We start from the raw sequence: 144179 nt of genomic DNA, 5'->3' as shown, positions 1-144179 counted from the left end.
ATTAGCACATAACCGTTAAAACAGATTAGCATGTGAGCCCTTTCCATCACCCACAATGTAGATGCTAATGTAGCAGTGCTAACTGCTTAGCAGAGAACATGCCAACTCTCTACCCTAGGGCATGCAAATATAATAATAAATGTTATTTTTTGCCATATGGGTAGTGCACATATATGGAAAAAGTATTGTAGAATAACTCAGCGCATCGCATGGTCCGCCATTTTTTGCTGCAGTAAATACATGTTAATGCTTATCACAGCTTTGTAAAATGGCCCCGTAATGATTTGCTGCCCTCATCTACAACTGTTTGCACATTAAAGCTGCTAAAATAATTTTTATACCCATGTCATCTTCCAATCGTTAATTGATGCAATATAGTATACCAGTGATACTACATAAATCTAACAGCTGACTAAAGATTAATTTCTCAATAAATTTGTCCATCAATAGTAAATTAGGGTCTAGATGACTATAAATCATTTGTACTCATGCCTTGTTTGTTTTATTTGTTTTTAAGAATGGCTTTATCATTCCAAGGAGTGATTTAATAACTTTAATAGAGGACACAGTAATGCAGTATATTATTTTATAAACCATATACGTATTGCATTCAACATACAGAAGGATGAAGTTGACCTATAAAAGATAGAAACAATCTCATTATATGTAACCTGAACACATTATTCAAATTTCAGATCCTCTGCCTGGTATCTTCTGAATTATTCTATTCACCTCCTCTTAGAAACCCAAATGAATAGCACCTACTTTTGTTTTAAAATTAATAACGTCAGCTGCTGCCAAAGAGGATCGAATGGGAAGGCCAGTTGAGCTATCTGTTACACTACAGCCCCAGACTATCTGAAACAACCAACTGGACCTAACAGTTGGCAGTGACTAATTGGAAACAATTTATTTTTAAAACTCAAACAATGGCATCTTTATAATAATTAGTATTGGCCTTCTAATAATTTATTCTCATTCTTCTCATTTTTATTGTTTTATTTCTTTTTCAATTGCCTGTCTAACTGCAGCACTAATTGCTATCTAGGGATTGGCTATCATTTACAATGACATAGGAAATGTCAGTGACATATCCCATATTGCTACATGTCATTAACAACCAAAACTGAGGATAAAAATGCATTTAAAGATAATAGTGCAAATTATAAATTACAAGACTGCAAAAAAAGGAAGATAAGCAAAAATAACTAGAAAAGCTGTGTAAAGATGGAAAAGCTGTCAGGAAAGGAATGATTGAACTGGAATAAAAGATGGTAAAATTGGGAGACAAGACATTTTTTAAATACCATAATTTTCACTCCATAAGACGTACTTTTTTCCCCCAAAAAGTGGGTGGAAATAAGGGTATGTCTTATGGAGCGAATACCCAAATATCCCCCCCCCCCCAGTTACCTTATTTTACTTCTGGCACCCTCCCTCGCAGTCCGCAGCTACTTCTTTAGGATCAGAGTGGCACAAAAGGCTGGCTGCCTGCCTGGTCGGCTGATGTGGCTGCCTCCTCTTCTGTTCTCTAGCGGTAGAGTGGCGCACAAGGCTGCCTGCCTGGTCTCATACCGCTTCCCGCGAGAACTGCCTGCCCTGTCCCTACCTGCCTGCCAGCCACTAGGCCTGTCCATCCTGTGCCCTGTCTTACCTGCCTGCCAACCAATAGACCATCAGAGGGGGGACAGGGTACAGAGCCAGGCATGGAGGGTGGACAGGGTACAGAGCTTGGCAAGGAGTGTGGAGTTATATGCAGAGCTTAGCAGGGAGAATTTGGTTCAGAATGTTTTTTTCTTGTTTTCCTCTTCCAAATCTAGGGTGTGTCTTATGGTCAGATGTGTCTTATGGAGCGGAAAAATATGGTATGTAAGTAGGAGGATGTACCAAAATGGAACTGTGAAACTCAAGGGTGAAAGAGATAAATATGTTAATGCTGCTAAGGATAAAGCTGAACTGCTTAACAATTATTACTGCTCTGTTTTCATGGATGAAAGGCAGGGGTTGGACCACAGAAAACAAATGTTAATGAGAATGGATGTATGGTAGACTGGGACAAATTCTCAAAAGACTGTTCATGAGGAGTTAGCTAAACTTAAAACAGATAAAGTAATGGGGCCTAATGGGATATATCCAAGGATGGAATGTGGAGAAGTTCTGGTGGTTCCATTGTCTGAACTTTTCAATGTTTCTTTAGAGTCTGGATGGTCCTGGATGACTGGAGAAGGGAAGATATGGTCTCTCTGTACAAGAGTGGAAGTAATAACGAGGTTGAGAATTACAAGCATGTTAGTCTGACCCTCAGTGCTGAATAAACTAATGGAAATATTTTGAAAACAGAGGATTGTGAAGTTTCTAGATTGGAAGGGATTACTGAATCTGAATTCTTAGGAAAGTAAGAAAGATATTTCTTTTGTATTTTACTGTGATGTACAGTCTCTTGATGATGTAAACCGTATCAATCTAGAAAATATTGCAGTCTAGAAATGTATTTTTAACATAATGTAACAGCATGGTTTTACTAGAGGAAGGTCTTGTCAGACAAATCTGATTGACTTATTTGACTGGATAACCAGTTTGATAAGAAAGGCATTAGATGTGGTGTACTTGAATTTTAGCAAAGACTTTGTCATGATTCCACATAAGTAAATGATAAATAAACTGAGTGCCTTCAGTAGGGATCCTAAAGTATCTGATTAGGTTAATCTAATCTAATCTAAACCTTAGGTTTAGATTACCGCATCATCTCTACATTCGTAAAGCTCAACACGGTTAACAAGAGTTAGGGTAGAAAGGAACTCCAGTGGAGGGAAGAGGCAAAATGAAGAGAAAATTTAGAGGACTAGAATAACCAGAGAGGGAGGAGAAGTTACATTTTTGAGAATAACCAGGTTTTCAGATGTTTACGGAAGAGTTGGAGGGAGCTCAGATTCCTAAGGTTGTTCCAGAGCTGAGTGATTCTGAAAGGGAGGGAAGAACCTAGTTTTCCTACAAGTGAAATGCCTTTTAGAGAGGGGAAGGAAAGTTTCAGTTTTTGGGTGGATCTGGCAGAATTGTGGTTAGAGGAGTTCCAAGAAAGAGGAATGAAGGGAGGGAGGATACCGTGTAGGATCTTGAAGGTGAGGCAGGCACATTTGAAGTAGACTCTGGAGATAATCGGAAGTCAGTGGAGCTTGGATAAAAGCGGTGAGACGTGGTCGAATTTGCTTTTTGCGAAGATAAGCTTAGCAGTGGTATTCTGAATCCGCTGGAGTCTTTGAAGGTTTTTCTTTGTTAGGCTAAGGTAGATAGAGTTGCAGTAGTCCAGTCTTGAAAGGATGGTGGATTGGACAAGGACGGCAAAGTGTTTTTGATGAACATAAGAACATAAGAAGTTGCCTCCGCTGAGGCAGACCATAGGTCCATCCTGCCCAGCGGTCCGCTCCCACGGCGGCCCATCAGGCCCATTGCCTGAGTAGTGGTCTATACCTATCTATACCCTTCAATCCCTTTTTCTTCTAGGAATCTATCCAAACCTTCTTTGAAACCATTTAATGTTTTCTTGTCTACAACAGCCTCTGGAAGCGCGTTCCATGTATCCACCACCCTCTGAGTGAAAAAGAACTTCCTAGCGTTTGTTCTAAACCTGTCCCCTTTCAATTTCTCCGAGTGCCCCCTTGTACTTGTGGTGCCCCTTAAATTGAAAAATCTGTCCCTGTCTATTTTTTCTATGCCCTTCAGGATCTTGAAGGTTTCTATCATGTCTCCTCTAAGTCTCCGCTTTTCCAGTGAGAAAAGTCCCAACTGCTTCAATCTGTCGGTATATGGGAGATTTTCCATTCCTTTTATCAGTTTAGTTGCTCTTCTCTGTACTCCCTCAAGTACTGCCATGTCCTTCTTGAGGTACGGCGACCAGTACTGGACACAGTACTCCAGATGCGGCCGCACCATTGCACGATACAGCGGCATGATGACTTCCTTCGTCCTGGTCGTAATACCCTTCTTAATGATACCCAACATTCTGTTTGCTTTCTTTGAGGATGGAAACAGGATCTCACTTTTCTCAGCATGTGAAGGCTGAAGAAACATTTTTTTACTAGGGAGTTGAAGTGATCATTGAAGGAAAGTGTAGAGTCAATGATGACTCCCAGAACTTTACTAGAATATTCAAGATGCAGAGTGGGGCCAGAGGACAGTGGGATGGAGGTGGGCAGTTGGTCCAATTTTGGGCTGAGCCAGAGAAGTTTTGTTTTAGATTCGGTTAAGTGGAAGAAGACAGAGGGTAAATGGTAAGTGGTAAAGGGGTCCTAAAGTATCTGATTGGGTTAATAACTGGTTAAGTGGAAGAAGACAGAGGGTAAGTGGTAAAGGGTAAAGGGGTCCTAAAGTATCTGATTGGGTTAATAACTGGTTAAGTGGAAGAAGACAGAGGGTAAGTGGTAAAGGGTAAAGGGGTCCTAAAGTATCTGATTGGGTTAATAACTGGTTAAGTGGAAGAAGACAGAGGTTAAATGATAAGTGGTAAATGGTAAGCGGTAAAGGGTAAGTGGTAAATGGAGTTCGCTCCAAGGAAAAGGATGTTATTAGTGATGTGCTACAGGGATCTGTCCTTGGGCCAGATCTTTTTTAAATTAATTACTTATTCATTTACATTTTAATTATACATGATAAGACATATTACATGTGAAATAAACAGTATAAATAGAATGAAATGGATAACATATCCTTCAATTACAACATATAGAGTTAGAACATATATCACTTTATGCACTATTAGTCTACAATTATGAAGGAAGGAACAGAGGAAAAGGCGGATAATAAACATGAAATTCTAAAGGATCAAAGTGTGAGGAGAGTGTGGTTCAGTAGTCAAAGCTACAGCCTCAGTACCCTGAGATTGTCGGTTGAAACTCATGCTGTCTTTGTGACCCTGGACAAGTCACTTAATCCCCCATTGCCCCAGGTACATTAGATAGATTGTGAGCCCACCAGGACAGACAGAGAAAAATGCTTGAGTGCCTGAATAAATTCATGTAAACCATTCTGAGCTCCCCTGGGATAACAGTATAGAAAATTGAATGAATGAATAAATAAATATGGACAGAGTCCTACAGTGGACCTATTTACTGGCGTAGTTTCAAAGGATAACTGAGGAAGCTGCTACCTTTCCAGATATAAAATTAGCTAATTGTGATAATTCAAAACTCCTTGAAGAGTAATCACACATTTACAAAGGTATCTAAGCATAAATGTTGCTCCCAGGTATAAAATCTACAGTCTCAAAAGTAAAAATTGCCTTCTCTTATTCTGGGTAGCCCTTGACACATCTGGATACATTCACATTTTATAAGTCATAAACAAAACATCTTGGTGCTTAAACAGTAATTTAAGCAACCAGTCTCTGTCAGAGTCAAATGCCAAATGTGCTAGCAGTGTGGCCAGGACCAAAGCTATTGTGTCATATTTCTCTAAGAAATTAGTCAAATTCAAACTGTCTACTGAAAGTCCTTGTTAGTTAGAAACTGCTTTCTTTTTCCTTTGAGGTAGGTAATAAATCTTGAAAATCAGAGGTTAGGAGGATTCTGGAACTTTTAGTACCTCAGATAAATATGTGTAAAACATCAATAGCAGAAACAGGAAAAACTTTAGGAAAGTTTATTAATCTGCAGTTCTGATGTCTGACAGCATTTTCTAAATTTTCCAATTTAAGATGGATATTCCATTTATCTTTTATCAAGGTTTGGAAATAGACTTATAGACCCCAATATGTACACTCTGGAACAAAGGTGGGAAAGAGGGGATATGATAGAGATGTTTAAATATTTCTGTAGCATTAATGTATAGGAAGTGAGCCTTTTTCAAATGAAGGAAAACTCTGGAATGAAAGGTTATAAGATGAAGTGTTTAAAAATAAAAAAGTGCCTAACTAATAACTGAATTGACCGATTCTCATTATTTGATGCATCTTTTACAGTGTGTTCACATTTTGCCACTGAGATTGTAAGACTTTTCAGGAAAATGTGCAATGCTGTCATTATTTAGAAACATAAAAACATGATGGCAGATAAAGGCCAAATAGCCCATCCAGTCTGCCCATCCGCAGTAACCATTATCTCTTCCTCTCTCTAAGAGATCACATGTGCCTATCCCAGGCTTTCTTGAATTCAGACACTGTCTCTGTCTCCACCACCTCTACCAGGAGACTGTTCCACGCATCTACCACCCTTTCTGTAAAAAAAGTATTTCCCTAGATTACTCCTGAACCTATCACCTCTTAATTTCATCCTATGTCCTCTCATTGCAGTTTCCTTTCCACGTAGGTATTTAAATGCCTCTATCATATCTCCCCTCTCCTGCCTTTCCTCCAAAGTATACAGATTGAGATCTTTAAGTCTGTCCCCATACACCTTATGACAATGACCATGCACCATTTTTAGTAACCTTCCTGTAGACCAGCTCCATCCTTTTTATATCTTTTTGAAGGTGCGGCCTGCAGAATTGTATACAATATTACTATTTTGTTGCATGTATTTTTTTTAATTTATATGTTTGAATTTATTTTAACTGTTGTGTGCATATTTTATATATGTACAGTAGACTCCCCTCATACAAACACTTGCCAAAACATGGGCCATTTTGGGTCTTTGAATAAATTTCTTCCTCCAAATTCCAGCCTTAAGAAAAGCAGCCAAGCATACCCATGTAATGGTGTGCTAGGACACTTTTTAGCACTGCTTTGTAAATTGACTCCTTAGAATTTTTGAAATGTTCTCAAGACTGGCAGAGGGGATTACTCCAGGAAGAGAAGGAAGTCAGATGGGGCCTATGAGTGGGGGCTGAAGTGTTCCTGGTCCCACCATAGGGTGTGTGTGTGTGTGTGTGTAGCTGTGCCTGAGCTTGGGGCCATGTCTGGAGCCTGCTGTGCATCTGTGTGATGTCATTGCATATGGGCGGCAATTACAGATTGAGATGCAATTACAGATGGGATGCAAGAAAGATGGCCCTAAAATGGGGAAGCCTAGAAATGGGATTTTGGGGGCTAGAAAGCTAAAATGTTATTTTTTAAATGGACACAGGGCAGGAGAGGCCCAGGGAATGGGAGCTTTCATGGGATATGGTGGTGACACGAATCACATCTGTACATGTTCATTCATGCATAAAAATACATGTTTATTCTGAAAAAGGAGGGCCCAGGAAAGCCCAGAAAGTGCTGATTTTGGTCAATGCATGCCCAGTAATGCAAATGCAGACAGACACTAAAACCATTTTAATATTAAAATGTTCAGAGTATCTATAAAGTTCTGCCAGTGATAACAATCTAAGAATTGAGGTGCACAGGGATGCCCAAGTTGTGCTTTGACTCTATTTTGAGTAGTTTTGTGTGTGAACCCCCCCCCCCAAAAAAAAAAAAAAAAATAGGCACTCATTTTGAGCATAAAGGGGTCTTAGAAATTCATATTTTGATATAAATCAGTCCAGACCATGGCTATGACATGATTATGAAGGATTAAAACAAACATGAGGAGTTTTTATATATCATACATTTATGATTTTAAAAATGTTAGGAGCTGTCCAGGGATTGTGCAAGTAAGCTGCTTTCACAGAATTCCAGTGTCTGATCCCGATAGCTTCCAACAGAGAGTTGTGTAACCAATTTTCTAGGGACAGCTCAGAAGTCAGTTGGGGAGTTGATTGTTAGACTCTGAAGAGACAGGATTTGTTTGTGAGGGTCTGTGAAGTTTTTGGAATTGAAGTGAAGGAAGAGAAAATTTGAACTGGGGGAATTCTATAAAGTCCACTTAAAATTAGGTGCCTATAATGGCACACTTAGTTGTTGTAGGTGCCTACATTATGAATTCACACACATTTAGAATCGATAAACAGTTTTCTTTTATTTCACTCAGTTAAACATTCTCGAGCTTAAATTACTTAGAATATTCTTAAACTTCACAACCATAAAGGATTTATTTCAGCCTGTGTTTCTAATGTAATGCTTATTATATTTATCTCTTCCCAATGTCTCTCCTACCCCTTTATTAATGGATGACTCTCACCATGGCCCAAAGAAAGATCCTCTCAGATAAACCACTTGGCTAGGGTGTTCTCTCTGTTAGAAGCTGGAGATCTTCTTCCATTGCTAACACAGTAAATGATGGCACAGAAAGACCTTCATGGTCCATCTAGTCTGCCCAACAAGATGACCATAGCCCTGCCCACCACTCCATGTTGGCCCGAGTCATCCATTTTCAAATGCTGGTTGTGAAAGCTTTGGGAGCCTTGCACCTAGCGGTGCATGCTATTTCCACCCCTAAACATGTCTACTTTAACCTTAGGCACTGCTAGCCGCCATACTGTAGGCGCAATTCCGGTGCCTAACTCGGCAGGTGCCTAGCAGCGCCTACTTTTTTAAAATGGGTTTTTCATTGGTTTTAAATTATACAGGGCTAGATTCACTAAGGACGCTGATCATGTCCCAACCACTTTGCGACCCTATTTTCCTCTGACCCTATTCACTAACCTCGTGGCCGATCATCCTCCGATCTGATCCGATCCGTGCATGCAAATGGTATGTAAAGTAGGCAGGCAGCGATTCACTAACAAAAAACTGGAACACTGACTGGGCTGGCTGAGCAAGAAACAAGCGACTGCTGGGGACCAATCACTCGCGTCCTTTCTGACTGCATCTCCTGCTCTCTGCCACGACTTTCCTGCTCTGCCCTGACTCTCCTGCTCTCTGCCACGATAGCCACCCTGCTTCTGCCCTGACTCTCCTTGCCTTCCCTGCAGTGTGAGCCCGTGGTTTTAACCCACAGGTTTAAAGTGGGTTATAACCACGGGCTCGCAAAGAATAAGTATAAGAATAATTTTAAAAAAGGTTGCTGCTCTGTAAGCATGCATATACCATCTACAGATGGTCTGTGCATACGTCAGGATTGATATTCAGAGTTCCATGCAGTCAGTTGGAGGCGTGATTCCGATCATAACCATTTGTATGAGGACGCATTGTGAATCAGTCCCCCAGCAACGGATTGGACCCAGATCAGACCCGGATTGGATCGGTAGGGAAGTTTAGTGAATCTGGCCCATAGTCAATTGCTGTGCCAATTAAAGCAATTAAGTTAGATGCTGATAGGCAATCATATAGGTAGCCAAACATGATAGGGTTGATAAGTTGAATACTGTTACTAGTACACTACACATCAGTCAAAATGCCTTTCACTTCCTCCTAGGCTGCTCAGTGCCCCCCCTCCTCCCCCAATCACAGTATGTGACAATAAAATGATTGAACAGAAAAACTAACCCAATAAGAAGGAAAAATCAATAATAGTTCAAACAAATATTCGTCCTATAGCCAACAAATATACCAAAAATATTAATGTATCAAGATTTATTAAATTTAAATATAAATATGTGATGGGTCCTCAGTTGACACAACTCAAAAGTCAGGACAAGCCTGTAATATTAGAGCTGAGAGAAGTGTAACCCAACTGGGTTATTCAATGTGTAACATCCCTGGACTCATAGTGATTTGTGCAAAAAAATGTGCAAAAACACAACAAAATAATTGTATATCAATTGTGATCTCTCCAGTATATTGAGTGCATTTAATAAATCTTGATACATTCATTTTTTCAGTGGTGTTCTCCCAGTATATTTGTTGGCTGTAGGAGGAATATTTATTTGCACAATAAAATGAGCAACACACTAGAGTTGTCTAACCTTCATCTGTCTCTCACCATGTGTAGGACACAGACCGTGCAAGTCTGTCCAGCATCAGCCTCTGTTCCCCCATTCTGGATTTGTCCACATGTGGGACACAGACCGTGCGAGTCTGTCTGACAACAGCCTCTGTTCCCCCATTTTGGATTTGGCCACATGGGGGACATAGAGCATACCAATCTGTCCAGCATCAGCCACTGTTCCCCCATTCTGGATTTGGCCACTCTTCTTTGTTTCTCACTATCTGTGGGACAGACTATTCAAGTATGTATGGTATCGATCTTAGATCCCACTATTCTTGGTCATGGTATCACTTCAATATCCATATTGTGTTTCCTTCATCTTTCTATTTAAGCATCTATCCCACACATTAAAAAAAAAAAAAAATTGTTTAGAGTTTTAGACTCTACCAGATCTCTCTCGGAAGAGCACTCCATGCATCCTTTCAGTAAAAAAGTATTTCCTGACATTACTCCTGAGTCTACCTTCCTGCAACTTCAATTCATGGCCTCTAGTTCTACCACCCCTATGTATCTGAAAGAGGTTTGTTTGAATATTAATACCTTTCAAGAACTTAAAGGTCTGTATCATATCATTTCTCGCTCTCCTTTTTTTTTCAGCATATACATATTCAAGTCAATCTCTTCTCATACATCTTATGGCATGAATCCTGTACTATTTTCATCACCTTCCTCTGAACCATATCAAGTCTTTTTACATCCTTATAGAAATATGACCTCCAAAATTAGACACAGTACTCCAAGTGGAGCCTCAACAACAACTTGTACATACTCTAACAATCAAACTTTCAAATGTTCTTGTATCCATATAATGGTGAAGGATTCCAACCAATCATCCCTTTCTACTATTAAATATGTATAATTTTGGAAACATCTTGATCTGCTCCAAATGCTTCTTGAAAATAGAAAGTTTTAAGCATGGTTTTAAATAGCCATACTGGGTGAGACCAATGGTCCATCTAGCCCAGTATCCTGTTTCCACATGGCCAATCCAGGTCACAAGTACTTGGCAAAATCGAGAAGTAATAATATCTTTGACCTGGTGTTGGCAGTAGGCACCTAAAATTATGTGCAGGTGCCATGCTGTCATGTCATGATTATTTCAGACCTTAAGAGTTTCCTGATCTTACCATGGCCTCAGCATCTAAAGTTGTTATGCAGGAGTTCAGCATGCTTCCTCCTGGCACATGATGCTAGTTGTTTGCTTGCAATGATGGACAGAATATTTTTGTTTAGTTAACTACTTCTTCTAAAGCCTACTTCAAAGGCTTCAATTCAGAGGTCTTTATCTTAACTTTCTATGTTATATTAACCTAAAACATAGTGTCCACCCGGGCCCTATCATAGGTTTCTATAGATATAGTGCAAACTACCTAAATGTCATTTAAGGAATAGTAAAAATATTTGGGGGGCGAGGGGGAATTCGATAAAGAGGCACCTAGTAGTAGAGTGCCACCTATGTATGTGAAAGATGCCATTAAATTGACAGGTACCTATGCATACTATGCATACTATGCTCTTTGCTGGGGTTATTTTACCATCCAGGAACATCAGGCTGTGCAAAGTCATGGCCCGATGCTGCTGGGCTAAAGTTCCCCCCCCCCTGGCCCAAACACCCCCATGCCAAAACCCCCATGACCTACCCCTCCCAACTCTGACTCCCCTGCAGCTTCCTGAACCCTCTCATACTGACTCCCCCGTGACCAGAAACCCCACCATGCTGACCCCCGGGGACCCCAAAACTCCTGGTGGCTATCTGGATAATCCCTTGTGGTCCAAAGTAATTTGGGGTGGGGGGGGCGGGTGCACGAGTGATGCCTCTTTGCTCCTGGCCTCTCTGGTGCTACAAAGAATATGGCACCCTTAAAGTCTATCTCACAAGATGGCCGCTAGGGGTCATATTTCAATAGAGGCATCATTATCTTTGATCCAGTGGATAATACAAGGCATGATTTTCAAAAGGTTCACGTCTGTTTGTTGATGGGAAAACCATTCTGTAAGCCAAGCTTAGAGTGATTTTTTTTCTTTTTGGAAGAATTCTATCTTGTTAATGGTAGCCTCATTGACGTATAAAATTAACTGTAAATCTTTCTGACTGATCTCCTCATCAGTAGTTCCTGAAGCAAAAAATAATAGGCTTCATCTGATAATAGTGGTTCATTTCTTATCACAGAAGACTAGGATTTAAAAAAAAAAGAGTTTTGTTGTTTGGCACAGGAAGTTTATTTCTAAGCATATTTATATACCTGAGGACAAAAGTTTAAAACAGAAAATAAAGACCTGGAGAAAATGACAAAACAAAAAAGCATGAATCGAGTGGCAGAGAGAAGTGCAGAGATAGATTCCATACCCTGGAGCTGAGCTAGACACATTGAGCTTAAATCTAGCAATCTAACCTTCCCTCTACTCTTTTGGTATCCTTTGACTTTACTTGGCTCCCCTGAGGATTGAGAAATGCGAGCACTTTCAGCAAGAAGATAAAACTTAAGTGCCCTAAATTCTTAAAGTTTTACTATAGTTTATACAGCACATGTTTTGCCACTGACTGATTTCTTTATATTTAAATGATAATTCTGTTTTATGTTTACATAAAAAAACTCAGTCATTTAGGCTGGCTTTTACAAAGCTGCGGTAGAGGTTTCTACTGTGGGCCAGCAAGGTAAATGCACTGATGCTCATAGATTCCTATGCAGCAGTAATATATTATGGCTATTCATTGGCCAAAATACAATATATGCAACTTAAACTTTAAATTTCAGTAAGCATATTCATATGAAATATTTATATCTTCATTCGTTGATTATGTTCCTCAGAGGGCTAAAAAAAAATGTGCCAATGGTTATTGTGAAACAGAACACAAAAACCCGATCTTCATGGAATCCATTAATTTAATCTTTTGTTGGTTTTTTTTATAGTATTTTAATATTTTCTTTGTATAAATTATTCAATAAATATCATTCATAATAATTTAATTTAAATAGTACATATCTTAATGTTTATGTTCAAATATTTAAGGGAGCGCCTCTACCAACATTTCCCTGTTTCAACAACCTTTCATCAGGGTTGAGGCTCCCGGTATCAAAATTATCATGTTCACGAGTAACCGCTCCTATCCAAAAGAATGATACATCCTGGACATCTTGGAGAATGTTTGATTATCACCACAAGACATCCAAGTGCTAAGCATGCACAAATCTCACCAATAATACTTCTCCAACACACCCCCTTGAACTTTGGATGCTCAGTGAGAAAAAAAGTCTAGCAAGACATCTGGAAAGCCAGTTTTGGAAATCGGCACTTGGATGTCTTGGCGAGAAAAACATCCATGTGCTGATTTAGGCTGTTTTTGGATGACTTTGTGTTTTGAAAATGAGCCTCAATACATATTGAGATCTTAGACTGTCTCCATGTGCTGTCCTCTAGACCAGTGTTTTTCAACCTTTTTACACCAGTGGACCGGCAGAAATAAAAGAATTATTTTGTGGACCGGCAAACTACTAGGACTAAAATTTAAAAACCCCGTTTCCGCTCCATTTCCGCAAGCTCAGTCCACGCAAATCATCTGATCCCATCCACACAAGCCTCAATTATGATTTTATATTGAATGTACAATATTCTGTACAATTGTCATTTTATAAATACAAATAATACAGAGCAAGGATCAACAAAACCCCTGTCTCCCCTCCCTTCATATATATCCCCTCTACTATCAAGAAAACTGAACAAGCCAAATTATTATAGAATGCTACACAGAAATATCATGCTAACAGAATACTGCAGTCAAACATGACAGGAATAGTTTAAGGGAGTGCAACTAGGGCAACTGCCCCCTGGTCAGAGAGCGCCGTAAGCCAGCTGGAAGCTAAAGAAGCAATGCCTGGGCTTTGCAGTCCCCAGTTATGTCTAACACCAGCTCTAGCAGGATATATATTTCAAATCTGATATATTCTAATCACAAAATAGAAATAAAATTAATTTTTTTCTACCTTTTGTCGTCTCTGGTTTCTGCTTTAATCCTCTTTTCACTCTCTTCCTTCCAGCGTCTGCCTTCTCTGTCTCTTCATAGAAACATAGAAACATAGAAACATAGAAGATGACGGCAGAAAAGGGCCACAGCCCATCAAGTCTGCCCACTCCAACAACCCTACCCCCTTGAATTTACCCCCCTAGAGATCCCACATGTGTATCCCATTTCCTTTTAAAATCCTTCACGCTGCTGGCCTGAATCACCTGAGGTGGAAGTTCATTCCAACGATCGACCACCCTTTCGGTGAAGAAGAACTTCCTGGTGTCGCCATGAAATTTCCCACCCCTGATTTTCAGCGGATGGCCTCTTGTGGCAGAGGGGCCTCTAAAAAAGAAGATATCATCCTCCACCTCAATACGGCCGGTGATATATTTAAACGTCTCTATCATGTCTCCTCTCTCTCTACGTTCTTCAAGCGAATATAGCTGCAATTTATTCAGCCTTTCCTCATACGGGAGGTCTTTGAGTCCCGAGACCATTTTGGTGGCCATTCTTTGAACCGACTCAACTCTCAGCACATCCTTTTGGTAATGTGGCCTCCAGAATTGTACACAATACTCCAGATGAGGCCTCACCATGGATCTGTACAATGGCATTATAACTTCGGGCTTCCGGCTGATAAAACTTCTTCGGATGCATCCCATCATTTGTCTTGCCTTTGATGAAGCCTTCTCCACTTGATTGGCAGTCTTCATGTCTTCGCTAATGATCACCCCCAAATCACGTTCCGCCTTGGTCCTAACTAAGGTTTCACCATTTAGTGTGTAAGTTTTGCATGGATTCCTGCTGCCGAGGTGCATGACCTTACATTTTCTAGCATTGAAGTTTAGCTGCCAAGTCGAGGACCAATGTTCCAATAGAAGTAGGTCCTGCGTCATACTGTCTGGTAAAGTGTTCTCACTTACTATGTTGCATAGTTTGGCGTCATCGGCGAATAATGTGATTTTACCCTGAAGCCCCTGAGTCAGATCTCCCACAAATATGTTGAAGAGGATCGGGCCCAAGACCGAGCCCTGAGGCACTCCACTGATCACCTCCGACGTTTTTGAAGGGGCACCATTTACCACCACTCTCTGAAGTCTACTGTTTAGCCAATCACCGACCCATGTAGTTAACGTCCCTCCCAGTCCCATTGATTTCATCTTGTTCAATAGTCTGCGGTGCGGAACGCTATCAAAAGCTTTACTAAAGTCCAAGTAAACGACGTCCAGGGACTCACCCACATCCAGTTTCCTTGTTATCCAGTCAAAGAAACTAATCAGATTGGATTGGCAGGACCTGCCTCTGGTAAATCCATGTTGGCGGGGATCCCGTAGATTCTTCTCGTCTAGGATTGTATCTAATTTATGCTTAATTAGTGTTTCCATGAGTTTACTCACTATGGATGTGAGACTCACCGGTCTGTAATTCTCAGCCTCTGTCCTGCAGCCCTTTTTGTGGAGTGGGATTACATTGGCTGTTTTCCAGTCCAAGGGGACTTTTCCCGCCTTCAAGGAAAGATTGAAGATCACAGACAATGGCTCTGCCAGGACATCACACAGCTCTCTAAGCACCCTGGGGTGTAGATTGTCCGGTCCCATGGCTTTGTTCACTTTGAGTCTTGATAGTTCGCAGTAGACGCTGCTGGGTGTAAACTCGAAATTCCAGAACGGGTCATCTGAGCTATGCCTTGCTTGCAACTGTGGACCGGACCCTGGCGCCTCGCAGGTAAAGACTGAGCAGAAGTATTCGTTTAGTAGTTCGGCTTTATCGGAATCTGATTCTGCATAAGTCCCGTCTGCTTTCCTAAGGCGTACTATCCCATTTGTGTTTCTTTTCCTATCATTGATGTACCTGAAAAAGGATTTATCCCTTTTCTTAATGTCCTTTGCTAGATTCTCTTCTATCTGAAGCTTGGCCTCTCTGACTGCCGTTTTGACAGCTTTGGACTTGGCCAGATAGTCTTCTTTTGCTGCTCCTCTTCCTGAATGTTTGTAGGAAACAAATGCTTTTTTCTTTTTCTTAACGAGGTCCGAGATTTCTGTAGTGAACCACTGGGGTCTGTTATTCCTCCGTCGTTTGCTTGTTGTTTTTATATAGCGATTTATTGCTTCATGTAGGGTAGATTTCAGGTTTGCCCACATGGCCTCTACATTATTGGTTTCGGCATGGTCTTGCAGTGCCCGATGGACGAAGTCTCCCATGCGTTTGAAGTCAGTGCCACGAAAATTTAGGACCTTTGTTGTTGTGGTCGATCTGGAGAAACCCTTCCGAAGGTTGAACCAAACCATGTTATGGTCGCTGGAGGCCAGCGTATCACCTACCGAAACTTCTGATACGCTGTCTCCGTTGGTGAGTACCAGGTCTAGTAACGCCTGGTCCCTAGTGGGCTCCAATACCAATTGTTTGAGCTGTGCACCCTTTATGGAGGTTAACAACCTTCTACTGCCGCTAGTTTGTGCGGTAAGTGCATTCCAATCTGTATCGGGCATATTAAAATCCCCTAACAGTACTGTGTCCCCACGCAAGGTGATGTTTTCAATGTCCTCGATTAATTCCATATCCTTGTCTACCTGTTGTCTCGGAGGTCTGTAAATCACACCAAGATACAGGCATTTTTCATTTCCTCTAGCCAGGTTCACCCAGAGGGATTCCCCGGTATACTTAACATCTGTGATTATGGTAGTTTTGATGTCTTCTCTAGTGTATAGAGCTACCCCTCCTCCTAACTTGCCCTCCCTGTCTCGACGGAGTAAGTTGTAACCCGGTATAACCATATCCCACCCGTGTGAGTCCGTGAACCAAGTTTCGGATATCGCCACTACGTCTAGGTCGGCGTTCATTATTTCCGTCTCTAAATCTAGAATTTTATTGCCCAAACTGTGTGCATTGACGTACATAGCTCTCCATACCTTATGTTTGCTAAGTCCCTGTATAGAGTTTCCCGCCTGAGTTAGTGTGACCCCCGATGTATTGTTTACAGTGTGTGCACTTACCTCAGACTCAGAGTGGCGACTCACCTCCTCAGGATAGTTACTTACTGCTCCAGAGAATGAACGGATACCCTCCCCCAACTTACCTAGTTTAAAGCCCTTCGAAGTAGGCGGGCTAGTCGACGTCCGAAGACGTTCTTACCTCTTCTGGTCAGGTGGAGTCCGTCTGGTCCCTGAAGTCCCTGCAGTGCCTCTCCATGGTCCAGAAATCCAAAGTTCATCTCCCTGCACCATCCATGTAGCCACTCGTTAGTCCTCTGGATACGCTCCTCCCGGGCTCTTCAATCCAGCATCTGCCCCTTCCATCCACTGTCTGTCCTCTCCCCTTCCATATGGTATCTGTCTTATTTCTATGCCCCTCTCCCCTTTCCATCCAGCCTGCACCCCTCTCTCTCCTTTTTACATGATTCATTCCAGTTTCACTGCTCTCTTCATTTTTATCTCTCCTACACCAGATCTACCATTGTTGTCCCTCTCTGCTTATTTTTCTGCTGACCCCTTCCCATCATCAATCTCTCCACTTTCTTATGCCTGTCTCTCCCCTTCCCCTCCTCTAATCTCCCTGCCAGCTGTTTCCTTCCTTTTTACCTTCTCCCTTCCCTCCTCCTCCTGTCCAGGAGTAACTCTCTTCCCTTCCTCCCCTCCCAGCAGTATCTCTCCTTCTCCTTCCCTCCAGGTCTAGTAGCAGCTGTCCCTTTTTTCCCTTGCCCAGCAGCTTCCCAGACTCCTTTCTCTCCTCCCCTCCCAGCAGAATCTCTCCTTCTCCTTCCCTCCAGGTCCAGTTGAGATGTCCCTTTTTTCCCCTTGCCCAGCAGCTTCCCAGACTCCTTTCCCTCTTCTCCTCCCAGCAGCATCTCTCCTTCTCCCTCTCCAGGTCCAGTAGCAGCTGTCCCTTTTTTTTACCATGCCAAGCAGCTTCCCAGCCTCTAATAGTGGCTTTCTCCCCTCCCAGCAACTCTTCTTACTTGCCAGCGCAGAGATTCAGGAAGGCAGCCTCGGTTTCTTTGTTGGGTCGCACCGCCTCTGAGGAAAGCGGAAGTTGCATCATCAGAGGCGGCCGCGACTCAGCAAAAGCCCCAAGACTGCCTTCCTGAATCGCTGCACTGATAAGTAAGGAGAGCCGCTGGGAGGAGAGAAAGCTTACTGTCGGAGGCTCCTCATGACTACAGCTCGTCGATTGGAGATGTTGATCTCATCGGTCCTGTGCGGACCAGCAGGAATTTTACTGCAGACCGGCACTAATCTGCCGACTGGCGGTTGAAGAATAGTGCTCTAGACCACTGATTCCCAACCCTATCCTAGAGGACCACCAGCCAGTCAGGTTTTCAGGATAGCCCTAATGATTATGCAAGAGACAAATTTGCTTATAATGGAAGCATGCAAATCTTCTCCATGCATATTCATTAGGGCTATCCTGAAAACCTGACTGGCTGGTGGTCCTCTAGGATAGGGTTAGGAACCACTTCTTTAGACCAACTCCATCCTGTGATACAAATCCTTTTGAAGGCATGGTATCCAGAATTGTACACAATATTCTAAATGTGGTCTCACAAAATACTCTTATCACCTCTTTTTTCCTACTGGCCATTCTTTTCTGTGCATCCAAACATCCTTCTGACTTTTGTCATTACCCTATCTATGCGTTTGGTTACCTTTGATTATCAATTATTATCAACCCCAAATCCAACTCTTCTTTGTGGACAGAAACACTTCACCCCCTATACTCAATACACAAAAGTTAATTTTCTGCCTCTGCAAGGAAGGAAGGGATTCAGGTTTACCTCCTTGATATCTGTTCCTTGCTCCACCCTAGGTGGCCCCCTTACTTGATTTAATGAACCACTATGACAGCATGCTTTCATATCAGCACACTGTATAATTAATAGCTAGTACTTATAAATGCTGCCACAGTATAATCCGATCCTTAATAATCAACTGTATTGATCCAGCAGGAAAGAACAAACCTGCAAGTTGTTTTACATGTATGAAATGGTCTGAGGTAGAATACTATATAGAGAAAGTTGCTTTTGGATTGTCATTCCCTGCCTATCTGTGGACAGGGTCCAAATGACTGCAGACCTCTGGTCCTATGCTGCTTATCTGAAAGCATGATCCAAGTGACCATGAAGACTTTTCTAGGTGGCCTTAGCTCCTGCAAGTTCAGAATCTCTTTCTTCCCAATTAAAACAAAAATAGTTATTCCCTTCATTGGGCTAGGATGCCCAGGTCCTCAAAAGAGGACCTGGAGATCTGGAGTCTATCGCTTCCTTAGTCCATTTCAAAAGTCTTATTCCAAAATCTTTTCAAATAGACACAAATCCAGTAATCCTCAAGATGTATGCTTGGTCAGGCTTATCATCAGAACCTGTCATCCTGCTACCTCGCACATAGCTTATTCCTCTTAGCTATATCCACCTGATGGCAGAGATAAAGTCATTCAGTAAGGAAAAATATTAGGGTTCCTTGCATTGCAGACTTCAGCTTCTGGCCCAACTTTCTTTCACCAATTCTTCCACAGGAAGTCTCTGCACTGTCTCAGCTTTCAATCTCTTATAGTTCAGTAAACTCCTTCAGACACCAACCTGTTACTGAATTGGACATAAACATTGGTCCTCTGTTTTGATTGGAGGAACTAGAGGCCTGTGTTTTGTTCAGGAGGTTTCCCTTCACTGCATTTACTCGAAGAGATTGATTTTATGGTTCACCAGGATTTTTTTTTGTGTGTGTGTGTTATATCACTTCCTGGATTTTTTTTTTTGTGTGTGTGTGTGTGTGTGTTATATCACTTCCGCCCCCTCCGCCTTGGTACGCCACTGCCAGAACTAGATTCTGGCAGTGGTGTACCAAGGGGGGGGGGGGCGGAAACCCCGGGTGCATGCCCTAGGGGGGTTCATAGCCATCCGGGCCTGGGTCCTGAACGTCCTGCCCTACTGTTGAAAAAGATCTGCACCTCAGTGGGGCTGCCAGTGCACCCCCTTCGATGTACTTGCTCTGGAGCAGAGTCGACAGCTGCGCTGAGGTGCAGGAAGGTCCCGCGATGACTCATCTGCTGGCTCTGCTCCAGAAGAAGTAAGTTACATCAGAGGGGGTGGACCCGGCAGACACAGTCATCGCAGGAACTTGCCACAACACCCTGCATCTGCCGGGTCCACCCCTCTAACGTAACTTACTTCTTCCGGAGCAGAGCCATCAGATGTACTCATTGCGGGATCTTCCTGCACCTCAGCGCGGCTACCGACTCTGCTCCAGAGAAAGTAAGTTGGAGTGGGGTGGACTGGCAGCCGGCAGCTACAGTCATTGCGGGACCTTGCTGCATGAAGGGAGAGAAGGGAGCAGGACTTCTGGTATGGAAGAGTGGTGGAGGGAAAGGGGGTAGGGTGGTATGGAAGGATGGTACTGATGGAATTGGTGTGCAGGGAAAGGGGAGAAAGGCATAAGGGGAAAGGATACTGGATGGAATTGAATTGGAGGGAAAGAAAGGGGGTAGATGCTAATTGAAGAGGGGTGGATGGAGAGAGAAAGGGCAGACATTGTATGGTAGTGGGGAGGGTAGAGGGGGAGCCTATTCTGGATGGAAGTGAGGATAGGAGTGATAAGGGAGCAAATGCAGGAAGAAAATGGGAGGAGAGAAAGAGGGAATTAGATGCTGGATAGAGTGAGGAGAAGGTACTAAATGGAAGGGGTAGAGAAAGAGGGCACATGATGGAAGGAGGGGATAAATAAAAGGAGGGCACATGATGGGGAGAAAAGGATTGAGTTAGTGAAATACTGGAGGGGTGAGGTAAAGAGGTGGCGAGCAGTAAGTAGACTAAAAAAGGAAATTGAGGGTAGTAAGAACATAATCTAGACAGATGCAGAAAAAAAATTGAAAAGGAAAATGAGGGATAAAAGGGAAAGGGATTGCAGAGGAGAGGTGTGGGAGAGGGAAGGAGAGGAGAGAGATGCCAGACTAATGGGGGTGAAAGGAGAGACGCAAGGGGAGACATACAGTTTCTGGAAGGGGCATAGAAGAAGATAAGATGCCATATAGGGGTAGAGAGATGGCAGACAGTGGATAGAAGGAAGAGAGTAACAAGAAGATGAGGAAAGCAGAAACCAGAGAAGACAAAGGTAGAACAAAAATTTTCTATTTATTTATTTATTGCTTTAGGAGACATGTGTCACTGTTTCTGTGGTGTTGCATTGTATGCAGAGTTTAGCTTCTTGGTGGTTCAATTTAACCTTTGTCTATGTATTTTTATTTTATCCCCCCCTTTTGCAAAACTGTGGAGCGTTTTTTACCACCAGCCATGATGGTAGCAGCTCTGATGCTCAGAATTATACCACCATGGCTAAAAACCACACTACAGTTTTGTAAAAGGGGGAGGGGTTAGTTTGTGATTACATATTCCATACTAGGCAAAGGTGTTGTCTGTGTTCTGTATGTTCAAAAGACATGGTTTTCTGTTAGGATTGACTGCAGGATTGATCTGTACTAGTCTGGCTTGTTTAGGTTTACAATGGGTGTATTGATGTACTGCTCACTGCAGTATGTAAGATGCTGCCTTTTCCTAGGTATACTCTTGTGTGACGTTTGGATTGTTACTAAAAATCATGTTTTTCATACAGATGGGGGTGTGTGTGTGTCAAAAAATGATGGGCCCCGGGTTCCACATATGCTAGGTACGCCACTGAGTTCTGGGTTTTTAAATCTCCATTTATTCTTCTTCCTAGGTGACAGCACATAGACCATGTCACATGGATAGATGGTGAAATGCTAAAATGTTGCCTGCTCTGATAGGAAGAAGCAGATGGGAGAAGCTAGTTTCTACACTGGGTTCTGAAACCTCCGCTGCACCCAAAGGGCCATGAACTGCCCACTGTGCCCCCTTCTACTCAAGTCCAGCACACCGGTATTAGCAATGCATAGCCCAGGTGACACTGTGCTACAGATGAACCACATGGCTGGTGAGATCAAGCAAGGGACAATGATGTGACTGCCTCTGCCAGCTCAGAAGTGAGATCAATCTGAACAGGGTAGAGTGGGGCATTTACCATTGGTATCTCAAGCTAACTGAGAGGTACCTTCACTTTAACTTGATTGTAGAACTTTAATTTGAAGGCATGAATTTAGACCAGTCAAATATGTGGCACTTACTATAATTGTTGCCACCTTGCCTTTGTATTAGATGATCAGTAGCATGAAAGCTGTACTTATATATGCAACATATAATTTTTGCTGATCATTACATCTAAATCATGCCAGTTATCTACCACAACAATTAGGATGGCACTGGATTCCATCAAACAGTAAATCAGGCTCTGTCACAATGACTAATAGTGAGTGTCAAGGAACTGGGAATTTAGATTGAGAGGCTGAATGTCATTTAAATGCCATATTTTATGTATAAGGTCAGTATTCTGAGACAGGAGTGACAAATTACTGCAACATGTTTATTCACGATTCCTTCTGGTATATATGTAACAGTATGTTTCAATCCAAAATAGACATTAATGCATAAGGATGCAATATTTCTTTAATCTGCAATGCTGAAAACAAGTGAATAAATTTGCCCCGAGTTAGGAGTTTAAAACAATTGTGGCAGAAAGTTTCACAAATAAAAATCATATCAAAATGCTACAGTTTAAAATTAGTGTTTATATAAAAACACCAAAGACATGTAGGCAGTTTAGGATCAAGTCTTTCCTTTCACTGCCTGAAAACTGAGACAAAAAGCTATTTGAGCTGGCCAGCAAATAGAAATTCCTGCCATTCAAACTTAGAGAAGGCTCTGCAAAGGGGGCTGAATAGCAGCTTCGTCAGTGATAATGAACCTATAATAAGGCATTATGGGCCTGACCAGATCAAAATCACTTAAGAAGTCTCATTTGCCTAATCATGACCCTAATTATCCCTTTTCTGAAAAGTTAGTATTTCCAAATGAGATTGAATTCATTGGGAATTTGTATTTTGTTAGTTTTAAACTTATCATCAGAAGATGAATCTCACTTGCATGCAAGGGTACATTGGGCATTATCTCAGTATACTGAATTTACTGCTACTGCTTTTTTAATACTTCCATTATACAGTATACAGTACTGTAAAGCAGAGCTTCCCTCTGGAGCTTATAATAATGTACTAAAGTGTACTTGATCATTCTTTTTAATACAATTTAGACTGGGACACTGTACTACCGGGATACAAGCTATACCGCAGAGACAGAGTAGGACAAAAAGGTGGGGGTATTGCCCTATAGATAAAAGAGAGAATTGAGTCTACCAGAGAGAACACGCTGAAAATGAACAATAAGGTAGAGTCTCTATGAGCTAAAATACCAGGAACAAATGGAACGGATACGAAGATCGGCATCTATTACCGACCCTCAGGGCAGTCTGAAGAGACTGATGAAGAAATGACAGACGAGATTAAATGCAAATGCAAGGGAGGCAATACAGTTATCATGGGTGATTTCAATTTTCCGGGGATAGATTGGAACCTAAGCAACTCCAGCTGTGGTAGAGAGACCAAGTACCTGGATGCTGTAGGCGATTCCTTCCTGGAACAACTTGTCATGGAAAATACGAGAGGAAATGTAACTCTGGACTTAATTCTAAATGGACTATAAAGACTGGCACAGAGTATAGAAGTAGAAGGGACACTGGGGAACAGTGATCACAACATGATTCACTTCAACCTAGACACAGGAACAGAAAAATCGATCCAGAACAATGACCATGGCACTGAATGTCTGAAAAGAGAACTACGAAGGGATGAGAGCCATGATGAGGAAGAAGATTAGGAAGAGGATAAGTATTGTACATGCGCTAGAGCAAGCATGGTCCCTTTTTAAGGACAGTCACAGAGGTGCAAAATTTATATATACCACCTATCAACAAGGGTTCCAAGAAGTGGGAGAACAAGGAACTGGCGTGGCTCTTGGTAGCAGTGAAGGAAGCGATCAGAGACAAGAAGGCTTCGTTTAAGGAACTGAAGAGGACAAAAATGGAAGAAAGCTGGAAAAAGCACAAACAACATCAATGCAAGTGCCATAAAGCAGTTTACCAGAGAGAACACGCTGAAAACGAACAATAAGGTAGAGTCTCTTTGGGCTAAAATACTGGGAACAAATGGAATGGATACGAAGATCGGCATCTACTACCAACCTCCAGGGCAGTCCAAAGAGACTGATAAAGAAATGATGGACGAGATTAAATGCAAATGCAAGGGAGGCAACACAGTTATCATGGGTGATTTCAATTATCCGGGGATAGAGTGGAACCTAGGCAACTCCAGCTATGATAGAGAGACCAAATTCCTGGATGCTGTAGGTGATTGCTTCCTGGAACAACTTGTCATGGAAACTTTGAGAGGAAATGCAACTCTGGATATTTTTCAAACAAGAAAGTATATTCTTTTTGAGTTAACATGCCGTTCCTCAGATATGTATTAAGATGCTCTAATATATCTGTACCTAAATGTTCTGTGTGGGTCCTGATCTAAGGATTTTTTTCACAGAACACAGGGGGAGGTACTTGACATTTAATGATATGAGATAGTATTTAAACTCCGGGGCTAGACGCCGCCGCCATCTTTCTCTTTATACAAACTAGAGTCGGATGACACGCGCAACCTCAGTGAGTATAGGAATGGGTAAGAAATCAGGAGATGACGAGGTATGACTTAGGAGGGGGGGGGCTAGATAGGAATGACACTCATAGCTTCCTTTCTTTTTGTACATAGGGAGACCCTTGATACAGCACTAATCGGTGCAAACCATGTCATGTCAGGTCAGACTCCCAGGCGTTGGATAATATAAGCTAAGTACACACATTACCTTTTTATATAAGGAAAGAATTTAAAATTGAGAAAAAAAAGAGCAACAAATAGTAAATCGTATATGGGCAGCCAATGATGAAGTGCCACGTAATTCTTCCCGCGGTCATGAAATAACACAGTGATGGAGTGGTGGGGCTGAGACTTACTCATAAGAACATAAGAACATAAGAAATGCCTTCACCGGATCAGACCGAGGTCCATCTAGTCCGGTGCTCCGCACACGCGGCGGCCCATTTAGGTACTCCTTTCTGGAGACCCGACTTTACCGTATCCCTCAATATGATATGCAAGAAGGTGTGCATCCAACCTGCGCTTGAATCCCAGTACAGTAGTCTCCGCCACAACCTCCACCGGGAGTGCATTCCAAGCACCCACCACTCGCTGTGTGAAACAGAACTTCCTGACATTTGTCCTGAACCTGCTGCCGCTCAGTTTCAGGCTATGACCTCTTGTCCGTGTCACATCAGAGAATGTTAGCAATGCTGCTTCTTGGTCTATCATATCAAATCCCTTTAATATTTTAAAAGTCTCTATCAAATCCCCTCTCAGTCTTCTCTTCTCGAGGGTAAACAATCCCAGTTTCCTGAGTCGTTCTTTGTAGCTCAAATGCTCCATTCCTTTGACAAGTTTCGTGGCTCGCCTCTGCACTTTCTCCAACAGTTATATCCCTCTTGAGGTATGAAGACCAGTGTTGGACACAATATTCTAAGTGCGGTCTGACCACTGTTCTATAAAGTGGCATTATGGCATCTTCCGATCTACTCGTGATCCCCTTCTTAATTATGCCTAACATCCTGTTTGCTTTCTTCGCCGCCGCCGCACATTGTACCTATGGCTTTAGGGTATTGTCATTCAGTACCCCCAAATCCTTTTCTTGTTCGCATTTTGCTAATGTTACCCCCAACATCTTATACTCGTGTTCTTTGTTTGTCCTTCCTAGATGCATCACCTTGCATTTGTTTATGTTAAAGTTCATCTGCCACTTTGTCGCCCACGTTTCCAGCTGGTTCAAATCTTTCTGGAGGTCCTCGCAGTCCCTTTGAGAGCCAACCGCCTGACATAGTTTTGTATCATCTGCAAACTTTATTATATTGTATGTTGTTTCCTCTTCTAGATCCTTAGTATCCAGTCCAATAGGATAAGCTTGCTATATATAGTTTTGGGCGGGGACATATAATGAAACTGACATCACTTCACAACTTTTGCAATTCTGAAAGCATTATTATTTACAATATTTCATTTATAATTGCTTCAAAGAATAAATTAGATTTAAAAAAAAAATCTTTTAGACTCATTGTAACAGCTCTCCTCTCAGCTCAACGTACTCCAACATGGTACATATAGTCCATCGTTAATGAACTGTCTGTGCATTAACAACTGGTATTATTAGGCACCCTAAAAGATCAATTACCGTACCAATTTCCCTTTATTCATTCAATGGGGAGTTATCCATTCTATCTCCTTGTTGAGACCTGAAAGGCTAACTGTTTGCCAAGCAAAAATCAAGCACTGTTCTTGATAGGTAAGAAACTGAGATATATCGCCCTTATGAGTAAATTGAAATTGCCTGATCACGCAAAACTTCAGATCACTTAATGAATTATGTTCTTCCTCCCAATGAGCCACTAAGGGTGCTTCTATTTTGCCCGTATGTATGCAGCTAAGTTTAACTGCCCTTTTCATCTGTCCCACATTTATTTTCTGACATGGGCAGACAATATCATATACAACTTGAGCCGAATTGCAGTTAGTTTTACCATTCAATTTGTATGTTATATTAACCTTGGGAATGATGATCTCAGACACTGAGTATTGGCAATAGCTGCAAGCACCTCATTTAAAGTGGCCATGCTGATCTAAAGGTAGCCATCTCAGAGGCTTATGTTTCAAATATTTGCCTACATTCTTGCCCTGTTTAAAGGCGAATCTCGGTTTCTCAGCAAATTCAGGATGGTATTGCACAATCTCCCAATGTTTACAAATTACTTTTTGCAGCTGAGATGACAAAGGGGGAAAAAATAAAACACTTGTAACCCTACGATCATATCCAGGTTGTAATCTTTCTGTAATAACTGTCTATTTAGGTGACGGGATAATCGCGCGCCAGACGCCAGCGCACCGACAATTCGGCACAAGGGGGAAAAATAATTTTTAAAGAGCTCCGACTGGGGGTTTGGGGTGGCAACCCCCCACTTTATTGGTTAGTGTTCGCGCTGCCATTACGGGGGGGGGGTAGGGTGTGGTGGGTGAAACCCCCCACATTATAGAGAAAACGGAATTTTTCCCGAAAAAAATCAGAAAAGTTCCGTTTTCGCTATTATGGAGATTTTCAACCCCCCGAACCTCCCTCCAACAGCAGCGCAAACACTAACCAATAAAGTGTGGGGGGGGGGTTGCCACCCCAAACCCCCCATCGGAGCTCTTTAAAAATTACTTTTTCTCCCACGCGCTTCTGTCTTGCGCCAAATTGTCAGCGCTGGATTGTCAGCGCGCTGGCGTCTTGTGCTCCACTGACTATGAACCGTCTATTTATTTTCCTTTTTTAATTGTCTAGAACTTGTTTTCTTTTCTTGGAAGCTGTTGCATCTTTTTCCATGTACTGTAATGGAATTCTGACTCATTCTATTTTTCTCAGAATGTGCGTCCAAGTTTAAGAGTGGAGACTTTAAGCTGTTTATTTCCTAATTGCAGTATATATTTTTTTAAGCAAATGGATCTGTTGATGTTGTCATGTATGCTTTGAAGCCCATGGTAGCCGATCTGTAGGCATTTCTCTATCTCTTTGGATAAGCTTGAGGGTATAGAGTCATTTTCTTGTTGATTGATAACGTACCTTATTCTCTGTTGTTTCAGTATTAGTTCCAGCCTTCCATAGTATGGTTTGTTGATAGTTTCTCAGTTCTTTTCGCTTGATTATCTCTCCTAAGAGGGGGTGCTGAAAAGTTATCAGCCCAACCAACCAACTTCCTGAATTATGAGTGTTATTTTGTTACGTGCCAATTTGAAGAAACAAAATTCTATGTTTTTGACATTGTTTCAGACCATTTCTTGGTTGGGCTGAGAACTTTTCAGCACTCCCTCTTAGATATTTATTTATACCTTTCTGCTCAAGATTTTGATATAAGAATATTCAGTCAGAGATTTTCAGTCATCCTTAGCAGATTTGTCCAGACAAAATGTCATCCAGATGTATCTAAGAAACTCATCATTACTTTGAATTTTTCTATTACCTTATTTTCACGCATATAACGCACGCGCTACACATGATTTTACAAACTGAGCATAACCATGCGCGTTATATGCGTGAGAGCATTTTACAATTTGTTTTTTACATTGCTGGTTCCCCCCCGACGTCCAATTCATCCCCCAGCCTCCCCGCACCGTTTGCGGTGGAGAAGCAGCCTACCGTGGGTTCGCGATGCCAGTGAGCCCTGCGCTGCTTCCTCTGCCGCGGTCCCGCCCCTTCTCTGGGGGGGCTGGGGGATGAATCGGACGTCGGTGGGGGGTGCAAGCGGTCCTTCAGGATGGGGGGGGCAGTGGTCCTTCGGGGTGGGTCATCAGGCTTTCAGGGTGGGGCGGGCCTTCAAGGGGAGGACAGGCCTTCAAGGGAGGGACAGGACTTCAAGGGGGGACAGGACTTCAAGGGGGGGACAGGACTTCACGGGGGGATAGGACTTCAAGGGGGGGATAGGACTTCAAGGGGGTGGACAGACAGGCAGGCAGGCCTTCAAGGGGAGGACAGGACTTCAAGGGGGGACAGGACCAGGGGGGGACAGGACTTCAAGGGGGGATAGGCTTTCAAGGGGGGGGGACAAGCAGGCAGGCCTTCAAGGGGGGGGACAGGACTTCAAGGGGGGACAGGCAGACCTTTAAGGGGGGACAGGCCTTCAGGGGTAGTGGGGGCCAGTGTGGTTAGGAGAAGCCAAAGGGGGTGAAAAAGCTATAAAATAAACCCCAGGGCCGCCATCAGGGCAGTACTACCAGTCCTGCATTCAGGGGCCCGGAGCTGACAGGGGACCCGGGCTCCCCAGGGTCCTAGGCAGTGTTCTAAGGCAGGGGCGCCAGTAGCTCGCCAAGACAAAGTGAGTCGATCACCCAGGACTCACTTTGTCTTGGCGATCTAATCTATCAGGCCGATCAGTCTTCCTCTCCCCGACGTCAATTCTGCAGTCGGAGAGGAAGTTCGGGCCAGCCAATCGCTGCCTGGCTGGGCGGAACTTCCTCTACGATGGCAGAATTGACGTCGGGGAGAGGAAGACTGATCGGCCCGAAGCAGGGAGAGCATGCGTCGGCGTCGGCTTTGGGGCCTGTTATCCATTGGTGGGTCCCGGATGGCAGCGGCAGTGGCTTGGGGAACGGCAGGGAGAAAGAAAGAAAGGGGGCAGGCAGGGAAACAGAAGGAAAGAAGAGAAACAGAAAAAAAGAAAGAAAGGTCAGGGAGAGAGGAAGAAAAAGTTGGGGGAGGGAATGAGGTGTGGAGGAGAGAAAGCATACAGGCTGATAGAAGGGAAGAAAGATTGGATGCACAGTCAGAAGAAGAAATTGCAACCAGAAATCACCAGACAAGGTAGGAAAAATGATTTTATTTTAAATTTAGCAAAGTGGAGGCAGTATTACCACAGTTTTCAAAGGAATTTGCCCAAATAACTTAATAGTTAACTGGGTAAATTCCCAGAGATGAAAACTTCCCTTCACTTACTATGTACAGTTCTGAATTTATATCTGCTGTCTATATTTTACAATATGGTCCCCTTTTACTAAACCGCAATAGTGGTTTTTAGCGCAGGGAGCCTATGAGCGTCAAGAGCAGCGCTGGGCATTCAGCGCAGCTCCCTGCGCTAAAAACTGCTATTGTGGTTTAATAAAAAGGATGGAGGGTATATTTGTCTATTTTTGTATGTTACTGAGGTGACAATGCATAGAGTCATCTGCCTTGACCTCTGAAAAAAACCCAGAATAGGAATGATAATTAACATTTTCTCAGCGTATAATATGCTTTGTGTTTTTTAATTTTATTGTTGGTAGATCATTTTGACTTGGTCATCAAAAAGTTTGGGCACCTCTGAGCTAGAGCGTTGAAACTGTGTATTTCTATTTTATCCCCCCTTTTACAAAACTGTGGAGCATTTTTTAGCGCCAGCCGTGGTGGTAGCAGCTCTGATTCTCAGAATTCTATGAGCGTCAGGGCTGTTACCACTGTGGCTAAAATCCACAATACAGTTTTGTAAAAGAGTGAGGGGTTAGTTTGTGATGACATATTCCATACTGGGCAAAGGTGTTTTCTGTGTTCTGTGTGTTCGAAAGACATGGTTTTCTGTTAGGATTGACGGTGTAGGATTGATCTGTGCTGGTCTGGCTTGTTTAGTTTTACAATGGGTGTATTGATGTACTGCTCACTGCAATATGTAAGATGCTGCCTTTTCCTAGGTACTCATGTGTGACGTGTGGTTTGTTACTAAAAATCATGTTTTTCTTACAGATGGGGGGGGGGGGTGCCAAAAAATGATGGGCCCCGGGTATTACATATGCTAGGTACGCCACTGTATGTAAAGATACCAGAAAGCTGGCGTAGCAAAAACTTTAAGTAAATTGTTATTCTTCTAAGTTTTGAGTATTTAACCCTCCCACAATCTCACGGGCACTCGTTTCAAGTTTCAAGTTTATTGAGATTTTGATTTAAGCGCAATATCAAATATTTTCAATGCGTATAACAAAAATAAATTTGGGGAAATAAATAAAACCATTTGAACAATAAACATACAAACATATCCATAGATGATTAAAATTACATAAGGAGTACAAGGATAAACTACATTTGTTTAAAAATGCGTTCTCCGCGCCTGCTCATAAATTTGTTGACTGGAAGGATCCAGCAATGTGGCCAGATGCCATTCAGGACAAAGACAGAGAAAGAATTGTGCAATTTGGATTAATGATGGAAGATGATATAAAGAAAATGGCACAGTCTATGAGTAAAGATCTTGACGGACGTTCTTTTTATGAATATCTCCTCTATGCCAAATCACCCAATGGACGTGAGAAGATTTTACAGGACTGGCTTAGGTGGAGCATTAGCAGAAAAGTATGTGTGTATTCGGCCCATGGAAGAAGGTGGGGGCATCGGGAGGGGGGAAGGGGTGCATGGGGGGCCCAATAGGATTGCTCAGTAAGGGGCCCAGAAATTTCTGATGGCGGCCCTGATAAACCCATCAGCGTGTCAATGTGTTGAGAGGAAGAGGTGGTCTGGGAAATTCTGCTGAGCAAACTCCAGGCCCATTTCCACCCCCCAGTTAGTCCACTCCACTCAACTGGTTCACACACTGAGTGGGTCTTTGGGTGTTTTGCCTGGGTAATTGTTTTGGGATCTCTTCTAGTGGTTTGTCAGTATCTCCTTGTGGTCCAAGGAAGGAAACTTTGTTAACCTTAGCATTGACCTTCAGAATATGTTTGTAACGGCGCTGCTTTTGTGTCGTTAGGCTATGTAGTGTTCAAAAGAAAAAAACAGACCTTTGCACATTTTTGCACTATATGGTGGGTGTATGAGGAGATTCACATTTCCTGCACAGCTACCGGTAAGTCCTTGTGAAGTTACCTTGTTCTTTCTGTATTTGACATCTAGCAAGGTCTCTGTTTGGAAGGAAAGATCTAAGCTTAAAAATGAAGTGGCCAGAAGTTATGGTAAAATCAGATAGCTTTGCTGGTTTTAAGAAAGGTTTGGACAAATTCCTGGAGGAAAAGTCCATAGTCTGTTATTAAGACATGGAGAAGTACCGGTATCGGCTTGCCCTGGATCGGTAGCATGGAATGTTGCTACTCTTTGGGTTTTGACCAGTTACTAGTGACCTGGATTACGGTAGCTACCATGAGAATGGGCTACTGGGCATGATGGACCATTGGTCTGACCCAGTTAGGCTATTCTTATGTTCTCATCTGTAGGGGCCTTTGTTTTCACTTCTTATTTTAATGTATTTTTTTTCTGGGAACTTAGCAGTGTTTTTTATAATGGGAACAAAAATGGAAGAGAATTACCGTAATGTGTGAGGAATGGGGGGGGGGGGGTAACTACCGTAATTTCTTCAGCTAAATACCGTAATTCAATCCACCTCAACCACCTCAACCAGACATAGGAGAACTCACGCACCATTCACACACCCTCCAATCAAAAACGTCAAAAGAAAAAACTGTTCATTCTTATAAACTACTGTATAACTTTTAATCAAGATCAAGAGCCCTTGAGTTAGTGAGTATGAATTCAGCAACAAGAACAGAAATCACATGTTCATTTTCATGAACTATAACATTTACTGATAATCTAGATCAAACGAAGTATCAAGGATAAAATAATCTAAATAGTTACCGTAAATAAACAAAGTTTACTGGTTTATTCAGTCATCATCATCACAGTCATCTGAATCGTTGAATCCATCAAAATCCGAATTGTCATCATCGTCATTAAATAAAGTGAGCACGGCCTGCAGACGATCCTCATTTATTTCCGAAGTGATATTGTCATCGTCGTCATCATCATCGCTGATATCCGTGTTGTTGCCTCCTTCCGCTGCATGATTACCAGTGTCATTGGTTTCATAAACAATGCCCGCTTTTCTAAATCTGTTTCGAATAGTATCTGGTGTTATTTTATCCCATGCTGAAGCCACCCACTTGCAGACTTCTGGGAAAGTTGCCCGCTTCAGCTGCCCCGTGAGTGTGTACTCGTGCGTGCCACTCTGCATCCACTCCTCCCACTCCCTTCTAACAAAAGTCTTGAATGGATGATTCACTGCGATGACAAGTGGCTGCAGCTTACATGTCAGGCCTCCAGGTATCACAGCGATGTGGGCACCAGTAGAATTAATGTAGGCCTGAACATTTTTTTCTTTGTGGGCAGCCATGGCATCAAAAATTAACAAGGATGTTTTTGAAAAAAATCCACCCTGTCTTGCCCTAAAGCATTTATCTACCCACAATCTCATTACGTCGCAGTCCATCCATCCCTTCTTGTTGCAGTGCACAACCATACTGGTGGGCAGTTTTTCACGGGGCATAGTGACCCTTTTGGAAATGACCATGGGCTTTAACTTAACCACGCAAGCTGAGCAACCAAGAACTACTGTAAAACACGTTCTTTCATGCCCAGTTGTGGTGATGGCAACAGATTTAGTACCTATGGGGGCTATGGTTCTTGTCGCTGGAATGTCAAGTGCCATTGGAATTTCATCCATGTTGATGACGTCCTTTGCAGTAATGACAAGTTCAGATATTTCTTTGGCGACAAAGTCATGGAAATCCATCAATTTTTGCTGCCAGTCATCTGGAAGTCGCTGGCCAACAGTTGTTCTCATTCGAACTGATAGTCCGTTCCTTTTCATAAATTTCGAGATCCATGTGAAGCCAGCTTTGAAGTCGGATATTCCTCTTCCATTGGCAAGTAGTTTTGCCTTCATCTGAACTGCAACGGTAGAGACTGATTGATTTTGCTCCCTTCTCCCCAGAATCCACTGCTTCAAGTCATCCTCCAGCTAAGGCCATTTTGGTTTGGCCCCACGATGTGCCCGTTTTCGCGGATTGCATTTCTCCAGTTCCTTCTTATCTTTTCTCCATTCACGCACCGATGTTTCTCCAACATCAAACTCTCTCGCTGTGACTCGGTTGCCTATTTCCTCAGCTTTCGCAATGACTTTAAGCTTAAAGTCTGCTGTATATGACTTTCGTCTCATTCCTGGCATTATGGTGTTTTAGAAAAAACTTTACCGGTAAATTTAAATTTAATCAATAAACTCCACTAGATAAATGCAGAATACCAATCTGAAGAGATCGAAATTAAAATGTGGGCTCTACATGCAGCACTAATGATCTTTTATAGGCTTACCCAATGGCTGGGATGCTGTTGTATACGCAAAATACTATTCAATGGGTCACTGGGCCAATTACAAGGCCAGATAGACAACAGAACTGGATGAGGGGGGACACGGCCACGGTGATCAAAAGCGCGCCGTGACAAAGGCCCGCCTCAGTGACAGGTCAAAAGCGCGCCGCGACGAAGGCGCACTGACAACCAGGCGCAGACAACTAAGCGCAAGCATGCTCAGACTATCTTCTTTGTCTGCAGATGATCTGCGCATGCTTACAGAGCTGCGAGATGCTTTTTCTTTTTTTACTTTATTACTTCATGAGCCCGTGGTTTTAACTCGCTTTAAACTCGCGGGTTAAAACCATGGGCTCACACTTCATGGCAGAGGGCATGGTGGCGAGAGGAGAGTCGGGACAGCAAGACAGGAGCAGGGCGGCGATTCGGGGCAGAGGGCAGGGCGGCTAGAGGAGAGTTGGGGCAGCAAGACAGGAGCAGGGCGGTGATTCGGGGCAGAGGGCAGGGTGGCAAAAGGAGAGTCGGGGCAGCAAGACAGGAGCAGGGCGGCGATTCGGGGCAGAGGGCAGGGCGGCGAGAGGAGAGTCAGGGCAGCAAAACAGGAGCAGGGCGGCGATTCAGGGCAGAGGGCAGGGTGGCGAGAGGAGAGTTGGGGCGGCAAGGCAGGAGGAGGTTTTACTTCAATGAGAAGCATGCGCGGTATACGCGTGTGCGCTATATGGCAATTTATTTACATACATGCTGTGTTCCCGCGTGCTATATGCGTATGCGCGTTATACATGTATGCGCGTTATATGCATGAAAATACGGTAAGTGTTGATCACAGGAGTTGTAAAAATTCAAATCAAGAGTTATCTTTGTATCATTAGTATTTTTAGTATTAAAGCTAAATTTGTAACCCAAGAAGTTAATGAGAATATTTGAGCCATTAAGAACCAGATAAGGAAATGTTAGCGGTTAAGCACACCCAGAGACCCAGTGTTGTAATATTACAACATCACATTTAAGGCTACAAAATAAACCCTCCCCCATTTTTTTTCTTTTTAAAACTTCATGTACATTACTAATAGAACCTATTGTTCAGTTCTGCAACACCATTGGATGGTTGAATGTGTAAATAGGTCTGTTTATCTGGCCATGAAGTCATACAACCCTGTTGCCTGCTTTGGAGTATATCATCTTGTTGTTTTGGACGGGATACATCAGGACTAAAGTAAGTAAAAAGCTTGAAATATTTTTTTATGTGATCATTAATATGTGTAGATCATGCAGATTTTATGACATCATTGAATATACTGATTTTAAGAGATTTAGAGCTGGTTATTTCTATGTTGTAATTTTACAACAGTGGGTCAAAGTGATAGCAAGGTTTTGTCTGCACTCCCCTGAGACCCAGTGTTGTAATATTACAACATCACATTTAAGGCTACAAAATAAACCCTCCCCCATTTTTTTTCTTTTTAAAACTTCATGTACATTACTAATAGAACCTATTGTTCAGTTCTGCAACACCATTGGATGGTTGAATGTGTAAATAGGTCTGTTTATCTGGCCATGAAGTCATACAACCCTGTTGCCTGCTTTGGAGTAATAATGTCCATTCCCTCTGCACACCACTGGAGTACTTTCAGAAGTTTGTGACAGAAGATATGATCAACGCTCTGGCAGATAACACAAATCAGTACAGTTTTCAGAAGAAAGGATCATCTATAAACACAAACACAAAGGAAATAGAGCAAATGATTGGCATGTATCTGAAGATGGGTCTTGTCCAAATGCCTGGAGTCCGTATGTACTGGGAAGCAGACACAAGATACAGTCCTGTCGCTGATGTAATGTCACGAAACAGATTCCAGTCTCTGTTGACATCATTACATTTTGTGAACAATCTAACCGTGTCTGAGATGGAACAAAAAAGTGACAAACTCTGGAAACTCAGACCATGGCTTGATGCTTTCAGAGAGAAATGCCTAAAAGTGGTCCCTGAAGAACATAACTCTGTTGATGAAATGATGATCCCTTTCAGGGGGAAATTCAGCAGCATCAAACAGTACATGCGTGGCAAGCCAAACCCATGGGGGTTCAAGCTGTGGGCAAGGACTGGAATCTCTGGTATACTTTGTGATTTTGATGTGTACCAAGGCAGTGTGAATGGAATACGGGCAAGATCTGAACTTGGACTATCAGGGGATGTTGTGATGAAACTTGCTTCCACACTTCCACATAGTCACAACTACAAGATCTATGCAGACAACTTTTTCACCAGCATCCCATTGATAGTTAGGCTGCTGGATTGTGGAATTCATTACACAGGAACAGCCAGACAAGTGCGCCTTCCAAACTGTAATCTTGAGGATGAGAAAAGCTTGAAGAAAAAGGGAAGAGGAAGCTTTGATGTCAGAGTGGAGTCAAATCACAACATTTGTGCTGTGAAATGGTTTGACAACAGACAGGTTACACTTGTGTCTTCCTTTGCTGGCCCACAACCAGTGGAGAAGATTCAACGCTGGGACAAAACTGCCAAAAGATTTGTTGAAGTTGAGAGGCCTTATATTGTGGCTGCCTATAACAAATTCATGGGCGGAGTGGATTTGTTAGACTCATTTGCAGCAAAATACAAGTTTCCACTGAAGTCCTACCGCTGGTACCTTTACATCTTCTGGCACACCATTAACCTAGCTGTGATCAATGCTTGGCTCCTGTACAAAAGGGACTGCAAAGCTTTGGATATCCCAAAGAAACAGATGCTAAACAGGAGAATGTTTCAGGCCCAGTTGGCATCTTCTCTTATCCTGATCGGAACGGCTGGGTCAGTGTCAAAGCGAGGGCGACCATCTGCAAGCCCAGTTTCATCAAGAGGGGGCACCTTGACTTCCCAAAAGAGGCAGTTTACAGATGATGGAGGTTCTTCAGCTGCCATGACAGCCAAAAAGTCAAATGCACACCCTCCAAAGGAAGTTTGCAAGGACATGATTGGACATTTTCCCATCAAAGCCGATAGAGGACGGTGCCGACACTGTGCAAAAGGCTATACCAACACACTTTGCAGGAAGTGCAATGTTCGCCTGTGCTTTTCAGAGCAAAATAACTGTTTTTGGAACTACCATAACTGAATAAATGAACAAATAAAACATGCACATATAGGGCTCGATTCACAAAACCGTGCTATGAAGATAGCACAAGTGCTATTTCATAGCGTGGCCGTTTTTTACCCGTATTTGCGCTAACATGAAATTTTTTGTGCAAAAACACGAAATTTCTTGATTACCGCTGATAGAAGTCAATGGGCGCTTCACAGGGAAAAATTTGCGTTTTTATATGATACTCATTTTTTGTATTAAATTGATAATAAAAATTACTTTTTTCTTTATTATACTATTGTTGTTGTGTATATACATAAACTTAGGTGGGTCTTTATAAGCTGTAAAGTACAAATAAACTTTTAATTATTCCTTACATGTGTTCAGAGAGAGAGTGACACTATTGAAATTCTGCTACCTTACAGGCCCAGCGTTGCAATTTTACAACATCCTCCCCAAAAGTTACTAAAATGTCAAAATAAAAAAAAAAAAACACTGATTAGGGATCACAAGCCTCCTATAACAACATGTGAACGTTCGAAAACATTTTTTTACGTTTTTTTCTATATTTGGGTCTCTGGGGGTTAAATATTATTCACTGGATCATGCTATTAGGAATGTTTAATTGTCAACTTTTATAATTTTAATGGAGGATGATAGTATGCCATATTTTCATGGTGATGTGCTCTGATCATCTTTTTTTTTTGTACATTTTTGAAAGCAATTCAATATCAAAGAACATTGTATGCTATGAAATGCTTTCTTATGCTAAAACCATACTACATATCCCCCTCCATAATTGCAGGTTCAGAACTCACGACTTTGGTTATTCACATTTTTTGTTTGGGTGACCCACCCCCGCCTCCCAGACCTCTCCACTTACTTACTTTTTAAAATCTGGTGGTTTAGCAGTGAAGCAGGGCAGGAACAAACTTCCTATGCTCCTGCCCTGTGCAGAACTGGGAACAAAAATGGCTGATGTGAGTTCCCATGGTCTTGTGGGAACTCTCAGCAGCCATTTTTTGTTCCCGGCTCTGCATGGGGCAGGAGCATAGGAAGAGCGCTTCTGCCCCACTTCACTGCAAGACCACCAGGCTTTAAAAAGTAAGATCAGTAAAGAGCTGGGAATGAGGCAGGGGTCGGTCAGAGTTGGCCCTAAAGTTTTTTTGTGATTATTTGGTATTCACAGGCTGGCTTTGCCCCTAACTCCCGTAAATATGGAGGGGGATGTGTATACTAATGTATTAATTTCTTTACTGCTAGCTGTGACATTATTTATCATTAATTTATATATTAACACATTTCTCTCAAAGTTGTGTAGTAATCCATGGTCCACATTTTAACCATAAGCCTTGACTGCACTTTATAGGTCAAAATATGGGGCAGCTGCAGCATGCCCTCACTCTTACAACATTGGTGGCATACACCCACACAGCCTTAAAGAAACATTGCATATTTGCCAATATACAGTAAATGGTGTGCTATATAGCAGAACAGACAGGCAATTGCTATAAAATTCATAGATATATAACTAGGGTCACAATATTCTATCTTTTATATAAGAAAATGCTTTATAAAACCCATATTTATAAATAATAAGAGTTGACAGTAAACTGAATTTCAAGGGGCATGTTTTTTTTCTAAGGCAGATAGTGAATGCAAGGTCTTCTCTTCTTTGATTCCCTGTATTAGTTTCCGCTTATTCCCTGTGGTAAACCTCTAAGCTCTATTACTAAATTTTACTGTGAGATAAGGTGAAGGATTTAAGCAGTTGAGCTATTCTTCAACAAAATTCATCATAGCTGAGCAGGATAATTTAGTCCTGAGAATATTCAATTCAGAGCATAACTCTCCATTCTTTTCCTTTCCACCCCTGAAGTTATCTGAAAAGGAAAAAAATCTAATCTCCAGGATGTCCAAGTACCGATTTTAGAAACCATTATTTTATGTCTTCAGAGTTCAAAGAAGCATATTGGGAGATGTGCTGTGGGCTGGCTTTGGGCAGGTTTAGATTTGGAAGTCTTGCAGCTATAATCAAACATTTTGCAGGATGTCCTGGACGGAACTTAAACATTTTGGTCAAGACCTGTTTTAGAAATATCTAAGTACTAAAAAGATAACCAAGCTGACCAGATGATCACTGGAGAGATTAAGTACTGACCACCCATAGTCCTCCAGTGGTCACAGATCTCCCTCCCATCCCACAAAAGTCTGAATGAAAAAGTATATTGTGACAGGGAAGCCCCAGTCATGTTGAAAAACCCTGCTCTAAAACCCTCAATCCCTAAAGCTAAGCCAGTTCAGCAGCCAGAGAATAGGGTTTTAGGCAGAGTAAAACATGCAGGGTTAAAACAAGACAGCCATCCACCAGGAAACAGAGAATCAGCCCAGAAGGGGGTGGGGCTACACTTGGGCTTGAAGCAAAAGGGAAATAAATTAACACCAGCTGTGACTAGAAAGAAGATTTGAGCCCAGTCCACAGCTCCACGGTGGACATTCCCTCCATAGAGACAGAGAGGCAGCTTTTTGCCACCCAGAGAAAGACAAACAGAAATTCCTCAAGCAGCTAAGTACTGGGACCTTGCAGAGAGTTTTGTAAGGGGAAGGCAAAGTAATGCTACGGAGGGGGTGGGGGAAGCTTGGCCAGCCTGCTCTCCTAACTATCCTGAAGGGGGAGGGGAATGGGAAAATGTAAATGCAGAATGCATGGAAATAGCTGAGTATGATTATGATACCAGTAGTATGGGCTGGGAGAGCCATGCTAATATCCCAGAAAAATATAATTTGTCAGAAGAAGGCATTGAGTTGTAATGAAACTGCTCACCAGCACTGCCCTTTGCAAATGTCTCTCCAGCCAGAATATTAAATGAGCTAGGAACTTATTGGTGCTGGGAGAGGGCTACAGAGTGCTGACAAGAAACAGGGACCAAACACAAGTGCTAGGGCAATTAGCCATTCCCTGAACCAACTTTTAAACTGCTGGGAAGTAGCAAAAGAGTTCTTGGAAAGTTGGGTGGGGCATAGCACAACTTTATGCACAGGAAGGGTTGTTTTGTTTCCACTCCCCACTGCGTAGGCAGAACGGGAGAAGTCTCAAGAGAGAAAAGCAGTGAAAGCTGAAAAGCCAAAAGTCAATGAAAACTGTTTTGGTTTATTGTTTGGACTGGCTATGATATACCAGGCATCCCCTTAAGAGTAAGCTGGCGAGCGCTCCCTAAGAGGGAACCTAGCTACCTGCGAGTAGGGGTCTCAACAGAGACTATAATATTATTGGGACATTAGTATTGGAGGCAAATGAAGCCTGGTGGCAATGAACTTTGGAATGAAACATAATAATGAGAATGCATGCCTTACACAGGTAGCAGTGAAAACTGAACTGCAGGGAAATTGTCACTGGATTTAAGTCTGATATTTTTTGGGGGTTTTTCTTTTGGACAAATAAAGTGTAAACCTTATTTTGAACTGAATCCAGAAAAATTCTGTGTTTTTCTTTTCACCAACCAAATCAAAGGCGCCCAAAATCTTGCCTGCGGTCCGTGCCGGGTCTTTCGCTTTCCGAGAGCTGGGGGCGGCCACAATATACTTGACTGTAGAACAGAGGCATCTAATATGGGAAAGACTACTACAGTAGAGTAGCATACAGGTTTCTTAATTAGCCTGGTGTATGGGCTAGTGAACCTTAAAAATGAGGATCCAGACCCTTAAGCCACTCTAACCAGTACATTTAAAGTAGAAAGTGTGGGGGCCACTAAAACCCTATTATACTGCCATATAGGTGCCACCTGCATCCATAAGGGCTATTGGGGTGGTAAACAGGTGGACTTAATTGGTATTGTTAGATTTGGGGGGGGGGGGAACTCACCCTAAATTATAAGGGGGTTAGGACGAGATGTACATCTGGTATGCTTTATGTAATGTTTAACATGTTTAACATAGTGCCCTCTAAGGTGCTCCGCTGCTCTATAGACATGTCTGTGTGGCCAGTGCATTACCAGGCTGGGCCCTCCTATGCCCAAATGCAGACTATGGGTTGAAAATGTTACAGACGCCGGTTACAAAACTGGGTTAGAGTAGACGCAGGGCAGGAGAGTAGGAGCAGGAGGAGTTTGCTCCTGCTCTTGAAGATGTTGCTGGTGTGTAGGAGCAGGAAGAGGGTCCAGGCACCCCTCCAGCTCCCAACAATTTTCCAGGTACCGGGATAGGGGTGGGCCGGGCCCGACCAGGACCGGGCGGGGGTGGGAGGCCAAGGAGCAGGAGGGCTGAGCACCCTTCCTACTCCCAACTTTGGTGTTGGGGGTGGGCCATGCCACTCGGCGGGGGGGGGGGGTGGAAGGGCGAGGGCCATGCCATTTGGGGGGGTCGAGGGCCGTGCTGCATGCTTGCAGCTTTAAAAAAAAATGTCGATGGCAGGAGGGAGTTGGTATCCCTCCTGCTTTTTTTCTCCATGGGGGGTGGGCACGGCAGAGCAGGGCAGGCAGGAGAGATCGGGACCTGGGGGGTGTCAGGCAGATCTCTCTTGCCTTCTTCCGGATTTTCCTGCTCTCTGCCGCCGCTCTCCACAGTGTTGGCCTACTTTAAAACCACGGGCTTGCACTGCAGGGAACGGCAGCAGAGAGCAGGAGAGTCCGGGAGCAGGCAAGAGAGATCTGGGCTGGGCTGAGCCCTGACAGCAGTGACAGGAGGCTGCTTCTCCTGTCACTACTGTCAGGGTATGCGCAGGAGCGGGGATCGCTCTGGCCATAGGTAGGGGCGTGTAGGGGGCGTGCTAACGATCGTCCCCATTTGCATGCAGGCCTTTACTGAATCAGTCGGCTGGCATGCAAATGGAAACGGATCGCACACGCTTTGGAGGTTTAGTGAATCCTGCCCATAATGAATCTGTTTATAGTGATCTAAGGCAGTGCATGGAATGGCTAAATGAAGGGGACGTCTATGAGGATGAAGATATGTTTGAATGAAGCCTCAGTTTAACTTTAAACCTAGGGGGTATGAAAGCAAACACTGCAGTGGGTTTCAAAACGGAAAGTTTGTGAGTGAAGACTATTGCATTCCCCAGCTAGGAATGGGGGAAGGGCATTCACTGCATGAGAGCTAGGTGAGAAAACTTAGGGAGCTAAAAGCTGCCTTTTACCAGAAGCTCTAGAGCACTTATCAGTGGGCCAGGAGAACATGATTCCAATTGATATGCAGGGAGGAGTGTCCCCAGCACTCTGGCCATAAGTAAACAGGTCAGTAGTGCCATTGCCTAAGCAGGGCAAAAGTGCAGATAGAAGCAATGCAGTAAGCTAGGCTGTAGCTTGAATAGAAATACAAAAAAAGAAGAAAATAAAAACCCCTTTTTCCCTGAGAACTGGAGAGCAGGGAGGGGGAAAGTCTTATCCCAGCTAGGAGGTTAGGGTCTTCGTTAACCCACCGTTGGGGGGAAGGGAGAGGTAGCTGCTGGAACTGGGTTTGTAAAGTGATGGACTGCACACCCAGACATGGCACCTAAATAGTGGGGTACCATACAGGGCACCGCTGAGAACTTCACAAAAAAGATACCATGGCTTCTCCTCACTACAGCTCCCTAGGTGACGGTGAGCCCCCCAAACCACCTCCAGAATCCCCTAGACCCACTTATCTACCACCCCAATAGCCCGTATAGCTGCAGGAGCCACTTATATGCCAGTAAAAAAGGGTTTTGGGGGTATATAGGTCAGTGCACATGTTTCAGTATCAATGCAGTGATTACAGGGGCTTATGGGCATGGGTCCTCCTTTTCATGAGTCCCTAACCCACCCCCAAGAAGACTTAAGCTGCCTCTGGGCTGGACAACTCGGCTTTCCTATGCCAGGCGGTCAGGTGATGATGGTCTGGAGGCTGAAATTTAAAGTTGTGAATAAAATTTTTATGAGGGTGGGGGGGTTGGTGATCACTGGGGTAGTGTGTGGGGGTCTGTGTTATGTGTTTGCAGTGCTTATCTGGTGAGTTTAGGTGGGTTTTTGTGACTTAGACCATGTTTTACAAGAACTTAAAAATGAGAAAGGGTAGGAAAAGGTTTACATAAGTTTATAAATCGAGTGGAAAAGTAAGGGAAAAGAAATTACATGTTAGAGAAGAGCCAGGTTTTTAGTTGCTTGCGGAATAAATGGAGGGGGCTCAGGAATGGTTGAAAATTCATTGGTACCAAAAGGGTAGGAAACAACAGAATTTGCAAGGGAAGAGGAAAAAAAACCCCAACTCTTCAAGAAATTGGATAAAGAGAAGTGAAACAAGAAGTGGGAAATAGAAAAATGTACTCCAGAAGCCATTCGTGGATCAATATTAGTCACATGAATAGTTAAGGAGAGGTTAATTGAAACCTAAGGATGAGTGATTCATAGCTGCAGCCCAGTACAGCAGATTACAGACACAATGGCTTAAAGCAAGTATTGAAAAAAAATCTGGAGCACAAACATCTATAGATTCTATAAGAAAAAGCTAAAAACAGTTACTCATCTTGTGCCTGGAAGTGAAGTATTGATGGTGGACAATTTTTATAAAAGGCACAGCAAGGTGGCATGTCTCATTCATTGGAAACTCTATGGGATCCTTTTATCAAGTTGCAGTAGGGGGTTTAACGCGTGTAATATCGCGCGTTAAACCGCCTTCCGCGCTAGCCGCTAACACCTGCATTGAAGAGCCGTTAGTATTTTAGCTGGCCGCGGGGGTTAGCGTGTGATGAAATGTCCACGCTAACCCCGCTAGCGCGGCTTGATAAAAGGACCCCTATGTATAAGTATGACAACATCAATGTGCTGGAAAAGTGGAGGAGCGAGTGAAGTTTGTTTGGTTGTTTTTGTTTTAAGGTTTTGTTTGGTTTAGCTCCCAAACATATAAGTAACCAATAGACATAAGAGAAACTCACAACTGAATTTTGTTTTCCTGCCTGTTAGAGGATATAAACTTAAAAAACATCATCAACATCTTTTTTCATATCAGGCAGCATTATGGGGCACGTATTTAGAACAATTGCTTTTGCTTACTGATATTTATGGGGAATTTAGGAGACATTCAAAACATATCTGATTTTGAAGTATTTAGACAGCTGATTCATAAAGATTATGTAATATTCATATCATTTTAGTGTTATTGGCTTCTAACTTTTTAGCTCTATACAGTCTTTTATTGTATTTTTTTAACTACTATAAACCCCATAGAACTTTACGGCCTTGCGGTATATAAATTGATTATTATTATTATCATTTATGTATTTAAAACAATTTATAGCCTGCTTATCCTACAATTCTAAAATGACTAGGAGGTTTTTTATAAAATGCACCAAAAATTTTTTGAGTACCCCAAGTGGTGGGGGGATGAAACAAATTATTAAACAAATTTGAGACCAGTGAAGTGGGTACTAAAATAGCTGTCTGCTATAGGAGGCCCCATGATCCCAATCCAATTTAAGTTCTGATGTTTATCTCCTTCATTTTCATTTTATCTCCTTTGCATATTAATATACCTTTTTTGGATTTTGAGATGTTCTACAGAAAAAATTATTAGAAGTAAATATTTAGATTTTCTATGATATAGAATCAGGGAGGTTTTAGTACCCATTTTGAAGAAGACACAGTATTTAATGCTACCTCATTTTCTGTGATGGTTAAATCCTACAATTCTAGGCAGGTAACAAAAAATTATATAAACATACATATATCATCATAAAACTTAAAATAGTAAAACACCAGAAACTTAACATTTACCAGCTAGTGCACCTTAAAACTAAAATACCTAAAACAAATAAACAAAAATAAGCAGATTTTACAACTAAAAAACAAATTATGAGAAAAATACTCATTCAAATAACACAGTTTTCACCATTTTCCTGAACTGCAACAAGCCTGACACTTGTCTTATCTCATAGGGCAACGAATTCCAACATGGCAGCCCTCATACCATCAACATAGCGTTATGGTGGCTAGAAAGCCTCACTACTTTCAAAGATGGCATAGCCAAGTACAACCTATCTACCGACCATAAAGCACTTGTGGGCTGATAAAACTGCAAAAGAGAAAACAATGCTGGCGGCCCATCAAATTTCATTAACTTAAAAAGCAAGCAAAGAACATTAAATTCAATACATGTAATGATAGGCAACCAATGCAGATCTTGGAAGATCGGGGTCATGTGCAATTTTCCACAGACAGATAATTCTTTAATATATGCAAAATATGAAGTTTAAAAAAAATGCCTGGGAGACCACTGACTTAATGTGAGGTTTAAAAGATAATGTAGAATCCAAAACTACCCCTAAATATTTACACTGGTGCAGTACAGGTATCACTGCTTCATCTAAAACTATCTCTGAAGGAAACAGTGACAGCTGCCATTCCCGACCAACGCAGAAAACTTCCATCTTTGCCACATTCAATTTCATCTGGTTCAAATACATTCAGCCCTAATAGCCTAGATAATCATCTGGAACATCCCCATCCTGACTAATAAAAAGTTGGATGCCAGAAAATTGGATATAGTGGTAGAAGAGAAAAACAACAGAATGACATTGATTATAGAGGCAAAAGTCCTAAGCGATTACTCAGTGAACCGGGTGGAGAAAGAGAGGATCCTCTAATACAAAGAAATGCAGTCTGAGACCAAGAAAATGTAGCAGAAAGATACAGAAATATTATCCATCATTTTAAGTGTCATAGGTTTGATTAAAAATAACTTCCTATCACACCTGGATAAGTTGCCTTTACAACACATGTTACATCTTATGAACTCTAGAAAGAAGCTCTCTGGCACAATACAAGTACTATAGTGAGCATTAATAGTAAATTTGAAAATATGAGATCATACACCACATGCTCTGGCTTAGGAGTGGTATACACAAAACTAACCCACATTGAGAAATTGCCCTGAGACATACCAAAGGTTCATCAAGCCCAACAACTGGTTTCCAACAGTGGTCAGTCCAGGTTGCAATTACCTGACAAGTTCCCCAAATAGCAAAACAGATTTTCTATGTCTTATCCCAGAAATAAGCAGTGTATTTTCCCATCCATCTCACACTGAGGGTTCCCATATTCACTATTAATATTTTCTAATATTACTTTTATTGTGGTATTCAGTGTTGTGAGTACAGAATGTTTTTGCCCCAATCCTGTCCTTTTCCCAATTAGCATTCATTTTCTTTGAAGTTCCATTATACTAGTTTTGGTTTTTTTTTTCCTGTGTTAGTGACAAAAGTTAGACCAGATATTTAGGTGGGTCTATCTAGTTGCTAAGCTTAGCAAATCAGCCAGTGAATATTGGCACTGATCAGCTATGTTGCATGACGAAGTTGGTGACCGAGCTAGCTGATAACCCTGATATTCAGTGGGAGATAGCTGGCTATCTCTCACTGAATATTAGTGGTTAGCCAGCTTAGCACTATTTAACCAGCCAGAGCAGTATGAGTTATCTTGTTAGGCTGACTGGGTGGATCATACAGGTCTTTATTGCAGTCAACTGCTATGTTACTGTGTAATGTTACTGTGTAATGCGAATGCATATAGAAGAGATGCTACTCTTACAGGAAAATACTTTTTTTTTTTTTCCTTTGGGTGTTCCTTGTCCTGTAAATTCTTGTTACTTAAATATTTATTTACTGTATTTTTCACTCCATAAGACGTACTTATTCCACCCCCAAAAAGGGGAGATGATTTAAGGTACTGGGAGGTGTGGGGCCTACCTGCCACTAGGCCTGCCTGCCTGTCACTAGGCCACTAGGCCTGCATGCTTTGTGCCCTGCCCCGGCCTACCACTAGACCACCAGAGGGGGGAGGGACAGGGTACAAAGCCTGGCAGGGAGAATTTGGTTCAGAATGTTTTTTTTTCTTGTTTTCCCCCTCTAAATCTAGGGTGCGTCTTATGGAGCGAAAAATACGGTATTTAAAATGCCTCTAGTTCTGTGTGAGTTACAGAATAACATTCATAGTTAAAACACAAACAACACAATATCACACATATTGTACAACAGCACTATAAAATAACCGATTGCTAAACAACCTTCTTACTGTCCAAAAAATCAGGAAGAAAAGCTGTGTCTGAATAACCCTGTCTTCAGTAACTTCCTAAAATTTAGTAAAGTTGCTGCTTTCTTTACTTCAAGAGGTAGATTGTTCCATAATGTTGCACCCTGAACTGCTAACATTGTTTGTTGACAGACCCCAGGTTTCACCTGTTTCAAGGAGGGGACCTCCATACCAAACATAGCTGAACCTCTGATCACAATTTCCTCACCCGGTTGATATTTAGTAAAGATGCAACTTACTGCTGATGGACATTGTAAATGAATTAATTTATACAGTAGATCAAACAAAGAACCTTGAATTGAATTCAGGCTTAAAAGATGTTTGCAATTTATGCGATTTGCCAATCTGACATGTAAATGTAGAACACAGTTTATTCATACCATGAAAGGAAGGAACCTCAGTCCTATGCCAGGATATGAGGAACATTCAGCTAGGAGACTTATTTATTTATTTATTCTGACTTCTCCAGGTGTTTGATTAATTCATGAAGCATGCCATTATTGATGCTGTCTTACAGACATGAGTCACTGACTGTGATATTGCTATAAAGCAGCAGGATGCAGCAAGAAATCATAGCCAGCTGGGGGTGTCTCCACTTAAAGTCAATGGCATCAGCATACTTGTCCAGGGTTGACAATGATTTCCTCTAAATAGCTGACACTGTCAGCTTAAGAAATTCAAAGACACACTCTCTCCAGCTGAAAGTAAAATTCCATGGGGGTTCCATGGAGTTTTGCAATATTTTTAGGATTTTGCGCCCCCCCCAAAAAAAAAATAAAAAAGTGAAAATCATTGCAAGACAAGCATGGAAATTTACTGAGGTGAAAGCAGGGAACTGAGAAACAGTGAAATTGCCTCTACCACTTTTTCTTCTGACCTTGAACAAGTCACTCTGTCCTCCATTGCCTTAGGTGCAAACTTAAAGGTCTATTTACTAACCTGCTTTTATGCACTTTAATTCATGCTAAACAACACAAGCTTAGGAGAGACTGATGTGGATATGGTACAATGAGAGACCTAAAACAATGTCATAACATGGAATTTTGTTTCTGCAAATTGGCACTTAACAAAATAACACTCTTTTCAGCTTCAGTGGCAAATTAACACTCAGTATTTTGGAAGTTGGTTGGGCTGAGAACTTTTCAGCACCCCATCGTAACTGTGCCATAGTAATTTTAGGAACAGTAAGAGTTAACAGAAATTGTTTTAGCTGAACAGCTGTAGGCTGCTCATCAATTGTGAGTTTGTCCTAGAAATGCATGTTTGTTTGTTTTTTGTTGTTGTTGTTTACCAATAGGACATTTGTGAGTTTTCTCAATTATTACAAAATGTTTCACAATATATGATAGACTCCCAGAAGACAAAACAGAAGATAAACATAATACAATTAATTGAAAGGAGAAAATCAAATATTGCCGCCTCACTCCCTCCACTTTGCCGAGTGAAAGATAATAGCACAATATCTAACAAATAGCAAGAATTGTGTTGTGGGGAAATTGTTTAAAGAAACCAGTTTTCTTATTTGAAAGTGCACAAAAAGTAATATAACCAGATGAAACTATTGCAGAGCTTATATAAAGTAACTTTAGTTTTCAGAAAGTAGCATTGTAAGCTTTTTTATTACTTTACTTTAACAGTGGCTGTTTCAAAACTTGCTCATCAAAAACTAGAAAAACTAATTTTTGAAGTCCAATAGTTGTAAAGTAAACCTTTATATGCCAAGACAAACAGCAAAACATTCTTCGTTCACCTTATCTGGACGGATGACCTCCAGGGGTAGTACTGCAAGACTACCATTAGAGGTCATTACCACTATGCAGTACTCACAAAAGCATCAGGATGGCAGCATGGAGGTGTGTGTGTGGGGGTGGGAGTTCTGTTTATGTGTTGGCCCTAGGTTTGGAGATGGGAGTTGGTAGGGGGAAATTTGGGAAACTAGGGTGGTTGCTTTTGATGGAAAGACAAAAAATTTGGCACCAATTCTGTCTAATTCCCACTAAGAAGGCACAGTAGCAGACTAAATTTTCAGAAAGCCAATTAACTATCAGTGAGTTATAGAGACATCAGTATGGGTAGTACGAGCAGTTGGCCCCGGGCAGGAACTCATTTGACGACAAGCATCAGACTAAAAAAGTCTCTAAGTCCTGCCCTGTACATCACAAAGTGTCTCTGAAACTATATCCCTTAGATTTCTTCATATAATTTAATTTAATCATTCCTCTTGCAGTACAATGTTCGGGCAATGTTCAAGGGGGTGGGATTCTGGCAATAGGGTCTGAAACAGTGAAATTGCCTCTACCACTTTTTCTTCTGACCTTGAACAAGTCACTCTGTCCTCCATTGCCTTAGGTGCAAACTTAAAGGTCTATTTACTAACCTGCTTTTATGCACTTTAATTCATGCTAAACAACACAAGCTTAGGAGAGACTGATGTGGATATGGTTCAATGAAAGACCTAAAACAATGTCATAACATGGAATTTTGTTTCTGCAAATTGGCACTTAACAAAATAACACTCTTTTCAGCTTCAGTGGCAAATTAACACTCAGTATTTTGGAAGTTGGTTGGGCTGAGAACTTTTCAGCACCCCATCGTAACTGTGCCATAGTAATTTTAGGAACAGTAAGAGTTAACAGAAATTGTTTTAGCTGAACAACTGTAGGCTGCTCATCAATTGTGAGTTTGTCCTAGAAATGCATGCTTGTTTGTTTTTTGTTGTTGTTGTTTACCAATAGGACATTTGTGAGTTTTCTCAAATATTACAAAATGTTTCACAATATATGATAGACTCCCAGAAGACAAAACAGAAGATAAACATAATACAATTAATTGAAAGGAGAAAATCAAATATTGCCGCCTCACTCCCTCCACTTTGCCGAGTGAAAGATAATAGCACAATATCTAACAAATAGCAAGAATTGTGTTGTGGGGAAATTGTTTAAAGAAACCAGTTTTCTTATTTGAAAGTGCACAAAAAGTAATATAACCAGATGAAACTATTGCAGAGCTTATATAAAGTAACTTTAGTTTTCAGAAAGTAGCATTGTAAGCTTTTTTTATTACTTTACTTTAACAGTGGCTGTTTCAAAACTTGCTCATCAAAAACTAGAAAAACTAATTTTTGAAGTCCAATAGTTGTAAAGTAAACCTTTATATGCCAAGACAAACAGCAAAACATTCTTCGTTCACCTTATCTGGACGGATGGCCTCCAGGGGTAGTACTGCAAGACTACCATTAGAGGTCATTACTACTATGCAGTACTCACAAAAGCATCAGGATGGCAGCATGGAGGTGTGTGTGTGTGGGGGGGGGGGGGAGTTCTGTTTATGTGTTGGCCCTAGGTTTGGAGATGGGAGTTGGTAGGGGGAAATTTGGGAAACTAGGGTGGTTGCTTTTGATGGAAAGACAAAAAATTTGGCACCAATACTGTTTAATTCCCACTAAGAAGGCACAGTAGCAGACTAAATTTTCAGAAAGCCAATTAACTATCAGTGAGTTATAGAGACATCAGTATGGGTAGTACGAGCAGTTGGCCCCGGGCAGGAACTCATTTGACGACAAGCATTAGACTAAAAAAGTCTCTAAGTCCTGCCCTGTACATCACAAAGTGTCTCTAAAACTATATCCCTTAGATTTCTTCATATAATTTAATTTAATTCATTCCTCTTGCCGTACAATGTTCGGGCAATGTTCAGGGGGGTGGGGTTCTGGCAATAGGGTCTGAGAATCCCTCCTGCCATGCAATGTCCGGGAGGGGGGAGGGGTTCCAGAAGGCGGGACTAAGCATCATTCAGGTGATGTTCAGGTGGTGGGGTTCCAGCAGGAGGGACTGGGCTTCACTCCTGACATGCAATGTTCAGATGATGTTTGGGGAGAGGGCATCCCTCCTGCTGGTAGTATTCACGGAGGGGGAGGGAGGGGAGAAATGGGTTGCTGCTAAACTTATCATGGCAGGAAGATCCCTTGCTGTGATAAGCTCAGCGGCAAACCGATACTATAACAGGTGCCTGTGAAATGGACGCCAGTTAGAGAATTAAATTATTAGTCGGGCTTAGGTCCATGTGCAATTCTCAAAAGCTGCTTAGGTGACTTCTGAGACTGGGCATCCTATACAGAATTTGGACTACACAGTTTAAGTCTGCCCAGTACTGGCCTTAGTTTCTTCAATATATACCCATTATTTTCTGATTAATGATCCTCTGTGTTCATCCCATCCTTGTTTGAACTCTGTCACCGTTTTCCTCTCCACCACCTTCCTCAGGAGCATATTCCAAGCATCAACCACCCTCTCCATAAAGAAGAATTTCCTAACATTACTCTTGAGTCTACCACCCCTCAACCTCAAATTATGCCCTCTGGTTTTACCATTTCCCTTTGCATATTTCTCTCCTTCACCTTTAAGTATCACAATGCAACTTTGTATTTCTTTCTACTAATATATCTAAAAAATGTCTTGTGCCCCATTTTACTCTGTCAGCTTTTCTTTCTTCCATTTGCATTTTTGCTTTTCTACCTACTTGACCAGCTTCTCTTAACCTTTCCCAATATTTTTGCCTGTCTTCCTTTTATGAGATCTTTTGCAGTTTTGAAAGCTAGTCTCTTCTGCTTCACCTTCTTAAATACTACTTTTGAGAACCAAAGCAGTCTTCTTTTCTTCTTACTTTTGCTAACTTTCCATAGAAAATGGGCAGATAGACAAGGATGACCCAGTCGACATCGTATATCTAGATTTTCAGAAGGCGTTCGACAAGGTTCCGCATGAACGCCTACTTTGAAAAATTGCGAACCATATAATCAAAGGTGTTATACTCATGTGGATTAAAAACTGATTGGTGGATAAGAAACAGAGTGGGGGTGAATGGACATTACTCGGACTGGAAAAGCGTCATGAGTGGAGTGCCACAGGGTTTGGTGCTCAAGCCTGTGCTCTTCAACATATTTATAAATGACCTAGAATTTGGCACGAGAGCGAGGGTGTTTAAATTTGTGGATGATACAAAGTTATTCAGAGTATTGAGGACACAGAAGGATTGCAAAGACCTACAAAGAGTCATAAATACGCTCAAGGAATGGGCCATGAAATGGCAAATGAGGTTAAACATGGATAAGTGCAAGGTGATGCATGTTGGTAACAAAAATCATATGCACAAATACAGGATGTCAAGAGCTATACTCAGAGAGAGCTCCCATGAAAGAGACTTGGGAGTACTTTTAGGCAAGTCAATGAAACTGTCCGTGCAATGCGTGGCGGTGGCAAAAAAGGCAAACAGAATGCTAGGAATGATTAAGAAGGGGATCACAAACAGATCTGAAAAGGTTATCATGCCGTTATACTGGGCTATGGTACGCCCCCATCTGGAATACTGCATCCAACACTGGTCGCCGTACATGAAAAAGGACATAGTACTACTCATAAGGGTCCAGAGAAGAGCAACAAAAATGATTAAGGGACTGAGGGAGTTGACGTACAATGAGAGGGTAGAGAAACTGGGCCTCTTCTCCCTTGAAAAAAAAAAAAAAAAAGTGTGCTTGATATTACCAAAGCACTTATGTAGAGTAAGAATATGCCGATGTTTAATTAAAATATTGCGTATATCATTGGAAAATGAGAAAACCTGAGAGTACAGACGATATCAGGCATTTTTCTTATTTTCTTTCCAGTCTAATAAATCTTCTCTGTGTAGCAGTTTGGTTTTCTGATAACCTTTTTTGATCTCCTTCTTTGGATATCCTCTTTGTTTGAAACGATTAGCCATAGTTATTGCTTGTGCCTCAAATTCAGACGGTTTTGAACATAATCTTTTTAATCTTAAAAATTGGCAATATGGTAAGTTATTTTTGAGCTGTGGCTGATGAAAGCTTGAATAATGTAAATAGTTATTTTTATCAGTTGGCTTCTTATAAATACTTGTTTGAACTAAATATTTGTCCTTCTGAATGAGGATATCAAGAAAAGGTATACAGTTGAAATCATATTCCATTTTAAAGCATAAATTGCTATCACAGGAATTTAACCAATTAAAAAAATCATACAATCTGGAGAGACTTCCTTTCCAAATAATAAAAATGTTGTCAATGTATCTCTTGTACAGTCTAAGTTCTTCCTTAAAAAGGTGATCTCTAAGGTGTTCCCTCTCAAATTGTGCAACGTACAGGTTTGCTATATCAGGAGCCATGGACGCCCCCATAGCTGTCCCCTTGATCTGAATATAAAACTTATTTTCAAAAGAAAAATAGTTTGGGGTAAGTGCAATTGTTGCAAATGTGACAAAAAGTCTATTTGGTATTCTTAAATCAGTTGTCCTCAGTTGGAGTGTCTGTTCAATAATTTGGATAGCTGCTAACTGAGGTATATTAGTATACAATGATTCAATATCTAATGTCACCAGAGTAAGATCTTCCATACCACTCTCAAAATTGTCTAAAATTTTGATCATGTGAGCAGAATCTCTAACATACAAATCAATCTGGGGAACAAATGGTCATAAGAAGAAATCTACAAAGTCTGACAGTGGTTCTAAAACAGAATTATTACCCATTTTGGCCCTGATTCTCTAAAGTGCCGTCCCGATTTTAGGCAGCTGTAGGCGTCCTACAGCTGTCTAATCAGCCAATCGGGATGCACGTTTTTTTAAAAAAATGCTCCCCAGGCAGGCCTGAAGGCACCTCCGGGAGCCTAGGGAGACCCGCCAGATGCCTAAGCTCGCCTAAGGGCCTTAGGCGAACCTAGGCGGCCCTACGCGTCTCCCTAGTAGAGGATAAGCTTAAAATATAGGCCAGCAAAATGCTGGCCTACATTGTAAGTAGACGCGGCCGCTATACTTATCGCAGCAAGGGATCTCTCTGCCGCGATAAGTATAGCGGGCTGCGGCCTGTCCGATCGCTGGCAGGAAGGGTGCCCAATCCCTCCTGCCCGAAGATGCACCATCCCCCCCCCGACAATATCGATCGCTGACAGGAAGGGTGCCCAATCCCTCCTGCCCGAAGATGCACCCTCCCCCCCCCCGACAATATCGATCGCTGACAGGAAGGGTGCCCAATCCCTCCTGCCCGAAGATGCACCCTCCCCCCGACAATATCGATCGCTGGCGGGAAGGGTGCCCAATCCCTCCTGCCCGAAGACGCACCCTCCCCCCCCCGGCGCTAACAACCCCCAAACCTCCACCCCACCAAACTAACCTGTTCTTACGGCCAGATGGGTCTTGCCCGTCCAGCCGGCAGGCACACCTGGTCGAAATGAGGCCAGGACCTTAGACTTAGTGGCCAATCAGACCTTAGACTTAGTGGGGATGGGCGGACCTGCTATGCCTAAGGCCTGATTGGTCCAGGCTTCTAGAGCCTGGGCCAATCAGGCCTTAGACTTCGGCGGGATGGGCCGGGAAGGGGCGGGCTTGCCTCATTTCGACCAGGCGTGCCTGCCGGCTGGACGAGCAAGACCCATCTGGCCGTAAGAACAGGTTAGTTTGGTGGGGTGAAGGTTTGGGGGTTGTTAGCGCCGAGGGGGGAGGAGGGTGCGTCTTCGGGCAGGAGGGATTGGGCACCCTTCCTGCCAGCGATCGATAATGTCGGGGGGGGGGGAGGGTGCGTCTTCGGGCAGGAGGGATTGGGCACCTTTCCTGCCAGCAATCGGACAGGCCGCGGCCCGCTATACTTATAGCGGCAGAGAGATCCCTTGCCACGATAAGTGTAGCGGGCCGTGTCTAATTTAACCTGATTCTCTAACCAGCGTCTGTAACATGGACGCCCGTTACAGAATCGGGGTTTAGTGTAGGCCGATTCTGAATAGGACACCTCTCCCGGGCGTCCTATACAGAATCAGGGCCTAGGTGTCTTGTGGGCCTTCAATATAGGCGGCCTTCCTGGGGAGAATTTTTTTTAAAAAACGTGCATCCCGATTGGCTGATTAGACAGCTGTAGGACGCCTACAGCTGCCTAAAATCGGGACGCACTTTTGGAGAATCAGGGCCTTTGTGTCCTATATAGTTCCCTTTGTGTCTTTCTAGCTTGTTTAAACACAAGTATTCACAGATCATTTGTTTAGCATGGTCTTCGCACGTCCACCATTTTTATAATACATTTAAGTTTTTCACTTCACTCTGCATTTTGCATAGACTCAAATATTTTCTGTTTTCACATATTTATATTTATCACTTTTTTCACCAACTCATTTTTATTAGTGCCATTTATATCACTGTGTTCTCTATCACATATCTTTCATACTTTTTCATGTCAGATATCATTCACAGTTTCACATCTTATCACCACTACTATTCATAACTTAAATGCATTCTTAATGTACCCCTCATTATTTATAGGACCCATGAAGAAGACTTTTTGTCGAAATGCGGACCGTTTTGGGTCCTGTATCCCTAGTGGACTAGGTTCTTTAAGGCTTTTATGTGGATGATTTATTTTTATGTGGATGAAATTATTTTATGTGGATGATTTCAGTGTACCTTTGGAACTTTGACACTTTCAAATAAAGTCCATTTAGGAACATCGTCTCTCCACAGAGTTATTTTTTAGGTTTTCTCTGGATTTTCTTCTTTGTGGATATTTTGGGGTCAATTCCTTTTGTTTTTTCCTCTTCTCCCTTGAGAAGAGAAGACTAAGAGGAGACATGATTGAAACAGTCAAGATACTGAAGGGAATTGACTTAGTAGAGAAACAAAGACTGTTCACCCTCTCCAAGGTGAAGAGAACGAGAGGGAACTTGCTAAAGTTATAAGTGAAAAGATTCCGTACAAACATAAGGAAGTTCTTCTTCACCCAGAGAGTAGGAATCTGGAACGCTCTTCCGGAGGCTGTTATAGGGTTTAACACCCTTCAAGGATTCAAGACAAGGTTGGATAAGTTCCTACTGGAACAAAACATACGCAAGTAAGGCTAGACTCAAATAGGGCATTGGTATTTGACCTAAGGGCTGCCACGTGAGCGGACTGTTGGACATGATGGACCACTGTTCTTATGTTTGTTACCCTTTACAGAATCTGGCCCTGAGTTTACAGAACCCGGGGAATGTGGGTCATTTTTGTCAAGCAATGGAAAAGGTGCCAGTATTCAATATCCCTGAATACCCCCCTCAAAAATGCTCTGCCTATAGTAAAATTACACACTTTTTTATACCATGTGAACTTATACAGTATGCCTGGTGCTATTTTGTAAGACCAATTTTATGTATATATATTGCCATGCACAAAAAAATTGATTTATATGAAATTATTCCATGGAGAGGAGTGGTATGCTTGGAAAGAACTGGAATGGTTTTATCAAAATGTCATAGATTTTTTTTTTTTTTCTTTAAGAAAATTGTCCTCAGTGTGATTTGGCAAACACCATTAATACATTTATATAAGATATTTTGTAAGCCACATTTGCACAGCATGGCTCAATGTGCTCCTTTTACAATAGGGTGCTACCAATTAGCGTGTGCTGAATGCAAAGAAGCCCACGGGAACTGAATATACTTGGCTGAAGCTTTATTGTTTTTCTTTTTTCCTTGCGTTTTGTTGGGCTATTGCCTTTGAGGAGAGGGATTTTCGACAGAAGTTCTTGCATGCCAGTGATTAACTGTCCTTGACAACTATGAAGATAAGTACCTGGTCAATATTGTATGTGTTTAAAAATTTTTGGAAATACAAATGAAAAGTGGAGGTTTTTTTGAGAGACCAATGACTGTGATATGCTCTGTTAAAGAACTTGTGTGCACTGAAGCAGAGAGAAAATTGGTTATCTGAGGTCTCATTTTTTCTCCACTATTTTTTAGATATTTTGGGGTATCTAATTCTTTGAACGATATCTATTGATACAGTGGTATTTTGATTATAGTTGGCTTTTTCTATTATATTGTGTTGGTATTGCTTTTCACATTCAACATGAAGCTAATTGGTAGCCCACTTTGTAAAAAGAGGCCAGTGTTTTAGCACCCATCTTCTTCATATTCTCTACTGATTTGCTGGGAAAAAGTGAACAGGTTATTTTTTGTGTGTATCTTGGGAAAATATAACTTTTTTACTAGGGCCTAGGCTAGACATGAGCAATTCCGGTCCTTGAGGGCCAGAATCAATCGGGTTTTCAGGATTTCCCCAATGAATATGCATTGAAAGCAGTGCATGCAAATAGATTTCATGCATATTCATTGGGGAAATCCTGAAAACCTGATTGGATTCTGGGCCTTGAGGACCGGAGTTACCCATGTCTGGCCTAGGCTGTAATAAGCCTGGCTAGAGCTTGACCTCAAATTGCTCCATCTAGCATTTAAGTGGTAACTACAACCATTAGGTGACAGCTGATAGACAAAATAAAATTTATATTTTTTCTATTCAAGAGAGCCAGTATTAAAATATCTAACTTGTAAGATCTTGGATACAAATTAACTTTGTGTTCCAGCTGGAAGTATTTACTACCTGAATTGTAAATTAAGCTGCCTCAGTGTTAACATTCCAGGACAGATGAAACCTGAATAAGTAATCTGTTAGTTTTACTCTCTCTAAACAAGCAATTGTCTTAAGAACAAGGACAATGCAAATAATAACAAGAACTGAGAGATACAGTAAAAACTATTGGGCGATATTCCTGATTCAGATCTACGGATAAAAATTGACAGGCTGCCAGTTAATATGTAGCATGTTAAAAATATTCAATTTCATTTTTCTTGATGAAGTTCAATGTGGAGAAATGCAAGGTAATGCATTTAGGCAATAAGAATAAGGAATACGAGTATACAATGTCAGGTGCAACTCTGGGGAAGAGTGAACAAGAAAAGGACCTGGGTGTACTGATAGATAGGACCCTGAAGCCGTCGGCACAATGCGCGGCAGCGGCAAAGAAGGCAAATAGAATGTTGGGCATGATAAAGAAAGGAATCTCGAGTAGATCGGAGAAAGTTATAATGCCGCTTTATAGGGCAATGGTCAGACCCCACTTGGAATACTGCGTCCAACATTGGTCTCCCTACCTAAAGAAGGATATAAAACTGCTGGAGAGGGTGCAGAGACGAGCAACAAAACTGGTGAAGGGTATGGAGAAACTAGAATACGAGGATAGACTTATAACACTAGGATTGTTCTCCCTTGAGAAAAGGAGACTGCGTGGGGATATGATCGAGACCTTCAAAATACTGAAAGGAATCGACAAAATAGAGCAGAGAAGATTATTTACATTGTCCAATTTGACACGGACTAGAGGACATGTAATGAAGCTAAGGGGGGACAGGTTCAGGACTAATGTCAGGAAGTTCTGCTTCACTCAGAGGGTGGTTGACGCCTGGAATGCCCTCCCAGAGGAGATTATTGCAGAATCGACCGTCCTGGGCTTCAAGAGCAAACTAGATGCATATCTCCCTAAGAGAGGCATATAAAGATATGGTGGACTATAAATTACGCGAGGTGTACACCTGGCAGGGCCTCCGCGTGTGCGGATCGCCAGACTTGATGGACCGAAGGTCTGATCCGGAGATGGCAGTTCTTATGTTCTTATGTTCTTATGTTGTGAAGCTTTCAGCTAATTGCAAGTAAAATAAATAAGGCAGCATCCAACTATCAAAATCAGAGCATGAGAAAGGAGAAGGAGATAAAGTGTGTGTGTGTGTATTTTTTTCAATATTCCCTTGACTACCACTTCTCAGAATGTTTATCAGAAATCTTGCATACTCTAAGAAGCTCACTTTCTACCAAAGTCTAGTGGCTATTTAATACTTTTCCCTATAGAACTACTTCTGTTCATTGCCTGCACTGAAGTAAAAGAAAACATTAGCAGGCTATTAATTTCAGTTGCAAATATAAGGTTCCTTTTACTAAACTGCAGTAAATATACCATTTACCCCCATGTTAATGCAAAAAATTAATATGGGGTAAATACAGGGGGTATATCCTGTATCTGCCTTGCATTTAGTGCAGAGGGCATGAAATTGGTGCACAGGCACCATGGTATGTGTTTGGTCCAACAACACCGAAGGCCCACGCTATTGGCCCAGGCATGTAATGCAACCCCAGACACTAATTCACAATGATAGCAGGCTGGGCTAGTGCAACCATTTTGCATTCTGCCCGTCAGGCACCTGCAACTCAGATTCAGTCCTCTCCTGATGCAGCACCCCTCTGACACAGACCTGACTCTTACAAATGTGGCATCCAAACCCCCAACACAGGCCCAATCCCCAGATGAGGCACCTTCACTCCTTAGCACCCCAACCATCACATGCAGACTCCTGACAAACACCCCATCCGTCTCTGAGCCCTCCCTCGTGACAGCCTGAGCCCCAGTCATCATCAGGGCAGTAGTATAATCATCCTGCCTGCCTTCCCCAAACCCCACCCCGTGGAACTTAACACTCCACACCCTACCAGGTCCCTACCTTCCTTATGCCCTGCTTCCTCCCCTTTTCCACCGCGGACAACTCAACTACCAATGTTTTTTTCTTATTTTTACAGGGTATTTTGTTTTCACTATTTCAAAGAGTGTGCCATTTTTAATCAAAGGGCTCTCTATTTGAGAAAGACAGCACACAATCACAACATAGTGCATATTTGTGAATTAGTTCACACAGAAAAAACCAGTTATTTCCCTGTCATATTTGGTTAAAAATGACATAGAAACATGATGGCAGATAAAGGCCAAATGGCCCATCTAGTCTGCCCTAGGGCCTTGTAGATTGGGATAAATGAGTTCACTTTATTAAATGACCCGACACGGGCCACCCCTCAACCTTTTCCCCTGTCATGCAGTTTCTTTCCTTCTCTTTCCTTCCCACCTGTTACTGACATTTTTTGATGTCATTTCAAATAAATGCATATTCCTAGCTAACTTGATCTATGCAATCTTATAAAATTAAGCTTATTATGGTTCCATTTAAAAATACAGTGGTACCTCGGTTTATGAGGGCACCGGTTTGTGAGTGTTTTGCAGACGAGCAAAACATTCGCAAAATCGGCACCTCGGAAACCGAGCGTGCCTCGATTTACGAGCGCCCCCCCTCACATTGTCGCCCCCCCCCCCCCACCGTGATCCGGCATCCCCCAGGCACCCACCCATCCACTCGATCACATTCCTTACCCCTATTTGGCACCGACACCAATGCACAGGACATGCGGGTGCCAGTGCCCGAAGACCTGCCTTCTTCTTTGTGCTGGGCCTTGAGCATCTGCGCATGCTCAAGGCCTCAGGTGTCCATTCTCTCCAAGATTCTCTGCACCACACCTTCAAAAAGATATAAAATGGATAGAGTTGGTCAAAAGGAAGGCTATTAAAATGGTGCATGGTCTTCAATATAAGGCATATGGGGACGGACTTAGAGATCTCAATATATATACTTTGGAGGAAAGGCAGGAGAGAGAAGATATGACAGAGATGTTTACCTACATGGTATACATGCGCATGAGTCGAGTTTCTTTCATTTGAAAGGAAGCTCTGGAATGAGAGGGCATAGGAAGAATTTAAGAGGTGATAGGCTCAGGAATAATCTAAGGAAATACTTTTTTTAATAGAAAGAGTGGTAGATGCATGGAACAGTCTGCTGGAAGAGGTGTTGGAGACAGAGACTGTGTCTGAATTCAAGAGAGAGGAAGAGATAATGGTTATTGCGGATGGGCCATTTGCCCTTTATCTGACATCATGTTTCTATGTTTTAATTTTTATAATAAAGATATGCTTTGCATCTTATCATTTTGTTGTGGTATACTGTCAAAATGTAAATTTATAACAATCAACACAACAATTTGCCTTCCAATGTGTGTTAAATAGAAAAATAAAACTGTGTTATTCCTCTAACATACATTTCTAACTACCACGCTCAGTAAGGGATTGATTAAGGAATAGAACACAGAGTGCTGATCAATGGTGTCCATTCTGATGAATGCAAATTGATCAGTATGTTCTCCGAGTCTCAGTTCAAATCTAAATGTATCTTTGGCTTATATATAGTGTCTTTCTGGTCCATCCAAAAAAGTATAGAATCAAATAAGTGCATATTTATTTGACATATTTTTGCCAATTCACCATGGGTCTGGGTAGCATACAGTAAATAAACAATATTTTTTAAAAAATATTCTGCATAGCCTATAAATCTACGTGGACTACAAATTATTCAGGTACTCAAGCATTATTCCCTAACTTTCCTGGTGGGCTCACACTCTATCTAATGTACCTGGGGCAATGGGTTATTTGTCCAGGGTCATAAGAAGTAGTGCGGGATTTGAACCCACAACCTCAGGGTGCCAAGGCAGTAGCTCTAACCACTGCACCACACACTCCCACAAATTCATTGTCCAAAAATCATCAGAGATACATTTTATAACATTCTTCATATTTTCATGAAAGAAATAATTCTATAAGGAGTCACCTAAAGTTAGACAACAAATGCAGGTATAAATAACAGTATAATAGTCCATGTACACCTGTTTGTGGCTATGTGGAGGGACATTTTCAAAACATACATCTAAGTATGATTTGGATGTATGGCGCTAGATGACAGTCAGCAGTAAGAACATGCCTATTTTCAAAAGGCAAACCACCATATGTCTAAAAATAATGTGGGGGTTTTCTGTGTGTTTTTTTAAATCCTCTATTTGGACATCCAGGCCATTGGGAAGCCTAGACTGCCAGAAAATCTATCTTTATACCATAATTTGACCAAAATTTTGTCCAAGTCCCAAACACCCAGAACAAGACAATTTGGACTTGGAAGGGGCCAGTTCTGTTATGGACTGGCCACCTAGACATGGCAACAGAGCACTGGGGCACCTTACTGGGCACTGCTGTGAATGCCACAAAAAAGGGTACCACGTAAACATCTAACCATAACTCCCTTATAAGTCATGGTAAGCACCCAAACCCACTATACCCACCTATCTACAACCCTAATAGCCTTTATGGCTGCAGGTGGCACCTATATGGCAGTAGAGTAGGGTTTGGTGGGCTCACATTTTCCACCATGAAGGTAGTGGTTAGAGTGGCTTATAGGACTTGCTACTCTTCTCTATGGCTCACTAGCCCACACACTAGACTACTGTGGGCTCTACTAGGCTTTCTTATACCAGGTGTTGTTCTGGAGATAGGCATGTACCTTGGTATTCTGATCTTTTTGGGTGTGAGGGGATCCATGAGCACAGGGGGAGTGTGGGAGTATCTTATTTTGATGCATGCAGAGGTCATCTGGTCAGTTTGGGCACTATTGTGGCACCTAGACCCTTCTAAAACAGGTCTAGTTCTGTCCAGGATGTCTTACAAAATATTTGATTATCGCTGCAAGATATCCATGTCTAACCCACCCTTGAGACTGCCCAAAGTCCGCCCATAATACGTCTCCGCCTTGCCCATCTCATGTTCTGAAGATCCAGAGGCTGGAACACCTCGCTAGACGCACAGAAAGATGGTTTTGATTATCGGCATTTGGACGTCCTAATCCAATGTGCTGATTTAGGATGCTTTTTGGACGTCTATGTTTTTATATTATGGGCCACGTAGGCATGTAAAACATAAATATGCACATATCTTGAAACAGTGCAAACTTTGCAGGTGATCATTAACATGGTTGAATCATTGTTCCCACTGTCCCAAGGCTACTGGGGTCCTCTTGAACATCGAAAGCCTCCAGATTATGCCAGCCCACAATTATGGCAATCATAGACTGAGATAACTGCAATTGCAGAAATGCAGCAATGACAGCTAAAAAAAATCATCACAGAAAACAAACAAACAAATAAAACCCCAATGCTAAGCGCTATTCAGTAAATGACACTTAAGAGGTAGGCACAATTTATAGAATAGCACTTATGCCCAGGAAACATACCTAACTTTAAGCACATCCATTTGCACTATCTGAAAGGTGGTGCAAATCCTCACACCTAAATTAGGTGTTTAAATTCTAGGAATGTCCCAGAACCGCCTGTGATTCTCCCATTTCTGCACCCCCTTTTTGGACTCGAGCTTAAAATGTAACTATGGATTATTGTGCCTAAATATGAGCTTAGCTTTTAACTAAATCCAATAAGCATTAAGAATTGTTGATTAGGATGTTGATTATCTGTGCTAATTAGCTCATTATCCAATTAAGTTGTGTGCACAAATTGGGTACGCACACAAATTTGCATGCGCAACTCAAAGCACCATTTATAGAATTTGGGGGTTAATGGCATTTTTTCAATTAAGGGGGGGATTCATGAAAGGGTGCTAAGCATATTAGCATGCACTAATGCATTTACTGTGTACAATCACATTAGCACATGCTAACCACTAAAGACATCTTTAGCAGTTAGCATGCGCTAAAGTGTTTAGCACCCTTTCATGAATTCCCCCAAATGTACACTTTCATAAGTTCTCTAATTCTAGACAATTCCACATACAAAGGTTGCATAATTGTGAGTGTTTAGGTTATGAAATTACCATTCATCTGTGTTTTCTAGGTGAAAGAGTATTTGGAGAAAAGTTTTCAGAAACAGGCTATTCTTTGACTGTGAGATGTCAGAGATCTGCGTTATTTGATTTCCAACAACTATCCCCACAGCAATAGTTAATCAAAGATTCATATCAAGTGAGTAACTTCAACTTTAACATTAGATTAATTGAAATCTAATCTTAGCATTAGATTAATTATAGTCCAGCACAAAATGTACTTAGTACATTTAAAGGACCTTAAATTTAATTAGGCAACCCATTCCCTATAAGACTTTCATTAACTAACAACTCAACAGCATACATGGACTTGTTTACTAAAATGTAGTAAACTTTTTTTTTTACTATCTACTAAATGCAAAAATTAGCACACAGTAAGTGCAAAAGTTGTGCACTAAGGGGCTCATAATCGAAAGAGAACAACGTCCAAAAACCGGCCTAAGTCGGCACTTGGACGAACATTTCCCAAATACGTCCAAGTGCCGATACTAAAAACGGGTTTTGGACTTATTTCTAAATGACCTAGGCCTACATAGTGCCGCTGAATGACCAAAGCTAAACGGGGCATTTCAGGAGGAGTGTCAAGGGCAGGAGTTGGGCGGGACGTGGGCCGGCTTAGACTTAGTCGTACAGCATGTATAACTGAAAGTTATACAGCCCACGATCGACGGAACTTGGACGTTGTGACTTAGGCCAGTGTTCTTCAACCTTTTTACATCTATGGACCAGTGGGAAAAAAAAAATATTTTGTAGACCAGCAAACTACTAGGACTGAAATTTAAAAACCCTGTTTCTGCCCCGTCTCCGCACGCTCGGTCCTCGCAAACCATCTAATCCCACCCACACAAGCCTCAATTATGATTTTATATTGAATGTATTTTATTAAAGTATAAAAAGAAACAATATTCTGTACAATTGTCATTTTATAAATACAAATAATACAGAGCAAGGATCAACAAAACCACTGTCTCCCCTCCCCTTCACATATATCCCTTCTACTATCATGAAAACTTAATAAGCCAAATTATTACAGAATGCTACACAGAAATATCATGCTAACAGAATACATAGCAGGAATAGGGTAGGGGAGCACAACTAGGGCAACTGCTCCCCTGGTCAGAAATAGCCCTAAGCCACTGCCTGGACTTTGCAGTCCCCAGTTATGTCTAACACCAGCTCTAGCAGGATATATATTTCAAATCTGATATATTCTAATCACAAAATAGAAATAAAATTATTTGTTTCTGTCTTTTGTTGTCTCTGGTTTCTGCTTTCATCTTCTTTTCACTCTCTTCCTTCCAGCTTCTGCCCTTTCTGTCTCTTCAATCCAGCATCTGCTCCTTCCATCTACTGTCTGACCTCTCCCCCTTCCATATGGTATTTGTCTTCTTTCTATGCCCCTCTCCCCTTTCCATTCAGCTTGTGCCCCCCTCTCTCCTTTTTACATGATTCATTCCTGATTCACTGCTCTCTTCATTTTTATCTCTCCTACACCAGATCTAGCATCTTTGTCCCTCTCTATTTCTCTGCTGACCACCCTTCCCATCCATTCCTGTCTCTCCCCTTCTCCTCCTCTAATCTCCCTGCAAGCTTTCCTTCCTTTTCCCTTCTCCCTTCCCTCCTCCCCTGTCCAGCAGTAACTCTCTTCTCTTCCCTTTCCCTCCTCCCCTCTCAGCAGCATCTCTCCTTCTCCTTCCCTCCAAGTCCAGTAGCAGCTGTCCCTTTTTCCCTTGTCCAGCAGCTTCCCAGACTCCTTTCCCTCCTCCCCTTCCAGCAGCATCTCTCCTTCTCCCTCTCCAGGTCCAGTAGCAGCTGTCCCTTTTTTCTCTTGCCCAGCAGCTTCCCAGACTCCTTACCTCCTCCCCTCCCAGCAGCATATCTCCTTATCCCTCTCCAGGTCCAGTAGCAGTTGTCCCTTTTTATTCCCTTGCCCAGCAGCTTCCCAGACTCCTTTCCCTCCTCCCCTTCCATCATCATCTCTCCTTATCCTTCCCTCCAGTCCAGTAGCAGCTGTACCTTTTTTTCCCTTACCCAGCAGCTTCCCAGATTCCTTTCCCTCTTTCTCTCCCAGCAGCATCTCTCCTTCTCCCTCTCCAGTTCCAGTAGCAGCTGTCCCTTTTTATTTCCTTATCCAGCAGCTTCACAGACTCCTTTTCCTCCTCTTTTCCCAGCAACATCTCTCCTTATCCTTCCCTCCAGTCCTGTAGCAGCTGTCCCTTTTTCCCTTGCCCAACAGCTTCCCAGATTCCTTTCTCTCCTCCCCTCCCAGTAGCATCTCTTCTTATTTCTCTCCAGGTCCAGTAGCAGCTATCCCTTTTTATTCCCTTGCCCAGCAGCTTCACAGTCTCCTTTCCTTCCTCTCCTCCCAGCAGCATCTCTCCTTATCCTTCCCTCCAGGTCCAGTAGCAGCTGTCCCTTTTTTTCCCTTGCCCAGCAGCTTCCCAGATTCCTTTCTCTCCTCCCTTTCTAGCAGCATCTCTCCTTCTCCCTCTCCAGGTCCAGTAGCAGCTGTCTCTTTTTATTCCCTTGCCCAGCAGCTTCACAGACTCCTTTCCCTCCTCCACTCCCAGCAGCATCTCTCTTTATCCTTTCCTCCAGGTCCAGTAGCAGCTGTCCCTATTTTTTTATTTTTTTTTACAATGCCCAGCAGCTTCCCAGCCTCTAACAGTGGCTTTCTCCCCTCCCAGCAGCTCTCCTTACTTGCCAGCACTGCGATTCAGGAAGGCAGCCTCAGGTCATTTGATGGGTCGCGCCACCTCTGAGGAAAGAAGAAGTTGCATCATCAGAGGCGGCCGTGACTCAGAAAAAGCCCCAAGGCTGCCTTCCTGAATCGCTGCACTGGTAAGTAAGGAGAGCTGCTGGGAGGGGAGAAAGCCACTGTCAGAGGCTCCCCATGATCTCTCTGGCCCTGCGTGCATTTCAGCTCGTCAATCTTGCCAGCCCTGCAGATGTCGATCTCGACGGTCCTGCGTGGACTGGCAGGAATTTTCTGTGGACCGGAACTGGTCCGCGGACCGGCGGTTGAAGAGCAGTGACTTAGACCATGTAAAACATGGTCTAAGTCACAAAAACCCACCTAAATTCACCAGATAAGCACTGAAAACACATAAAATAGACCCACACACACTACCCCAGTTCTTCCCGACCCCCCTACACTACCATAAAAATATTAATCACACCTTTAAAATTCAGCCTCCAGACCATCATCACCTGGCCGCCTGGTATAGGAAAGCCTAGTCGTCCAGCACAGAGACGGCTTAATCTGTTTTGGGGGTGGTTAGGGTCTCATGCAGAGGAGGACCCATGCCCATAAGCCCCTGTAATCGCTTCATTGATACTTAAACATGTGCACTCCCCTATACAAAACCCTTTTGTAGTGGCATATAAGTGGCTCTTGCAGCCATAAGGGCTATTGGGATGGTAGATAAGTGGATCTAGGAGATTCTGGAGGTGGTTTTGAGGGCTCACCATGACCTATAAGGGAGCTGTAGTGAGGAGAAGACATGGCACCCTTTTTGTGAAGTTCACAGCAGTGCCCTGTAAGGTACCCCACTCTTTAAGTGGCATGTCTGGGTGTTCAGTCCATCACTTTGCAGACCCCTCCCACGTCCAACAGGGCTTGTTCTAGGCGTTTTGGACTTGGACGAAAAGTTAGATGAAAATATGATATAAAGATGGACGATTTAGCGACTTGGATGATCTGATCTGCAGGACGTATAATTAGATGATTTTCTAAAGTAAAAAAATTTTGAACTTATTTTTCAAAAATGTATCCTAAGCTATTTTTTTACTGTGGACGATTTGCGAGTTGGACGTAAACGGACTTAGACGTCCCTTTCGATTATGCCCCTCCACCTGTTTGGGACATGCCCAACATATCCCCATGCAGTATCCATATATGTAAAAAATTGTTAACCATTTATTAAGTGTATTCACATTTAAGACAGATACACTTCCCACCTCCTATTAAAGGTGCCATCATCTTTGCTCAGTAACATCATAGGAGTCAACTTTTGAAAATGATTGGGGGAGAGGGGGCTATATCCAACACACAATATTAAATCTGTTAAAAATGTACATTACAACTGGTCAGGCCACATTTAAATGTGGAGCACAGCAAGTAATGCACACACTGGAAGGAGTTGTTGTTAAAAGAAGAGCTAAAAAAGAATTGAAAGTCCGACCAATCTCATTTTCTCCCCAAACCCAACTCATCCTTGCTAGTTTTTTCCCACCTTATTTTCTATCTCCTCTCCCCCCCCTCCAATCTATATCCCATCTACCCCTTCTAGTCCAGACTAGGCCACCTATATCAGCCATACTTCCCCTCCTAGCCAATGACCCTCATAGAGGGGCATTTCTATAGGACGTCTAAGTCAAATTTGGACATTTTTGAAAAAAAAAAAAATACATCTAAAAATCCACTACAGAAAATGTCCATTTTTAAAACAGCCAGACGTCTATCTTTTATTTTTGAAAATGGTGTTTGTAGATGTTTTGGTCCTTAGGATGTATACCTTTTTTGGCCATTTTCAAAAATAAAAACGTCCACATAAAAAAAAGCACAAAAATAAGTTTTGCAGACATACCCAACTACCTTGTATGATTGTGGCAGGGGAATCCCAATCAGCTGAGTTGATTTTGGGGAGTCTTGTTGGCTCAGCTGATAGGGGATTCCACTGCCAGGATTAGCTGAACCAGCAGAAAGATCAGATTTCTCTCTCCCTCCCTCCAACCCTCATACTTGCTGATCCCACATCCCCCTGTACCTTTTCTCAACACAATTGGCAGGAGGGATGCCCACTCCTTCCTGATGCCAGTCCACACCAAACCCTAACACCCCACTCCAAACCACAGCACTCCCTGAACATCCAGCACTCCAACCTGACATTCCCCGAACACCCAGCACTCCAACATGACACTCCCTGAACTCTCAGCAGCCAATCCCAACACTCCTAGCACCCCACCTTTAATGACAATCCAGTGGGAGAGATGCCCACTCCCTCCCGCTGGCAGGCCCACCTTCCTAATGGTGGCCTTCCCCTTCCCAGTGCATCTTGGGATGCACCGGTGAGGGGGCCTATGACTCTGATTGGCCCAGGTGCTTAAAACCCCCACCCTGGCAATGCCAGCAAAGCCCCCTTAAGAAATTTACACACTAGAATTTACACACAAAACCTTAGGGTTTGATTTGAAGTAAAATTTCAAGATTGACAATTTTCTTTTAATTGTCTCTTTCTTCTACTTTGTTGGTTCTTTTATTCACTTCATAACTGACCACCTTGGCTACTTAACAAACACAGTGAGCCATGAAGTCCACTTATTGACTGATGTACAAGAACCATAGCATCAAACGAAGTCCATGTTATCTCTCCTGAAGACCAATCTGATATGGATTTATTTTGCCTCATTTTCATCATTGACAATGTGTTGAGTTTGGACCACTCTTTTCTATCAAAACCTGTCTGACTCGGGAGACACTCCTGGTATAATACTGCCAGATTAGCTCTTGAGTGCTAACCTCCTCCATGTATGAGTAGGCCTCCCAAGGCCTATGTGTAGATTCCCAGTAGTTGAGTGTTTTTTCAGGTGCTGGAATAAACCCCACTTGTTCCTTCTTCTATTGGTTGCAACTTTAAAATGGTAGTCACAATGCTATAGATCAACCTTCCATATATGACATTGCTCTTGCCTCTTTCCCACTAGACTACCATGGGTCATAGATTTGATTTTTAACCTTGGTAATGCTGATCTCTATTATTTTGGTAGCCATCTCTGTTTAGATTTTGATTAGATGAGGAAGACATGTTTATGAGAATATGCAGCACGGCTAATTGTTTTACCACTGTATGCTTGCCATAACATTTTAAGAATTTCATTACCTCTTTTTCCAAGTTTAACACTAAATTCAATCAAATACCTCTGGTGTACTCTCACAGACACATCTTCATCATCTGCCAAGACGAAACATACAAAGTTCTTCCTCTCGTTGTGACCCAACAATGAAGACTACGGCGGTCCAACTGCAAGTTCAGGAACAATGTAGGAGCTTCACAAGAACCAGCACAGCATTGCTATATCTACTTCTTGGAAAGAAAAAACAGATGCAGTCTCATTATGTTTCAATCAGCCCTCATATTAATAGGTACACTGTTATAAAGTTTCCTCCATACCCCCTCTGCCCTCCCACATTTATGTGTCAGTTGTTTAAATATATAGAATACAGCTCACAGAGACGTGTCCACTTACATGAATAAGTGACAGCAAAGCAATTTAAGCAGCATTGTATAAGAGCCTTCGTAATTAGCATAGGGCCTGATTCTACATATGGTGCATAAAAAAAAATCATTGCCAATCATATTGGTACTTAGCGCAATTCTATAAAAGGCATGCCCCATATAGAGAATTGCGCTGTCACAAACATTTAGGTACACCCATTTAGGCTAAGAAAGACTAGGCCTAAATACTGTGCCTAAGTTGTGAACAGATTGGGCGCATTCTATAATAATGTGCTTAACTTTTAGGAATGCTCATGATCTACCCATGCTCTTCCCCTGACCACACCCTCTTTTGGGATTCAAGCACTAGGACTGACACACAGCACTTTATAGAATGTGCCTACTGAGTTGTGCGTATGACTTTTAATTAGTGTCAATTTGTGTCAGTTAAAAAATCAGTGCCGGAATCATGCCTACATATAGGGTTACCAGACGTCTGGGCTTCCCCAGACATGTCCTCCTTTTCTGGGGGTCCAGACAGCTTTTCAAAACCCGGTGCTTTGTCCGGGTTTTGAAAAGCTTCCTTGCGTGGATGCCACGTGGATGACATCATGTGTACGCACATGTGCATGTGACATCATTGCATCCGCACATGCTCAGATGCCCTCCTTCCCGATGAGAGCAGGCAGCAGGTGGTGGGGCTAGGGCGGGATTGGGGGTGGGACTGGGGTATAACGGGGCAGGGATGGGTAGAACTGAGTGGGTTTGAGGGTGGACTAGGGGTCCGGATATTACAAAAGTAAAATCTGGTAGCCCTACCTACATAGGCACAATTCACATCAAAGGTAAGTGCCAGAAATGTAGGCCTGAAAAACCCTGGCCTACATTTCTGGCAACTACCTTTGTTCGAGACACAATTCTCTAAACAGTGCTATTACATGATTGACACTTGGTCGTGGCCACTTTTAAGGCGGTCAACAACGGCGGTGCCAGTTAGAGAAAATGGGCCTTAAATGTTAGGCATGCTATGGCAAGTTCCAGTAGCATTTTATAATGGAATCCAGTAACCAAGCTGCTGCCATAAAATAGGCTCTCACCATAAAACATCAGGGATCCCAATCGGAAGCACCCGGTTATAGAATTACCTCCACAGTGTTTTGAGCCCCTGCCTTGCTGTGTTGTATTTCTCTTTGTTTTGCTTGGTTTCTCACTAGTGAAGAGAAAAGGAAAGTACATTTTTGGAAGGATATTGTGATTGAATTAAAATGGCAAGTCTTAGAGCATTGTTTGAAGGAAATCTCTTAAATGTCAACCTCTTTATGATTTTTCTTAGATTAAAGAAAGCCTGCTCCTGCAGATTACAAATGCTTTTTTTCTTTTCTTTTTTCTTCAAATGATACTCTTTTATTCATTGTTTACAGTTTTTACTTTAGAAAATATTGCATCTGTGCCTGGAATTTTTTGGTATGTGTATGTGATGAAGTGCATGCTTATCCGCTCAGCAAATACTTGGATATTTGGCACCATTCTGAATGTCTCATAGTGGCAATTCTGTACAAGCCAGGCATCATTTTGGCATGCAAAAGTGAGAGAAGAGTGCCCAGAAAGCAGTGAACATGCTTAGTGGTATTCTATAAATGTACATTCTAAATGTACATATCATAAAACAGGAGTATTTGGGGCTGAGAGTGAGAAGATGCACTGTGGGTCCTACAAATGGGCACACAAGATATATTTTATAAATACCAAGCTGGAAGAAGACATGTGCACCACCTGTTCATTGCAACTATTAACCTAGAATACTGGAAGGTGCATTATTTTGTTGGTTGGCATCTCTATGCATGCTCAGTCATTCATGCTACTTTATCCAGCATATTCCTCAGTCCTGACAAATCCTCTACATGTCTATTACTGCCCACCTTTCCAAATGCCTCCCACTTCCACTCCTACAAACTTCTAACCCCCAGAATTCCATTCCTCTTTTCCTACTACACAACTGTGCTCATTCCCAACTCTGTGTTAGAGCCTGTATAACTCTGTTAGAGCCTGTGTATCCCAATATACCTGCTAGTATCTGTGCATTCATTACCCTCATTGTTTGTTTGTGGAATTGGGTGTGTCCCATACCACTATGTGTGTGTGTGTGTGTGTGTGTCTGCCTGCCTGCCTGCCACTGATCCCGTGTGTCTGTCTGTCTGTCTGCCTGCCACTGATCCCGTATGTCTGTCTGTCTGTCTGCCTGCCACTGATCCCGTGTGTCTGTCTGTCTGACTGCCTACCACTGATCCTGCCTTCCTGTGGTTGGCTGTGTGCTGCTATAGTCCTTTGTCTTTGCTGGTAATAGTTTCCAGTGTTGTTTGTTGCTGGTCTTTACTGGCACACACTGGTGATAATTAATGGTGGTGTTCCATAACCACCTCCAAATAACCTTTCTGCATAATAGTCATGTGCTGAAGATCCATGCCTTAAGCCCAAAGCGTTCCAGATTCTCTAAGGCAATTGGTCTCTGTGAAAGCAGTGTTGGAAAGAGTGAGATTCTGAGACTCTTGTTTCTTTGAAAATGAGCTAGATTTGCGTACAATGGGCAACGGGGCCAATCTAAAGCTACAAGGATTACTAGCCTTTGATGGGTTACTATTCTTTGAATTACTTGGCCATATGGAAATACATACAGCAGTTCCCTTGTTGGCCAAAGTTGTACCAAGGCATTTATTCCGGTGCTTCCCGGCTCATACCTTCAGCTGAAGTATTGAGCGACCCTGTTATGTGCTGACACTATCAGATCGAATGTCGGTTGCCCCCAGCATTGAATAATATTGTTGCACACTTCCTGGGACAATGGCTACACCAAAAGGATGTAGAAGATGAAAGAGTGAGGCAACCTGGAAACAACCACAACAACCGCACACCTCACTGGTTTGGGTTCAATTACAGGATGGCAAAAAGGTCTTCAAAGCCATAATTACATACAATATTTGTGAATGTCCAGCTTTGGCTCATCTAATTGCCTCCTTTTGAAATGTTGCTTGTTTGCTTACTCCTGTATTTCTTTCTTTCATTATTCAAAAATAAAGACTAAACAACAGCACATGTTTTTTTTTACTTATCCTTTTAATGCAGTATCTCTAGCATGCCCTGACGGGACCCGTTTCACTCAAAGGGGCTTTTTCAAGGGTTCATAAAGGAGCTCTTTCTCAGCGTCCTTTCTGTTAAGTTGAGTGAGGCTAAATATTCCCCCAGCATGACCGAGGTGATGATTGCATGGTTTCCAATGGGAACCTGGGCACCCTTAGTGCTGCATTGATTGGCTTCAGATCCAGGATTGGTCTCCAGTCATCTGAGTCCCTCTTGGGCACAATAAAGTATATGGAGTATATGTCCAAGCCCAATTCAGTGACTGGTACTTCCTTCACAGTCTGAATATGCATCAGTCACTGTACCATTCTCCGTTCTTTGGCTGCTTTCTCTGGCCTTTCAGTTGGAAAATCTGCAAAGAAGTCCCGAAGAGGTAAAAAAAAATTCAAGCTTGTAGCCCTCTTGAATGATGTCCAGAACCCATTTGTCTAAGCCAGTGTATCTCAAACTGTGTGCCGCTACTCAATGTCTGTGAGTGCTGCTGGAAGAAATGAAAGGTTTGCTTTTTTCAGAAATCTCACCTGCTTCTGCTAACAGACCATTCTTTTGAACTTTCAGTCTGTATGGTTTCCTGAAGCAGTAAACAAAATGCGCCACGTCAAAACCATTTACTAGATAAGTGTTTTTCACTTTTAAAACTTATTTATGAAGTGAAGAGTTTCAAAGTTTTTATTATTGAACTTTTTGCACATTAATTTTAAAATGGAGGATCTCGCAATGATTGGGTTGTGATGTGGATGGGGTTGTTCTCCCTTGTTAACCCCTCCATGTCTCTGAGCTTAATCCTACCATGAAAAAAAAAACATAATATTTTTGACATTTTAAGATTTCTTGTATAAATACTGAGAATTGGAAACTTCTTTTCAATATAGTATGCTTTTTGCTTCCTGAATTGATACCATTGGTATTTTTCCCTGCATGATTTATGACTTAGTCGGCACCCACTACTGGTATCTCAGGGCCCATCTGGAGGACCTTCACGCATCTATAGATGTGCGTGACATCGTCACTGTGACATCTGTGCACTTCCGGATGCCTCGAGCCTTGGCCATTACGTTTAATGTGCCGCAGCTCGAGAAAGTTTACGAGACACTGGTCTAAGCAAATACATTCCCAGGCTTCCCAGTACTCTGCAAGTTTTCCACCTATTCAGGGGGGGTTGGAGAGTAGCTTGGCATCATTGAGACTTTTTAGAAGTGGCTGCCAATCAAAAACCCAAGACTGGGGCTTGGCTAGAGCTTCCAAACCTTTGCCTAGGTCCTTGAAAGGATCTCTGACCAGAGGAGTTCTCTGAAGACTGATGAGACCATCTGTAGCCATGAAAGGACATACAACTTGACACCCGTGGGGCAAGTGGCCTATTATCTGGCGAAGATTTTGGACAACAATCCATCACACTGGTCCTAAAGTCATTCAACCCTTTGCCAAAAAGCATTTGCCCCTTGAAAGAGGAAGCCTGTTCAACCTGGCTTTAGAAGCCAAATCACCCGCCTATTGTCTGATCCAAAGTATCCTGCAGGTGAAGATAGTGTAAGTAGAAACCTTGCTCATGACTCTAAACATGTTATGCATTGCACCTGCATTCCACTTGTCGGGTAAGTCTCTCTTGTCTGCACCCTTCTCTTCTACAATCTACTCCAGACTCCGTCCCTTCTACTTTGCTGCACCATATACCTGGAACAAACTGCCTGACTCGATACATCAAGCTCCGTCTCTGACAGTATTCAAATTCAGACTCAAAGCCCACTTCTTTGAAGCTTATTTTAATTCAAAACTCCAACCCACCTGTTAAGCACCAATATCTGTCTTTTCATTCCCTCTGTAATTCCTCCATCTGAGCACTGTGTATAGATGCACTTTCTTATCCAATTTGTCTGCGTTGACTAGATTGTAAGCTCTTTTGAGCAGGGACTGTCTCTTCTGTGTTTTGATGTACAGCATTGCATATGTCCTAGTAGTTCTATAGAAATGATTAGTAATAGTAGTAGTAATAGTAGCAATCCTCCCCTGAAAGCAACACCTGGGGATATGCAATTTTGTCTGAGGTCAGAATCTGGCACAACATCTTATGGCAGTCACCACATAGGAAGCCGCCACCACTGCCTTGAGATCCAAAGCCTATGACTCCTAAATTACAGGCTAGTGCTGAATTCCCTGTTAGTACTTATGCACATGCAAGTGTTAGCATTCTATATATTTAAGGATGACACTTGAATTTATGCACCTGGTTAAAGAATGCCCTGGATTGGTAGCATGGAATGTTGCTACTTTTTGGGTTTTGGCCAGGTACTAGTGACCTGGATTGGGCACCATGAGAACGAGCTACGGGACTCAATGGACTGTTGGTCTGACCCAGTAAGGCTATTCTTATGTTCTTAAATAAGTCTGTGCAGATTTAGGCCCCCTTTTTTCAAACTATGTTAGGGTTTTTATTGCCGACTGCTGTGGTAAAAGCTCTGATGTTAATAGAATACCTATAAGTGTTGGAGCTTTTACCACAGGTTCTGGCAATAAAATACCCTAACGTGGTTTGATAATAGTGGTCTTTAATTAGAAAAATATTTGCAGAATAGAACAAAACAAAATAAAGATTAAATTCTATGATTTTTTTTTTGTGCTACACCTATGGGTCTTTTTACTAAACTGCAGTAGAAAGTAGCCTTAGCATATCTTTATGAAAGTTATTCTCACATGCTAAGCTAAGGCCATTTTTTACCACTGGGATAAACAGCCATTTTTTTGTTTTCTATTAATATTTGAGCCCATACTGCTACTGTTTTGCAGATGGTTAAGGTTCATGTACTAATTGCTTAGGGCATGGTAATGTAGCTACACTAATTGACTATCACAGAGCATACCCACTCTCCACCCCACATCTGCCCACATGCAAAAAAAAAAATTAATATATTATAGTATATGGGTGGCACTCACCGATCCCAAACTTACCATGGGATACCTAAGTTTACCCCTTATTCACTCAAAAACAAGCCCCACACAGACAAACGATACACACACACCCAGCAACACTACAAGGCCTTACTTACAACCCACAACATTCACACTCCCCAAAGAGTAAGGGAAAAAGGAAAAAGAAAAGAAGTGGAGAAAAAGTGGTGAGGATGTTTGAGGAGTATGGTGGGTCTGGAATATCTGGATGTGAAGCAATGATATGAACACCCCTGACGCAGCGATTTGATGCGAAACGGAGGGTTCCCTGTTGGGTGTAAGGACTGCCTGGCCTGGATTTGGAGGCCATTAGCAGTTAAGTTATTTTTTCCTGCTTTTGCTATGGATGTTATGAGCTGGACTATACTGCCTTTTGTTACATTCACCCACTGACTTTCATCTGTATTAGGTGTGCTGTTTGATACCACCTGGCAGGCTACTTTAGTTGCCTTGTTTTCTTGGACTATTTTTCAGCATTTACACATATACAGCTTTTGTAGGAGTGGAGTTTTTTGGGCCAGATGAAGCTGAACTGAGGCCTTTTTCTCCACTTCTTTTCTTTTTCCTTTTTCCCTTTCTCTTTGGGGAGTGTGAATGTTGTGGGTTGTAAGTAAGGCCTTGTAGTGTTGCTGGGTGTGTGTGTATCGTTTGTCCGTGTGGGGCTTGTTTTTGAGTGAATAAGGGATATATTCGGGCCCTAATCCTTGAGTATTTATTTCTAGTATACCTAAGTTTACCCCATGCTAATGAATTTTTTAGCTACAGTATTTAATTTATTTTATATCCCGTCCTCCCCAGAGAGCTCAGAACGGGTTACAATATAACATATATAATAAACAAATGAAATACAGATAATTAGGGCTATAAAGACAATTAATATATAATACATAGTGATTAAAGAGACAGGAATTTGGGTGATACAGAATATATGACAGGGAGAAGAGGAAAGGAATTGAATGCTCTGGTAGAAGGTTAACAATGCTGATGAGTGGAGGATGTTGAAGTCTAGTTGCTATACCGTACAGATACTGGGCTAAGGAAATTAGGAGACGAGGTAGGTTTTTATTGCTTTCCTAAAGCTTAAAAGTCCTTCGAGGGATTTGATGTGTCAAGGCAGTTGATTCCAGTATTTTAGTAAGAAGTGGAAGTAAGATCTGCATCTGGCAGTTTCTAGTCTTCATTTTTTACTTTTTTTTTTTTTTTTAACATTTAACAAGGTACTTGCAAAAGCCTAAACTGAACTGTTCTTTGGCATGTAGTATGGTTGCATACTTTACTGTTATGATCTTTTTTTGGAGAATTGTAGATGCAGAAATTTTCCTTTGAATTTTTAAAAATTTTTTTTGCCAAGGTGAAAAACCAACTTTTTTTTTTCATTTTTATTTTCATAATTAAAATTTCATCACTTGTACAGTGTGTCAATGTAATGCCATTTTTATGGTGCATCACATTAATAAAAAGAAAGGAGATGGGATTTTTGAGTGAAGTTTATCAAGCAAAACAGACTAGATGCCAAGGCATGAGAGAACAAAAATATAATAAGCAACATATCTTTCCACATTGACAGAAAGTAAAGCTAAAGTTTATGATTTAGGCTTATTTGCTAAGCCATTATTAAGACTGGCACTATGATCAGTTTGTTCTGACATTTGCTTTAGATTAGGCATTAATGATGGATTCATTATGCATAGCACAGCAGAATTACTTTGTCACGTTAATGATAGGAATATGTGTGCCCAAAAGTTCATTGTTCTCATACCAATGGGCCTAAAATGAGAGAGGCAGCATAAAGAAAACTTACCCACTGATGGTAACAAGTCTCCCTGGCAGATCACACAACTCACCAGCAGAATACTTTGCAGAATGTATGGTAATGCGAAACAGCTCCGTTCCTGAGAGAATCACCTGCTGCCTCTCTATTTCATTATTCATGTAACCAAGGGCTTGTGAACAGGAAACACTCCCACAAAGTGGTTAACAAAATAAGACTTCACCCAAATAATTACCAAACTGGGCAGTGGTGTACCTAAGATATGTGACACCTGGGTCCCATCATTTTTTGACACCCCTCCTTCCCGGCCCCCGGCTGCGACCCCAGGCGCCGAACGCTAATCGCTTTTATTCTCTTCGCAGCCCAAAGCAATCAGAGTTCTGGCTCCTGGGGTCATAGCAACCAGGCAAGGTCAACCAATGGTTGAGAACGCTGTCCGGTGGTGTCACGAAGGGGGTGGGATAGAGCCAGATCAGATGGATGTTCCTTAAAGGACGTTTTTGCCACTCCCGCAGGCTTCTTAGTGTTTTTCTTGGCCTCGAGGGTGTACCGGCAGCTGCACTGAAGTGCAGGTCCCAGGAGGTTCCAGACCCGGCCGGCTGTGCACCCCTCGCCACTGAAAATGGGTGAAATGGAGCAAGTGTTAAAGATTGAGAAGAGAATGAGATCAGGTTTCCACAAATTCAGTCGGACTCAAATAAAGCACAAGGGAAATTGTATTGCAATTAAGTATTTAAAATTGTTTTAAAAATAAAGCCCCCCCCCCTTTTTTTTTTTCTAAGCCACAGAAAACGATTTTACCGTGGCCTAAGGCATTAAATACTCTGACATGGCTCCCATGCTCATAGGAGCAGCATCAGAGCATTTAATACTCCAGGCTGTGGTAGAAACCTCCACTGTGACTTAGTTAAAAAAAAAAAAAAAAAGGGGGGGTGGAGTTTAAATAGGTTAAAACTCTTTAAAATATTTTCAACAAATTGTTAAACTCCATCAAAACATTGTCCCTACTGGCCAACATAATACAATCTAAAGTGTGGAATAGTTTGGACAATATTATAGCTCTCAACATTTTCAACTACAAATGTCACAAAATTCTTTCAAAATAGAAACATTTGTTAAAGCTTGAATTCAATTTTCTGAAGGGTTGCAGACTGGGATGTCAAGTACACCATTACCTTCAGGCTAACCCCAAATTTGAGTGAGAAGTCTCAAGAACCTGAAATCCTGAAATCTTCCTGCTTTCTTGGGTCTTTTCTCATTGATTCTTCTCCTTTCTTAACTGTTTTATCCTGTTATTCAGCTTAAACTTAACTTAAATAAAAAGAGAGGAGACTGCCTCCCTGTGTGTGTGCACTGGGCTGGAAGCCTGCCTAAACTGTGAAATTCTATTTAAGAAAATAAAATCAATTTATTTTGTTTCTGAGATTTCCTTTTTGTACTGTAATGCTAATTCCCTGACTTTTCTGCTGGAGAGGTTTGAATTATATAGTACTGTCAGCTTCAGCTGCTAAGGAACTCACACAGTTGCACTCAAGCTCTCACAGACATACTTCAGAGAAGTGGGAAGAAACCCCTTTATTTCTTTTCTCTTTTGTTTTAAAACCCAGGGCAGAACTACTACCCTTGACCTTCTGAAAGAGCCTTTACTCCTTTTTTCACCTACAGTGGAACTTTGAAACTCTCTGAAACCTTTAATACAAAACTTCTCCTCAACCAGTCCTAAAATTAAATTAAGATTCTACAATTACTCAGTTTTAAATTTAACTGTTATGGGTTAAACCCCCAAAGAGTTTCACTTAACAGCTTTCAGTTTTGAAGATATTGCTCCAGGAGTAAACCTCTCTACCTCTACCACGGAAGACCTTCTTACTCGAGTTCTGCATTAGCATCATCAGGAAGGGGGCGTCGGCTGTAGAACATGGGAACCGCACTAATTATTTCCGTTCGAGTGAGGTTCCCATGTTCTACAGCCGACGCCCCCTTCCTGATGAAGCTAACGTGAAACTCGAGTCGAAGGGAGGCAAGAAGGTTTTAATCACAATGGGTCATTAAAGGATGTTTAGTTTAGAAGCTGTACCAGCGCAGGACCTTATAGATACACCGTCCTTCCTCTAAGAACTTTTATCCACTCAAGATAAGTGATTTTAGTAACAACATTGTATGTTGAAGCAGTGTGTAGAGTGAGTTATTACCATCTCGAGGGCGGTGGATGGGACCTTTAAGTGCCATGATGGCCCTGGCAAAAAACCAGCGCTAGTACGTTGATTTGTACTTTATAGCAATTTTGGTTGATAATCTGAGCACTTTATTTGCACTAGATGAACTTTATATCTATTTTTGAAGTATATTTTTTGGTTCACAGTCATTCATGCGCGGGACAAAGCTGTCCCAACATTTGAGCCCAGACAATTGCGCTCAAGACTCCAGTGCGCCGCCGGAAAAGTTAATTTTAAAGAGCTTTGATGGGGGATGTGAGGGGGAACCCCCCAGTTTACTTAATAGTGTTCACGCTGCTGTTGGGGGGGGTTTGGGGGGTTGGAACCCCCCATTAAAAAGAAAACTTAACTTTTTCCCAATTTTTTAGGAAAAAGTTAAGTTTTCTGTATAATGTTGGGGGGTTGCACCCCCCACACCCCTACAACAGCAGCCAACGGCAGCGCGAACAATATGAAGTAAAGTGGGGGGGGTTCCCCCCACACACACAATCAGAGCTCTTTAAAATTAACTTTTACAGCGGCGCACTGGAGTCTTATGCAAAATTGTCTGGGCTGAAATGTCAGCGCGCTTTTGTCCCGTTACAATATTTTTTACTTTTAACTTGTGGTGTATTTTTGGACATCATAATATATTACAATATGACAGTACACACCCTATAGATTAAAAAACACCAAGTACAGTATTGCATTCTTTCAATTCCTACTTTATTGTAGAATTTGTAGTACTGTTATAAATTTTAAGTTATTTGCTCAGTTAAGTGAGCAAATAGCTATTAGCCAGTAACCAAAGAAATTGTTGAAAAAGGCAAGGACACAGGCATTGTACAATCCCAGAGAGAGCCTGTTTGATTACAACAAAGAATGTTCTCAAGATGAAATATTGCTATTCGTTTTAAAACAAACGGGTATGTCTGGCAAATTGGTGGGAATTATAGGTATGGAATTACATTCAGTGACATTAGTAGAGTATTATTTTGTACAAAGTATTCCTCAAACACTGTGTTTTATATAAGGAGCTGAGATTTTTAGATAACAGTGAATATGTTGAAAGATGGAATGCAGTTTGAGTGTTCATTAGATCTTATGCTGCTGACTATAGATGTTTTGAACAAATCTATATCTGAGAAACAGAGTAAACTGCAGTCCCAGTAGGAGAATATTTGACAGAGGGAATGGCAACATATGAACTGAAATATGTAAATCATTTGAAATGAATGGGAGTCTTTAAATAAGAGCTAAGTGGACAAAAAATGGACAAATTCTGTAACTGGTGCTTAAAATAGATAGGCGCCTAAAGTTAGGTGCCTATTGCTTGTCAATCGGACTTAGGTGCCCGTTACAGAATTGCGCTTAGTGGCACCTAACTTAAAACTTATGCATATGGAATGATATTACATGTGAAATCCACTCTAGATAAATATGAGTCATCTATTTTTGATCATGACAGGTATAGCCATTCAATTGATAACGAGTAACTGGAAGAACTATGACAGAATAAGTTATACTTTTTGGTGGGTGAACATGTGCACCGCATACAGATATGAAAGAATTAATGCAGAGTGTAGGGGATTAAGTGGTGTATTTAATAAAGTTTTATAGCTCATTGACTAAATTTGTAAAATTATAATAATGTATATTTATCTTATCTTTCCTTTTGTTCATTTACCTTTACACATCTGTGACGGGTGGGGGGTTGGAGGGAGGGGAATAAATATTGGGGACATTTGAGTAACTTTATTCTTCATTTATAATATATATTATGTTATTATTATATGTAGGATAACTGAAAATCTTGAATGATATATGATATATATGTTACTTGTACAGATATTAGTGTAATGTATGTAATACCTAATGTTTGATCATTTGTATGACACTGTTTTAGATTAAAAATCAATAAAGATTTAAAATAAAAAACACAAAAACTTATGCATCTGTAATGTAGATCAGGGTTTTAAAGGCCTACATTATAGGCACTTCATGTAGCTCCCAATTCAAGTGATTACCAGCCTGATGTATTTCTTCCTTTGGCAAGCTGAGGCAGCAGCTGTTGTAATTTCAGACAATTTGCATGTGACATCGCCAGTGAGAGGTGATTCAGTGACACCCTTAGAGCTGGAAGTTTCACATTCTCTGGAGCAATGGCTCCCCCTGATGATGCCAAGAGAGAGTCATACGCTGGATCTAGGTGTTCAAGTCTCCAATGAGGAGACTCCAGGAACGATCCTGATCACCAGATAGCAGAACATCATTCTGGTAAGAAGGATTGCAACAAACAGAGATGGGTCAGAATACAAGTAAGCTTTTTTTTTTCTTTCTACTCCTATTCTTGTTTTCCTGCCCCCCATTGCTTTGAAACTGCTGAAGCCAAAAACATTTACTTTGGAAGCTCTGTGGGAGGACATTATATTTTAAGTAATCATTTTCATACCAGATGAGTACTTTGATCTAGAAGCTGGATATGGCAGTGCCCAACTTTTCATGAATTATTTTCCAAATTGTACCTGTGAGATGCCCATTTCTTCAGCTATTTTGGAAATCTTAATTCATATGACAAAATTAAATCCTTGACTTTCTTGCACATTTCTGTGGAAGTTGCTTTCACAGGCCATCCAGTATAAGGGTCATCTTCAATGGACTCTCTACCCCACTTAAACTGATTACTCCAAAATTTTACTTTGTAGGAAGATGGGGCAGACTCACCATAAACTGCAGTCATGCATTCATGGATTTCCTTTGGCTGTTTTCCTTTTTTTTGTGAGACATTTTATCCTTGAACGGTGCTCTAAATCTAGCAGTTTCTTACTTGATTCACCTAAGGACTCTCCCTAACATCCTGTCTCTTGGAATGTTAAACTTACACTGAGCCACAACTGTGCATGATTAACCTTGACTTGCACAGACTTGTTTCAAAACACTTGCTACTTTCGTTCATACTCAGGTAGATAAGTTATTGAATGCCCCTCATAAAAAAAGTTTATTATAGTATTTTAATTAAAAAATACACAAATCATTAGACAACCCTCCTCGGCATCCAATTGTTGCAGGTAGAGATTCTTTATGTGAGCATTTATCTCAATATATTGAATTTACTAGTTTATTTGTTTCATAGATACCATCATATAAAAGGGATTTCATTCATTTATTACAATTATTATAAGATATTAATATAGATATCACCGTTACAGTTTATTTGCCTACTTTAGAAATAACTGCTTTGTACACTAGCATACCTCAGGATCAAGCTCTGGACATAATTTAATTATGCTTAACCAAAACAGTTATTTCTCAACAGAAGACTGATATATTAATGGATATGGCTCAGTTTGTCATTAAAAATAATTATTTGCATTTGAGAGATTAAGAGGGTTGCCATGGGAGCCACGGTGTCCCCATCTGTAATGTCTATATATGGCTAAATTTGAACAGTGTTTTGAAATGTTATAATGTGAAAGAGATTTATTGATGATATTTTATTTTTCATTTGATAGGGTAACTTGATGGAGTTGCATCAATTTGTAGACCAGTTAAATGCACAAGAAGCTGTTCATTTTCTGGATATTCATTCTGAGTTGATCAATGGTCAATTTTACAATTCTAAGTCCACCAACCACAACACTCTTCTTCTTTGTAATAGTCATCACCCAAAGAGCTTGAAAAATAGCATTCCTTTGGGTCAGTTGTTGAGATTGAAGAGATTATGTTCTTTACAAAGTAATTTCAAAGTACAAGCCCGAGACATGCTCCATCATTTTTAAGAAAGAGCTTATAAATGGGCTTCTTTGGTCTATAGGGATTGGCTGTTCCCATCATCTATAATGTAAAAAGATATTTATAAACTAGTATACATGCTTCCATATTCACACCAAGCTTTGCAGATTAGAAATATAATAAGCCAATTACGAAAATGCTGTGAGAAAGGCAGTTTTAGAAAACTGCTTAAGACACAATTATTTGTAGACACTTTTTTCTAGACAACAGTTCTTTCAGTGGTGTTCTTTAAACAATAACTTTTTCAGTGATGCTGGTTCAAGAAGTTTTTTATGTCTCTTTGTATAAGCTTTTTGTCTTATTATATAGATGGTTCTCTGAGGATTATTTGTTTGTCGGATTATGTTTTTTACAATTATATGTATGTAAAATTATGTAAACCGTTTAGTTTTAAATGGTATAGAAATTTTAAAAATAAATAAAATAATAAATATTATCTGGTTTTGCTACTGTTCCTGAGTTTGCATATAACAGAGGGAAAAACCTAGGGGGATTATTATCAGGTCACCATAAAGTGAAACATACTTCATGTTAACCAGGTCATTATAAGTATGAGGAGTGTACTTATTGTCACTATTCTTGAGAGATCAATATTTTAATAAATCTAGCAATGAGGAATAAATTTGTATTGCTTGCATATTCAGACTGTAATTCCAGTCAAGTGATTTATTGTATTTCTTGCCCATGCTCTTTATTTAATATTGGTCAGACTCAGCACAAAAGTAAGTTGAGAATAGCAGAATACCTCAGCTGTATTCAGACAAAGAAATTAGCAGCACCTTTAGTACAGCACTGACAAACAGCATGATAATATAGACCTGCAGAATGTAATTCTGTTGCAGGTGTATACTCTAAAAAGAAATGTCTTTACCTACATTTTGCTTTGTAAGGCACAATTGATTTATTTATTTATATTTGGAATACTGTTGAATTGAATGGTTTAAATAAAGAAATTGAGTGCTTGTTTTTGTGACCAATTATAAGTCAAAATAATCTGTCCATCAATGGTAATGCCAGCAACGTATCATGATTTAAATTTAGTGAAGGCATCTTTTGGCAGTTAGTCAGTCTGATAGCTTCAAATCCCGACCAGGTACTACTGCTGAACATATACTTACCCCCTTCCCCTTTTACAAACCTCCCAAGAGGCTTTTAGCGCCGGCCAGTGCGCTGAATGAGCGTCGGAACAGGGCAGAGCATTTAGCGTGAATAAAAAATCTGAATTAATATAAATAAATTGACAGTGACTTTGGCATCTCATTTGCCATGAATGAAATCACACATTCAGATCATTGTGATATATGGTTTGGAACATTTTGGGCATCTTTTACTAAACTGTGGAAGAACTTCTTACCGTGGGCCAACGAGGTAAATGTTCTGATGCTCATTCAATTCCTATGAGCACTGGAGCGTTTACCTCGCTGGTCCATGGTAAGAAGCTCTTCCATGGTTTAGTAAAACCAAGCATTTATATTTTCAAAATATCACGGGCATATTTGCAAGATATTATAGCAAAGGTTAATTTTTTTTCTTTTGAATTTTATATGACCAGGTATTTTAAATATTCCTATAGAATGGTGTTTTTTTTTTTTTTTAATGTATCATGTGACCATTAAGATATGACATAGGTTTATGACATCATTCAAGATCATCTATTTGAGTTGCTATTTTTGTTCTGCAGCCATACTATCAACCAACTGATGTTAAGAGGATTACCAAAAACTGGAAAAATTGGGACAGACTTAATTTTTCCTTTTGGTGGGAAACTTTATGTTTAGATTATAAGTATGAAAAAATGAATTCAGAAATATTGTGAACTATTTAAATTAACATGGGGTCCATTGACAAATTTTGTTAACTCTGATTAGTTGGATTATGCCTTTATTTCCTATTTGATTTGCACATCCAGGGAGGGTGGGAGGGAGGGAGGGGGAGGTAATATATTTTGTAGTATTCATTGATCGAATGTAAGTGCTGTTTTATGATATTAATTGTATGTATAATTTAATGCACTTTGTTTTAGTTCTCGAATTAGGGTGGGAGTAAAAGAGGGGGGAAATATTTTGTAGCATTCTTTGATCGATAGTAAATGCTATTTATCAAGTTATTTGTATGTATATTTTAATGCACAGTTCTTGAATTGAAAATTAATAAAGAGTTATAAAGAAAAAAAAAGAGGGTTACAGCAACTTCTCCTGAAGTAGCTCTGGCAAAACAGGAGAAACCCTTGTTGGGAATGATAGAATTTCAGATGTGGAGCCAGAAATTTAGATCACCTAAGTAAATAAGCACTAGATTTACTAACCTGCCCGAATCAGAACAATCCGTTTCCGATTCGGGCAGGTCCAACTGATTCACCAATCAGTTGTATTCAAATGGGGGCGATCGAAGGAACACCCCCATTTGCGAGCAGGGATCGCAAATGTGTGATCCCCGCTCATGCGCAGACCCTGACAGTAGTGACAGGAGAATCAGCCTCCTGTAACTGCTGTCAGGGTTCTGTCCTGATCTCACCTAGCCTGCCCTGTTCTGCCCCGATCGCTCTTGCCTGCTCCCCGGACTCTCCTGCTCTCTATCGCTGTTCCCCGCAGTGCAAGCCCTTAGTTTTAAAGCAGGACTGCACTGCGGGGAACAGCGGCAGAGAGCAGGAGAGTTGGGGCAAGCAGGCAGGAAAGATTGGGACAGAGCTGGGCAGGCAGGAGAGTCTGCAGTAGCCTGACATCCGGTCCGACACCCTCCCTGAATCATCCCCGACCAGCCCCACTGCCTCACCCATGACTGGCCCACCCCAGGTTGGGCCTGGCCCACCCGCCCCACATACCTTTTAAATTGTTAGGAGCAGGAGGGGTGCCCAGTCCCTCCTGCTTCTAGGCCTCAATCTTCGGGAGCAGGAGGAAGCGCAAAGTCATCTTGCTGCTGCACCCCCCGCCGGCCGCTGTGCAATAGTGGCCTTAGGCCATGCCCCAGCATATCATCTGATGCATAGGGAGGGGCCTAAGTCCATGATTGGCTGAGGCACTTCAGGCTCCTCCCTGATGTGCTGGGGCATAGCCTAAGGCTGCTATTGCGCAGTGGTCAGCGGAGGTGCAGAGCAGGAGGACTTTGCGCTTCCTCCTGCTCCCGAAGATTGAGGCCTAGGAGCAGGAGGGACCAGGCACCCCTTCTGCTCCCGAAGAGGAGCCTTGTTGTAAGGATCAGGAGGGATCGGGTGCCCCTCCGGTTCCCAACTATTTAAAAAGGTATGCTGGGCGGGTAGGCTGGTCATGCGGTGGTGGGGCTGGTCGGGGGTGAGGCCAACAGAGCAGGAGGGACTGCGTACCCCTCCTGCTCCAGAATTGTATGTATGGACAGTGGAGGGAGGGGCCAGGACGGTGAGTCGGGCCGGTGGGTGGGCTATTCTCTCTGGCTCCCCTGACTCTCCTACTCTCTGCTACTATTTCCCACAGTGCAGCCCCACTTTTAAACAACAGGCTCGCACTGCGGGAAAGGGGGCCAGAGAGTCAAGGCAAGCAGGGAGGAGAGATCGTGGCAGAGCAGGGCGGCAGAACTTCAGGGCAGAGAGCAGGAGATTCAGAGCAATGCAGAGCAGTATGACTTTGGGGAGATTTGAGGCAGTGCAGGGAGGCAGGACTTTGGGGCAGAGAGCAGGAGATTTGTGCTTGGGTTGGGGCAGAGAGCAGGATATGCAGTCGGAAACCACTGAACGACTGAATGGTCCCCAGCAGTCGCTTTTGGAGTTAATCGGCCAGCCCAGTCAGATCGGATTAATTGTGTTGTGAATCGCTGCCTTCCCTACTTTTGAATGTCCCTCTCCTCATTTGCATGCGCGGATCGGAGGATGGATGGCAGAGAGGTAAGTGAATCGGGCAGAGAAGAATTTGGTCGCTAAGGGGTCGCAAACCAATCGGTACACGATCGGTTTGCTTTGAGAATCTAGCCCTAAGTGTTTCTGTTTGTTGTTAACACGTTATGCAAAAGTTTTTTTTGTTTTTTGCAAGTGATGTGGGGTATGGCAATGTGGTAATTATTTAACACCTTGGGGAATGGAGGTTTAAGTGACTTGCCCAGAGTCACAAAGAGCTGCAATGAGAACTGAATCCATTTCTCCCGATTATCAGGCCACTGCACAAACCATGAAGCTACTCTTCCACTAAAAGGTGTAACAAAAAAAACAGTATTAAGGCCCCCTATTAAAAAGCCATGAGAGAGGTTTCTACTGCTGGCTGGTGAGGTAAATGCTCTGATGCTCATAGGAATTCTATGAGTGTATGAGCATTTACCTCACCAGCCTACGGTAGAAACCTCTACCATTGCACTGTTAATGCCAGCATAAATTTTTAAGGTGCATGATAGGCCCTTTGTATAATTATATCAAGGTAGACTGATGCAGGAAGGTTCATGTAGTAAAGGCTTCAGGGTTGGCAATATTTCTCTGCATTTCTATTTTTGAGAAACCGGGAACATCTGGGGTAAAGCATAGTTGTGCATGGAATAGCAATTGTTATTTCATGTATCTGTAAGTCACAATGTTTCTCTACCATCTCTCTTTGCAAACAAGCATTAAATCTTCAAAACAGTTGGTTCTTGTCTTCCTTTCCTTTTCACAATAAATAGTTCCAGATTTTGATATATGTGTGACTGTCAAAATATGTTGAGACAGCTGTTTCAGCCTGTAGTTTGAAGTCTTTCATCTGACATGTTTCATATAGAAAGACTTTGATCAGATGCAGTCCTTTAACTCTCAAATGGAACGTAAACAAACCAGAAAAGGTAGTACAGAAGAGGGGCCAGTGATATCCTAAAATAGAATGGACATATAAAAACCATAATACATGTTTCACTGAATGTAATCTGGAAGAGAAAGGATAAATTTATGAGCATATAAGAGTGACTTGCTTACTTACTTATTTAAAAGAGACTACTAAAAGAAGGCATTCTTCTTTTGATTAACAGACTATATCTGTTAACAATTTAAAAAGTAATGGGCTGATTCTACAAACAGCATACCGATTGTAGGCAGCAGTAGACATCCTACCACCATCTCGCCAGCCAAACTGGACACAAGGGTTTTTTTGGGTTATTTTTAATCGAAGCAGCGAATGATGCCTATATTGTAGGCATATGTTTCATACCTAATGAGACACATAGGAATGCTTATGGATGCCCAAGACTGGTGTGGGCATGGTTTCTAGTGGAGGTGGCCTTGGGCATTTGTAATGTTCCTATGCCTCACCAATTTGTTTGACTTCTTTGAAGGTGTGAATAAGCATGTGGATAAAGATGAGCCGGTTGATGTAGTGTATCTAGATTTTCAGAAAGCTTTTGCTAAAGTTCCCCATGAGAGGCTCCTGATAAAATCAAAGAATCATGGGATAGGTGGCAAAGTTCAGTTATGGATTAGGAATTGGTTATCGGATAGAAAACAGAAGGTAGGGTTAAATGGTAATTTTTCTCAATGGAGGAGCGTAAACAGTGGAGTGCCGCAAGGATCTGTACCGGGACCGGTGCTATTTCACTTATTTATAAATGATCTAGATCAAGGGTGCCCAAATGGTCGATTGCGATCGTCAATTGTGACGTTGGAGATGAAGTTCGGGGCCAGCCAATCGCTGCCTGGCTGGCCTGGAACTTCCTTCCCAATGTTAGAATTGACATCGGAGGTGAAGTCTTGTGGACCCAGCGCTTGTACTAACAGTATGGGTAGGAGATGGAGGGGATCGGGATCACCAGCCCATCCAGGACCACTTGTGATTATATGTCAGCTACATAGGAAAACTTACAGTGGCAGTAACAGGTAAGAAGCATTGGTACTCCTGCTGAATAGAGAAAATACTCGCACTGGGGAAAACAGAGAGATCTCTGTGGGAAGTATAGAAGTTGATTTCTCCACTCCACCTCCACACACACACTCTCATTATTCCTTTAGCCAGCAGTAACTAAAAATCTGCCTTGGAAGCCATAATTAGCATATCTGAGAGATCAAGGGCTAGATTCACTAAGGCCACAGATCTGATCTGATCTGATCCATGTGCGATCTGATCCGTGGCTGGAGGAGCTCATTCACGAAGCGTCCTCATACAAATGAGGGTGATCAGCAGTGGCGTACCAAGGGGGAGGCGGGGGGGCGGTTCGCCTGGGTGCAAGGCCCGAGGGGGTGTACAGCTGGCCACTTACTGGGGAATAGGCTGCCGCCGGGGAAAGGCTGCCATTGCTGTCATCAGAAAGAAGCCGGCGCCAAACTCTCCCTTCCTGCTGCTTCTCTTCCCCGAGTCGAGCAACTCTAGCCGTCCAACGTCAATTCTGATGTCGCTGCCTGGCTGGCCCGGAATGTCCTCTCCGACGTTAGAATTGACGTCAGGCAGCCAGAGTTGGTCGGCCCGCGAGAAAAGAAGGAGGGCGAATTTGGCGCTGGCCTGTTTCCGATGGCCAGTGGCAGCCTTTCCCCGGCGGTGGTGGCAGCATGGTGGTGGTAGCGGCAGTGGCAAGGGGGAGGGAAGGGAGAAAGAAAGAAAGGGGGTGGAGCCAGGGAGCCAGAAAGAAAGCAAGGGGGGGACACAGGGATCCAGAAAGAAAGAAAGGGGGCAGGGTGAAAGAAAGAAAAAAATGGGGCATGGGGAAAGAGAGAGAAAGACAGACATAGAGAAAGAAAGGGGGCAAGGAGAGAGAAAGAAAGAAGGGGGCAGGGTGAAAGAAAGAAATGGGGCACGGAGAGAGAGAGAAAGACAGACATACAGAAAGAAAAGGGCATGGAGAGAGAAAGAAAGAAGGGGACAGGATGAAACAAAGAAAAAGTTGACGGAGGGAATGAAGTCTGGAGGAGAGGAAGCATACAGGAGGCTGAAAGAAGGGAAGAAATATTGGATGCACAGTCAGAAGAATAAAGTGCAACCAGAGAGTCATGAAATTACCAAACAAAGGTAGGAAAAATGATTTTATTTTCAATTTAGTGATCAAAATGTGTCCATTTTGAGAATTTATATATGCTGTCTATATTTTGCACTATGGGCCCCTTTTACTAAACTGCAATAGCAGTTTTTAGCGCAGGGAGCGTCGAGAGCATTGTGGGGCATTCAGCGCAGCTCCCTGCGCTAAAAAACGCTATCACGGTTTAATAAAAAGAGAGGGGGTATATTTGTCTATTTTTGTATAGTTGTTACTGACGTGACATTGCATAAAGTCATCTGCCTTGACCTCTTTGAAAACCCGCGGAATATAAATGATAATTAACATTTTCTCTGCATACAATGTGCTTTGTGTTTTAAAATTTTATTGTTGGTAGATCATTTTGACTTGGCCATGAAGGTAACGGGGAGGGAGGGAGGGGAGCTGCTGAAAGACATCTAGTAATCCTTGCAGGCTTGACTGCAGTGAATTATTTTTGTAAAATCATGTTTTGTTATGTGACTGGCATTATTTAGACTTTAATTTTTATGAATGAATAGAATGAAAATGATATAAAATTACTTGCTTGTTTTTATGTGCATGTGCTGAAGGAAAGTGGAGAGAGAGTGGGCTGAGGACGCTGAAGGGAAATGGGGAAGAGAGAGTGGGGAGAAGACACTGATTTATAAATTGACAATTATACAGAATATTGTTTCTTTTTATACTTTAATATAATAAGTTCAATATAAAACAATTCAAGGCTTGTGTGGATGGAATCAGGTGGTTTGTGGGGATGAGGACCGAGCTTACGGGGATTAGTCCAATAAAATGGTATTTTCATATTTCTCATTATTTGTTTTATTTTTATTTGTTTATTTGTAAAGTGGTGATTGTTATGTATCAGTTTTTCAAATTTACATCTACTGTCTTTATATTTTGCACAGTATTAGAGGACATGTATTACTGTTTTTGTGATGTTGCATTGTATGCAGAGTCTGGTTTCTTGGCAGTTCAATTTAACTTTTGTCTACATATTTCTATTTTTAGTTTGTGATTATTCCATATTGGGCAAAGGTGTATCTGTCTGTGTGTAAGAAAGGGACATGGCTTTCTGATAGCATAGACTGTACTGGATCAATTGACTGTGTAAGATGTGGTTTGTTTAGTTTTGCAATGTATGTGTTGGTGTTCTAGTGCTCACTGCAGTGTTTAAGATGCTGCCTTTTCCTAGGTACACTCTTGTTGTGCGATATGTAGATTGTTACTAAAAATCATATTTTTATATAGATGGGGGTGTGTCAAAAAATGATGGGCCCCGGGTGTCACATATGCTAGGTATGCCACTGGTGATCAGAATCATGCTCCCAACCGACCACAGAAATCACTGAAGAGCGATCCCAATGAATGCGCAGATCATTTTCTTTGCCTGTAGATGATCTGCGCATGCTTACAGAGCTTGAAACTTTTTTTATACTTTGCGAGCCTGTGGTTTTAATCCACTTTAAACCCGCAGGTTATAACCATGAGCTTTCACTGTGGGGAAGGGCAGGAGAGTCAGGGCAGAGAGCAGGGCGGCAATAGGAGAGTCGGGGCAGAGAACAGGGCAGTCGGAAAGGACCTGAGCGACTGTTCCTCAGCAGTCGCTTATTTTTTGATCAACCAGCCCAGTCGGTCTTCATTAAATTTTTTAGTGAATCCCTGCCTTCCTACCTTTGCATGCCATTCCCCCTCATTTGCATGTGTGGATCGGATCAGGAGTAAGGTTAGTGAATCAGGTCAGGGTCGCAAAGTGGTTGGGACATGATCGGTGTCCTTAGTGAATCTAACCCCAAGTTCCTAAATGTTTGAAGTCTAGGCACATGCCTGCTTTGCTTATGCCTGAATCCTGTTGTGCATCTATCTTCTTTATTGACTAAGAAGCTTAAAGGTCAAAGATTGAGCCTGGAGTGGGTAACTATCATGTTACCCATTTTAAAATAAAAACAGAATTCATCAGTTAATCCCATAATCCATCTTTTCCCTAAGTTTTGCCTTCAGCTAAATTCTCTTAAGTGCAGCCATATTTCAGCTGTAGAAGTTCTGACTTCATACTCTTTCAGCTTTGAGACTAACTGAGCTTCTAAGGTAATTTCTTCTAGCAGATTCTTTTCATGATTCACATTGCAATTAGTTTAGAAACATAGAAACATAGAAAGATGACGGCAGATAAGGGCTATAGCCCATCAAGTCTGCCTATACTATTTACCCACCCTCTTAAGTCTACTGACCCCCTAAAGTATAATTGTAATTATACTGTCACTCTACTGACCCACTCATTCAAGTCCTAGTGACCCTATCCCTTAGCATGACCTCGTAGGGATCCCACATAGGTATCCCATTTGTTCTTGAAGTCTAGGATGCTGCGTGCCTCGACCACCTGCACTGGAAGCTTGTTCCAATGCTCAATCACTCTCTCCGTGAAGAAGTACTTCCTGGCGTCTCCACGAAACTTCCCTCCCTTGAGTTTGAGCGGATGTCCTCTTGTGGTCGAGGGTCCCTTGAGAAGAAAGATATCATCTTCCACCTTGATCCATCCCGTGATGTACTTAAATGTCTCAATCATGTCTCCCCTCTCCCTACGCTCTTCGAGAGTGTAGCGCTGCAATTTGCTCAGTCTTTCTTCATACGGGAGACCCTTTAGCCCCGAGACCATCCTGGTGGCCATCCGCTGAACCGATTCAATTCTGAGCACATCCTTACGGTAATGTGGCCTCCAGAATTGCATACAGTATTCCAGATGAGGTCTCACCATGGCTCTGTACAATGGCAAACACAAACTGGTGCACAAATTATCGTGTCAACTAACAAAACTTGACTTGAACTAGCCACCAAAATAATAAACTTTAAACAAGCCGTATCGCATGAGTTCCTCAGAGTGCCACACGATTTTAACGTATGGTAGCTGTCCTCATAGGAATCTTTATAGTTTGCGATTTTTTCATAGTATATTATTTTCTTTTTTCATATATATATAAATTATAAAGTGCTTATGCTTAATATTGTAGTAGCAAATATGTCTTTTACTTAGCTTTTTCTAAACAAACTGGGTCTGGCTCAATCCCCACCGACGCGTTTCATTATTTCATCAGGGTCGGGGACGGAAAACACTGGAAAGAGCAAAGCATTGTGTTAGTTTCAAATTATCAAACCCAGCAAGAAAAATTTTTGTTTAAAACTTGCTACAAAGCTTACCAGAGCAGTATGTTATCTTAGCAGAACGCTAAATCCATAATTAGTGAGCCGGAGGTGAAAATCCGCCGGCAAAATGGGGGCTATTAACTTAAAATTCTAGATCATGTGACTCAAACCTAGCCAATGATCATCACACAATCCACCCTTTACCTTAGACATTCCACCTGTCTATTAACGAAGTCATATGCTCGCTGTGAGCCAATCGCTAGTTAGATTTAAGCCATGGGGGTACATGGTGTTGAGCTTAAACATCCATCGCAATTCCTTGATATTTAAATTATGTTCATAATTTCCTCCCTCCCACCCGACATGAACTGTGTCAATAATACGCCATTTAAGATCAATGATTTTGTGTTTCATTAAAGACCAATGGCGGACCAATGGTGCAGACTCGACTCCAGTATTAACACGTGACTTATGTTCATTGAGTCGAATATGCAGGGGACGACTAGTGCGCCCTATATAGATTTTTGGGCACGGGCACATGATCATATAAATCACGTGATCCGTTTTACAATTAGTTCTCGTTTTAGCTGTATATACCTGGCCCGTAACTGGATGAGACCAAGTTTCACCTTCCAATGCATATTCACACCATTGACATTGGTCACATCGATAGTGCCCATTCTTTACAGGGGTCTCATTTTGTTTGTATTTGTAATGGCCAATAAGTTCACCCAAATTTTTTGTTCTTTTAAAGGCAAAAATGGGAGGACCATATGCATTCCCCATGATCAATTTGATGATATGCCAATGTTTAAGCACAATATTCTTGATGTCATAAGCCAGGTGGGAGAATTGTTGAACACATACCAATGAATTGGCATCTTCCGATTTCTGTTTGTATTGCAAAAGCAAATATCTATGTGCGTATTTGGCACGCGTATATGCTTGTCGTATTATATGTTTCGGATATCCACGTTGTTGAAACCGATCCTTCAGTATCCGTGCTTGGATCTTATATTCAGCAGAGGAATGGCAAAGTCTCCTCAAACGTAGAAATTGACTATGAGGTAAGCTGTTTTTAAGCTGTTGAGGGTGGAAACTGTGGTAACGGAGAAGACTATTACGATCAGTGGGTTTACGAAAAAGTGTTGTCAATAGTAACCCATGTGATTTAAAAATGATCATGTCTAGAAAAGGTATCTCCTGATGATTAATGGTGGCAGAAAATTGAATATTAGGGTCTACCTGATTTAACCACACAAGAAAGGTATTGAAAGTGTGGACATCAGAATTCCAGATGCAAAAATGTCATCCAGAAATCGTCTCCAGACAGTAATGTTTTGGAACCAAGGGGAGGTGTAAATATGTTGTTCCTCTAATTGAGCCATGTACAGAGTTGCAACAGCGGGAGCTAAAGAAGCTCCCATAGCTATTCCATGTGTCTGCAAATAAAACTCTCCTTTACACCAAAAATAACTCTGAGTAAGAACCAGTGTTGCCAGTTCCATCAAAAAGGCAGAAGAGATTCGCTGACAATAAGTTTGGTTTGTAAATATTTGTTGAAGCAAATTTAATGCACCTCGTATGGGAATCATAGTGTATAATGCCTTGATGTCTAGCGTTACCAGGAGACCAACAGTTTGAGACTGCGGAATAGAATTCAAGATGTTAATCATGTGAGTACTGTCATTGATCTTAAATGGCGTATTATTGACACAGTTCATGTCGGGTGGGAGGGAGGAAATTATGAACATAATTTAAATATCAAGGAATTGCGATGGATGTTTAAGCTCAACACCATGTACCCCCATGGCTTAAATCTAACTAGCGATTGGCTCACAGCGAGCATATGACTTCGTTAATAGACAGGTGGAATGTCTAAGGTAAAGGGTGGATTGTGTGATGATCATTGGCTAGGTTTGAGTCACATGATCTAGAATTTTAAGTTAATAGCCCCCATTTTGCCGGCGGATTTTCACCTCCGGCTCACTAATTATGGATTTAGCGTTCTGCTAAGATAACATACTGCTCTGGTAAGCTTTGTAGCAAGTTTTAAACAAAAATTTTTCTTGCTGGGTTTGATAATTTGAAACTAACACAATGCTTTGCTCTTTCCAGTGTTTTCCGTCCCCGACCCTGATGAAATAATGAAACGTGTCGGTGGGGATTGAGCCAGACCCAGTTTGTTTAGAAAAAGCTAAGTAAAAGACATATTTGCTACTACAATATTAAGCATAAGCACTTTATAATTTATATATATATGAAAAAAGAAAATAATATACTATGAAAAAATCGCAAACTATAAAGATTCCTATGAGGACAGCTACCATACGTTAAAATCGTGTGGCACTCTGAGGAACTCATGCGATACGGCTTGTTTAAAGTTTATTATTTTGGTGGCTAGTTCAAGTCAAGTTCTGTACAATGGCATCATGACTTCAGGTTTCCTGTTGACGAAGCTTCTCTTGATACAACCTATCATCTGCCGTGCTTTAGATGAAGCCTTCTCCACTTGGGTGGCTGCTTTCATGTCAGCACTGATGATTACTCCTAAGTCTCGTTCTGCCGTAGTCCTGGTTAAAGTTTCTCCATTCTGGGAGACAGTATGACAGTATGATCTTTCAAAATGTTTCTGTTTTATATGGCATAATACTTTAGTTAACACCTTTTCAAACAATATCACAATTCTCAAACACCACTGTGAAAATCTTCTCTTTATAGGGTAATTTCTTCAGCAGTTTATCACAGTATACATACAGATCTTATACTCTTCCTAGTTTCCCTACCTACTTTTAAATGGAGAACTTTTATTTATCTTGTTGCCTTACCCCAGGAATCTCAAAGTCCCTCCTTGAGGGCCGCAAACAAGTCAGGTTTTCAGGATTTCCCCAATGAATATGCATCGATAGTAGTGCATGCACATAGATCTCATGCATATTCATTGGGGAAATCCTGAAAACCCGATTGGATTGCAGTCCTCAAGGAGGGATTTTAAGACCCCTGCTACCCACTTTTTAAATAAACACAAGGCCTGATATTCAAAACAAACAGGTATACAAAAATAAAAATAATAACAAAAAAAAAAAATACATTCAAAGATTTAAGCTCCTAAAGTTAAGAGTTAGGCTCTAAGACCCCCTTTTATCAAGCTGCATTAGGGCTTTTTATTGCCAGCCACTGCAGTAAAAGCTCTGATGCTCATAGGAATTCTATGAGCATTGGAGCTTTTACCACAGCGGCCAGTGATAAAAAGCCCTAACTTGATATAAGGGGACAACAGGTATGAGGGGGCTAAAAAGCCCTACTTGAAAAAAAGGGAAGGGGGCCTAAAAAATTGGTATATCTGAAAATTTACTAGAGCTAAGTTTTAAATTTATGTTCATAATTCTATATTAATAAGTGAATTAGAAACAGGAATAATGAGTGAGGAAATTATCCCACCACCCCTTTTACTAAGCCGCAATTGATGTTTCTATAGTGATCCAGACCATTAAATGCTCCGATGCTGCTCCAGCACTCATAGAATTCTTATGAATATTGGAACAGCTTCGGAGCAAAAGAGGTCCTAAATTTACTGATGACACAAAGTTATTCAAAGTTGTTAAATCACAAGAGTATTGTAAAAAAAATTGGAAGAGAATCTCATGAGACTGGGCATCAAAATGACAGATTACATTTACCCCCCTTATTCTATATATGGTGTTAAAAATTGCAAGCATAAATTTAGGCATATGTGCTATTTAATTGCATAAGCCAACTCTCATCAGTAATCAATTATTAGAGCTAGGATGTGTGGCCATGGGAGCAGCATGGGTGGGGCAGGTACATTCCTGGAATTTATATACAATGCTACAGAATTAGGCAAACCTGTACCTAATTTAGGTGTGATAATTTATACCAGGTTTCAGTTGTTGTAAATCCTTTCACCAAAGTTTAGATTTGGATCCCTGTGCCAAATGCTGCTCTATAAATGATGCTCAATTTGGAGTGCTTAGCACATTGGGGTTTTTTTTGGGGGGAGGGGGTTTCAGCATTGATTTTTCAATGCCATATACATGTAGGAAAGAGCAATGTAAACTATAGCTGTATGATGCAAAGTTCTGCATTAGGAGACATCACCCAGAAAAAAAAGGATTTAGGTGTTTGTTGATAATACTAACTAAGGGGTCCTTTTACTAAGGCACACTAACCAATTGAAAATATAATGGGCACCTTAGTATTTAGCACGCGCTAATCTTTTGTGCACGCTAAATCGATTAGTGTGCGCTAAATCAGTTTGCACACGCTAAATTGGTTAGCACATCTTAGTAAAAGGACCCCTAAGTAAGCAAATAGAATGTTAGGAATTATTAGAAAAGGAATGCAGAACAAAACTGAGAATATTCTAATGCTTTTGTATTGCTCCATGGCCCGACCTCATCTCAAATATTGTGAGCAATTCTGGTCACCGCATCTCAAAAAAGATATAGCGGCATTAGAAAAAAAAAAAAAAGAAGGGTGACAAAATTGATAAAGGGAATGGGTTGAGTTCCCTATAAGGAAGGGATTAAAAAGCTAGAGATGTGATGGAGGTCTGTAAAATACTAAGGGCTCCTTTTACTAAACTGCGGTAGCGTTTTTAGCGCGCGCTGCCCCACGTGCTACGCGGAAAAACTAACGTCAGCTCAATGGAGGCGTTAGCGTCTAGTGCGCATACTAAAACCACTAGCACAGCTTAGTAAAAGGAGCCCTAAGTGGAGTGAAACAGGTAGATGTGTATTGCTTGCTTAAGGACTAGGAGGATGCAATAAAGCTACTATGCAAATTTAAAACAAATCAGAGAAATACGTATTTCTTCACTCAATGTGTAATTCAACTCTGAAATTTGTTGCCCAAATTTATGGTAAAAACTGCTATTTGAAAAAGTTTCAACAAACTGTGCCTGCCTTCAAGTTAGTATATTGCTCGTTAATAAACAATAAAATATTTATTTTAAGCGAAGAAAGCCCTGCTTGGTAGTTACATTTCAGCAAATGTATTTCATCCAGTATAAACATTATTAACAGTCATTTTCTATAGCATCACCACATTGCTACGAGTACTAAATGTATTAGAAATGAATTTGAATGAGCCTGTTCATTATTAATACCAGAGGTATATTGTCTATTAGGGGGCAGCAAAGGGTAGCAAAAACAATATTGTTCAGCAACTGGGTCAATGCCTCACAAGTGATTGATATATTTATTCATACTTCATAAAATATATTAGCCTTTAATTCCCAAAGAGGCTACGTTGTGTATAAGGTTTTAGCCATATTGGAGACTGCATACAGCATCTTTAATAATGCATAATCTTTCTGTATATAGTTTGCCAATATTAGTTTTATAGAACAAATATTTTTCACTCATAACAAAGTGAGTATGATTCACAGTTTATACAAAATTTATTGTTATTTTACCTCAGAGGAACATTGCATGACTTGAATTTTAAAATATTAGTGAGTAGTTCAGAACAAAACTATGAGAACTTGGGTTGATTGTCATGCTAATGTATGATTGACATCTCATCAACTTTTTTTTCAGAACAATAGTTCAAAATTTAAGGCCCTAATTATTCACTAAAATCACATTGCATTGTGTGAATATCTGAAAAATTAATTAATAGATATTTTTAAGTGAACTGAAAACTTTCCTTATGATATGATTCCTTATTAAATTCCTGATTTAGAAATTATACTGTCTGTTGCTACTAGATCCTGTAACAGTGTTAGATTTAACAATATCATGGTTTTCAGAAAAGCTTTTGAAACCTTTTCACACCAAAGACTGGTGAGCAAGTTGGACAGTTTGGGAGCTGGATAAACAGGGCAAAAGAATAATAGAGCAGTTGAGATATAGTCTGCAAAGCTAGCTTTTGTAAAGGGAAAGTGATCAGTGATGTGTAATCTGCGCCCCCCCCCCAATACCTTTATTTGAAAGTTCAGTCAGAGGAAAGCCTACTCCCTCTGGCTGGCAGGCCCATCTCTTCAGAATAGCAGGTCTTCCCCTTCTCGGTGCATCCTGGGATACACTGGAAAAGAAGTCTAAGACTATGATTGCCCAGGTGCCTAAAACCCCTCCTGTGGAGGGGCTTTAGGTACCTGGGCCAATCAGGTTCTTAGGAACCTCCATGATGTATCCCAGGATGCAACAGAAAGGGGAAGACATGCCATTCTGAAGAGGCGAGCCTATCGACCAGAGGGAGTAAGCATCCCTATGGCCAAACTTGCAGATAAAGGTATGGGGGGAGGTTAGGGGGGTGTTCAAGGAGTCATGTGTTTGGGGAGGGGTACTAACAGGAAGGAGTGGGCATCCTTTCTGCCAGGGATGTTAGGGGGTGCCATCAAGAGGGAGTGGGCATTTCTCCTGCCGAGGATGTTTTGGGGTGGCAGTAGGAAGGATTGGGCATCACTCCTTCTGTGGGTTGTTTTGGAGGTTCTGGCATGAGGGAGTGGGCATTCTTCCTGCCAGTTGGGGGGGGGTCATCTGAATGGTAGGGACTCCCCAAAGCTGCGATTCTGTAACCAGTGCCCTCAAATGATTAACAGGCAATTTCGACTTGGGTGCCGGTTACAGAATTGTGGCTTTGGGGAGTCCCTGCTACTCAGCTGATGGGGGAAGGGGGGCTGCTGCGGTTTAGTGGCAAAGATAAGCAGCTAAAATATAGGCCAGGTTTTTACAGGCCTAAATTTCAGCTGCCTATCTTGACTGAATAGGCACGATTCTGTAATCGGCACCCTCAAATGACTGACGGCGATTGGTGGCCTCTTTTAAGGCGGCTGCCGACTTGGATGCCAGTAACAGAATCCGGCCTCTAGTGCCTATCTCTCATGGCTTAATATCTAAAAGGATTTCAAATGTTCCTAGATATCTTTGACAAATGAAATTGGAAATTGTTGGAATTTCATCAGCCTAGTCTCCCAGATAAAATGCTAGTGGTGACACTTTTTATACTGCATCTATCTTCAACAATACCATCCATTTAAAATGCACAGTTAAATATTCATGAAAGCACTGAGCATGTTGCCATTCCTACACATAGGTTAGCCATGTCATTTTACTGGTTTCACATTTTATGGGAGTTATTTTCAGAGCACCTGAATTTTGCCACTCCATTTATAAATAGCACACTCCTGGCCTGTTCCCAATCTGCCTTCCAGTCTATGACCATGTTGCAACGGCAAGTCAGTGTTTCCCAAGTCAGTCCTGGAATATACCTCTGCCAGTCAAGTTTTCAGACTATCCACAATGAATATGCATGGAATTGATTTGCATACACTGCTTACATTGCATGCAAATATATTTCATGCATATTCATCATGGATATCCTGAAAACCTGACTCGCAAGGGTGTACTCCAGGATTTACTTAGGAAACACTACTTTATGTTGTATAACATTTTACATAGGACTGGCCATATTAAAGAAATAGTCTTCTGAGATTTACATAAGCACCAAATGAAGTCTTTTTTAAATACCAGGCTCCTTACATTCTTCAATGATAGTAATTATTAGCCTTTAGGTATGTTTTGACTTGCTTCAACTGTGGATCCTGCAACAAATATAAGAAGATCAGATTCTTCCTAGGTATTATTAAGTTGCAAAGCCTTGGGCAAAGCTGTTGTCTGTCATATTACTGTGAATGCAGAAATATAAATACAGAAAAATTAAAACATAAAAAGACAATTTTACAGTTTAGTAGTGTGTACAAAGAGTAAACATATTGTAAATCAATACTGAAATACAAAAACTTTATTAGAGCTCAGTGCAATTATAACCAAAAGTGCTGTAGCTACAACTCTGTGTAGAACTTTCAAACAAGCTCAATTTATCTTAATTTTTTACTGTTATATTTATCATAATTAATGTTTAAAAGATATCCATGTGAGCTATTTATATGATAATGAAATTGTATAAAAATCAAAGATTGTGCAGTTATATTTGCTTTCTGCCTTGGAATATTTATTTCTTTTATTCCTGGATTGTTTTATATCCCAGGTTATTAAATAAAGAATCCAATTTGTATAAATTATACCCTGTGAATGAACTGTCCCATTAATCCCTGAAACTGGTATGATATGGTATTTTTGTGTGTGTGTGTATTCTTTATCATGATTTATAAGCTCTTTTGGGAAGGGAACATTTCTAATCTATTGCATTTGGTCAACTTTTTACTTTGCACATTTTATACTGTTTTGTGTATCTTTATTCAAGACTATCTGCAAAGACAAAAAACAATTTGAATGATTTTATTAATAAGCATAATTTGATAGTAAACTACTGTGGTTTTGAAATGGGTTAAATTGTATCATAATGCATTTACTGCCAGTGTATTAAATCCTGTAGATTTATGTTACATGCATTTAAAAAGATTTTTGGGTGTTTCTTTTTCATATAAAACAATTTTCCAACCATGGCATTTTTTTCTATCTTGTTTACCTAAATAAGCCATGCATCAATGGTGGAGCTCTCTCCAACAGAAAGCAGCCACGGATTTCCAAAGTTACTGAACAGAGGGAGGAAATCAGATCTCTACAGCCAAGAGCAGGGAAGCAGCAGGCTTCATTACTTCACCAGGAGCAGGTAGGAGCACAAGATTGGGAAGCTTGGGAGGACTTTTTGCTTGAGGATGCAAATGAAGTAGAAATGGAGAAAGTTTGAGCTCCTGTGAAATGGAGGAAGATTACACAGTACTGCCAAGCTATGAGGATATGAGCTAGAATCTGCTCTGAGAGTGAGTGGCTGTTAAAAGCAGTATGTTTTGTTTTTGAACCATAAATGGAATGAAACCAAGGCAAATAGTGAATGTTTTGGATAATAGGCAGCTGGGCAGAGGCCAGCCATTGTGTAGGAATACAAGCAAACGGTTATTTTAGTGGTGGGGGGATAGGGTTGTTTTTTTTTTGGGAGGGGAGTGAATGCTTACTAAGAAAAGCCTGTGGATAGATCAGGTAGTGAAAGTGGAAGACACTGTGAAGGCACAACAACTAGTTGGGGTCTTGAAGGGAGATCTATACTGTACAAGCTGATCTATAGAGCAAAGGAAAGGATCCCGTGCCTTGAGAGTTTGTACTAGAAGAGAACCCTCCAGTGTCAGAATTTTCAAAACTGGGGCATTTTGGTGTTTGAACTGAAAGTTTTAAAATGTGTTTTCTAAGGGCCAGAGCTGGTATGGAATAGTAACTGGCACGGTTGTTCAGTCTGGCCAGAAGCTACAGAAGAAGTAAAGAATGCTTAGGGAGCAAAAGCAATCATTTTGTTAAGGTAAACAGATATTGCTCTGTCAGACCTGAACTAGAGTTGGAAGCCATTTTTGCCTGTGGTTTTTGTTTGGATTAAGTCCTTATTATTTGTGGTTTTGGCAAGTTTCCTGTAGGAGAATCTGAATAAAAGATTTTTGACTCCTTATTTGAGACTTGGACTATTTTTGAGCCTTATCCTTGTGGGTAGTCCAAGCTACCAATTAACTTGTCTACACTCGGCCGAGGTTTATGTGACCCGAGCCTGGTCTTTGGCGTCACAAGATAGATAGATAGATATATATAGTGACCAGTCAGACTCCGTGCCTGCCGTGGTCTGTGTTATTTTCCTAGTGCCCACCGGGGGAGCCAGAGAGAGACCCAGGTGAGATATAGCTTAGCCAGGACATGGCGTGGCTCCCCATAAGAAAAGCCAGTAGATTTGACTAGGTTGTTGGAGAGGCTAGGGAAAAGACACAGATATCTTCCTAAGGAGTTGGTTGCAGGCTCAAGTGAGGGTAGTGCCTTAGACTGGATGGAAGTAGAAGAAGCTGGCTCCACACCAGAGTTTGCAGCCATAGTCTAGGAAGAGCCGAAGGAGCTGCAGGAGGAGCAAGCTACAGAGGAACCATTTGTAACTACTGAGCTAATGGACATGAGTCTGGATGCCAAGCAGTACTAAAAGTAGTGCTGTACTTTTGAATTGCTGTGCTTTTGAGACTCTTGAGTAAGATTGTTTTGGTTATTGTTTATTTTTGAGAATATTTTTCCCTTTCCATTTACTGACAGAACTGTGTGATAAGGATAAGGATGTTGTTAGTGGAGTGCTGCAGGGATCTGTCCTTGGGCCGGCTCTATTTAACATCTTTGTGACTGATATTGCTTAAGGACTGTCTTTTAGTGGATGATACCAACATAAAAACATAAGAACATAAGCAATGCCTCTGCTGGGTCAGACCTGAGGTCCATTGTGCCCAGCAGTCTGCTCATACGGCGGCCCAACAGATCCAGGACCTGTGCAGTAATCCTCTATCTATACCCCTCTATCCCATTTTCCAACAGGAAATTGTCCAATCCTTTCTTGAATCCCAGTACCGTACTCTGCCCTATTACACCCTCTGGAAGCGCATTCCAGGTGTCATACCTAGGTGGGTAAAGAAAAACTTCCTAGCATTCATTTTGAATCTGTCCCCTTTTAACTTTTCTGAATGCCCTCGTGTTCTTTTATTTATTGAAAGTTTGAAGAATCTATCCCTCTCCACTCTCTCTATGCCCTTCATGATCTTGTAAGTCTCTATCATATCCCCTCTAAGTCTCCTCTTCTCAAGGGAAAAGAGTCCCAGTTTCTCCAATCTCTCAGCATATGAGAGGTTTTCCATACCTTTTATCAGATGTGTCGCTCTCCTCTGAACCCTCTCGAGTATCGCCATATCCTTCTTAAGGTACGGCGACCAATATTGGACACAGTACTCCAGATGCGGACGCACCATCGCCTGATACAATGGCAGGATAACTTCTTTTGTTCTGGTTGTAATACCCTTCTTGATTATACCTAGCATTCTATTCGCTCTCTTAGCCGCCGCTGCGCACTGTGCCGTCAGCTTCATTGTCATGTCCACCATTACCCCCAAGTCCCTTTCTTGAGTACTCTCATTCAATAACATCCCTCCCATCGTATAGCTGTACCTCGGGTTTCTGCTTCCCACATGCAGTACTTTACATTTCTCAACGTTGAACTTCATCTGCCATCTCGTCGTCCATTCCCCTAGTTTGTTCAAGTCCCTTTGTAATTCTTTACAGTCCTCTTTAGTCCGAGCTCCACTAAATATTTTGGTGTCGTCCGTGAATTTTATTATCTCACACTTCGTCCCTTTTCTAGATCATTTATAAATATATTAAATAGTAGTGGTCTGAGCACCGAGTCCTGCGGAACACCCCTCGTGAGCCTTCTTCAAGCTTGGTTTTCCACTGTAAAAGGATGGGCCTGCCCATCTGCCAATAACTAACCATGTCACATGGCCTCCTGCCTATCCATGACAGAAGATATCTTATTATTGCCCTTTTCAAGTTGTGTAAATGATGACAAGTGTCAATATTATCTTTTATTCATTGTAAAACATTCCAACCTAACAATGCTGCTATTAACTGACAAGGTGCTAACTGAGAATCAATACTAACCGTAATAGCAACACCTTGCTTGTCATGGGTCCCTGAATTACTTTGAGCTGTGGCCTATTCCCCAAGGACAATGTTTTAATAAAATCCTGAAACAAACTGTTAAATATATCAAGCCCAATATAGTTTTAGCTCCACCCCACATACTTTTAAATTCTCCTCAATTTAGCAATATCAATTTTAAAGCAAAGGACTCATCTGTATAATTTCAAAACTTATATGGATAAGTCTTTTGAACACTGACCCCCAACTGTAATGAAGGAACATAATTATAATAATAATAATAACTTTATTCTTATATACCGCCACAATCTTGCGACTTCTAGGCGGTTTACAATGAAGAGAAACTGTACAGACAGCGATTTACAGAGTATAGCATTGAACATCTAGTGATAGTAACAGGAGAGTTACAGGGTCTGTGTATTACACGGTTTCACAATGAGTAGCATTATACAGTCGACGATATTCAGAGCATAAGTAGGAGAAGAGAAAGGAGATTGCGCTTTGAGTTACAAAGGTGCAAGACTGCGAAGGTGAAAAAGATAACATAAGATGTTGATGAGAAGTAATTTATTAACTTGGTACATTTGAACGAAGGACGGGCACCAGTGGGAAAAACTGGTAACAATTAAAGATAGAAATTTTGGCAGAAGAGGGTAGACGGACTCCTTGGGATGGGAGGAGGCTCCGATTTTAAGGGAGAAAAGTCTGGTTAGGTTATAAATTTCTTAAACAAGGTGGTTTTTAGTTCTTTCCTAAAGATACTATATGATTCTCTGGCGGCATCAGTGAAGTAGCCTGTCCAAGTTTGCAGTCTACCTGCTTGGAATTGGAATGTTCTATCAAAGAGGGTGTGATATCTACAGCCTATGATATTTGGGTAGGTAAAGAGGTTACGGTTTCTGGTAGGCCTAATAGAGGAGTGGAATTTGAAGTGAGGTAGTAGGTAGCTGGGGGCCAGTCCCCAGATTAGTTTATAGCAGAGGCAGGAAAATTTGAATAGAATTTGTGCTTCAATTGGTAACCAATGAAGGAGTTTGTATACATATCTAGAGTTCACCTGATGGGCAAAAAACTGATCTACTAATATTCTGTCCACAGTTGAAAATACTTTCAGGTATCATAGAGCTATTTATCATTCTTACATTATTTTCACTCCTGACTTTTGGTCATAAGTGATATCCTCAGAACTCATTTAGACAGAGAGAGTGAGCAGATGTGCTTTACTGTGACCTTGATTGATTTAATGACTCTTGCTCAAGATTATGAGATAAATCTGAAGCTCAGTGCTAATATTTATAACAGGTTTTTGCAGCCATTTCTATTTTAGATTAAATTTGACTAGATTAGTATAGAATAGTAATAAATTAAAATCTGGTGTTCATAGTAAAAGTTAGTGAGAAGTTATATTCTCCTTTGGTAGGGATATATTTCTTTTTTTAATAAATCTTTATTGATTTTTAATCTAAAAACAGTGCTAAACAAATATTTTGACAAGAAAAACACATTTTTGTTGCTGTTTTCCAGGTCTCAACACTTCTGGGTAGATAGAACTGACATTTCAGCCATTATGCAGTGGCTGGAACATCGGTTCTACTTACCAAGACATGGTGAGACCCGGAAAATAGCAACAATCATGACACCAGCCACGGAAGCCTAAGAGAACAAAGACCATTTTTGGTTTGTTTCCACAAAATGCAACATTTTCCTCCAGCTTGTTACATTTACTTTCCAGTTTGTTTTCATATTCATGTTAATATTTTTTGAATAAATGCAAATAAATAGTGCATGCATTATTGTATGTTAAGTCAATTTTATATGCACTTTGGCCTGGATTCTATAAACAGTGCCTTAAGTTAGGTGTTAGGCTATTTAAAATCCACTGAAAGTGGTTTAAAAAAAAAATGTAGGCACTTACTGGTACCTATAAAAATGGCGTCAGTATCTCCCCTATGGAGGTGTTTTATGATGCCTAACACCACTGTAGGCATGGCTAATGTTGGAAGTGATGTTAGGTGCCCTAAAGCATCTCTATAGGCACCATTCATATCAAAGGTAGTCACCCAAAATGTAAGCCTAGAAAACAATTCTATAAGTGGTACCATCGCATGATTGATACACAATTGGCAGCTGTTTTTAAGGCGGCTGCCGCCAACTAGATATAAAAAGCTTGGTATTGAACTTGGTGAGACCAAGATCTCTGAGGTCTTTTTGGTTTGGATCGTATGGGTTTCTCTCATCAGCTGCACTACTGATATTGTAAACTGGATCTACAACGTCTCACTCTCTCTCTGACTTGCTGCTCTCTTCTGAAAACAACTGCTTTCTCTCTGGGGGAGTGAGTATGGGGAACTGAGGCCAATGTAGCACCGAGGTGACTGATGACGGAATATCCGGATATGTGATTGCAGATGTATGCTTGGTAGTTTGATGTATAGAAGGGTCCACCATGCAAAAGTAACAGTTACTTCAGTGGTTAGTGGGTTCCTGCCAAATTCTTAGGATAGAAAACTTCATGGCTTTCTTTTCCCCTCTGTATCATCCTGTACAAGAATAAAATGAAATTGTGATAATGAAAACAAACAAATAAATAAATAAATATTTTGGTTTAAATTAAACATTCTAAGAAATTTTATAGCAGAAAATGCTGTCATGCTAGTGAAAAATAAATTAATTTTTTCCAGAGTTTTTTTTGGGCAGTGTTCACATTTGAAGTGAGATACCCAAGGTTTGTCTTGATCTCAAACAGGCATGTTGAAATATGCCTTGTAGACATTGCACATTTTAGCAGATGCTTCTATGGAGTACATTTTCCCTCTTGTCTTGATAAGTTGGCCACATACATAACAAAATATATTTGCTAATGTTTGCAGTCTTTGGATGTCATCTAAAACAATGCAGACATGTTACCACTTAGGCAGTTGGAACTGAACTCAGCAGGTGGGCTTAAGATCGCTATAGTTATACTGTACTACTATTTATATCGATGGAAAGCTCTTGAAGTTACTCTAAAGGCTATTTTACTAAGGCCTATGGCCAAAATTAGAGCAGCAGGCACCTACTGCTGATTTTGGTCCGCAGCAATTAAAAAATTACCACAAGACAAAAAAAGCACAGCTAGTAGACGTGTCTGCCAAAAGGCAGGTTTCACCCACATGTGCTGTGGTAACAATGCATCTAATAAGTCCTTATCACCTGCCTTGTTTATTTATTAATGACTTTCTATACCGCATTTAGCTGTACCAAACAGAGCAAGGTGGTGTACAATCTAAAAAGGACCATGACATCAACAAATAAAAATGGGAAAGAAATACAATAAAATTGACAGGACAGTGGCAATGGGGGGGGGGGGGGGGGGAAGCTTGACTGCCCAAATACAACAATTGCCGACTTCTTGATCAGAGAATATCTGTATAAATAACCATGTTTCAATGGCAGTTTTAAATTTCCTAAGCTCAGATTCATTTCAAATGTGTTGTGAAAGTGAGTTCCAGAGCACCAGTGCATTGTTGATATGCCTACATATACCTACAAAATAATCTTTCTTCTGCCCATTTGGTAAATCTTTCTTACCACAGCGACAAGTATGGCTCACCTGAGGTATTGTTTTCCATATGGCAATACCCTACTGCTCCTTAGTAAAAGGGCCCCTACGTTTACTCAGCTTGGAATCAATCTGGAATATTGCAAAAAAAAAAAAAAAGTAAATTTTAAAAATCAATGCCCTAGAACACAAAAGCAAAGTTTGAGAGGAATGATAGCCATTTTATATACTTATGTGCATAGGTAATTAAGAAATAACATTTATTTCCCAGGAACAAAAATAAAAAGTTAGTGTAATAAATCCAAAAGAAAAATCATCTCCTTAGCAAATGGGCTGAAGCATCATCCAGATAGCAGGATAACGTTTGAAGCAAAGGTGCCAAATTAATGGGATTCCTGGCCTTGCCAAACTGGTCCAGATGGTCCAAACTGAAAAGGCTATGATCTGTTAGCAGGGAAGGAAGCTGAGTTACAACAGAAGGCTAGGCAGAGGGAAGCAATATATTGAAAATGACAAGCCAGAAGCTCACAGTGCCTGACATAAAATGAAAATATAATAAATAAATTATCTCCCTCACTTTTTTTGTGTCCAGTGGCCCCTCAGTTAAACACACATTAACCAAAGGGACCTCAAATCCCAATGGGAAAGTAATTCAGGGAGCTTACAGCCCACTTAAGAGTTAAATATTCGAATCACAGGTCTGTTCCGGAAACAGGCCAGAGAAAAAAAAAAAAGCTCTCCTTCCCTTTGAGGAAAAAAAAGTCTCTAGCCAAAAAAACAGGCATATATCAATAATAATAGTAATAATTTCAATAAATTTCAAGAAGGAACATTCAGCACAAAAAATCCAAATGAAGTTAGATTTTTCAGCCTGGAAATCGTTCTCTCTCAAAATTCTAAATAACAACTGTACAAAAGATAGCAGAAATTACACAAAAAAATAGCCAAAAAGATTCCCACTGTTTTTAGCTTTCAAGAAGGAGGGTGCTTTCCTTCCAAAATGTATCCCTTGTCGATCAACTGACAATTGTAATCCACCATCTTTTAAAGCAGATTCCAGTATTTAAGTACAGTTCACCAGGCTTTCTTCAAAAAATGCAAAAAAAGTTCTAGCAAGCCTTTGTTTTGCCAAGCTGTGTCAAGAGAAACCTCTCTCGCATTTAAACCTGTTCCTTCTTGAAATTTATTGAAATTATTATTATTATTATTATTGATATATGTTTGTTTTTTTGGCTAGGGACTATTTCTTACTCAAAGAAGAGAGAATTTTTTTTCTCTGGCCTGTTTCTGGAACGAACCTGTGATTAGAATCTTTAACTCTTAAGTGGAGATGTATGCCCCCTAAGTTACTCTCCCATTGGAATCTGAGGGCCATTTGGTTAATGTGTGTCTAACTGAGGGGCCACCAGACACAAAAATGTGAAGGAGATAATTTATTTATTATGTTTTACTGGAAGTATCTTTATCTCCTTCCCCATATATTTTTTGTCTATATTTGAAATAAAATGAACACAAACATTAGCCATATCACTACTTCTTCCAATATCCCTTATAATCTCATACCCTAAAATAGATGGCAGCCTTCCCACAAGATAAGGATTCTTCAAAGCTGACAAGCCCACCCCATTTGCATACTGATGTCATCTCCTGTAATAAAATGTCTACATCCTTAAATCCCCCCAAATTAGCTTTATCCCTACATAAATTCTTCCAAAACAACTTGTCGTAGTTGAGCCTAAGGAAAACCATTGAACTTTATATATGCCCTCAATATCAAGTCAGAATATTTCAACAAACTTGAATATAGAGCTGGTTTAGCCTCCCCTAATATGCTAGCATAAATGTGAAAACCTAATGTTCAATTTATAAAATCAAACAAACCAACAATGGAGATATTCAAAGTTCCTGGTGTGCAACTTTATTTCAAAACTCTGCCTAAGAATGCGATGGCTTGAACGCACGTGTTTCGACCTCAACGACCCACCTCAGGAGCCTATAATTTTATTGACACACAAAAGATAAAACAATATTATAGAAAGCATGAATATAGAATATATAAATGTGGACAACAATAAAATGAACAATATTTTAAAAAGCATGAAAATGGCATATATAAATATGAACAACAATAATATAAACAATGTCATTTAAATATTGTGATAATATCTACTAATAAATAGACATATAAAATTAAAAATAGAGATAAAAATGTAAAAGTGTGATTAAATGGGAGGACTAAGAATATATTAAATATATATTCTTATATTGGCAGTGAATGCAAATATCTGCTAAGCAGATATTTTGTGTGGTTTCATATTATTGGACATTGGGATTTAGACATACCTTGCTGTAAACTTTCACTACTACGTAGAACAAAATATGTCATGCGACAAGGCAATACACTGTAAATATCAAAAGGAATATATATCAAAACAAGTGGAGGGGCATAATAAAAAAAAACGTCTAAGTCCCCTTTTGGCCTAAGTCCTTAAACGTTCAAAGCAGAAGCAGGGAAAGTGTCCATAACCAAAATAAATGTCCTTGTTTTGATTATGGCCTGCCTCTACTAAACGCCCAGATCACCACTACGTCTACAAGTACACCCCACAATGTCTACACTTTTTGGCCATAATGAACCCAAAAAATGCCTAAGCCCCAAACGTCCAACAGAAGGGCTTTTAGGCGAAGGAGGAGCCAGTCCTTCGCCTAAAAGCTGGATTCTGTAACCGGTGTCTGTCAAAAACAACACCGGTTACAGAATCCCCCCCCCCCACAACGATCCAGGCAGGAGGGTGCCCAAGCCCTCCTGCCATGTCGAACCGCAAACCCTTCCTCCGACAACATCAGAGCAAGAGGGAGCCCAAGCCCTCTTACCCCGTCAAACCGCAACCCCCCGACAACATCAGGGCAAGAGGGAGCTCAAGCCCCCCTGCCCCAGCGATCGTGCCCCCCCCCGCCGAGTACGAACAGGCCAGGAGGGAGCCCAAGCCCTTCTGGCCCCGGCGACCCCCCCCCCCCGACACGAAGGGCCCAGGAGGGAGCCCAAGCCCTCCTGGCCCTGGCAACCCCCCCGACTGGATTGGGCCAGGAGGAAGCCCAAGTCCTCTTTGCCCCGGTGACCCCCTACCCCCCACCCCCCACTAAAATATGGGCAGGAGGAATCCCAGGTCCTCTTGCCCTCGACACAACCCCCCTCCCCCCAATGACCACCCCCCAAGAACCCCCGATCCCTCCCCCCACCGACCCGCGACCCCCCTGGCTGACCCCACAATCCACCCCACCCCCCTTCCCCGTACTTGTTAAGTTGGCCAGACGGACAGGTGCCAAGCCCGCCCGTCCGGCAGGCCAGCCAGATCCAGACTGAGTTGGAAGTGGATTCATGCCCTTTTACTACTGTAACTTCTTTTCTAAATCCATCCTTTTCACCATCTTGTATAAGTTCCTCAGGAATTTGTAGTCTCTCAGTTGCTTGCATCAAAAAATACCCTTACCTTTGTTCACACTCCAAATTTTCCCTGTGTCTTCATTGTCTCTCATCCTATCAGATGCACAATCCATAACCCCTCCATCAGACTCACCCGTATAGAAACCAATCTCATCCAGACTGGAGATAACTTCAGTTCTGTGCCCTATAGTAGGTGTCTTTCTTTTCCTGCTAAATTTCTTCCCTTAGGCTTTACCACAGAAGTCCTTATCTGATCACTAACCTGACCCTTCTGCTCTACAGAAGAGTTCTTACTAGCTGCCATATCCTGACTCCTTCCTTTATCTGTCATAGTTGAAGAACCAGGCAGCGAATCAGGCTCATCCCTAAAACAGTCCAATTTTCTAGAAATTCATTTCCATCCCTTTTCTTTTTGACCCTAACTCCCATGTTTCTTCTTCCAGTTATCTGAATTTTAGGAGTCATAGCACGAGTCACAACATAGCCCTTAACACAAAGGCCACAATTGCTGCACACCACCCCAAATAAATTAACCCCAAATCCTACCCTGGTCCTCAAAACCCCAATTTGACTTCATTCCTAAACACATGACAAGGAGTCACAGCTGGGGCATGTTTTGGGCAAGATTACAATAAACTTAAAAAATAAACACATATCCCTCATTTCAGAAAAGAATGTTTAGGTTTCAGAAATCAGAATTCCATCCCCTTAATCTGTCAGTGGTTGATATCTTCCCTGGAAGAAGAAGTTAAAGACATTTCTTTTTCTTGATGCCTTCGAGACTTAACTGTCCTTTTAAGGGTGACCTAGAACGATTTTACCTCCAGTAACCCCTCTATTGTTTTTCCCTAAACATTTTCTTTTACTTTGATTATTGTAGATCTTGCCCATTTATCTTTCATTTCCGTTTGTCATGGTTTTAAATGTCTCTGAATGTTGTTATTCCTGATGATGCTCTGTCATCTTAAATTTGTATTTTAGCCAATGTATGTTTTTACAAATTTGTATACTGCCTAGCAGATTTGATTGGGCAGTATAAGAAATTTTAAATAAACTTGAAACTTGAGACTATGTGATAGCTTCTAGAAATATAAATGTTTATGGTTAAAAAATAGATGACATAAATGTTAATATTGCTATTTCCTAACATAAAAATATATGTACTAGCATATAAACATTTATGTGCCCATGTTGACTTTCTTCCATATTTTTCACTTTTATAATTCTAAACTGGATGTTCCTTCCTCAAGAAACCACAGATAAATTTCACTAGAAATTTTCAAAAAGCTTTACTCTGACAAAACTAGTGGAACTTGAGATGTCCTGACCTAGATCTTTCAGATCAAGTTTCAAGTTTCAAGTTTATTAAAAAGTTTGTTATACAGCTTATACAAATTTCTAGGCGGTGTACAATAATAGTAAAAAAAGGGGAAATCGTTAAAAATTACACCAAACGAAAGACCACTGAAGACAAAAAAGTAAACTCCACACAAAAGGGGAAAAGGGAAGAACTACAATATTTAAAATAAAATAAAGTACATTTAAAAGGGAAAAAACAGTAGGAAGGGAAAGACTGACAATTGTTTAGTCCTAAAAAGGACAGTTTTATCCGAAAGCATCCTCAAATAAAAAAGTTTTGAGTTTAGCTTTAAATTGTTTAAGAGAAGGTTCCGTCCGCAAATAGGGAGGCAATGAGTTCTAAAGGATAGGAGCAGTAACAGCAAAATTATTGGATCTCAAAGTGTTGATCGATTTGAGAGATGAGACAATTATAAGATTCTGCAATGTGGAACGAAGAGATCTAGTTGGGTGATAAGGAGTAAGAAGCTGGTCAATAAATGCTGGTTGATTGAGTGATTTGGAAGTAAAAGTTAATAACAAGATTTTATAGTTAATTCGATGTTCAACCGGTAACCAGTGAGCATCAATTAGAAGAGGTGAAACATGGTCATATTTTCTAGCACCATAAATAATTTTAATAGCAGTGTTTTGTATTATCTGTAAGCGTCTTATTTCCTTTCTGGTGATACCCTTATAGAGGGAGTTACAGTAATCTATACAAGCAATGACTAAAGAATGGATTAATGTATTTAAGGAGGAAAGGTCTAAGAGTTTGGAAAGAGAGCGAATCATTCTGAGGCGGTGGAAACATTTCTGAACCACCGTACTGATGTGATCATGGAAAGAAAATTTAGAGTCAAAGGTTACTCCTAAAAGTTTCAGGGTGGGAACCATGTTAATTGGAAAGGATTCAAATTTTAAGGGGACCTGGAGAGTTAGCCCCTCTTTAAGAGGGAAAATCATAAGTTTGGATTTATCAATGTTGAGTGATAACATATTTGTATCAAGCCATGATTTGATTTTTTTGAGTTTTAGGTTGATTGAGGCAACTTCCCCAATGTTATTCAAATCAATCGGGTGAACTAACTGTACATTGTCGGCATAAGCGATCTGATTTATACATTCTCTAAAAAAATATGGGGCTAATAATCGAATGAGAAAAACATCCAAAAACTGGCCTAAATCAGCACTTGGATGAACATTATCAAAATACGTCCAAGTGCCGATAATAAAAACGGGTTTTGGATGTATTTGTAAACGACCTAGGCCTTCATAGTGCCACTGAACGACCATAGCTAAACGGGGCGTTTCAGGAGGAGTGTTGAGGGCGGGAGTTGGGCGAGACCTGGGCCGGCTTACACTTAGTTGTACTGCATGTATAACCAAAAGTTCTAAAGCACAGGATCGATGCAACTTGGACGTTGTGACTTAGACCATTTAAAACATGGTCTAAGTCACAAAAAATCACCTAAAGTGACCAGATAAGCACTGAAAACACATAATACAGACCCCCACATACTACCCCAGAGATCACCGACCCCCCCAACCCCATAAAAATTGTAATCACACCTTTAAAATTCAGCCTCCAGACCATCATTACCTGGCAGCCTAGCATAGGAAAGCCTAGTCGACCTGCACAGAGATGTCTTAAGCCATCTTGGGGGTAGGTTAGGGACCCATGGAGAGGAGGACCCATGCCCATAAGCCCCTGTAATCACTGCATTGATAATGAAACATGTGCACTCCCCTATACACTCACCAAACCCTTTTGTACTGGCATATAAGTGGCTCCTGCAGCCATAAGGACTATTAGGGTGGTAGATAAGTGGGTCTAGGGGATTCTAGAGGTAGTTTGGGGAGCTGGAGTGAGATGATGACATATCACCCTTTTTGTGAAGTTCACAGCAGTGCCTTGTAAGGTACCCCACTATTTAGGTGCCATGTCTGGGTGTTCAGTCCATCATTTTGCAGACCATTCCCATGTTCAACAGGGCTTATTCTAGGCGTTTTTGACTTGGACGAAAAGTTTGATGAAAATGTGGTATAAAGATGGACGATTTAGCGACTTGGACAATCAGATCAGCAGGATGTATACTTAAGACAATTTTTGAAACAAAAAAAAAATTTGGGCGTATTTTTTGAAAATGTGTCCTAAGCTGTTTTTTACTTTGGATGACTTGCGACTTAGACGAAAACGGACTTAGACATTCCTTTCGATTATGCCCTTCTATGCTTCTAAGCACTCTTCATTATCAACCATATTAATAGCTAACACATGATAATGACTTCCACCCATTTTTCACCAACACCTTGAATCCAAATGGTATTTTCTATATTTGCTGTTTAATGCAGAAATAAATATGCATTGTTAAAGTACATACAAACCTATGTTAACACAGCTAACTGAGTTTAATAAAAAGATCCCTAGATATAACATTGCATGCTAAATTAAAGAAAACTGAACTGAGTAGAAGGGTATCCTTATGCCTAGCTTTGTATGGACTTTTATTATCCCCCACCCCCACTCCTTTTATAAAGCTGCACTAGAGGTTTTTAGCATAGAACTCAGAGGAAAATGCTCTGATGCTCACAGGAATTCTGAGCGTCAGAGCATTTATCAAGGGGGAGGACCTGGATATAATTGGAATTACAGAAACATGGTGGACAGAGGAGAATCAATGGGATGTGGCGCTGCCAGGGTACAAGCTCTACAGGAGGGACAGGACCCACAAGAAGGGGGGAGGCATAGCACTATATATAAAGGACTCTATCTACTCGGTCGGGATAGATACGGCAAAGAAGGCAGAGGGGCTGGAATCGCTATGGGTCAAATTGCCGGGAAACAAGGGTACAGGCATAAAACTGGGGCTGTACTATCGCCCACCTGGTACGCCGGAGGAAATCGGACACGACTTGGAAGCTGAACTGAGACAAGAATGCAGGACTGGAAGTGTAACAGTGATGGGGGACTTCAACTACCCGGGGATTGACTGGAGTACGGGTCACTCCAACTGCACTAAGGAAACAGGATTTGTAGAAGCTGTGAGGGACTGCTTCATGGAGCAACTAGTCAAGGAACCGACGCGAGGGAGTGCTACTCTTGACCTCATCTTAAACGGATTAGGGGGGCCTGCAAGAGGGGTAGAAGTGGGAGGACCACTAGGCAACAGTGACCATAACGCGATCCGATTCACATTAGAAAGGGGGACACCCACAGTAAAGAGGACCGCAACAACTGCGCTCAACTTCAGGAAAGGGAACTATGTTGCTATGAGGGAAATGGTGGGGAGGAAGCTCAAAAACGTCCTTAAGATGGAGACTGTAGGAAGCGCCTGGACCCTATTCAGGGACACCCTGCAGGAAGCACAAAGAATGTACGTCCCAAGTTTCAGGAAAGGCGGCAAGAACAAGCGGTCAAAGGACCCGGTTTGGATCTCAACAGAAGTAAAGAGGGCAATAAACGACAAGAAAGTGTCCTTCCGGAGATGGAAAAAGGACCCAACGGAGGAAAATCACCAGGCGCACAGGAAATGCCAAAAGGAATGCCACCGAGAGGTTAGAAAAGCAAAAGGGAAATATGAAGAGGGGCTGGCCAGGGAGGCGAAAAACTTCAAGGCATTCTTCAGTTACGTAAAGGGGAAGCGACCAGCGAGAGAGGAGGTGGGGCCGTTGGACGATGGGGATAGGAAGGGAGTGATCAAGGAGGATAAAGAGGTAGCTGAGAGGTTGAACACGTTCTTCTCGTCGGTTTTCACGAGAGAAGACACATCTAATATACCGGACTCAGAGGAGCTCATGAGTGGGGAACAGGCTGAAAAATTAGAACACATAGAGGTAAGTAAGGAGGATGTCCTCAAGCAGATAGACAGGTTAAAATGCGGCAAATCGCCGGGCCCGGACGGGATCCACCCAAGGGTTCTGAAGGAACTAAGACAAGAAATAGCGGGCACAATCCAGCATGTTTGCAACCTATCCTTGAAAACTGGAGAGGTACCGGAGGACTGGAAATTGGCGAATGTCACACCTATCTTCAAGAAGGGATCGAGGGGAGACCCCGGAAACTACAGGCCGGTGAGCCTGACTTCAATTATAGGGAAGATGGTGGAAGCTATGATCAAGGATGGTATTTGCGAGCATATCGAGAGATATGGCCTACTGAGAACAAGCCAGCATGGATTCTGTAAGGGAAGGTCATGCTTAACGAACCTTCTGTACTTCTTTGAGGGAATAAGCAGTCGGGTGGACAATGGGGAACCTATAGACATCATTTACCTTGATTTTCAAAAGGCTTTCGACAAGGTGCCACATGAAAGGCTGCTTAGGAAACTGTGGAACCACGGGGTGGGAGGGGATGTGCACAGATGGATCGAGCACTGGTTGTCGGGTAGACTGCAGAGGGTCGGAGTAAAGGGACACTACTCTGACTGGCGGGGAGTCACAAGCGGTGTGCCACAGGGATCGGTGCTGGGGCCGTTACTCTTCAACATATTTATCAATGACCTGGAAAAAGAGGCAAAGTGTGAGGTTATAAAATTTGCAGACGATGCCAAACTGTGCGGCAGAGTTAGGTCTAGGGAGGAGTGTGAGGACCTGCAAAGGGACCTGGACAAGCTGGAAGACTGGGCAAACAAATGGCAAATGCGCTTTAACGTGGAAAAATGCAAGGTCATGCATATAGGTAAAAAGAACCCGTTGTTCAAATACAAATTGGGGGGGGGCATTATTGGGAGACAGCAGTCTTGAGAGAGACTTGGGTGTGCTGGTAGATGCATCACTGAAGCCATCTGCACAGTGCGCAGCAGCCTCGAAAAAAGCCAACAGGATGCTGGGCATCATAAAGAGGGGCATAACAACCAGGACGCGGGAAGTCATCATGCCATTGTATAGAGCTATGGTGCGTCCACATCTGGAATACTGCGTTCAATATTGGTCGCCGTACCTCAAGAAGGACATGGCAGTGCTTGAGAGAGTCCAAAGGAGAGCAACGAAACTGGTAAGAGGGCTGGAACACTGCCCATACGCCAAGAGGTTGGATAGGCTGGGGCTCTTCTCTCTGGAAAAAAGGAGGCTCAGGGGAGATATGATAGAGACCTTCAAGATCATGAGGGGCATAGAGAGGGTGGATAGGGACAGATTCTTCAGGCTGAAGGGGTCAACAGGCACGAGGGGGCATTCGGAGAAACTGAAGGGAGATAGGTTCAGAACAAATGCAAGGAAGTTTTTCTTCACCCAAAGGGTCGTGGACACTTGGAATGCGCTACCGGAGGAAGTGATCAGGCAGAGTACGGTACAGGGATTCAAACAGGGATTGGACGGATTCCTGGGGGATAGGGGGATCGTGGGATACTGAGAGAGGTGCTGGGATGTAACACAGGTATAGAAAGCAAACCAAGTAATAAGTATAGAAAGCCAAACAGGTCGTGCATGTGCAAGACCGGAGGGTTAGGACTTCGATGGAAAGATAAAACTCAATGGGAAACCAAGGTGGCAAGGGGGCCCCTTCTGGTGTCTCAGACAGGCCGTGACCTGTTCGGGCCGCCGCGGGAGCGGACTGCTGGGCAAGATGGACCTGTGGTCTGACCCAGCGGAGGCACTGCTTATGTTCTTATGTTCTTATGTTCTTATCACCTCAGCCTAGCTAAAAACCTCTAGCATACCTTGATAAAAGGGGCCATATATATGCATCTATAGTATCTTATGCATATTCATTGTGGAATTGTTCTTTGTGTAGCAGGCATTAATAAGATGTCAAATATCAGTTAATAAATAATAAATGCCTATGGCCTGACCGCCCTGAGTAGGCCCACTCTTACCATTAGAAACCAAGAAGGGTTGGGCCTGTCTAGTACCTGGATGGGAAACCACCTGGAAATTTTGTATAGAACAAATGGGTAACAGGATGATTAAACAATGTTATACCAAACCCAAATCTGGATACTTTCTTATGAACCCCAAAACATTCACGGGTCAATATAAAATATTATTCTTTGTTTATTACTATCATTTTCTTAATAACCCTCAAAGCTTCCCTTTAAACACTTTATTTATACTAAAGAATGGACATATCATAGAATACTCAGTGAATACCTGGGAATGTCAAGTGCTGTAGGCTGAGGGGCCCTATTTTGGGCAACAGAATTATAGGGCTCCTTTTACTAAGCTGTGCTAGCAGTTTTAGCCCACGCTACAATGCCGCACACGCTAGATGCTAACGCCTCCATAGAGCTGGCGTTAGTTTTTCCGTGTAGCACGGGAGTTAGCGCGTACTAATCTTCAGCGTTTGCTAAAAACGCTACCACAGCTTAATAAAAGGAGCCCATAGTGGAGTCACCCACTGCACAGGAGAAGGCAATGGCAAACCATTCCTGTACTCTGCCATGAAACATCACAGGGTGGGTTCTTCACTGTGCATGTTGTCATGAGTCAGTGGACAACAGAGTGGCATGATCAATCCAATAAATGATAAATTAGTAAAACATAACTGGCTGGCTGTGATGCAAAGACTGGACTGAGAATCGCTGTTCTAGGATTTTACTCTATAGGACTCTTTGACACAGTGTAAACATGTCTCTGTTATACAGTATAATCAGGTTTTTTCTCAGTGCCCCAGGAGACAAAAACATTTTTATTGAATATAGGCCCTTAGTAGGAGTCTGTCAAAACTAGCATTGACAAATTATTTACCCTGCCTACAACTATCTTACTTTGACGCTGCTCACGATGACTCAGTAACCAAACAAACTTAGCTGTGATCAATTATTGAAATAGAGATAACAAATACCAAGCGTACTGGTGATGTATTAGAAAGTACTCTTTAATCAGAATCAATACTAACCAAGTGAATTGGGACAATGTTGATAGCTCAGAGGGAAATAGTTGAAAAACTAAAAGAGATTTCAGCTATTATTCAGAGATTAAAATTGATAAGGACATTTTGAAAAAAAAAAATAAATGTGATACAAATTTGTTTTATCAATTGAAATCCAGTATGAGTTTCTATAGTAATTCTAGATATAACTACTGGCCTTTTATTTTACATTCAACCTAATAAATAAATGGAACAGGTAAAATAATATGGTTTATAAGAAGCTCATTTAACTTTATTAAGGAGCCAGGGAAAGGCCAGCCCAATAGAGAAGTACTTCAAAAGATGCATTATTAATCTATCAAAGAAGTCAATAGCTGGAACCTATGAAACTTTGTAACAAAATATTCTTATTTCGGAGAAGGTGCCATGAGCAAATGTATACTTTTGGATTTTCAAAACAGGAAACTGACTATACAGAAGTTAATAATCAAAGTCATTGACATCAAGAGACTTTTTATTATTCTCAAGATTGTTAAGGTAAATACTAAGGTCTTCTTCTATCAAACTGTGATAGCAGTTTTTAGCGTGGGGAGCCGCTCTGAATGGCCAGCACTGCTCCCGATGCTCACTGAGTTTCTATGAGCATCAGGAGCAGTGTGGGCCATTCAGCGCGGCTCCCTACGCTAAAAACTGCTATTACAGTTTGATAAAAGAGGGTCTAAATGTTGCTTTTGTCCCCCATAATGGAAGATATTAAACATTGAAGAAGTAAAAGATTTGCTAAGAACATTGGTCCAAATTCACTAAGGATTGTGATTCAATCGCTGTTGGCCAATTCTCTGCCCAATTTTGAAATGACTGATTCACTATCTTTTTTGCATGCAAATGATTTGCATGCAAACTCCCCAATTCAATCGCTCAGTGATTGAGTCGGTGCACAGCCTTGACAGTACTGACAGGAGAAGCAGCCTCCTGTCACTGCTGCCAGGGCTTCTGTCGTCAGTCTGCCAAACTTATGGCAGGAGGGATGCCCGGTTTCCTTCTGCCATTGGTGCTGTCGGCCCCCTCCTCCCCTGTCTGTCCGTGGCCGACCGAACACCCCACTCACCCGCCCACCCCGTGAACACTGCTCTTAAAAATATAGCAGGAGGGATGCCCACTATATCAGCGTCACTCCTTCTCCCCCTACAAAAACAAATGGCAGGAGGGATGCCCACTCCCTCCTGCTGTTGGATCCCCCCTAACTCAGATATGGCAGGAGGGATGCCAACTCCGTCCTGCCATTGGACCCCCCCCCTAAACTTAGATATGGCAGGAGGGATGCCAATTCTCTCCTGCCATCAGAACCCCCCCTATCTCCATTGGCCTGGCCCCCCTAGTACATCCCCTCGGTACCTGTAAGTTGAAAGCAGGAAGAGTGCTCAGTCCCTCCTTCTCCTCCGGCCTCCAGTGTTGCAATGCGGGCCTTAGGGCCCTGTCCTAGTGTATCATATGATGCATGGGGAGGGACATAAGGCCTAGATTGGTTCAGGCACCTCGAGGTCCTCCCTAGTGCGCCTTAGTAAAAGGCCCCAAATGATCTCTCTAAAGAAAAATGACTTTTCCTGCAATAATATATGGTTGTATGCCAAAGGATATTACTAAAAAAACCTACAATTAGCTTATTTATTTATTCAGTTTTCTATACCATTCTCCCAGGGAAGGTCAGAATGGTTTTACATGAATTTATTCAGGTACTCAAGCATTTTTCCCTGTCTGTCCTGGCAGGTTCACAATCTATCTAGTGTACCAGGGGCAATGGTAGGATTAAGAGACTTGCCTAGGGTCACAAAGAGCAGCATGGGTTTGAACTCACAGCCTCAGAGTACTGAGGTTGTAGATATAAGCACTGTGCCACACTCTCTCCCCTAATCTTTGTACTCCACGAATCATAGAATTTCAGGTACTGACAATGCCTTGAAATCTGAGAGCTAAATCATGGACATAGTGCTGATTCTCATTGAAAGTAGGCACCGGAAATTTAGGCCTATAAAACCCCTGCCTATATTTTTGGAACCTACTTTGGACATGGCCGCAATTCTGTACATGGTGCTGTCACATGATTAACACCGTGCACAAAAAAGTCTCCGACTAATTACTCAAAAAATATATAGATTGACATACAAGTGGCACCACTTTTCCGGGTGGCCACTGATAGTGATACCATTTTCAGAATCCAGCCCTTAGTGTGTACTAAGAAGCCCTTTTTATTTCTATGCGCCTCTTAGCACTTAGCATGTGCCAATCATTAGTGTGTGCTAAATTCATCAGCATACATTAGTAAAATGATCTCAGTCAGTTGTAACCTGATTAACATTTCCAGTTGACTAATACCTGATATTCATGCAGTTCAGCTTTAGAGTTAACTGAATAGCATTGCACTTTCTGGTAAATTTTTAAGTGTGTGCACAGCATATCTGTGAGCCTTTCCTCTAAACTAGTTAAACTTTCTTTTATCATTCAGTTTTCAAGGCACACTTCAACTGGTCAATAGTCTCTAAAATTAATCATTGTGTGTGGAGACACTAGAAGATTTCATTTACGAGTTGTTTCAGAAGTTGTTAGAAGTACTGCACCAAATGTTCAAAATTCTGTTGCATGACTTATATTCCGCCAGTGTCACTATACCCACATTACTCCTCTCCTCAAGTCACTTAATTGGCTCCCTATCCATTTCCACATACAGTTCAAACTCCTCTTATTAATATACAAGTGTATTCACTCTGCAGCTCCTCAGATTCTATCCTATCTTTCCTTATACTCCTTCCTGAGAACTCTGCTCATTAGGTAATTTTCTATTACCTGTAGTAATAATAATAATAATAATAACAACAACAGCTTACCCTTCTCCTCTACTGAGAACTCCAGACTCCATCCCTTCTATCTTGCCACACTGTATACCTGGAACAGACTGCCTGAGTACAAGAGATATCTGGATAGAACTCTCGCTTTTCAAGCTGGTAGAATGAATGATTGGTTTGGTAAAATTTTTATGCTTCCTCTTACCTTACTTTTAGAAAACTAGTAAAAAATGTCACAAACACTCCTCAAAGCGGAGCTAAACTGTGACAAACCTTATGCTCTGGCGTGTCCCCTACAACCAGGGGTATCTTCAGGACTTTTGATTGGCCCTAGGAAACTGCCTTGGCCTGGGAGAAAACAAAGTAAGTACTGGCTTCAAGTCACCATAACTCAGACAAAGTTCTTCAAGAAAGAATAATAGATTTATTCTGACCTTAGCGGTCCAAAAGTTGTAACACAAAGGCAAATATCTGCAGCATTTCACCCAAAACAAATTCAGTTTCAAAGTACAAAAGAAAAAACATCCAGTTTGTCTTGCCTGAGTTCTTGCACTCTGGCTCAGCAATGAATTTATACTGATATTCAAAACAAAAAACAAACTTTCAGCAGTATTTGTCTCAGAGGCTTGAAAGATAGATTTCCAGCATTCATATGAAGTTCAGATAGCTCTTATAGCAGAAAAGGTTATATACTCTGTTAGGCAGCAAGCAACAGCACAGCTTTACAAAGAGCTCACTATCACTGCAGCTACCTCTTGGACGGAAGTTCAGCTGTGGGAGATCATGTGATTATACTACCAGCAAATGGTAGCCACAGTAAGGTTTCCAAACTTAAAAAACCCATTCATACAGCTCCCAGGTTCTTTAGCCCCAAACTTTACTTTAGGAAAGCAAGATGTCAACATTCAGGTGAGTACACTTCTTGAACCAGAATAATGGTTAGTTTAAAAACAGGCAGCAAATTCATAAAGCATTTCTTGCTCAGAAAGAAAAAAAAAAAAAACACCAGCTGCTTCCCAGCTACTCACTGTCTTTCAGTTAGTGTCCATGGTTCTGACTGTCTCTCTAGCATAGGGCCAGTGTCTTTCACTTCCATTTCTTCCACACATTTAGGGATCTGGAAGTCTAAGGTGAGGAGGCTTTCTTCCACCTCCTGTATCGGCCAATCTGGAACCTCTATCTCTGCTTCCTGGCCCTAAGGCTCTCGCACTGCTTTGGGCTGCTGGAGTGACTCACCCTCATCACTCTCTCCTCCTCCTGCTGTTTGCTTCAGCCTGCTTTTAGTCATCCTACAGCCAATCCCCTTCAGCCTGTAGAGGGGGATGGGTTTTGGTTCCATTGCAGGCTTTCCCTGCCTGTTTTGCCTGGGTTTTCTAGGCTCAGCTAGTTTCTCTTTGGCTGTCCTAGCTGACTTATAGACCGGATGCTGCTGTTGCCAGTCTGCCTGCCCCTGCTCCAGATCATATGGGCAAGAGAGGTCAGACTCAAGTTGGTCACCAGAATCAATCTGGTCAGCTCTTCTGCACCCGATCCTATTAGGGGCAAAACTAGTGCTGGTGCTAGGTTTGTCACAAAACCCAGTAGTTCGATCAATTCATAACTTAAGCGCAGGCCGGATTAATGAATAGGCCCAGTAGGCACATGCCTAGGGCCCGATATAGTTAGGAGGGTCCATTGAAGGATGACTTACCAATATGCCAATTTTTTTTTTCAGACGGCAATGGGCCCCCATCCGACAACAGCAATAACACTGACTTCCCCTCCCCACCGGCATGGATGGACGGCAATGTGGCCTTCCTCCAGCATCAAAGGCAACACGGCCAAGGCAACTCAAGAAGGTCCCGCGATAACTGTCTGCCGGTCCATCCCCCTCCTATGTCACTTACTTCTTCCGACAGACGCAGTCATCGTGGGATCTTCATGAAGCTGAGCCGTCCGCGCTGCCATTGATGCCGGAAGAAGGCCGCGTTGCTGTCCGTTGATGCTGGGGGGAAGGGGTCTGGGCTGGCCGGTATTCTCATCGTTGTCGGGTGGGGGGAGGGGCGTTTCCGTTGGCATGTGGAAAGGGTGGTGGAGGGAGAGAGGTTAGTTTGTGATTACATATTCCATACTAGGCGAAGGTGTTTTCTGTGTTCTGTTTGTATGAAAGACATGTTTTTTTTGTTAGCGTTGACTAGCCTTGTTTGGCGAAATGCATCAGGTATGGTTCTTGGGCGCACCTTGAATTAACCTGATCTGAATCTCCTTATTTTCTGCCAATCTTCTTTTGTTTCTTGTTGGATTCTTTGGCGGACTGCTTGCCTCGTTGTTTCGTTGCAAGTTAACATACATGGAGTGGAACGTACTAGAGGAGTTACAGATTTGGTTGTTTATACATACATATGGATTACAGTTGGTTGATGTAGAGTGAGGCAGTTGAGAGGCGTTGTAAACTTGGTTATTAATATAGACTTATATTTCAGATAGTATTACTGCTTTACAAATATATGAACACTTTTATTATATACATGGAAAGGGTTCAGAGTTAAAGTCCTAGGTAAGGAGGTGGGAAGGGAAGGAAGGGGGATTTGTTCAGAGATGTTTGGGGGTTGCATATAAGAAAAACTGTGTACTGTATGCTAATCTTTGTTTTGAATTAAAAAAAAAATACAAGTGGAAATAAATTGCCTAACCCCTATTTATTAATTTAAGTTAATTGTATACTGTCTATTAATGGGGTTGTTTAACCAGTTTACATTCAGGTACTCAACCATTTTCCTTATCTGTCCCAGCAGGCTCGCAATCTATCTAATGTACCTGGGGCATTGGAGAATTAAATGATTTGCCCAGGGTCACAAGGAGCAGCATGGGGCTTGAACTTACAACCTCAAGGGTGCTGAGACTGTAGCTCTAACCACAAGGACACTCCTTCCTCCTGTTGGTTTGTTTTAATTAGATTGTAAGCTCTATTGAGCAAGGATTACATGTTTAATATACGAATGCAGCACTGCTTATGTCTAGCACTGCTGCAGAGGGGATTGTGGCTGGGATTTTAGGGAAGGAGTGTTGTGATGCAACGAAGAGAATGGGCATCTCTCCCGCTGCATCACAACACAGGGCTTTTTAGCAGTCTCTGACACTGACCGGCGCCCCTGGACCAGTCGCATTTTTTTGTCACCAAAAGCTGATGCCGCTTTTTGAAAATGGCATGGCATTTTTTAAGAATCCACCGGAGGGTTAATTTCAATGTCGAAGAGTCCATTTACATGTCAGTGTCAGAGACTGCTAGAAACCTTGCTAAAGATGGAGATAATCCCTTTTGATAATCTGCTGCAAAACTGCATACAGGCTAAACTGCTGGAAAACAGTTTAGCGATGGCCTTAAACTTTTAAGAATCTTGCCCTTAGTGTTTGGTTTTCAACAAGCATAAAATCATTAAAGCTAACCGCTTGCAGAATAATTTATTCTGTATAACAAATCCTCTTTGTCCTCTTTATTGGAATAATTGACTATAAATTAAAACTATAAATTATGTGATGTACTAAGCGTGGGTAGGAGCTGGGGCAGGTAGGTGCGAAATAAGATTGAATTAGGTCATGCTGTGCCTTCTGTTATTTGTTCATGTTCTAGGCCGGTGGTTCTCAAACCTATCCTGGGAGGCCCCCAGCCAGACAGGTTTTGAGGATATCCTTAGCGAATATGCATGAGAAAGATTTGCATACTTGTCACTTCCATTATATGCAAATCTCTTCCATGTATGTTCATTAGGGATATCCTGAAAACCCGACTGGCTTGGTATCCCCCAAGACAGATTTTAAAACCACTGTACTAGGCTGTAACAGTTAAGTTTCAACCTCTGACAAAAAGGTCAAGTTTAAGGCTATTGAGAGAAAGGGTTTTATACTATTCAAACTAATTAATAAAGTTTGCTTTATAAAATTCAAACTGCTTTTATCAATAAACCTACAATTTCTCTTATCCCCATCTTTATCACCAAACATAGAAGAGAATAATGGTCACTTACTCAGAGAGATATTACCTTTTTACAGAACTCCCTCAGGAAAAAAGGGTCGTCAATCATGATTCTCTTCTTTTGTCCTTACTTCATGATGATGCTATAGCTGAAATATCCTCAATGTGTCTTCTACCCATTTCCTATGCTAATGGTGTTATTACAGCAACTCTAGGTATACAGAAGATATAATGAGGATCCTGCACACTATAATGAAACCAAAAAATGCATTATGTTAGGTACAGACTACAGTAGTCTTAAAAGTACTGGAAATGGCCCCTCTGATAAGAAATTTTAAAGCATAGGAATTATTCAGTTTTTCTCATCAAACTTTGCAAATGATATTCTAATGGATAATTTTATGAATCATAAATTTGCCTGTATTAAACCAAATGCACAATGGCATATTGGTTATATTTGGAAAATCATTTTTAAAATTAAATGTCTATTTGATACTAGACATTCTTTTATATTATCTTTATATGAAGATAAATCATTGGTTGTTGCGCTTTTACGAATATATTCTGGGTCATTCAACCAAAACAAAATAGTAAAGCAAGAAATGTATTTTGTTCCAAAATATTTAACCCTTTCCTTTACAAAGCTGTGCTAGCGTTTTTAGGAATTCTATGAGCGTCGGAGCTGTTACAGTGGCAGCTGGCTCTAAAAAGGAGGGGGTAAGTAGTTTTCCATTTTCTGTTACTGTATTTTTCCTAAAATGGAAAGCTGAAGTTTATTCTTTGTATCTGAGATACACTTCAGAATGACAAAAAATGCATAAGTATTTTTTCTTGCAATTATAAGTTTGTTTTAAGAATCACAAGGATTTTCACTTCTATTTCATTTTAATGATTACCCTTTCCCTTTCATGAAATGTATTCCTAACCTAAGACTTACTGTGCTAATGGCTTAAAGCAAACAACAACAAAACAACTATTACAACAAAAAAAACCAAGCAGTTTAAACTTGCAATTATACTTGCCTTTGATTTTCAATTACATTTGTTTTTTGGTGCCACCTGCAACCATAAGGGCTATTGGGTTGGTAGACAGGTGGGTATAGTAGGTTTTAGAGAGTTTGGAAGAGCTCACCATAAATTATTAGGGGGTATGGTGCATGTACACATGACACCTTTTATATGAAGTTCACAGCAGTGCCCTCTAAGGTGCGCTACTGCTCTATTGGCATGTCTATATGGCCAGTCTATTGCAATGCTGATCCCACCCACATCCAAATGGTCTAGGTTTAGACATTTTAAACTTGGAATAAGGTTAGGCATCCTAAGGTTGGATGTTCTAGTGGCTAAGACATATATGTAGAGTAGATGATTTTGGAAAAAATGGTTTTGGACGTCCAGTGGCGAAAATAGACATTTTTCCACTTCCGAATTTGGACGTCTTAAGGGAAATGTCTAATTTGGACTTATAAAAGATATATGTATGTTCATCAAGTTCAATTTCTTTTTCGAGCTTGAGCAAACTTGCTAATAATTAACCATTGGGTCTTCAGAAAACCAGCTGGGTCTACAGATTCAAGCTGGCTGGGCTCCTCATTAGTCCCGTTGGTTTTTTTGTGTTTATGTTTATAAATACTTAATAAATATTCCTTCAGTTAATTCATTCATTTTAGTGCTTATTCATTTTCTACTTGTTGAGTTTAATTTGACAAGCTAGATACACATAAATTTAAAAACAGTGTACTTAGCTTGCTTAACAGCACCACTTCTCCGATGGAGTATCTGTTTCAACCCTTGGGAAGCAGGTGAGCTTTTTAAGACAAAGTGCAGGTCAGTGCTCTCTGAAACATATTACTGGTAATGAGAGTAATTTGGACTTAGCCATCCTCTTTGAAAATGGCTTTCCAAATATTTAAGACTTGAAAGGTCACTTGAAATTTTCATAATGTGTGTGTTTGTGATTTAACAACTTTGAATATTGTGTCATCTTCAAATCTGATTGCCATGCTTGTCACTCTCATTTCTAGATTCTTTTCTTTTCATAAAGTTTTTATAATCTGTACCATCAACAATTCTGGGTAGAGCACTAAATAAACATACATTATTATGATTAGTTATAATGTCAAATATTGTCAAAAAATGAAAAAAGACAACTATAAAATTCAAAACCATAGGCAAAAACTGATAATATTTAAACCTCTATCTAATTCCATATGCATTTTTATAATTCATACAACATATGAAATTATTTGTCTTTTATTCTGAAGCTTCAAGTTTATTAAAATTGGATACACTACTTTATCATAAAATATCTAAGCAGTTCCATTATATTCAAATATGTAATATACAATAAAATACAGAAAAATAATCCTTAATAGAAGAAAATGAGAATAAAAAAGCATAATTAAACATACAACAAGATGTAATATACTAACATGTTTAAAAAGATCAAAACACAGGGTACTGATCTCTGTTACATATCAAGTTTCAAGTTTTATGTAAAATTTGATTTAAAAAACTTATAAAAAAATTTCTAAGCGATTAACATTATAAAAATAGGCATGCGGAGAGTTCCATGAAGAAGATCTGATAACAGACAACATGCAATTACAAATATCTTCCAAGCAATCCTGATGGAATCATGGCACATCAAACAAATCTAAATTTGTACCAGTTAATATTCAGAGTGATTTAAGCTGGCAGGAGAGGTTCCAGCCCATTTAAATCATGAAGAGCCTCCAACCACCAATATTCAGTGACACTAAACTGGCAGTGCTTTGGAATATAATCTCTGACCACCCATGTTAAAAGTGGACAAGTAAAGTACGATACATGGGGTGGGGTTCGGGGGCAGCAGGAGGATCCAGGGGTTATGCGGGTGCCAGCAATATTCAGTGCCACTGAATATCTTCGGTTTGGCAGCTCACCATAATTTTAGCAGGCTAAAGCCTCTTCAATCCACTTTAATCACTTTGAATATCAGCTGGTATGAATTTAAACTTGCTTAATGTGCCATCATTCCATCAGATTTACTTAGGTAATAATTGCAATTGCATGTTGTTTGTTACCTTCTGATCTCTGGCCCCTTTATAAAGTCATGGTAGCAGTTCTGTTGTCACAAATGCACTGAAGCTCATTCAATTTCTATGGCCTTTGGTGCATTTGCCACAGGGGAATCATTACCATGGCTTTGTAAAAGGGGCCATACTTGATCAATAGAGGTCAATACCCTGTGGTTTGACCTTTTAAATGTTTCTAAAAGCATATAACATCTTATTGTACGTTTAATTATGTTATTTTATTCTTATTTTCTTCCATTAAGAATCATTGTAACTTCACTTTTATGTGTTTTTATTATATATTACAGAACCTGGCTAGATATTTTATTATAAGTGGTATATCAAAATCTGTCCTAACTTGGCTGGAATAGGTATGTGGGTCCTGGCACTGAATAATGGCCAGGACCCATACAACATTAAAAAAAAAAAAAAAAAAATTTCCTCCCCTACAGAGGTATCTGAAGCAACTTGTTTATTCCTCCCTCCTTACAGCCTGCCACCATTTTAACAACCCCCCCCCCTCCAAAACCCTCAAAACATTCCCTACCCCCAAACCTCCCCACAGTCAAGGTCACCCCCACAGGTCTATCTGTATCCCTGATGGTTCAGTGGGGTCAATGGGAACAGGAGCAAAACCCATTCGTTCCTGACCCTTGAGGCTGCCTTCTGCAAATGCCTGCAGCAACCTCATGCAGTTGAATGGAGTAGTTCACAAGTACCGTGAGATGCCACTAGAAGTTGTGGCAACCATTTGCAGAAAGCAGGCACAAGGAGCAGTAGCTAGTGGGTTTCTCGCTTGCCCCCTTAATCACCCCCTTCTAGGCCAACAGGGATACAATTAGGTTTGGGAGGTTTGGGAGTTGGTAATTTTCATGAGGTGTTCAGAGGGTTAATAATAGTGATAGGCTGCTTTAGGGGGCTCAGGGGAGACTTAAAATAAAAAAAAATCAGTTGCTGCTCACATAAACGTTCTGATGGCCAGTGTCATACCATTTAGCTCCCAATATTCAGTGCAGGATCCTGCTCATGGCCCAGCAGTGTATATTTGGGGCTAATTTAGCTAGCCACAGTCAGCTGAAAATCTACCTTATAGATGTCAACATTTTTGTAAGTTTATACACCTTAAGAGCAGAGGTACAAGAAAGAGCTTCTTGATTTAGGGCTCCTTTTACAAAGGTGCGCTAGCGTTTTTAGCGCACGCACCAGATTAGTGCGTGCTATAGCACGTGCTAGCTGAAAAACTACCGCCTGCTCAAGAGGAGGCGGTAGTGGCTAGCGCACGTTGCATTTTAGCGTGCACTATTCCGCGCATTAAGGCCCTAACATGCCTTCGTAAAAGGAGCCCTTAATGTCATAAAGACCAAAAGTATGATCTTAAATTGCACTCAGGAAACATTGTGAAACTGATGACAGCCAAAATCAGTTCAGAAGAGTTTTATTAAATATCTCAAATTCAAGAAGACTTAACACAGGCCTGTGCATCAGGGAGAACTTTAAGATTTGAAACAGCAATGTGGTTATCACTTGAGATGGTAACATGTGTGCATTATACAGATATGAGAACCTTGACTTTTTCAGTGGCAGGACCTTTAATGTGGAATAATTTGTAGGACCAGTTGTTTATTTGCAAATTGTCCCCAGTTTATGAAATTATTAAAGGTATAGCTTCATTTTGGAACCCAGTTCGTTTATAGAAATTAGATAGTTCAAAATCTAATAGATGCTGACATTGTCATCTTGAAGCTGGGACTTTGGATCATTTACTATATTATTGTCCCTTGATACTTAAATTTTGGAGATCCATTTGGAATCAAGTGAACAATTTATTAGAAAATCCAGTGGCACTGACGTACGATACCATCTTGTTCGGTATGTTATGAGAGCTAAAAGTCAAATATCAGCTCAAAATAATAAACTTCTCTTTATAATGACAGGGGTTGCCATTCAACTCATTTTGAAGAATTGGAAGAACTGGGATAGGTTAAATTACACTTGCTGGTGGGAATCTCTCTGATACTTTTAAAATGGAACTTTTGATGGCCGTACAAAAGGGACGGTATAAGAAATTAATGGATGTTTGGGAACCATTGACTAAGTTCTATAAGGAATGATAACTGATTTTATTTTATTGACCCTTAAGCATACACATCCAGGGTGGGTTGGAGGTGGGAAGGTTTCCTATAGGTATGTACTTTTTCTGATTATTTTGGGGTGGGAGGTGGAAATAGTTGTACATTAATGTCTGTAAGTTTAATGTGCATTTTGTGTAATATTATGTATATTGAAATTGTTTGTTTGCACAATGGTAGTTTGGGAATTTAATAAAGATTAAAAAAAAGCTTTTTGTTCAGACATTTTTTGATGGATGAACATTATGTTGGAAGAGGAAAATGAAGTAGCAGCACAGATGATTTGTGTATAGTAACATAGTAAATGACAGCAGATAAAAACCTGAATGGTCCATCCATTCTGCCCAACCATACATGCTCCATAAATTAATCATTTAATTTAAATGGTCCTTTTTCCTAGATATTTCAGGGCCAGAAGTTGATCTGTTTGTATGATATTTACATAGAAACATGATGGCAGTGTCTTTTATATATTGTTTTGTTTTTGTTTTTTTTTCATTTTTTACACATGCAAAATATCTGGTCAATTAAAAAAAAAAAATGAAGAAGAAGAAATAAATGTTCTCCCTCCCCAAGAAAAACGCAGCAGCCCACTCCCTCCTACCATCGGGCCCAGCTCCCGCTCTTTCGAAGGAAAAAACCCACAAACGGCAGGAGGGATGCCCACTCCCTCTTGCTAGCAAATGCCTCCCCTTACTCATGACAATAGGGATGCCCACTCCTTCCTGCCATCAGCCTCCCCTTCCCCTCCTGTACCTTTTCGTTGGGAGCAGGAGTGCCTTCTGTTCCTCCGGCTCCTGGAGCGCACTGCGGGCCTTAGGCTCTGCCCTGGTGTATCATGTGATGCACAGGGAGGGGCCTAAGGCCCTGATTGACTCCTACCTAAGGAAGTCATTGATTGGGTCAGGCACCTAAGGCGCCTGAGTAAATCAGGACCATAGGCCCCACCCCATGCATCGCATGATGCGCCAGGGCAGGGCCTAAGGCCCACAGTGTGCTCCAGGAGCTGGAGGAGCAGGAGGCACCCCTCCTGCTCTGAACAAAAAGGTATGGGAGGGGGAGGTGGAGGCTGATGGCAAGAGGGAGGAAGTTTGACACCCCTGCTTTAGATATTTGGAAGCAAACATTTTGGGATCTAAGATATGGATTTTTCCTGACCTTGCAAGAGACACTCAAGTTAGGTGTAAGGCCTTTTTGGCATTGTAACCTAAAGTTCAGGCATTATCGGCTAATTTTTTTATTGTGATTTCCATGTGTTTGTTGCATTCTATATGAAGGGATGTTAACGTTATAATGTAATCTCATATGTGCACTGATAAACCAACTTAGAGGAGGGGTTCTGGGGTAGAAGGCTCTTTTGTATTAGATTTTACTTTATTTTTACTTAAGAATTTTTCTGCATTGCTATGAAGTTTCTGGGCAAAATTTTATAGCATTTTCTGTGGTGCTTTGTTGTGTTTAATGACTATTTCTGTTAATTTTTCTATTATTTTCAAGTATCCCATTATGTAAATGGTTTTGAAATGTGAAAATTTTTTTAAAAAAGGAATATTGAAGGACACACTAAGGTGTCCTGCAATAATTTTGTGATCTGCATGAGCTAACCACATGCTAAATTGTTTTCTTATTATTTGAGGGGTTTTGTCAGAGGTTGAGGATGAAAAGTGGGTATTCCTGTGCCAACCAGTTAGTGTACTTCCTTTACACTAGAGCCCTTATCATCTAGAAAACAGTTGTCAGTAAGTGATCCAGAGGTACTTTTTAACAATGTCTTTAATGACAACATTAGCACATTACTATGACCTTAAGAGACTGGAAGACTGGGCATCAAAATGGCAGATACGTTTAATGTGAGCAAGTTCAAAGTGATGTATGTGGGAAAGAGGAACCTGAACTATAGGTATGTGATGCTGGGTTCTGTGTTAGGAGTCACTGCCAAGGAAAAGGATCTAGGTGTCATTGTTGAGGATATGTTGAAACCCTTAGCTCAATGCGCTGTGACTGCTAAGAAAGGAATTATCAGGAAAGGAATGGAAAACAAAGAGGAAAATGTTATAATGCCCTTGTATCGCTCTATGGTACAGCCACACCTCAAATGCTATGTGCAGTTCTGGCTGCCAGATCTCAAAAAAGTTATAGTGAAATTAGAAAAGGTACAGAGAAGGGCAACAAAAATGATAAAAGGGATGGGATGACTTTCCTATGAGGAAAGGTTAAAGCAGCTAGGGCTCTTCAGCTTGGAGAAGAGAAAGCTCAGGGGTGATATGATAGAATTCAATAAAATGAGTGGAGTTTAAAGGATAGATGTGAATCATTTGTTCACTCATTCCCAAAATACTAGGACTAGGGGACATGCGATGAAGCTACTAAGTAGTAGATTTAAAACAGACCAGAGACAATATTTCTTCAAACAATATGTAATTAAACTCTGGAATGTGATGAAAAAGAGTTAGTTTAGTAAAGTAGATCTTTGATTAATCTCCTTGATTATATCTTCCTGTTTCCCCAATTTATTGCTCCTGAAAAAGTCATTTTGAGGTTGGAATATATATCCTGCCCCAAAACTTCCATATCTACTATAGTTGACTTTTTAAGTTCCCCAATTTTCAAGATAGTCCCTCATGAAGCTCCCCTCACCTCTCCTACAGTGTGAAGCAATGTTCTTTGGTTTCCAACTGGACATTATTCATGAGTCCCATGAAGCTATCCCTCCTTGACTGTTCACCATGAATCCCTCTTGTGGTAACAGTTCTACAGTTGCTCCTTCCACTGCAGTGCTTCCAGGTTGAGGAGGAGCCAGTCTGTTTACAAGGCTCAATGAAAGCTGGTTTATACTAAGGTCCACTGCAGAACTCAGTATCCCTTCCAAAGTAGGCTGAGATGAGTCCACCAGATAGGTAAGAACTCCATCAATCATTATTTGAACCAATCAGCACGGAGCTATTGACACAAGAGGTTGGGAGTGTGGAGTTCTTTTCCTCTTCCCCATAATAATGCCAGGAAACAAACGGTCAGAGAGAGTGACCCGCTCAGGCATCTGCTCTTGATACCCCCCTCTCAAATATCCTATCGGTTCCCCAGGTTCCCATTTATTTTCCAAGCTTCTGCCCAGAGCACTGGGCCTACCATTCTTACCACATATGCATATGCCACTGTACATGTGAAGTGCAGACATCATCAGTCATTATGCCAAAAAGCATTTCCATACATACAGTATGTGAAGATGCACACAAACACACAGTTGCTTCCAGCCCAGCCTGTTTCAGAGTGAAGCCTCTCCTGGTATTCTCTTCTGGATATCTCTCATCACCTGACAATCCCAGGTAATTATATTATTTTTAAAATATTTTTAACTCTTGGGTCATATTTATGTGTATTTCAATAAAGAGTTTTGGCATAATCATTTCTGTCTGATGTCAGTTGCCTTTGCTAATATGGAGAGATTAGTATTCTTAATAGTTTCTCTAAATAACACCTTGTCAATTGTTTTACTTAATGTTCATGGGCTCAGATACCCAAGGAAAAAAAAAGAAAAAGCAAAGAGGTCTATTATAAGAAATTGAAACCATTGATTATGGTGTTACAGAAGACTCATCTCCCTGCTGGGAAAATATATTGGATGAAAGATAAATGGATTCAATACATTGCAAGTTCTGTAGCAGTGGGGAAGAGGAATGGGGTTCTAATGTTTGACAAACAGACTTGCATATTATAGAAGTGTAACCAGGAGTTAAAAGTAGAGAAAAAAAATGTATCTCTGCAGCTGTGTAAGAATTCTGAGTTGTACAGTCACCTTTGAATTCTGCACAGCATAGTTTTCTTTCAGGAAGTATTCTAAAACTGCCAGTGAGACAGTTTGGGGTTGTTTTTGTGAAAAGACAGCTGTGTAGAGAGAGCTGTCTTGTGGTTTGAAGTTTTTTTAAGGTTTGATGAGAAAGAAAATAATTAAATTGGTACTGGTTAAGTTGGGTAATCTTACTGTGTTTATTATATACTACTGCTTGATTTAAAGTGGAGTTGGGTTTAAAAGTAATTTAAATTTGGTAAAAAATAGAAAGTGACTAGGTGAATTGATGAAGTAAGAAGAGGGATAAAGTATAGGGAAACATGATTATCTGTTGATTTATTAAAATCCAGTTTTAAGTAAAATATTTTCCATTCATAAAAGCTCTTTAGGATAGGGTTTTTGCCTTTTTGAGTTGTTTCTGTTAGGTAGTAGGTACGTCATCACCTTCATCATCATCAAGAAGAGCGCACTGGTACCCAATGAAATCCAGCAAAGACAGTGACAGAAGAAATAATTGCTGCATACTTACCTGTTTGAGCTGTCTCAGAGTCCAAAGAAATAGACTCGTTGAAGATATCTTAACAGGATTTCTGTAAGAAGAACAAAAATACACAATCATATTCTTAAAGAACTGCTAATTTCCTGACACAAAAGATTAGTTTGCATTGATGAAATAATAAAAACTAGTACTTATCTGATATTATAGAAGACTAATGGGAAAGTGTTTAAATTTTCTGTAAAGAAAAGCCTAGAATTAATGCTTAGGTATTCTGAAATTTGTACACACAATTTTTTGTTAGATTTAAATGTGTTTTAATAAATTTACTTCTACTATTTTAAACAGCATCTTGTTTACTCAAAGTGTTGTTTGCATTCAGCCGGTAAAATTAAGTTAGGGTGAGAAATTATATATATATTTTTCTGTGACCTCTTCTCTTGAGGGACATTTCTCATTAAGGTACCCACATTTAGGCCGATTATGAGGGTTAAAGCTGTGAGACTTGTCGCTCAAGAGGGTGGGGTTACAGAAGAGACTCATGAAGTAGAGGGGAGATGGTTAATAATGTATACACCCAAAAAAGTATTACAACAATAAGTGACCCAAAAAAATTATGTCAAAACGCTTTATGAGGCGCTAAACACCCCTTTAAACTGAAAAAGTCAAACTAACATAGGGGTCCTTTTTCTAAGGCACTCTAGCCATTTTAGCGTGTGCTAAATATTAGTGCATGCTAAATGCTAATGCTTCCATAGACATTAGCATTTAGCATGCTAAAATGGCTAGCTTGCCTTAGTAAAAAGGACCCCTTAGTAGTTGAAATCTCAAAACCCCAAATATCTACCGTAGTTCAAATTAGATTCCATAAAGAGTACCATTCACACCATTGATTTCATATATACTGCAAAGTCATGTACATCAAAATCAATCATAAAAAATAAACACGGATAAAAAGACTATAACAATATAATAAACTGAAAAAAAATATGGTCAAAAAATTCCATAGACCAACTAGCCAGTAAACCATAATGTAAAAGTGTGGAGTTCAAAAACATATAATATTACAATCTACTGTAATTCAAGAAATTTCAATTTACTACAAATTTATTTATTAGATCACTCTGTTGCTACTAAGAATATCATAAATAACTCACAAATCTGATTAAAAGATTTTAAAATATATTGATATTTATTAGATCATTAGAGAATTCACCATCCTGATGGAAGGGGCTACATGTTATTTTTAACCTCACATCATAACTACTCTGGCAAAGATTATTTCTTCATATAAGGAATAGTCATGCTATATCTACTGAGGGCAGATAGACATTCCATAATGGCATCCAACATTGCAGCCATCTCAATTAAAAAGATGAATATCTTTGTGGAGATTTAGGCCCTGACTCTATAAAAAACACCTAACTCATAGGCAATGTTGAGCGCAGTTGTCAATTATCCATTAGGTGTCATTTATATAATTGTGCCTAGCAATGCCTAAGGCCCTCATTTACTAAGGTGAGCTAATCGATTAGTGTGCGCTAATCGAATTAGCATGTGCTAAATGCTAACGCGTGCATGTTAGTCTATGGACGCATTAGCGTTTAGCATGCGCTAATTCAATTAGGGTGTTCTAATTGGTTAGCGCACCTTAGTAAAAGAGGGGGTAAGTCTTAGGCACAAGTACATGTTGAAACCTTGAAAAGTTCTCAGCCCAACCAACCAACTTGCTAAATTCTGAGCGTTATTTTGCCACTGTAGCTGAACAGTGTATCTTATTTCATTAAGTGCCAATTCTATGTTTTTGACATTGTTTCAGATCAATGATTGAACCATATCCACATCATTCTCTTGGTTGGGCTGAGAACTTTTCAGCGCCCCCTCGTAGGTGCTCTTCCATTAGGCCAGGGTTTCTTGGCCCAAATGAATGTACTGGTGCCTAAGTCAAATCACACCCAAAATCTGCCCAGAATCCTCCCCACACCATGCCTACTTTCTGGTAGGTGCTTCGGTGTAGATACCTATTATGACGTCAGGCTTTCATATCCAATTAACAGGGAAGAACCCTTTCTGACGTGGTTAGCCTTCAGTAAATATTTAAATGCTGAAACAGAGTGGATGACACTAATATAATAAATAATAATAATAATAATAATAACTTTATTCTTGTATACCGCAATACCATGGAAGTTCAATGCGGTTAACAATAGAAGAGACTGTACATTTACAGCGATGATACATATTACAGTGTTGTTACATTTACAGAGATGTTACATAAATAGCAGTAATAAAAAGGCATATACTAAAGAAGAGACTGTACGTATACAGCGATGTTACATGTTATAGCGGTGGTAAATGGAGGCAAAGAAAAGGCAGGGCAATTAGATAAAACAGAGATTGAGAAAGAGAGGCCATAGTGGCTTGGGAGGGGGGCGTAGTCAGAGGGAATGGAGGCATGTCGAGGTCAGGAGGGTGCAGGGAAGGAGGGAAGGCAGCGTTAGCGGAATTTGTCGAAGAGGTAGGTTTTTAGTGACTTCCTGAATAGGTGGTAGGGCGGGGAGTTGGAGATGAGGGCGGTAAGGCAATTGTTCCATTTGCCCGCTTGGAATGCTAGGGTTCTATCAATGAATCTCTTGTAGAGGCAGCCTTTTAGGGAGGGAAAGGTGAATAGGTGGGCGTTTCGTGTGCGAGAGGGGCCTGCTATTTCAAGGTGCTCAGACAAGTAGATTGGGGAAGATCCTGTAAGAGTTTTGAAACAGAGGCAGGCGAACTTAAAGATGATCCTTGCCTCTACTGGAAGCCAATGGAGTTTGGTGTAGTAGGGGCTAACATGGTCGTATTTTTTGAGATCATAGATGAGGCGGACGGCCGCATTTTGGACTGTTCTAAGACGTTTGATGGTATTTTTATAGGATCCCAGGTAAATAATGTTGCAGTAGTCTAATATGCTTAATACCAGAGATTGAACGAGTAGACGGAAGGCTTGGTGGTCGAAGTAGCGTTTGATGGTGCGCAGTTTTAATGAAAGCTAACCACGTCAGAAAGGGTTCTTCCCTGTTAATTGGATATCAAAGCCTGTCGTCAAGACGTTCTATTGAACGCTGTTAAATGAAAAAAAGCCGCGGCCAAGTTTCCTAGCTGAAATTGGGAACACAGGAAACATTGCACTGGCAAAAAGAAGGTAATCCTGAGAATTGATAGTTAAAATGATTGGTAGAACTGCTGGTTATGAAGAGAGGCATGAAGCTTTGATTTAATACATTCCTCCATGTTTTATTGCTTTATAGGGAGATTCCTTAATACAGCCAATGATGAAACATAGGCCCTCTTTTTCAAAGGCGCCCTAAGCATTTTAGCGTGGATTTAGCACACGCTAAATCAACATGTGAACTAACCGCTAATTTGTACATAGGATCATTTAGCACATGTTTAGCGCATGCTAATATTTATTGCGCGCTAAAAATCTTAGCACACCTTTGAAAAAGAGAGGGATAGTCCTATGTTGGAAGTTTAAACTCCTAAGCCGCGTTTTTGCATTTAAGATGACTATTTAAAATGTACTTAAACTTTATAAAGTAAGAATATTTATTATATGTTTGCATTATTGAGCACTTTAAAATATAAATAAGACCAGTGACGACTTTGGTGTGTATAGTCTGCGTGTGTTGAAACCTTTATTACATGCAGCAACACCGCTGAGGTCTGAAAACAGAAATAAAACTAACCATTCAAGGTATTGCTGATTCAGAAGTGTTAGTTTACGGAAGACCTTAAAAAAATTGAAGAAAAGTTGATGCCTGTACTATCTCTGATCCAGCATCATTGCCATTCTTGGTGGCAATCAAGCTTCCTCAGCATCTTAAGAACAATCCCTTTCCACACATAAATGTTTACAAGAACGTGACTCTCAGCTGTAGATTCTATTTCTGCTATCCTCCCAAATTGCAATATAGTTAACTTAGAAATTAAAATCAATAATGTTAAAATATACTGGCAGGATTGGAGTGCTTGAGGCACATTAACATTAGCTAATATAACAGAAAGTACAGTACATCCTTGAAATAATGTGCATCTCTATAACAACATTATTCTTTCTTACTTCACTCACGATTTAAATGGTTGCAATTGAAGCACTGTTTACAACAAAAGAAACTTCTTCCTCTCTAATATATATATTCACCATCATTACAAAGCTTGTCATGGTAGTATATGCAAATGAGCATGAAACATTGATAATATAGACACTTCTCTAAAAATCTAAGATGTCTGAGAAGAAAACAGTGTTCCAGCATACCAGGGAAGATGAAATAAAATGGAACTCTCACTAAAACAATGGATGTACTTTTAGAGATATATGAGGGACCGCAGAGAAGCTCTCAGTCCAACCAATAAAGTTAGGGTAATCTCCATCGAGGGCTATACATTTAATCCAGTGATTTTCCACTTTTATTTTTTTGGTTCAGTGAGAGAAACACAGAATGAAAAAAAGTAGAAAATTGCTGTATTAAGGGGCTCATAATCGAAAGAGAAATATGTCCAAAAACTGGCCTAAGTCGGCACTTAGACGAACATTTCTCAAAAACGTCCAAGTGCCGATACAAAAAACGACCTAGACCTTCATAGAGCCGCTGAATGACCAAAGCTAAACAGGGCATTTTGGGAGGAGTGTCGAGGGCGGGAGTTGGACGGTACATGGGCTGGCTTAGACTTAGTTATACAGCCCACGATCGACGGAACTTGGACGTTGTGACTTAGACCATTTAAAACATGGTTTAAGTCACAAATAAAACACCTAAACTCACCAGATAAGCACTGAAAACACATAACACAGACCCCCTACACACTACCCCAGTGATCACCGACCCTCCCCACCCCCATAAAAATATTAATCACATCTTTAAAATTCAGCCTCCAGACCATCATCACCTGGCTGCCTAGCATAGGAAAGCCTAGTCGTCCAGCACAGAGGCGGCTTAAGTCGTCTTTGAGGTGGGTTAGGGACCCATAGAGAGGAGGACCCATGCCCATAAGCCCCTGTAATCACTGCATTGATACTTAAACATGTGCACTCGCCTCTACACACCAAAACCCATTTTTACTGGTATATAAGTGGCTCCTGCAGCCATAAGGGCTATTGGGGTGGTAGATAAGTGGGTCTAGGGCAAGGATCTCAAAGTCCCTCATTGAGGGCCGTAATCTAGTTGGGTTTTCAGAATTTCACCAATGAATATTGTGGTACGCAGCCTATGCCTGCTAGGTGAGTCCCGAGTGCAGAGCCCAGTTTAAAGGCCAACCCTTTCCCCAGTGTTACTGATAAACCTTTTGTTGAGTCTCCTGATGCTATTTCTCCCTTGCTCTCTAGAGGGAGTCAGAGAGCATGAGTGCAGAGCGCCCATCCCCCTCTCAGGCCCAGGTTGCTGATAGAAAATACTTCCCACCTGAGGGTTGGGGGCGGGGCTGCATACTAGTTGCCCAGAGAGGAAAGCTCCTGGGAAATCAGTTAAAAGGAGGAGAGGCACAGGACAGGGAGGAGAGCTCAGGGCTGGGAGATACTGATGGCAGTTCTCCACTGGAGCTGATGGAAGCTGGAGAAGAATCTGCTTTGAAGGAGAATGAAGAACCTCAAGCCATGGAAATTGACCCGGATTCATCTGCTGCTCCAGTGTGTGAGATTCTGCCAATGAAAGTTTGCTTCATGGAAGGCAAGCCGCTCGTGGAATAAAAGTGAGTAGCTGTGACCTTATTGTATGAAGGACTTCCATGTTTATGCATTGCCCTGTGGGAGCTTTAGTAACCAAGAGCTCCAGAAGATTGAAAAGACTTTTGTGAAAGTTTTTTTGTGTGTTTCTCTTACATGAGAAAGGACTGTTACCAGCCCAGGTAGTGGGGGTTCGCCTCACGTATTTTGTGGTGGGATTGTGGGCCTTTTTGGCAGTATATCACCATGTGAAGCGCACTACCTGCCCAGTATTCTAGCAGCAGGGTAAGTCACTGCCGTAGCTCTGACTAGTGCTGTGGTAGTCAATTCAAAGACTGTTTGCATTTTGAATATTTTGTTTTTCATTGCTGAGAATTGAGTAGGGGCTGAAACCAATAGCCTGAATCTTAGAAAAGACTTGAACTGGGACATTTCCACTTTTTGGACAGTTTGCTGTTTTGTGGGTTTTTTTTCTTTTTACTGTTTTGGGACTATTTGCTAATCGCAGAAACATCCTGACAAGCTTTATGTTTAACTTAAGAATAAAGCCTGAGTTTAATTTAAGGAACTATAATTACCTGGTGTGGCTGTATTTTTCTTCCACTAATTTTCCTTGTGCAGCCCTCCGCGGCTCACAAGAGCACAACTCCCGTGTCCCAGCCGCTCAGGGCCCATTGTCCTGAGCCGGTTGGTGACAATATGCATTGAAAGCAGTGCATGCACATAGATCTCATGCATATTCATTGGGGAAATCCTGAAAACCTGACTGGATTGCAGCCCTCAAGGAGGGACTTTGAGACCCCTGGTCTAGGGAATTCTGGAGGTGATTTGGGGGGCTCACCATAACCTATAAGGGAGCTGTAGTGAGAAGAAGACATAGCACCCTTTTTGTGAAGTTCACAGCAGTGCCCTGTAAGGTACCCCACTATTTAGGTGTGCAGTCCATCACTTTGCAGACCCCCTCCCATGTCCAACAGGGCTTGTTCAAGGCGTTTTTGACTTGGACGAAAAGTTGGATGAAAATGTGGTATAAAGATGGACAATTTAGCGGCTTGGACCAGGGGTCCCCAAAGTCCCTCCTTGAGGGCCGAATCCAGTCGGGTTTTCATGATTTCACTAATGAATATGCATGAGATCTATGTGCATGCATTTCTTTCAGTACATATTCATTGGGGAAATCCTGATAATACGGCTGGATTTGGCCCTCAAGGAGGGACTCGAACGATCAGATTGGCAGGAAATATAATTCGGTGATTTTTGAAACAAAAAAATTTTGGACGTATTTTTTGAAAATGTGTCTTAGGCTGTTTATGTCCAACGACTTGCGACATTGGACATAAACGGACTTAGATTATGCCCCTCCATGTGTATAGACCTCGATGGAGACTGCCCCAATTTTGTTGGTTTCATTGATAACTTTTCAGAAATCCCTTGTAGCAAGACAACATTGTCTTCTTTAAACTATACTATTTTTATTTATTTATTAATTTACCATATTTTTCGCTCCATAAGATGCACTTTTTTTCCACCAAAAGTGGGTGGAAATGTCAGTGTGTCTTATGCAGTAAAGATACAAATTTTTACCCCTCCCATACCATTTTAAACCTCCCCCCATTGTACCTTTTTAAAACACCTCCTCCGCTGTTGTCGATGTTGCCGCCACTGCTGTCGTACCTTTTTAAAACATCCTGGTTGTCCAACGTGTATCCCTCCCTCACTAGATGGCTATTTCGTGGCCAGCAATGTACAAGTCAGGAGCATGGAAAACTCGTTCCTGACCTCCGCGCTCCTGCCTAGCCCTGCTCTGCTTTGTGAATGGCTGCCGTCAGTTCTCGTGAGTCCCGTGAGAAATGACGGCTGCCATTCAGGAAGTAGTGTGGGCCCAGCCAGAAGTGCGGAAAGCTCACTCCTGACCTGTGCGCTGCTGGCTGCAAAATAGGACAACAGCCGTCTAGTGAGGGAGGGATACATGCTGGACCACCAGGATGTTTTAAAAAGGTACGATGGTAGGCAGGAGGGGGGAGGGGGCAACATAATTTATAAAGGTAGCAGCTGCTTGTGGTTTTTTTTGGACTATAAGACCCTATCCTGGCCTACCACTAGACCACCAGAGGAGGTACAGGGTAGGGTGGTGGGAAATTTTTTTTTCTTCGGTTTTCCTCCTCTACATGTGGGTGCGTATTATGGTTGGGTGTGTCTTATAGGGCGAAAAATATGGTACATCACTTATAAGCCACTTAAATCAAAGTGGCTTACAAAAAAGATCCATAAAATAGACATACAACCCACCTCCCTTTCCCCTCAGATTTATCCCCCTTAGCATAAGGTAAACTGATAATGCTTACAAATCTCACATATATGAAAATGCCTCAATAAAGCAATTAGTGTTCAAAGCTTTCTTAATTGGATATAAGTGTGGTATAAAAACAGATAAAGACACAAGAAATGTTTCAGCATAGTGCATCTTAATGAGATCTGGAAATGTTAACTATCTGGACATTCTGAATTATTACTTGTATTTCAATTTTTTTTGTAAAATGTTTACAGCCTATTTATTTGAAAAACCTTTTCCTGTATATGTCACTTGCATTTAAAATAGTTGAGAAATACACACTAGGGATGCAGTCATACC

At 41.3% G+C, this 144179-nt stretch overlaps 1 long non-coding RNA gene across 2 annotated transcripts; it reads left to right on the top strand.

The window, feature by feature from the left end:
• The first annotated feature begins 38954 nt into the window (after positions 1–38954).
• On the top strand, positions 38955–125830 carry LOC117361937. Of its 2 annotated transcripts, XR_004539761.1 has the most exons (5): positions 38955–39050; positions 62919–63046; positions 68847–69052; positions 101487–101621; positions 125205–125830. It is a non-coding gene; the product is annotated as an uncharacterized LOC117361937 (long non-coding RNA). The 2 variants fall into 2 exon arrangements; XR_004539760.1 differs by lacking the exons at positions 101487–101621; positions 125205–125830 and having other exon boundaries at positions 68847–69812.
• The last annotated feature ends 18349 nt before the right edge of the window (positions 125831–144179 follow it).

The sequence above is a fragment of the Geotrypetes seraphini genome, chromosome 6 (assembly GCF_902459505.1).
Source record: "Geotrypetes seraphini chromosome 6, aGeoSer1.1, whole genome shotgun sequence".
NCBI classification, from domain to species: Eukaryota; Metazoa; Chordata; class Amphibia; order Gymnophiona; family Dermophiidae; genus Geotrypetes; species Geotrypetes seraphini.
This window is presented reverse-complemented; position numbering and strand designations above follow the sequence as displayed.